This window comes from Ylistrum balloti, unplaced genomic scaffold (genome assembly GCF_031769215.1).
Source record: "Ylistrum balloti isolate Yb309-2 unplaced genomic scaffold, AGI_CSIRO_Ybal_v1 Utg371710, whole genome shotgun sequence".
NCBI classification, from domain to species: domain Eukaryota; kingdom Metazoa; phylum Mollusca; class Bivalvia; order Pectinida; family Pectinidae; genus Ylistrum; species Ylistrum balloti.
Window position 1 is genome coordinate 227,453 of NW_026782861.1, and position 126,126 is coordinate 353,578.

General features: G+C 34.6%; 2 protein-coding genes across 2 annotated transcripts in view; both read left to right on the forward strand.

The window, feature by feature from the left end:
- The window catches only part of LOC132563401 (T-complex protein 1 subunit beta-like), an 11,267-nt gene extending 2,333 nt beyond the window's left edge, over positions 1-8,934 (forward strand). Inside the window, exons 6-16 of the mRNA XM_060228163.1 lie at positions 1-55; positions 2,219-2,345; positions 2,571-2,646; positions 2,923-3,023; positions 4,051-4,178; positions 4,484-4,587; positions 5,462-5,569; positions 6,019-6,159; positions 6,353-6,456; positions 7,006-7,105; positions 7,478-8,934. The exon at positions 1-55 is cut by the window's left edge and continues 58 nt beyond it. Coding sequence (XP_060084146.1) covers positions 1-55; positions 2,219-2,345; positions 2,571-2,646; positions 2,923-3,023; positions 4,051-4,178; positions 4,484-4,587; positions 5,462-5,569; positions 6,019-6,159; positions 6,353-6,456; positions 7,006-7,105; positions 7,478-7,650 — 1,217 coding nt within the window. The 3' untranslated portion in view covers positions 7,651-8,934. The remainder of the gene's footprint in view (positions 56-2,218; positions 2,346-2,570; positions 2,647-2,922; positions 3,024-4,050; positions 4,179-4,483; positions 4,588-5,461; positions 5,570-6,018; positions 6,160-6,352; positions 6,457-7,005; positions 7,106-7,477) is intronic.
- Positions 8,935-25,294: 16,360 nt separating this feature from the next.
- Positions 25,295-101,346, forward strand: LOC132563402 (anoctamin-4-like). Its single transcript, XM_060228164.1, has 29 exons — positions 25,295-25,495; positions 38,006-38,068; positions 53,680-53,772; positions 63,231-63,295; positions 74,217-74,393; positions 75,107-75,121; positions 78,923-79,021; positions 79,240-79,382; positions 80,608-80,652; positions 87,321-87,442; positions 87,964-88,019; positions 88,877-88,933; positions 89,343-89,407; positions 90,195-90,329; positions 90,527-90,693; positions 91,097-91,179; positions 91,835-91,897; positions 92,286-92,360; positions 93,311-93,475; positions 94,086-94,122; positions 95,006-95,117; positions 95,407-95,464; positions 96,334-96,431; positions 97,334-97,470; positions 98,264-98,416; positions 98,733-98,785; positions 99,314-99,501; positions 99,982-100,114; positions 100,647-101,346. Exons 1-29 carry the CDS (start codon positions 25,456-25,458, stop codon positions 100,827-100,829), a joined length of 2,880 nt encoding a protein of 959 aa, XP_060084147.1. The 5' UTR covers positions 25,295-25,455; the 3' UTR covers positions 100,830-101,346.
- The last annotated feature ends 24,780 nt before the right edge of the window (positions 101,347-126,126 follow it).

The window sequence follows — 126,126 nt, forward strand, 5'->3', positions numbered from 1 at the left end:
GGAAGGCAACAGACGCGGCTAGACATGCCCTCACAAACTTTGCTAGGGACCATGGGTAGGTAAACTTGGAGATTAGTATCTGTTTTATCTGATGGCTCTTACAGGTCGGGGTCCACAGTAAGATTCACCATTGATAGATTTCTGGGCTCTCAATCTGCCAGATTTTGGGTCAATATTCGGCCCCATTCCCAATGCAAAATAGTATCTTTTTTTCCAATTTAGACACCAAGTTTTCCCAATTTAAGGAAAACACCATTATTTTTCCCAATTCTAAGGCCCCGGGCCCCAGTCCCAAAATGGGGTGGGAGAGCCCTGGATTTACATCTGGCGAGAAAGGCCCTCTGAGACCACAGTTAACTTTACATTGAGCAATATTATCATCATGTTGTCAGAACACACGTTTGTCAGTGAGACTACGTCTAGAGATAGGACGAGTCAAGGAGACAGAAAACCTGCAACCAACCAGCCTCAAAGATCATGGTTATGTTAACATCTAACATGATAGATCTTGGGCATTCAGTGTCCACGGTTAGGTTAGATTGGTCTCATGGCCCTCACTGCTGAAGGCCATGGATAGTTGCTTCTTGATTTCATGTTATCTGTACTCCTCTGCTTCACAGATGTTTGGCATTGGATATAAACAAGATATTTCATATTCTGCAACTGGCACCGCCATTGTCTGAATACACCTGCTACGTATATTTTTACTGTATTCGAAAGTGATGGAAAACAGCTGTGTTTCAGCAAGTTCGGTTATTTGACATAATTACTATCTGAATTTACTTAAATATTGCATTTAGAAATATAAGTAGTTGCTGAAATAAGTGATTTTACATGTTGTAATGAACAAGTTGATTCATGAAAGTTCATAAAATCGCTGTTATATCTGATGAAGTTTGGAACTATGTTTCTTCACTGAGCAATTGTGTCTTAAGATTAAGCTGTATTTTGGCTCTGGATAGAAAGACAAAAGTGGCCATTTATTCTCTTTTTGATATCTAGTGTCAGGGTTCGAAATTAACTATAGACAACTAGCAAAATTCCAGCTAAAATTTGGTAATTGCTAGCTGGAAAATAATGAACTAGCAAAATTTTGCGAGTGGAAATGAACTATACCTAATCACCATTTTTGATGAAACATCTGCCACAAAATGCCTTTCTCCATCTGCCTTTAAATGAGTAAATAGGTTACAAACGCTAAAGTGACATAGATTATCAATACATTCGGAATTGCTCCAGTTTTTCCCTTGATAGTTATGTGTAAACCGAATAAAAAGTTGTCTTGGAAAACTCTATGATTTCTGTCTGCTCATCATGTGAAACGCGACATATCAGCTATGATAACAAACTTTTTCAAAAGGAAAGCATCTGACAGTGCTTGCGATGACCAAGATAATAGTCAACAGCCACAGCCTGGCCCTTCTGAAAAAAAAATCGTCGAAATCGGAGAGCGTTTCTCTTGACGCTGCTGATATAAAATCACCGCCACAACAACGTGCATATACGGCCACGTTAAAAATGTTGTTAATACAGTATGGCGCAATGACTGCCGAGAACACGGAAGATAGTTGTCTTAATAATAATTTATTGAAATGATCGTTAATGTGAACAATTTTTTAAATAATATAGATTTGGGTACAGTTACATTTATAAATGGATCTGATCATATGACAGTCAGATTAGATGTAGCTCATACATGAAAAAAAGAAAACTGATCAATTCAAAGTTATATAGATTTAAAATGTTGATACAGGTAGCAATCAGTCATTCTTATCCAATGTCTTGGATAACTTTTCCAATATCACTCAGTTCCTGAAAAACTCAATATAACAGTAAATAAAAGTCAAACCTATTCACCAAAAAATTGCCAGTTTGTCCATCGTTTTTGCTAGTGGAAATTTTAGGCACTAGCAATGGTTTGCTAGTGCCTAAAACAGTTAATTTCGACCCCTGTAGTGTGATGAAGGAATCATAACTTTGAAATAAAATTCTGTATGCAGGGTTTTCCATAATTTTGTTAGTAGTAGACTGTGTAGTGAAAGTAGGAGGCTGACCTGTCATGTACGTGTAGTCGTGTACGGAACATTATTACAGAACTGGATTGGTGTAGGCGGCCAAATGATCAAAGTAGCCAGTCAAATTGGCCGGCGACCGTCTCTTATGGAAAACCCTGAGTATGAGTGAAACAATGTTAGTATTTTATTGATCTTTTGTACAGAAATGATCCAGAGAAGTTCAGGAACGACTTGTTGAACATTGCCAGGACAACACTTAGCTCTAAAATCCTCACCCAGTATAAAGATTATTTCGCTAATATGACTGTGGATGCTGTGCTAAGACTGAAGGTCAGTTTAAGTTTTTTTTTACTTCTTTTTTTTTTTTACACAGGGAAAACTGCATTTAAGACAAAAATGAAAATTGATAATAACAGATCTGTGATACAAAGGAACCTTGAAAAGTTGTTCTAGTTGTTTTGGATTTTGGGAAAGTTCAATGTTAAAGACCATGGTATCGCATGCATATTATTTTCTGGAATGACTTTTTAAGATTTTTGTTGTCTTTTTTAATAGGGAAGTGGTAACCTAGATGCCATTCAAATCATTAAGAAGCTTGGCGGTGGCCTGTCAGATTCATATCTGGATGAAGGTTTGTCTTCTGTATTGTCTTCACTAACTTACAAGTAAAACAAGGATTGTGCCATTGTCCATATTATTCCATCAACAAACATTGTCAATCAAGGAAAGTAAAGGACCAGGAAAGTCTGTAATTGTTATGTAAGGTACATGTATATGTAATTTTTGTGGAAGCACATATCAAGTCTGGTACTTCCTGATGTATGAAGGTACAGAACAAAACCGATTCTGAAGTATGACTGGAATTGCTGACTTTTGTTGGTAATATGTTGTTTGATTTATTTTACAGGATTCTTGTTAGATAAGAAAATAGGAGTAAACCAACCAAAAAGAATAGAAAATGCCAAGATTCTCATCGCTAACACACCAATGGACACTGATAAAATCAAGGTAGGAAATATTTGTTATAATTGGATTGTGACCAAATTTCAAACCGCCCTATGTATCACACAGTAAATGTCAAGGTTTAGTTTACTGTTTTAAGTCGGGTAGGGTTTTAGCTGGTTACAGTATACAGCAAAACAGTTAAATTTCATCCATTTTGCCTTTATATGATCAATAAGGTACAAATTTAACAGTGATTTAAGTTTTAAGTTAGCTTTAGATATATATATCATTTTGCTTAGAGGGCGAATTTAACACCAGGCTAACGTAGATATTTTTGATGAGGGGTATAAAGTAACTCTTGGTGAATATTTCCCTGTAAGTTGTATGGATATCTATGGATAGCAAAATTAGAAAAATGTTAATTTTCAAATGTTGAAATAGGTAAAAAAAACAGTGAACTGTTTTGTTATTTTGAATTATTTAGTAAACAGATGCAGTATTTATGTAATTTGAAAAAAAATGTTTACATAGTTCACCTGAGTTGCACAAGTAACCCAAAACTGTAAGGGTTAGAAATGTGACATTCAAACCTTTTCAAGTATATCACCTATAACTTTATGAAATCTTTGTTGAATTTGTTGGTTAACATTCAACCAGGTCCTTGAATATCTGCTATTGTCAACAATCTTTGTAGAGTTCAACCCTATCATCAGATATCTCCTGTAATGATGATCCCTGTCCTGGGATATTTCCTGTAATTATAATCCCTGTCCTGTGATTGAGTGATTTTTCAGCCCTGTCCTGGGATATCTCCTGTAATTGAGTGACTATTAAGCCCTGTCCTGGGATATCTCCTGTAATTGAGTGACTATTAAGCCCTGTCCTGGGATATCTCCTGTAATTGAATGACTATTCAGCCCTGTCCTGGGATATCATCTGTAATTGAGTGACTATTAAGCCCTGTCCTGGGATATCTCCTGTAATTGAGTGACTATTCAGCCCTGTCCTGGGATATCTCCTGTAATTGAGTGACTATTAAGCCCTGTCCTGTAATATCATGTAATGATTATTCAAATTTTTGTTGAATTAGGTGTTTGGAACAAAGGTAAAGGTAGATGCAGTTTCGAAAGTAGCAGAGCTTGAAGTTGCAGAAAAAGAGAAGATGAGGGACAAGGTCAACAAAATCCTTAAGCACGGCTGTAATGTGTTCATTAACAGGTCAGTAAACAGTACTAGTCCTGCTGCAAGGAGTGATATGTTTACACGCTCGGATTCTATCACATGTCTTAGGTCAGGTCTTTATTCTACTGTTCCTTTAGAAGTGCTGCTCTTGATAAGTTTGCACTGTGACTGCAGTTCTTCATAAATTTTTAACTGCAACACGGTAACTTTTGAACTTTTGAACTAGTATAATATTTTAAAAATAACTCACAACTTTCTTTCTTCAAGTCACCTATCTTGATGGATGTATTTAAAACTGTGTGAGGACACCTTTGTTGTGATAAATTGTTGGTTTACTTCAGACAACTCATCTATAATTACCCTGAGCAACTGTTTGCTGATGCTGGTGTGATGGCCATTGAGCATGCAGACTTTGATGGGATTGAAAGACTGGCTCTTGTCACAGGTAACTGCTATGTGGACAAAATATCCTAATATTGTGATTTCTGAGAATAATTAGCGGAAATTAACCACAGGAATGTGTTGCTTTGACAACAAGACACACAGTTCACCTCATCCCCAGTGCAAAAGATGTACAAAGATGCACAAGTTAATAACCACCTGCTACAAAAAATTAATAATAAGATAAAGTAGTCTATTCAGCTGCACCACACAGCCATTTCATCCTGCTATGAATTTTCAGTGATGCTAAAGGCCTAAATTGGTGGAATTATCGACTGAGAAAAATGAAAAGTGGCAAAAATAAATAAAACCAGATAGGGAGGTGCATTTGCTCAAAAAATTTCATTTATTTTATAATATTGAATGTTGAATGATTTCAAAAGAAAATTACATGTCTCTTCAGTTGAATTCCAAGTTGGCATACAGGTTATGACAATCTTCAGCTTAAGAAAGGTCTCAAATCTTTCTTTATGATGTTAATACCAAGAATTTTACTGCTAGCTAGCATGAGTTTAAGTTTTGAGAGTATCATAATCTTTAGCTGTATGTATAAATGATGATGTTGCTGAGATGATAGTAGAGCAGTTTGCCAAGATTTTAAGAGGTGTTGTTTTGTCTTAAACTTAACTCATTTTGGTATTTTCCAGTTCCATGATTGTAATGTCAGTTGTTATACCAGTAATTTTTGTACAATATTTTTAAGACATGTCCAGATCACCAATTCCAATTTTTTTAGGAGTCCCAATACAAATAGGGCATCAAATTCTTACGGAGTTCTACAGGAAAAGCATTAGTCCAGGACTCATTATCAAATTCCCCAAAAAACACTACATATTTGTCACTAATGCATTTTAACCTAAACTTTGTGTCCCTGACAGGTGGTGAGATCGTGTCCACCTTTGACTGTCCTGAATTAGTTAAACTAGGTCAGTGTGACTTGATGAATGAGGTCATGATTGGAGAAGACAAGCTCATCAAATTCTCAGGTAAGCTTTGTTGATTAAGGAATACTTAAAATCACATGTTTTTCGTGGGCCTCAAAAATTTGTGCTTTTACCAAATCATGTATTTTGTTGAAACTTGATTTCGTAAATCTTGATCACAAAAATCCACTTGTACTACAGTTCATGTTGATTTTTATCTGTTTATCGTTTTCATGGATACAGAAAATTCTAACCACAAATTCAACAAAATTACACCCATACAAAAAATAAAGATTTAAGCCTCACAAATCACTGTGTAAGCTTTGTCTAGTATATTGATACAGGTTCTTAAAGTGGCATGTTAATTCTCAAATAAATCTTGTAAAAGGAGACTGTAATTGTCAGGTTCTGAGGCTGTTTGTGATTTAAGCAGATAATGTCATTTAATTATCATAATTGCCTCTGTAAACCCCTCCTATTCTCCAATGAAGTCCTTGATGTTGTTGTGACAGGTGTGGCTATGGGAGAGGCCTGTACCATTGTGTTGAGAGGAGCGACGAAGCAGATCTTGGATGAAGCCGACCGTTCAATTCATGATGCTCTTTGTGTCCTCACACAAACGGTCAAAGAAACAAAGACAGTGTTTGGTGGAGGTAAGTTTTATTTCCATTAAATATTGACCTCTTGGTGCATTTTTCCAATTAATCTAGACGTAAGCTTTTGTAAAATTCAGAGAGAGAAAAAACTCTGGCTTCTGTTGTCAACATAGTAAGGAAATCATAACTGGTATATTTATCATAAGCTGTATTACCAAAGATAATATGTTTTGTATTTCTAAAACTACAGGAAGCTCCGAGATGTTGATGGCTGATGCTGTATCTAAACTTGCGATGAAGACCCCAGGCAAGGAGGCTGTAGCTATGGAAGCATATGCCAAAGCATTGAGGAATGTAAGTCAGAAATCAATCTCCTATTTGTAATAGTTTATATTCCCAACCTCATATACATGAATTGATAATAATAGTAATGATCCATTGTTAACTCTCCTTTATACTCAAAGTTTATGAAAGTGAATGAAATGGAGCAAGGAAAAAATCCAGATCAATGAGATCTTAATTTTTCATTCATTAGAGAGAAACTTAATCAATTTGTATTCAAATGCATTGTTACAAAAAAGGTTTTTACAAGATTTTTACAAACTCAACATTTTGCGTTTTACATCAAGAGATAAGGTAATGGTAAAAACACAAATGCTGTAGTTGAGATCTTGCTGCTCAAAAATTCTTAAAACTAGCTTAGTGTGATGTGCTCTCTAAGACTCAGGTCTTCCGTGAACTTGTTTAAATATTGCTTGTTATTGGATACTTAAATTTGAAATGTAAATATGTAATTTCAGGCCTTTTACTTGTTTGTTTTTATAGCAGTAAATATTTAGTTGATGTCAGATATAGTTTGTTTGTTTACCAAATATCACAGAGTTAAAACCCTGATTTTTCCAGTTACCAACTACAATAGCAGACAATGGAGGTTTTGACAGTGCCCACCTCGTGTCACAGCTCCGTGCCCTACACTCTGAGGGAAAGAATACGATGGGCATCAGTAAGTGTTATCTAAGTTATGTTCAGGGCAGTTTTTGCCACCAATAGGCACACTTTCAGTGTTCTCTTTCAGGATTTGATATAGATATAAGAAAAATTAAAAGCTGTGGAAACAAAACCCTGTTGCAATAAATTACTAACCATCTTGGAATGTAAAGAAACGATTTCAGAAGTTAAAGTAAGAAAGAAACAAGAAGTACTCAGTGAAAAGGTATTTCATATCCTTTAATACAAAAATACCTCATTAATCACTTGATTGTTATGCACACTGATGATTCGATAATTATTCAGGCATCGTCCATCTTTTTATTTTGAATGCTGCACTGATTCAAAACTCAAAATCATTAACATTTCGACATTTTGTGTATTTCAGATATGGAGCTTGGAGAGGTGGGTGATATGGAGATAAATGGAATCACAGAGTCGTTCCAGGTGAAGCGCCAAGTTGTCATGAGTGCTTCCGAGGCAGCTGAAATGATTCTTCGTGTTGATGATATTGTGAAGGCAGCGCCCCGACCACGACAGCGGGATGATAGATGTCATTGAAACCTAATTTCATAGCATTATCTATATCAAGCGTGTGATTTGTTGATGTGTAAGAAGCCTTGTGAGAGAATGAGAAACTTAATGAGAATGAGATGAGCCGAAATGTGCTAGCTTTTGTATGTTGAGAAGCATTTTAGGAAGTAACCTATTTTTTTTCCACAACTGGGACAACCATTCAGGTTGAAGTCAAGATCAAATTCAATTCAAATTTAGAAAATATGTAATTAAGTGATACCTGAAGTTACACATCTTTATTTTTTCAATGTAAAACAATTTGCCCTTCATCTTATTTGTACTGCAATAGTTTTCTGGGAATTTCTGAAATGTTGACAACTTCAGGGATAAACTTTTAGAGATATGCCAGAATCTATGTAAAGTTCAATGTAGGTTTAAAAGTCTTTTTAGTCAGTCTTGTAGGCATCAGTTACTGGGAGTTGACTTGTAATATAAACATGATCAAAATGAACTGTGAAATGTGTAAGACAATGTTATCTTCAATTTGATATTAAAAATGTGGTGATAATGACAACGCTGACGTTTTTTAAAAGTGTGGAAGAACTTTTCAAGCCATAGGATCAACATACACTTCAGTCTTCAGTGTTCTGACACTGCTCTTTATGGTTAAATAATCGGAACTTGTCTCCGGGTGATGTACAACTTTGGTTGAGAAAGAGATCAGTTTTTACTGCTTTCCTTTTTCTTTTGGAGGAAATTTTGGATGCAAATGTAAGACTACAATGTTCATCAAGAAAAGTCTTGTAAAAGTGGATTTTTTCTCATCGGAATAGGATTAAATTGTCTCCCTTTGAGATCATTTGAAATGTAAAGTTATTAAAGTCGTCGTGAACAAACACTACATGGCGTTTTATATTTGTAAATATTTTTGTCAAAGTTGAATGTCTTGCATCCATTGGAAATTCGTCATCATGCATGTGATTATCAAGATTTCACGTGTAACTCCAGGTAAAATCATTTGGTCAATTTTGGGGTATTCCTTGTGAATTTAAAATACATGTACAGGTAATCTGTAGAAAAAAAAAATTGAAAACTTTTCAGTGTTTATAAATTTGTAACTGTAACTGTGAACTATTCACATGTTCAATCCCATTGTGCTTTAATGTTCTGTTCAAGCCTATACAATTTATTTATTGTCAGATGTGTTACAAAATTTTGTACATGTTTACAAGTTTTTCATCCATTTTATTTGTCCAGTGCTTCTAATCTGTGATGTAACTTTCCGTTTTTTTTTCTATGTCATGGATGTTTTTGTATTTAAATTCTGTAAGATGCAAAGATCTTAATAAAATAAAAATCCATATTCGTAGAGATGGGTTCAGTTACTTTTTCCGCTAGGTCTTATAATTTTATGGTCTTTGTCCACTGTTAAATTGCCAAACTGCTGTGGTACATAGCTTATCTCTTTAAATCTAACTTTTTGTTACATTTCTGAGGAAGACTGGATGGATCGTGGTGCAAATTCAATTTCATGAATGCTGAATATAAAAAGGCCGACAAGTGGCTATGTAGTATGCTGTTGGTCCCTAGTTGTGCATGTTTAATTTGGTTATAATGCAAAAGTAAATCCAAGAAAATGAAATGGCGGAGGGCGGCCATATTGGATTTTGGAAGTTGAGGTTTGTTTCTAGAGAAGTTCTGGAGGGAACTTTCTCAAATTTTATAGGAAGTATCCTCTTTGTCCATAGTTGTGATTGTAAAACTTTGGGACTGATGAAAAAGACAAAAATCTAATTAATATATTTATTTGCGAGCTTAAAAAAATCATCGGGTCAAATAATCTTTAACTCCCAACATAATTAATAGAGAGTGCATCATAGATATATTGATAGCATAGATAGAGGATTCAGATTTTTTACATAGAGAAAATGCTTTTTTATGAAAGCTTAGATATGAGAATAAGACTCGTGGTAATTTATTTTAGGAGTTCGCCTTGTGATACGATTTACGAAAAAGAGTTAAAAAAATACTAGCATGTTAACAGAGCATTAAATCAAACTCAAATTCTGTAACACTTAGGGCATAATATGAACAGAAGATTTACATGAAAACTCCTTAAAAACTTTCGTTGGAAATATCCCCAAGAATGGGCGTCCTCGGTTTCTTGGCCAGTCAAAGTAATTAATGTCACGTTCACAAGTGAGAACAAGGTAAACAACAGCGGAACCATCAGGCAAACTAACGAGCGTCGAACATGTCCATCATCATAAACTGTATGAATAATAACAGGTATGTTAAATTGGTATTTGACACACCAAACAAAATATTTAGAAATGTAGGATTTTACATAATTTGCATGAAATACTTGGATTTGGAACTTAATGACGTCTAATTTCCTTCACATCTTGAATACTCGAGTTATACTTTTAACTATGTTTTATCGGGGATGAAACATACTTTTTTTCCTTTTCATATTTCGTTGAAAAAAAAATTGCCGGATATTCCAAGTCCAACTCAAACAACATAATTGCATACGTTCAACGATTTCGTTATTTTTCTTCTTTTTTGATGTGTGATTGAGAATGACCTGTTCCGATCCCTACACTGCTCGAACCATGCCGTGCACGCTACAATCAAATACCCATAATTCAATCGATGTCAATTTTATACGTCACAATTTGCCGGCGTCATTACCATAGTATCACGGTGATTTCCCCACACATCGCGGTAGACATCTTGGTGAGTTGTTTTTCATTTTCTAGTTCAGTATGTTTTATGTATATAACTTAACAGTATACCAGATCTAGGTTGTGGAATGGCATGGATAAGGGATTGAGGAGCCGGGAATACTTTTTCGCGTTTTGGATAAAGTGCCGTTTCCCGTTGGAAGTGTCCATGATATACTCGACTTCCATTACCTATTGAAGATATATCTGAAAACTACTCGGGATTTTCCGTCATCGGTTAGACGAATTTTTCCGAAGAATAACGAAATGGCACGAGTGATCATCCGATTGAAAATGTTTACAGTATATATGTATAAGATCCTATCGATTTATAAAAAAAAAAAAAAAAACCCAAAAAAACAAAAAAACAAAACAAAAACATTTAAAGCAGTTATTGTATCTTTCTATTGTCCTGTGTTTTGCTTGGTCGAGAAAACCAGTGAACGATCAATCGTATTATCTTATTATTTTGTTCCATTTTGATATCATAAATACTATGTTTGAGGGCAATGTAAAAATTATGGATTTCTCCCGGATAAAAAAATTTAAATTGACAAATTAAGCTTAATCAAATGGTACCTAATGTTTTGATTCAGCACGTAGTTCGTGCAGTACACATGGCACCACAATCAAATACCCATAATCCCATTTGTTGTCAATCTGATACGTCATAATTAGCTGACGTCATTTCCATAGTATCACTGCGACTTTCCCACTCGACGCGGTTGAAAGCCTGGTGAGTTGTATTTAAGAATGATTTTATGGTATACCAGAAATAGCTGGCGAAGTATGAGAAAATGTGAGATGGAGGATCGTGGGAATGTTAGCCGGGAAAAATTTCTCTAATTATGACATCAAGGAAAACTTGTTGTTGATGGCACGCAGAAGCTTAATTCCTGGAAGGAAAGTCCATACATATGTAACGTGTTTACAAAACAAACAAAAAATTGTATATAGAACGTATACATTTTTATAGGAAAATGTTTAATGACATTCAACAGTTATGTATTTATCTATTCGGGGAAACATTCGATCTAGGTGTTTTTCGCCCCTGCATATACCTTATCGTTTTCGCCCTGTGTGAAATTCGCCCAGACTACCTAAATGTATATGAATTTCAATTGTGACATCAAACACCAGTCCACATTTTCCTTGCGCTCTGTTTCTGAACGCGCTAAACGGACACAAATATATAATTGCGTCGAAAATCCCTCCGTACTATATTACATGTACCGTTAAAGCAAATATTTTCGCGGTTGTTATTGATTACTTGGTGCTCATTAAAGACTAATTAAAATGTCCATGGAATTAAAATGGTAAAAAAAATTACATCACTTTTAAATATTATCGAATAGTGTGTACTATCCGTCATGAAATGAATTGTTACAGAAATTACATTAATCTTTTCAAAACCACGAAATTTGAGCTCCGCAAAAATTTTAAATTTTGCAGTACATGGCGTTATTATTATTATTTAATTAAAATTGGAACTCTAAACTCTCTCGTTATTTCAGATATCTTTTTGGTTGTACGATCTGGATATATTGCACTCACAACATGACTCAACGACGCCACATTGTAGTAGATCCACAGGTATGTTGTTTTCACAGTCATTACGGAATGATTACGTAAAATACTAATTGACCTAAATAAGAATGCGCGTACATTTTAAGGAGGAGTTCGGTGCTTGACTACTACGTACTAGTTACATTATCGCCAAAAATATCGATATATTTATTCGCTTGTTTTGGAAAGACTGATTAACACTCTATCATGTAAACACAAATATCACAATTGTTCTGTATATCAGAAATTATGGTTTAGTTTTCTCCGAAGCTTGTTGATGGTTCTTGACATGAAAAGTGAGACAAATACACTTTCTACCAAAATACTACATTTAACTTGGCATGTGTCCCAACTAAATCATTTCCTCGCATTTTAAGTTGGTACGTCACAAACGACACATCTAGACAGAACTATAATATATAATTATATACATAATAAATTATAGGTTCATTATAAATTGTCTGAAAAATAGACATATTTCATATCAGTTTAGCCTTGATAGCGTCTAATATAAAGCGAGAACTATGAACATTCTAAGCAGGAAGTGCGGACATGCATTTCAACGAACACGACATTCTTTCCTGTTGATATTTTTTTCATTAATGAATTCGTGGTAATTGAATAAATTGGAAAAAAAAAACTGTCGACTCAACGGAAATTGAATTTATTCATAAACATTTTCAGTTGAATGTTTGGTATTTCAGCTATGGAGTTCAAATGCGAGCCTTGTGGTGAGGCTAAATGACGTTGAGATAATTTAATCCGATCTTTGATAAATGATGAGTCTCGTGCTTGCTTGTAGGACCATGCAGATGTGGCCAGTCTGGATGGTACAGAAGGGTGTCCAGCCCCACTGTTGGGAAGGTGTCTGTTGGGATGTTACTACCTTTTTCGCCCGAGTAAAAGACCAGTTGTCTACGAGATAGACCCAACATTATTTGTGGAACCCGTTTGGACTGGTACCCATTCGACTGACGTTCAATCAGACGACGAAGTGGTAATTGACACATTAGTTGAATCTAGGCCACTGCGACTCATGTCTACGGTATTCTCCAGCACTCTAGCGCCATCTAGCAGTCAAGAAAGAGCTGTCGGACTGGACGATATTAATTGGTTCTCCAAAAATAAATCTGGACAAGATGTGCAAAAAGCAGAGAGGCAGATGGAGAGATCACGTGGACCGATTTACGAGCACTCTGTTCAAACAAGTTCCGAGAATAGTTTCCAACGAACAGCGAAACCCGACATATTGGAAGCTAGAGACAAGAACGAGGCAGAAACAGCGAGAAAGACTCAGGATTTGTCTGTGCATCGATATGAATGGTTTAGATTAACTCTCGGATGGACCACTGCATAATTACACCAATTGGATTTGCAATTCAAATTCTGAATGCCTGATCGTTTTCCGGTACCCGGAATGTAGGAAAAAGTGGTTTTATCCACAATGAAAATCTTTTGTGGTTTGCTTAATGAATTTATGACAATTCCAAACAATGTGTCGTCTGCTAAACTAAACACATCACAATTGGTCAACAAGAATTATTTGTTATCGTATGCGTATACCTAAATTGTATGCGATTCAATAAAATATTGATAAATGTTTAAATGGTTAATTTTATGTTCTTTTGAAACCTACACTATCCTGATTTAAGAATTACAAATGTGTTTGAACTATTTCATATTTCCATCGATTGTTTTGCTCTGTAGAATCACTTGATTAGCCCTAGTAAATATACTGAACAGCTACACATTGCAGTTAAACTTTTTTTCGGGATATGCTGTTCCATTCATTCTTTATGATAAAAACAAATAGTACGATATAAATAAGGTAATGACACAAAATCTTGAGACTGATTACTCCATTGTCCAACAAAAGGTTTGCCTTCTTCTTCTTAGTCGCCGTCGCCGTCGTCGTTCTAATGGAACATGACTCCAAATACTTTTTCTGCAAGTTATCTCCCTTAGACTAAATTCGCTACACAATTGTTTCAACTCGTATCGAAACGCTGTTTTGCCCCTTCAAAGGAAGTAATATTTTTTTAAATTAACTTTTCAGATTAAGTTAATTTTGAGAATAAATGAATTTACAATATTTTTATTTGGAGGAAAGGTTTTACATGCGTAACAATTCACTGTCTGTCTCTCTCTCTGTCTCCCTCCCCCTCTCTCTTTCTCTCTCTCTCTGAACCGCAAAACTAACACTTTCAGGGACAGGAAGATTGAATAAAGTTCTATATTATTAGTATTACACAAATGTAGCATTGGATCGTGTATCTTCCATTATCGATGCTGTACATCTTCTGTTCTTACGACCATTCGCCCATTTGAACTATACATTATATTATAAATACACTAGTACAAACAAATTATTATTAACTAGAGATCGACGCATTGTAACAGATTAATACATCACTCTGGGTGATAAATTACATATTTCAATCTTAATTGAAAGAAAGTCGCGTGCCAAATCATAGTACCGTAGATCGAGTTTTAGTGATCTCAACCGCTGCTGTTTTAAAATAACCTTTAACTACAACAAGCTTTATCTATAAAATACTTATATTTATATACAACAGTATACAACTTTATATTTTCTTCAGTGACACGTATGTCATGAATGCCACAAAGCGCGAGTCGTGTTCAGAGACTTGAAAAAATCCTACAATATATATAATTATATGCATACACAAAACTGTTCAAAAAGATTTGAACTTCCAAAATACGTAATTTGAACAAGTGACATACATGTATATATACATTTTATTTATCAATTTTAAATTTCTTTTTCGCCATAAAAGCAAATTTGGTGATTTAAACCAGAATTTTTGACGCACTTTATTTGGTTGTTATTTTACAACAACAGTGTGAATGCGCGTCACTGGTAAGCGTCTGAAAATTAGTCACATGATCGCATTGGAAAAATAGATAATAATAATAGGTACTAAAAAGGCGTTTTCGCGGGAGTGTACACGGTCATTCAGAAGATAAAGACTGACCTTGTCAGAGATGTAAGTAAATGCTCTACTGTTTTATATCCGATACTAAGTAAAACTTTAGTTATTTTGTCTCGTGTACATGTACCGACTATTTATTGTTGTTAATGCTGATATGTTACCTTTTCATTGAAAAAATAAGTTAAATTAAAGTTAATTATACTTGGGAGAATCTGGTTACAGGCAGATTCATATAGATATCTATCTGTAACAGACAAGTGTACAAAATGATATCTACCTGTAACATACAGGTGTACAAAATGATATCTACCTGTAACAGACAGGTGTACAAAATGATATCTACCTGTAACAGTCAGGTGTACAAAATGATATCTACCTGTAACATACAGGTGTACAAAATGATATCTACCTGTAACAGTCAGGTGTACAAAATGATATCTACCTGTAACATACAGGTGTACAAAATGATATCTACCTGTAACAGACAGGTGTACAAAATGATATCTACCTGTAACATACAGGTGTACAAAACGATATCTACCTGTAACAGACAGGTGTACAAAATGATATCTACCTGTAACATACAGGTGTACAAAATGATATCTACCAGTAACAGTCAGGTGTACAAAATGATATCTACCAGTAACAGTCAGGTGTACAAAATGATATCTACCTGTAACAGACAGGTGTACAAAATGATATCTACCTGTAACAGTCAGGTGTACAAAATGATATCTACCAGTAACAGTCAGGTGTACAAATTGATATCTACCTGAAACAGAGCCAGGTGTACTCATTGATATCCATCAAGTGACAACAGGTGCAAGCATCAAGAAAATTGAAATATAATAATGTGGAATTACATTATGTCAACAATGTCTGTGGTTTTAATATAATTTCAGAAATATTCAGGAATCTGAATGATTTTAAATACTGGAATATGATATTTTGGATTTACATAATGATATGGAGAAAGTGTATGAACCTGCAATAATCAGGAATATCAGAAAAATTCTGGAATGTGAAAAATTAACATCCAGACATCAATCAAAGTAACCTATGTAAGGTAGTCATTGTCTATTGGACTGGACATTAAAAGTCCCGTGGGTGTCTGTCACATCACACGTTAAATAGCATAGGTTTAGTATGTTGATGTGTGTAGGTTACCTGTAGTTCCTAGGTTGGGAATTATGAGACAGTTCAATTTATATGTTTCGCTACATGAAATATCTAGGAATTTTTCATTCTTCATATAGTAAAAGAACCAGGGCATCAATTTTTCAAAAAGAAAATGTATGGTTATATATTGTGCATCACCCATCGAAACTAAAGGGAGACAATTAGTATTTAAAGAGGAATTAATTTGAAAGAATATGTGGTTTAGCCCAAATCAAATGTCCAGTAAATTCATTTTGAACAACTTTTCAATCAAAATCTCATTTATCTTTCAAATGTGTTTTCTAAACTTGAAGTTTTTACCTGTGTTGCCCATTGTGGGTCAGAAGTACGTGTTCTGATTGGTATATTCTACAACACAAAGTCAAAAGTAAAAAAATACATCTGAATGTCATGTAAAGTCTTTCTATATATATATATCATTTTATTAGGGTCACAAGATTGTGATCTTTTATCGGGTCAAAGGTCAAATAAATATGAATTTATCATCAGTACATTTATGTATATAAAACTAAACCTGCATTAGTGACAGTTGCTGCAGAACACTAATGAAATAGCAGCGCAGTCTTTTAAAACTTCTAAAAAATAGTTACTTATATATTGAAAAACGTCATTTAAACATTAAAATTTAAAATTTGGTAAAGAATTGTAAACATCATATCTGAGAATCTATTATCACCACATAAATGTGTAATAGTGATGTAATTAGTAAGGTTGTACTGAATGCAGTGCAGGTTGTTAAAAAACATTTATACAATTTATGTTTCATGTTAGAATAGATTCATTTAATCTAGCTTAGAATAGAATATTTCATATTAGAATAAATTTGTGTAATCTGACTTAGAATAGAATAGATTAATAAAATATTTATATTTCTTTTATATTTCTTGTTTTTTTGTAGTTTAGAGTAGTGGTCCTTTACTGAGGAGGCCTCCATGTGGCAAGGACTGGAAACAGCTTACATTTTTAATTTTCTATGTACGCTGGCAAACATCCTCTTTCATAGAAACATTTTGATTATTGAGTAGGTTGTTTGCTGTTATTTATATGTTTATATATATATATATATATATATATATACACATGTATATCTAACCAGAGAAAAAATAGCAACATTCGAAATGATACTTCGAGGTGATTGGTCTCTTTATTAAAAAGAAATTGCGAGTTATTTGTAAATTCTGGTTCTTTGTTAGACAGACATGCAGTTGTATAAAGATATTACTGGGTAGAATTTCCTTATAAATTTTCAGAATGCCTTTGAAATTGTTATACAATAAATTAATGTGATCTGAAATATTTATACATGACACAACACATCATGACACCAACACATCATGACACAAACACATCATGACACAAACATAATCATCTTGACACCAACATATCATGACACCAACACATCATCATCATGACACCAACACATCATCATCATGACACCAACACATCATCATGACACCAACACATCATCATGACACCAACACATCATCATCATGACACCAACACATCATCATGACACCAACACATCATCATGACACCAACACATCATCATGACACCAACACATCATCAACACATTATTATCATCAAGACAACAATACATCATCATGACACCCACACACCTCATCATGACACAAGCACATCATCATTATGACATCACATCATCATTATAACACAAACACATCATGACACCAATACATGTATCCTCTTGTAGACAATTTTTATATAAATGGTGGTCATGGTCCCCAAGGGTGGGAGGGGTAGTCAGAGTCTCCAGGGTGAATGAGGCTGTAGGAAAGATGCAGGTAAGTGTACATGTTTTCTTCATGGCAGTTTACCTTGTCTTGTAAGTGATTTTTATTTGACCAAAAGCGGCCAGTTTACCGAGTTTGATGACCAGCATCCTGACCAAGGTAAGTAAATCTTACAAGCTGAATCAGCCTCAGACATTAGAAGGCAACAGCCCTCACACTAAATTCAATTATTTTGTCAAGAAAAGATAACCTAAACAAGTTTAGAATTGAAATATTTAACTAGCACACCAAAAAATATTACATCAAGTTCAAGATATTTATTATTAACACAATTTTCAGAGCACAGATATTACTCGGCACAAAAGATATTAGATATTAGTAGAACACATGCTTTTGCGTGCATGTGATATTTTTTTATCCTGTGCGGTCCACTTGTCAGTTTAAATGCTAATTGTCTTTCATGCTATTTATGATACACATCTGTCTCGTACTTGGGTACACTATTCATTTGATCCACTGACCAAAGCACTACCCACAGCTTTTAATTTCAACATCACAGAATCTGCAATACCACAGTTGCACAAATGAACAGCAGTGTGGATCCTTACTAGGAAGTTACGACATCATGTCATCATTTTCAAATTTGTTTTCTGCTGCATGTGATTGAAAGATTATGATTTCAGAGTGCTAGTTAGAAATTTTGTGCTGTCCAGACACTCGGTGTTGAGGTGTTTAAGCACATATTGTTTGAATTGATGTTCATCTTCAGCACTGAGGCAAAAGTTACTATTTTGGCAGAAATGTCTTATTCCATTGGTTGTCTGGAAATCCTTGGCAGCAATAGTTTTGTTTCCTTTGTGAATTCTGTGTACCCTTTCCAACTTGTAACACACCTGTTAGACATCCATGGCCAGCCAGGACTTCAGTGTTCCAAAGGATACACTTAGGGAACCCTTGATCAAGCTTGCACTGAATCTAATCCTAGAAACTTCCCTCTTCACTGAATTCTCAAGGTGTCCAGGATCTTTCAAGTTTTTACATGCTGGATGTGCTTTCTTCATTCTGGTGTAAGACTTGCTGTCTCCATCTGTGGTCAGGTAGTACACATAAGTTTTATGTACATATAAAGTTTTGAGGTGATTAGTGGTAAACTGATTGTTCTGTGACAGGTTAATTTTAGGTAGTTGAATTGAACAATATCTAGATTTTGACTGCAAGGAGCAGGGAGGCCTCAGGGGACATAACTGGTGATATCTATATAATTAAGCATGCAATTTCCATAAAACTCCTCAATTTTACTTGGTATTGGATTTACTTTCAAAATACAACTTAACACCAGCAAGTCTTAAACTAAAAGGTCTTTGTAAGGGGCTCAGGTGACCTCATCTTTCACAGGGGCAGGAGAAACAAGTTTACGTAAACATTAGTTCTTGGGCCCCATGGAGCCAGAGGAGTGGGGCTTGACTGGAAAATTTTGATCTTTAAAATGCTACTCCTACTGTAGGAATGAATAGTTATTGCCCATTTTTGGTCTGAAGCTTTGGTTGAAAGATTTTCAATTTTGTAAATGATGGGTCTTGGCTCCTTTGGGTGGAAGGGATGGGGCCCTATAGGATATATATATAGAAAATTGTTTAAAATCCTACTCCCTCTGTAGTTAATGATTGGATTTTTCCCAAATTTTGTCTGAGGTATTCTTTTGTTAAATGGGAATCAGTTTTGCAGGAACACTTGATCCCTGCCCCTTGGGGTGGGGTTCAATTTGGGAAATGTGACCTCCTAAAAATTCTTTTGTACAAAGATATTGTCCAAGTTTGGTCTGCAGCAATTTTTATGAATAGTAAATCTGACTTGTTTGATCACCAGACTAAGATCCAATAAGGATATTATTTCATAAATTGTTTGTCAGGTTTGAAATTCTTTGTTAAATTACTGAATAGTTGAATTAGCCAGATGAACAATGCAGACCCCTTGGGCCTTTTGTTTTTAAAATCCTTTCATACAATGAAAACATACTGTTCAAAGTAATTGAAACATATTCTCAGTTGTGTGTATGACTGTTTACTACATGTGTTGACCCCTGTGACTTTGAATATAGGTCAAGGTCATTTACACCAGTCATTTCTGGGTGTCATATCAGTATACTTGTTTTCCATTAACATCACTTCCTCTTATTGACCTGTTGTTTAAGCAATATTCTATTGCCTCCGTTACGTACAAAGATTTGGCTCTTGTAAAAGAATTTCTAAGTCTGCTGTAGATACGATATTAATATTTCATGTTTTGAGTTAGAACTTTTTTTGTGTCAATAAATTTTGTTAGTAAGTGACAGTATTTAATGATGGTGGTTTAAAATAGGAAACCATATGGTATATGAAAATGTTTTACATATCAGTCGAAATAATTCTTTGAAAAAAAAAGGCTGTACAAAATGTTATTTCAAAATGATTTAATCTCTCTTACAAAAAATATTTTTGATTCAAATTCAAAATTACAATTAGTCAACTGACCAATTTACACAAAGACGAATGTTTTTCCAGTCACCGAAACCAAGGTAAATTTACTAATAAGGTTTTAATGCATTTTTGTCTGACTGTTTCATTAACTGTACTTTGTAGTTTTGGAGTAGTATTTTGTATATATATTCATTATGTTCAGCACCGTTTTGTGGAGAACTTTTACCCCACTATGAAAAATTTTATACACAAAAAAAAATACAACATTCAAAGGAGTCAGTTTTACTCTTCAAGTTGTTTATACCAAAAATATCAATGATAAAGTATTTTCAAGCAGCAAAATACTGCAAATACTGATGGTATCTTGCATGAATTTAATCTCATCATGAAAATCACTTGAAAGCATTGAAACAGTTATAAGTTTTTAATCAAAAGGAAGAAAAATGTGCCAATACTATTTGTAGATAAACATTACGATATTTCCATTGACTTGACCGAGGATGGATGAATTTCTAAGTTTGCAGCATTTCAATATGCTCAGTATATAAAATTCCTGTGAAGAATGTGCAAGGTGTTGGATGATGTATTTTCTACTCTCATTATCAACATTGTAACACAGAAAATGGAATACCATACTTATCTTGAAATAAATTTTTGCCCACTGATAAACCCCCTTCATTTTTGCAGAATCATCAAATTTAAAACAGCAAGCTAAAAGCAAATAAGTTCTCTCTTCAGCTTGCATGACAATGGATATGGCATGTAACAAATTCTGCAAAATGTTGCTGTCCATTACTCAGAAGTTCTTTTTAAGTCATCTGAACCGAAGGGATAACCTATAGCCATTGTGTTTCGTCAGTCATCATCCACTGTATGTCATGCGTAAACTTTCCAATTAAATAACTTCTCTATAACCAAAAGGCCCAGGGCTCTGATAATGGGCCCATAGCAGAATGGGATAAAGAGCTACCAAGTTTATCAATATGAATCACCTTGATTCATTTTCAAGGTCACAGGTATAAATGTTTAAAAATCTTTAGATGATTTCTTCTCATTATCCAAAAAAGCTCAAAGTTCTGATAGCTGGCCAGTAGTATGCTGGAATGAAGAGGTACCAATTATGTTCACGTTATTTTCACATTTTAAAGGTCATAGGGGTCAAATTTAAAATATTTGAATGACTTCTTGTCAATAACAAAAAGGTCCAGGCTATTGATATTGGTTTTTCAATGTAAGTGGATGAAGGACCATTATTTTGTTCAAATAATTGACCTTGACTTATATTCAGGATCTCTTGGGTTAAGTGAGTAGAGAACTTGAAATTTTGTTTCCAATAAGCAATAGGTTCGGTATAATGGCATGTATAAAGACTATGATTATAAGTTTGCAGAAAATGTTTTTATGACCAAACAATACCTTCTTTGCATGCTGTAGAGTAGTAGAGCGGTTTATTTCAGGCTTATTTGTCCTCTTTTATATATAGGTTTATATATTCAGATGACTGTTAAGGCCTCCTGTTTATAAAACATTGGCAGGGTAGTTATTACTTTACTTAAACAGCATTCCATACTAGGTAGTAAAACGTTGTGAAGAATTTCTTGCATTTTGCCCATCTATTGCAAAACAATTTACATTTCTTACATCATTTTGAAAATCCCTGAGCCAATTTTGATGAAATTTGGTAGATATTTTCATGGCCAATGATTAACCAAATGAATGAATTACAAATGTCTTCAACCTAGGGGACTGAATCGGTGTCGAATTAAATAAAATTTTTGAAAGTCTCCTCAACACTCAGATATAGAAGAATCAAACACTGTTCATAGATTTAAGGGTTTTTGAGATGCTGTAACCCAAATTATGAATTTCATGATCCTTGCATTATCCCTTGGTATTGAGTATTAAGTTAGAAGCTTATATAGAATTTTTTTTTCTCTAATTAAAACTCTATTAGAATCCATAATATAGGACGACAGTTAACTATGTGATATATGTAACACAACACAAACAATATTTATGGAATTCAGGTGACTGTTAAGACCATTGGGCCTTTTCTTTTGTCAAGACACTATCATGCAATGTTGAAATTTTTATTGAAGAATTGAAAGATTTGATATATGTGTTAGGTTGCTACCAAGTAGCTCTACCTTTTTTGAAATTCTTTTATGGTGTTCAAATCTGGAAAAGTAAGTTTTCAATTTTTGTCATTTTTAGATCATCTGAGTGTGGGTAAGGTCTTGTAGTCAGATCCTCTGGTTTGTTTATGTTGAAAATTTGAATTTACAATTATGTAAGAATACTGTTGTTTGTGTGTGTTCATGAGTGTAATTTGATCTTTATATTCACACTCTGAACCCGTTTTGTATTATTGAAACTTCTACCTAAGTGTTATTTTCCTTGTATCATGATTGAAAAATGGATCATTTACAAAAATGAGTTTTCTTCATTTATATGTTTGATGACCCAGATATTTTATGATCATGATAGCAGTGATATCCGAGGTGTTTTTGTCCATTCGGCAATACTTGAGATAAATACATAAACTTGTCTATAATTATGGGCTTCACCTACTTTTGTATTCAGGAAATTGATGGTTAGGAATGTTTGAGGAGATTCGTCCGGTTATCAATATCTGAGGTGATTCATCCATGACGTCTAGGATGACTTGTCAATAATTCTGGCTTAAACTACTATTGTATTAAGGAAGTTGGCAACAGTTATATCTGAGGTGAATCTTCCAGTTGGCAATATCTGAAGCGATTCATCCTTGACGTTTGGGATGACTTGTACATAATATGTGAGCATCAGCTATTGCAAACTGTCCATGAAGTCTAAAATGACCTGTCCATAAGCCAACATATTTATAAAAAAGACGCAATTTCTGATTTATTCTCTCGTGAAAACTTTGACAATTATATTGTGTTGGAAAAATGTCAATTATCATTTATCAAAAGCATTATTTGTGTATGTGATATATTTTAATATTTGTTCCACATATTGACATGGTGAATTTATTTTTTGTGTATTGACGGTTTTCAAAGTGAACCACAAAAGTGCTCTTTGTACTTTTTGCAGCTCACATGTCGAAATATGCACAACTACCTCTCCAACCAACCGTCTATCTGTCCGTCCGTCCGAAACTTAGGTTTGCTTACCGATAGCTTTAAAAGATTGATCATTATCACCAAGTATGGTAGATTATGAGGTTGGAGGTTATCACTATTTATGGTTGATGCAGTTGCAGGTTATCACTTTGTATGGTCGGTAAGGTCGGAAGATATCTGTGTAAATTGTTGATGAAATTTGAGGCTATCTCTGTGTTTGTTTGTTAAGTTTGGATGTCATCACTGTGTATTGCTGTTGAGGTTGAATTTTATCACTGTAGGATGGAATGTTTAATCATGTTTACATCTTTTTGTTGCCGGATAAAGTTGGATGAAATCACAGTGGAAGTTCAAAGTAAAAGGCTTCCTGTGTTTTCATGTGATAACTGCAGAACAGGCCAACAAGTTCTGACCTGTTGATTGCTTGTAAATTGATCTTCTCTTACAAAATTTACTCTCAAACATTCACATGGAAATTGAAAAGTAAAAAAGAAGTTCATTGTCCAAACAACTGGCCATTGCAAATAACTGTCCGTTTAATAACGTGACCTTGCTGACTTTGCGCGTACAGACCCCTGAATGATTGATGAGAACACTTAGCAATATGAGACAATATCTTTTCTCCAAAGCTATGGAAAAATAACATTTGGAAGAAGATTTCATGTCCAGGTAATATCAGCTCACACAAAAGCTTCAAAATGTCTTACAGTTTTCTGGTGGATCCTGGTGCAAGAATGCATTGCGGGAATTTTTACGGTAAAAATCTTAATTAATAATTTAAACCAAATTTCTATTCAAATGAGTCAGCTATATTCCAACCAACATATCAAGTCTAAGGGAGATAATTGATCTAACGCTCATCAATGTAAATGAAGTGTATTAAAATAAAGGAAATTAATTATAAATTGATAACATTTATATATATTAATAAGTCAAAAGTCATATTCATTTCCAAATTTTTTTTATTTTAAAACAAATAATTGAAATAGATCCTCTGTTCTAAATTGCACAACCGCACCGGCCATGTTATTGGCCATGGATGTTATACCTAAACACTCGCATCTGAAAAAAAACTATATAACCTTAAAGGAAATATATATATATCATTAAGTTATCAAACCAGCAATCTAGATATAATACATTCACATTGAACCATAAAAATTTGTATAAAAAATTGGAACCAGCAAATGAAAATATATATTGCTCAACCTAATTTGAATGGCTGTCTAAAAAAAAAAAAAAAGCAGAAAAAAATGAAAAAATGCGAAGACTGAAAAAACTTAAATACACCAAAAAACTACGATGTACTTTCCATTTTAAACTTGGACCAAGAGGGATCACAAAATTAAGCAAAATATATTGCAAATAAGTGCTAAGTTCTAGTCACGTGATATGCGGTAGGCCTACTCTGTGTCTGGGTGTGTGTTATAGCGACCTTAAAAGTATTATGAAAAACCTGAAATTTTTTTTTTTTTCAATTGCATTTTGTAAATAATACAAGTTTTCTTGTGACTGAAATGAAAAGTTTTCTATAATATTACGTGCTTAAACCATACCTCTCTGTTTGAACTGAATTGCTCATATCTGACAAATCGATTTAAATTAAAAAAAAACATAAGGATACAAACAAAGTAATACCTGTAATTAAGGAAGATTGAGTTGGCCTACTTTCATTTTCAGGTGATGATAAATTCTATAAATAGATAAACAATTGGATTTTTTCCATCGCGGACGTTATCATCCTTAGGTAATGAAAGATTTCGAGAACTCCCGGAAAGAAAAGAAAACCCAGGGAAAGCGCCACCTATTGCCACCGTGCAAGCTTCTTCACTCGCTTTGGGTGTGGATCGAGAGAACCTGTTTTCATAAGCACTTATTATATTTGATATGTCGAAATGGCTGTGTATATTATCAGCACCACAGCGACTGCTACAGTGATGTGATGTGTGTAGTTAGCGCGACAGTTTTCATACAAACGTGATCACAAACGAGAAAAAGACACGAGCGTCAAGCAGCGGCTGTTGCTGAGTCTGAAATCTGTGACCTCTCAAAAGCGAACGCGTTGTGTCAGTGTGTTTTGGGTGTGACTAAGGGACATTCACCCTAACCAGGCGCCATGGAACCCATAGGGTTTGAAATGCATACTGGTGAGCAAGGTAAGTCAAAGTACTGGCTGAGTCCATGAAATAGCATTCTTCCGTGAAAGAAAAATATTGTTGTCGGTGTGTATTCGGCCGTATCGAAACGTTGTCGTAGCGGTACATGCTATGTACATGAAATGAGATATTGGTCTGTTTCTACGCCTTACATAAACTTGAGTGCTTTACTATTTCTCTAGAGTTCTTCAGTCCCCTTTTGTTTGGAAACGTTGTTGGACTTTAAAAACTATTATTTTGACAGTCGTGTCAAAACAGTGAACACACGAAGACTTGTTGCAAGAGCTATGTGATTTGTGTTTCGTTTTCAACATATACATGTTTATGAAAAAAAAGTATCTTCCACGATTTTGTTTTTTAATGCCAATAAGAAAAACAAATACTTATAATATTGGAACTAATGTTCAAGTTGTTTATACATAGGCTAGGTCTATTTGTTTTTTACAGTGGCCTAAAAAACAAGTTCATGATAAATTGACATTTGAAATATGATCCAACTTTTTACAGACCTGTTCTTTGTTGATTCTGGATATACATTATGATAACACATAGATTGTTTATTACAAAATACAGTTTCTGTTTGATTATAGTCAAGGCCTATACATGTCATTGCATCAGATGTGTAATAATTCATATATTTACTAAATGATAGAATATTTAATTGTTCTGGTGCCAAATTAAAGCTGTTGACATGCTGATTATTATTCTAGATTTACACTAGACAAACTACAAATGTATGTAAAGGGACAGCACGGTTGTGTGATTGCTGTACACTTAAACCTTAAGTATAGATATATACTGCCACTTTTCTTTTATGAAGTACTTGTTGGCATCTTTCTCCAAAAAAGCGCAGACTAAGTCAACTTATATTTCCTGTTATGACACCACTTGAATTTGGTGTAAAAATAGATTTATCTAGTTATTAATTGGAATATATTTCATTGTTAATATAAAGTTGTATCTGTGATTTGTATCTGAAAATTAAATCAAATTCAATATCTGTATTCAACATATATTTGTTTGACTGGGTTTAATTTTATTTTTGGATCCTACATACATGTTGTCAATACTAATGAATCATATTATAATTCAGTTATCAAATTATGCAATATATTTCTGAAATGACAGTTAATTTCTAGAGGAAAAGTGAAGAGAAAGTAGCACCGGAAAAATATAACATTATTTAAAAGCCTTTGATCATTACAGAACTGATAATCAATATTGCACAGGTAAATTTCAGGTATTTTTAGGAATAAAGTGAAAAGAGTTTTTTTGAAGTTATCTCCCTTTACAGTGTTTGGCTTCTGTATGGATTGTAAAGAGAATAAAATCACCAAATTATTTGTATAGATTTATTGAAAAACACTTGAATTTAATATTGTGATCATTTGGTTCGGCTGATATTTATCGTCTAATCTGTTGAAGTCATGTTCGTGTGAATTTATTGGGCAAGCAGCAATCGATGAAATTGAAACATGATGTGTATTTTTTCTAATGTCATTCAGGAAGTGTGATTTCCTCACAGGATAAATTATTCATTGTTAATATAAAAACAAAAATGACTCTACATATATAGTAGTGCAGAGTACACACATGTGATGATGATGATGATGATGATGATGATGATGATCATAGTGATGATGATGATTGATGATGATCATAGTGATGATGATGATGATGATGATGATGATGATGATGATGATGATGATGATGATGATGATGATTTTTATGATGGTGGTGGTGGTGGTGGTGGTGATGATGATGATGATAATGATGATGATGATGATGATGATGATGATGATGATGATGATGATGATGGAAAAACCATGCTGTTTTGCTTACAAGAAAATTTTAGAAAACCACCATATTACTTTCATTTTTTACTTTGTATTTTTACTTTGTAATATTTCATGAACTCAAAAAAGAGGGAAACAAAGAGACAGTTTTTAATGAATTACTCCAAAAATGTTCAGGAAACATGTGTTTGCCACTGTAGTTCTGTTACCTAAAAACTTATTTTGCAGCCATGACTCAAAATATGCAATATACTGAGAATGTTTTACGATATGATACCTTCATTAAAAAATCATTAACGATGAAAGATGATCTACATAAAAATATCAATACAAGGGTTGGACAAATATAATAGTTGACACAATATTTCTGGTAACGTTTGTAGTCAGGACACTTCATTGACAGAAACGGATGGGAGAATGTGATGCCAGTCCTGGTGTCAAAATTTTGATATGTAATATTTCGCAAAAAGAAAAATAACAATTTATTTATTATTGTACGGTATTATTACATTGGGTTTGGTTTATGATGTTTTACAAGCATCCTATCAAGAGCTATGGACATCATAAGGATGGCCTCCCATGTGTGTGAGCTGTATGTGTGTTTTGGAAGGCAGGGCATGCTTGTGTTTAACTCTTTGTGATCGTACAGACCTGATGCCAAGTTCAATTGTAGGGTTATCTCACTGAAGTTTACTGCCGAAAAACAGCCATTAGGATAAAACACCCAGTCTTATTACATTGACAATGGTCAAATCAATTTCCAAACGGCTGAATATTAAACAAGAGTTAAAACTGACTTTCAGACTTTCATGGGTCAAATCCCAAAGCTTCCTCGCAGGGATAGATATAGGGAGACATAAAGAAAAATGTTGCTGAGGTTAAAATTTAAAAAAAAAGATCCCAAAGGTGGTTGCCATTTACTAATCATCCTATCTAGTTAGGCTGCAATGAGTATTCTGTAATATCTGTGACAGTGTACCAGAAATATCCAAAAATGTGTTTTCATACAAAAATGAATTTGGAAATTTTTATTAGATGAAATGAGATTTTGTCAAAGTGTGTGTAACTTGTCTATCAAATATTGCAGGCTGTAAGATGCAGCTAAAAACTGATATCAGAGTGTTCAAGGACATCTGTTGTATTAAATACATGAAGCACTTGTCAGTTGGTTAAATTTGAATGAAACAGGCTTATGCTTTTCGCATGAATGAGCTTCAGTACTATCTGAGATCATCAATTACACAGAAAGTGTATATTACTTTTAACATAAAACATTTACATCTAGTCCCAGTCATAAACACATTGATTCAAAATACCATTTCAAATATGTCGTAAATTTCTAAGATATGGAAATTTAGAGCGTAATCTGGAAAAGGCATTAAATTTGGATAGCGGAAAAAGACAAAATGAACAATATAACAATTTCAAATTTCAAATCATTTTGTAACAATATATAAATGTTATATAAGATAACGACAGTTTGACGTTTTCAGTTAAGATCAATTTTTTGTTATAACTGTTATACATATTTCAAAGTCTTTTACGTAGATATTTCTCTTGCTAGAAAAACATACTTAATGGTATTTATTACAGCAAGAATCTTTGAAAGATAATGTGATTTTACCAAATAACAAAACACAAAAACAGGAAATATTGGAAAAAAAATACATTCCATATTTTCCATGTGTACAGTCATGAAACATCAACAAGCCAGTAGTAGTTTAGGAAATAAGATGAAAAGAGCACTGCCAACTGCTCCACTGACAGACAGCATTATGGTTTATATGAGAGAATGCTGACAGGGATCACATATTTATGACATAACTGAGCTAATTGCAGATCTCCATTTATATATATTCAGCACTCTACATGTGCAGTGCTGAACAGAATACATAAATCATGCATTGTTAATCACTGAATAAATGATTAACCTGTCTGACATTTTCACTCTACCGTCAAAGTATATAGGGAATATTGTTTGTGTATATGAAATAGGCACGGAAATGTGTAGACAATAAGCTTGTGTATTGATAATTTCTCTTGGAAATAAATGGATTACTTCACAGTTGCAAGAATGATAACAATACTCCACAGTTTTAATTTGAAATTAAAAGAAAAAAAAACATTGCTCAATTGCTTCAAAACATTTTGTGGTAGTTTAGTGTTAAAAATGTATGTGTTGACATGCAACCAAAATACAGAATATGAAACTCAATGCATGTGACACTTGTCAAAAGGAATTTCTCATTGGATTTACTGACCTCATTGTTGTTTGTCTGTTCCCGTTTTCTTTTTTGCACAATTACACACTTCTTTGGTTTTACTGCATAGCAAAATGACAACCAGATATTTGCATAGGCATATCAAAATTTTGCAAACAAAATTTGATGAATCTTAATCTTCATACTATAGTAATTTTTATTAGGAATTTTTAGGTGACTTGAGAGGGGTGGGGGTGGGGGTATAAAGTAGCAGGTTAATGCAGGAGGTGGTATAAAGTAGCAGGTAAAGGTAGGGTGGGGGAGGTGGTGGTATAAAGTAGCAGATAAAGGTAGGGGGTGGTATAAAGTAGCAGGTAAAGGTAGGGGGTGGTATAAAGTAGCAGGTAAAGGTAGGGGGTGATATAAAGTAGCAGGTAAAGGTAGGGGGTGATATAAAGTAGCAGGTAAAGGTAGGGGGTGATATAAAGTAGCAGGTAAAGGTAGGGGGTGATATAAAGTAGCAGGTAAAGGTAGGGGGTGATATAAAGTAGCAGGTAAAGGTAGGGGGTGATATAAAGTAGCAGGTAAAGGTAGGGGGTGGTATAAAGTAGCAGATAAAGGTAGGGGGTGATATAAAGTAGCAGGTAAAGGTAGGGGGTGGTATAAAGTAGCAGATAAAGGTAGGGGGTGGTATAAAGTAGCAGATAAAGGATAGAAATCATACTGGAATTCATCTTTGATTGGTAATGTTAACACTTATTAGATGCTGAAATATGGCAATAAGTTTAGGAAAAGAGGAGATTACTCTTACTAATTAATAGAATTCAAATGTGCATTGTAGCATACACCCTAAGTGTATGAATACTGTTGTATACATCAGTATACTATGATTTGTAGTAATCATGTAAAAGCTTGCACCTAATTGTGAATGGTCAATTGACCACAAGTAATTGGTAGTAATTGGAGATCATTTGGAGTTATCACTGACCAGGACAGTGGTCAGTTTAGATTTGTGTACGTAATGCCTAAAGGTCAGCCACCAAGACGTATGTAGTGGTCATCACCGTTTATAAAGGTCAGTGTATAGAAGTGACATATAGCTATATAGTTGGACATAAGGGACACTTAACATTAATGGGACGGTCACTTTGTCATAAATATGTCAGTTTAAGTGTGCAGGTTAATATTTCTTGGTAGTATAATGTCAAAAGGTTATGACAGTTAGCGTAAATATTCCATGTAGTGTATAGTGTATAACATAGCCAGTTCTTGATACAGAAGTGCAATTTCATGTTGATGGTCATAACAATATTGGTGAATTGTTCAATGTAAGTACACTTCAGTACACCTAAGGAGTCCAAGAACATGATTCATGCTAGTAAATAACCATCTTACTTAGTCTCCCATTCTTATTATAGATTGACTTTATTTGATAAACTACACACTGAAATGCCCGCAATATATAATGCTTGCATAATAGATGTATGTTGTTATGCCATGTATGTTGTTGTTATGCCTTGAAAGGTTTAAATAAACCAAATGATCTCGATCAAAAAGGAAAGATTCTTTTGTTGCCAAACACCAGTTTAATTGCTGGAGAATTGTTTCACAACATAGGAATCTTCTTCGAAAAGTAGAGAGCGCTTAGTTTCCCAAGACTCGGATACTGAGATGCCAGACATATTGTCTGCTTATCGTGAGGCTCGTTTAAACAATATGGATTACGAAAATGTGGAATTCTCCATCACTGTTTAGGTGTAACTTAATTAGTGCCAAACTTGTACTTACTGACCCCAAAGTATGATCATAAAAGGTGACCAAAGGGCCTGTTTCCAGTAATGTTAATTCTCCATAGGAGCCTGACCCCGTATAATTTCTTATCTAGCTCAACTACTGTTTTTTTCTTTTCCGAAAAATAATTTTACACCTTTCCGACACCCAGATTTCATAATTTCAGTGAAAATGTATTTTTATAAAGTTGTCAATTTCAGCATCAAAGACATAAGTTTGTAAATAAAAGGTTATCTCGAAATTATAATTCGCAACATAGTATAAATTTCTTTTGATAAATATTTTCAAAACATCGTGTTTATTCATAAAACATAAAAAGAAAATATTCTCGGATGAAAATGCACTTGCAGAGACACAATTATGAAGAAAATGCCATAAATTTGCAATTTTCTCCCGTTATATAGTTTTGGATGCAAATTTCCATCAGAAAATCGGATAGAGCTTTACTTGTTTCATATGTGTACCAAAAATCAGCTAATTCCATGTGGTGGAACGTTCTCATATCGCCGCCTGAATGTGTTTGTAAATTGAAAGAAAAGGGGAAATGAGTAACAACCTTGTCTGAAACCCTATTATATAGCTTATTATATACAAACTTTTATATTGAATATCAGAGCGGATATTTTCATGACAGTTTTATGATGTAAAAAAAAAAAAATAAATAAATAAAGTACTGTTTCCCCGTCTCGATCTTGATTACTTGAGAACCATTACGTGTGGGACGTATCAGATATCTCTGGCTCCTGGTTACATCGCCGAACATTTAAGTGATGACGGCGACTATGAGGTGTGGCTTTACCAGCACTCCCCAGACCTTCTCCGATGTCAAATACATTCTTGACACAAAAGCCAAACGAAATATAACGTTTGGATATGGTTCACCGTTTCACCCGATGTTGAGGCCCCAATAAAGAACTACTACTGCCAGTGCCCAGTTGGAGAGAGAACGATGGGAATGTGTGCGCACATCTCCAGTATCTTGTACTACCTTGGGTATTACAGGACGCTGGAAAACCCTCGACCATTACAACCACAGGTAAAGAAATTCCGACAAAACTTGAAAGAGTTTTCCATGCGGCAACAGAGTGCATATGTCCAAAGTATGTTTGGGGCTCGATATGAAAGATCCCCGTTACCATGTGACTAACCAAACTTATAAATATAGGTATTATACAATCGTCCGTAGCTATGAACACTCCTGTAAATGTGAAAACCAACCAAAATCATAAGGAACACGTTTTGTTTGTTGTTCTGTCTATTTGTCAGCCAATGTCTTCAACCACGGGGACTTGCGAAGTAGCCATCTTGGATTTTTTTATGAAAAAGTGTTTCTCTCACTTTTTTTCATATCTGTGTACATATTCTCAACATACCGAGCAAATACTCTCGTTTTTTTGTTAATTATCTAAAGAAAGTCGAAATTTGGCAATTAGGCTAATTCAACCCAACATTTGAAAATGTTCCACCACTTACATTTTGATGATTTTTCCTCTCATCAATAGCATATTACGTACTATTTAATAGAATAAAAATTGGTTTGCATCCAACGCCCATAAAAGGGTGTATTCTCTAAAAAACAAAAATTTTTGTGTCTAAAATGTTATCATCGAAAATGGCATTTTTGAGATTGTTTCTTCCATAAAACAGCCAAATGGCACGATGGAAACATGATTTTTTGTCACAATCATGCCATGAATGTATTCTTTACAGTGACTATCATTTGATTAGATTTTCATTAATATTTTACATAACATGCACATTTTATCAACACTTAGACAGCTTCTGAAAGGTACAACTTTGAGGAGCCATAAAAAACAAACCAAGTGACCTAAATCTTTATACTTTATAGATTTGTGACCACAACAGCATGGGCAATGCACCACCAACAGGAAATTTGAATCAGAGAAGGGGCCGTTTTGGAAACCGGCCCTTTGAAATGTAAACTTTTTACCTAATGTCTTTATTGATATGTCACTGCCTTATGGCCTTTAGTTGAGTGTTCACCCCTGTTAGGGAAGCTTTGGGTTCTAGCTGTCTTGTGGCCGAAATATGCAGACTGTAAAAATGGAAGTTACTAATCGATGGCTTATGCTCACCATTTTTATAGTGTAACAGTGACAAGGTAGCTTGGCAGTCCAGCTGGTTCTTCAAGACTGTAATGGCAATTTAACATCAGCAAGTATTGTTCCATACTAATGTCAGCGAATTAAATCACAGCCTCCATCTAGCTCAAGCTCTCAACACATGTATTGTGTCTATATATAGGGAATTCGTCCTGAATTACCATGGTTACCTAGATTAAATAATAGTTTGGTTCTAAAAACCAGTTATAGAACCTTTAACTTAAAACCATGTTAAATTCTTCATGAATAAATACAATCGCATCTCCTTCCTTAAAAGAAATAAAAACAAAATATCTTGGCATCACAGAGCCTTTAATAAAGCTGTGAAGATAGTGTGTACTTAAGTATTCATTTAACACTAGATACACATTTGTTGTGTTCTGTCCATGTTATCAGCTGATTTGTGTTATTGATGTTATGTGGTCAAAACAAAGGTAATCTGACATTAATGTGTTATTATCGCTAGATGATCACCAGGTCTGGACTATAGAGTGGGACAAGATTGTCGTACTGAGAAAAGGAAAAATGGTGATGTAACCTGGAAGGGGTTACAGGAAATTCTGCTACCATTGATTTCACATCATTTGGGATATATTTTGCTTTCTAGCAGACCATTTTATATAACAAAAACAATTCTTTAAATGCTAATTAATAACATGAAATAATCTGCACTATTGAAATGTTTTTTTATTGGTTTGATAAATGAGGTTGAAAAAAAGGCTAAAAATACTTGAGGAGACTATGTAATCTTTGCTACTATCTAAGCAGGTTTTATGATTTCGAATAATAACAGTTAGTAATAATTGTTTGGTTTACCTGTTAAGATTGTATGAACAATGAAAATATAATAAAATTCAAATCCAATATTAGTATTAAGATTGTGGTTAAAAAAAATATCTAGATCTTAAGATATGGATAACATAACCAGATCCTGTTGAAGCTTTCTGGAATACTGACTGATTCAGTTTGTATGTCTTGCACTGTCAATACAATGCATGACTTTTCCCTTGCTTTACAATTGAAGGGACTGAAAAATGGCTTCAACTCAACAGAAATTACAAAGATATAGAAGGGAAAAAATTGGAACTTGAAAATTATTTCAACTCAGATGGAATTTAGACTCGAGTGATTTTGAGACAACAAGTTTCAACTCTATATGATCACTATTGTTAAGGTTCAGATTTGTTTTAGGTTATCGTAAGTTATCAATACTTGGTATATATAGACATGATTTAGGTAGTGTGAAAAGTTCCACAGATGCCTACAGCCATCTCCCAGAGGTATATGTTTAGGTGTCAGTAGTAGGATAAAGCATTAATCTGTTTATACAGAGGCTGGCAATGATATACACTGTTTATTGTCTACATCAATCTGTGGATTATATATCTACATTGCCCTCTGGCAATTATTATTAGCTGAATGCCCTGGTCTTGCCATCCTGGACCCTGGTCACAGGACAAGTTCTGATTCTGTTGACAGGATTCTCATTATTTTCAACTTATTTGCAGAAATGTACTCGGGAGAATTAAAATTGATTTCAGGATTAAATTTCAGTAAGAATTATAGTTATATACAAGGAATACTATGTACCATGTGTTTGATTTCAATCGTTACAACCAAATAAGAAAATTCCAATTTTTTTTTATGTTCTTTATGTGTATCATTCACCACGACAACAATGTCATGTTATATAAACTGACTCCATTTTTTTGGGGGGGCTGACTGATTTCCATAAAAGTACAAATATCAAGTACATGCATGTATTAACATTAATATACGTTGTATTAGAATAAACAGGATTTGGAGTGCCAAGGTCAATGTTGCCAATACTATTTACCGGTATGTGAAACAATGGTATTAATTTACATATGAACAGGTTTCACTATACTGGCTCAAGTGACTCAGCTTGTCTAGACTGAATGCTTTATGAACATAGAGGCACTCATGTCTCAGATCTTTTGTAATTTTGATTTTAAAAAGTGAATTTAAGAAATAGTTATATATTAAAAAAAGATCCTAGAATTCTACTTTCGTGCTTTTCCTTTAATAACCTAACCAGACACCAGGCTTCTTAATGCCAGCTGCTGTATCTTAATCCCCTGTTCTGTGGGTGGAGAGGTCATCACTACATAAACACATGGAAATCTTTGATAATCTAGGTACTATTTTAACAGGATCTACTTCATGGTCCTTGGCCTATATACCTTACATCTACTACACTCACATATATATATATTTACATCTCTGCATGCCACAAGTCCCTATAAATACACTATCAGATGATATGTTGTTTTAGGGCTTGGAATTTAAGTCATCATGGTACTTCTTTTTCTGTATCAGATTTTTAAGAAAAATCTCCTTAAAGATAAACAAAACAAAGTTTGACCCACAAAGTTTGGTTTCAGTAATGATATGCACATATTACTGCTAGATGTAAACTTATTATATATATTATTAAATTATACTATTATTAAAGTGTACCCTGAGAGGTCAGCTATGTTGACCTTGAAAAATAGTTCTGCACATAAAATACACTCTGCCGAAAACGCGAATGCCGTGGAATGTTCCGTTACTGAGAAATTGCGACTTCTCTGAAAAACACACCTTTGGCTGAGAGGCGTTGACCTCGTTTTCGGGCACCCAAACCTGTGATGTCATAAGTTCAACGCTTTTGTTGATGCAGCCATATTGTCTTTACTGTGCTACATGTGATTGTGATCTATTTTGGGATTTTCCGTGGTAATTTCTTTGTTTATTTACGTGAAAGTAGGCCTAGTCGTGAATGGGTCACGGGAATTTACACACCGAGAATTTTCATACTACTATTATATAGTATAGAATAGAATTATTAGAATTTATAGAATTGGTTATGTGTGTATGTTGTTTGTATAAGGTGTATTTGGTTTTTAGATCTTCCAGCAGACGATGTTGTTTAGTTATTAATTAAATAACAATAAGATCACCAATCTTGATTTGAAAACACAGTTCACAGTGTAGAGATGTCATCTAAACTCATAATCACACCTGTGCCAGGTTAGGTAATTAGCACCTCTGTGGCTGGAAAAAACAATTGTGACACCTGTGAGGCGACACTCCTGTCGGCTAACAACAGACGCGTACCAGTGCTAGGGTAAAAACCAGTCAAATAATTGTTTAAACTTCTAAAACATCAAATTTTTATTATTAACACAGTGGAGGGTGTTATAATTGGTTGTTGACACCCTATCTATATATATCCATAGTGCTACGAAAATTCCCTGGAAAGAAAAATTCCCCTCGGACGAAACTTCTTCGGTAAGAAAATTCCCGACACCTCGTGAATGTATGCATAGTCTTGCACAAACGCGATTTCCCGACGTCAGAAATTGTTGATCGAGACTTGAAGATAGTAAAATTAGTCCAAAACCACACCCAATTTTATTTGGTTTCTTTGAAACGACGATTCACTGTTCGACTACTTTCACGACTACTGGTGAGACCCAGTGAAGTACGTGCCAATCTATGTTGCCCAAGCGATCGTCACTTTTCGAAGGGTCATTTTCCTCCTCACTGGATACATCGTCTTGTAATTCCAGTTCAAATCGGTAGGGCTGGATTCCGTCTTCAGACATATCATTCACACCATAATCAGACTCCTCAAAACTTATGCTCAAATCGCTCTCAGTTGCGGTGTCGTCACTGTCAGTCATGTTGACTGCCATTTCTGTTGAACTTATGACGTCACGAGTAGAAGAGCCTCGATTCTGCGGAAATGACGATTCGGCTGATTAGGTCTGGGTGGACAGGTGAAAATCGACAACTTTAAGCTTTAATAACTCGACACTGGGGTGACGGATTTTGACGGGGTTTTCATTATTATTATTTTTACGGCATTCTTAACATTATATCTAAATATAAAATTACTCTCAGGGTACACTTTTAGATATACATACATAGTTTTTTAAAAAAAATTTCAAGATGAAAAAAGAGTATGGACAAAGACAAGAAAAAACAATTAGAAAAGAACAAATCAGTCATACTGGTTTTGAACTATAAAATTCCTTGATTAACAGAGCTGGTGTATACAATACCTAATACAATGTAATACAATACCTAATACAATGTAATACAATACAATACCTAATACAATGTAATACAATAACATACAATGTAATACAATACCCAATACAATGTAATACAATACCTAATAAAATGTAATACAATAACATACAATATAATACAATACCTAATACAATGTAATACAATAACATACAATGTAATACAATACCTATTAAATGTAATACAATACCTAATACAATGTAATATAATACAATACCTAATACAATGTAATACAATACCTAATACAATAACATACAATGTAATACAATACCTAATACAATGTAATACAATATCTAGACACCAGATTATATAAAAGTAGATATCTGTATAGTGCTTATGTTGTAATAACAGGAAACATGACAAGATCATTGAATTAACCGACTCTGAGACAAATATAACTTGAAATGTGAATTCAATTGTTGGGTCATAATTTGCTGAATTCATAATTATGTTGAAAGAAAACAAATTCAATAATGGACAATTTTTTTCTTTCATTTTCAGACCAGCCTTCTGCACATGTTTCACAGGTGAATGTAGAATACCCGATGAATACACCATCATCAGGTAAGTTTTCAATGGAATGCACAGGTAAATGCTTCAGTGTATACGAATACAGGTAAATTTTAAAGGCAGGTTTTGATTTAGTGCTATTCAACGCCCATATGAAATATGAAGGGTGGTGCAGAGCTATGCTTTGTTTACATACAATGATGTTATGTATAATTGGCCCTTGCTTCAGTTTTCAGCAAATATTCATGTCATGTATTTGAAGTTCCACCATGATTTGTTCAGATTTGATAGGGTTATTTTTGCAGATTGATTGAAATTCAAATACCGTAAATATTCGCGTATAGTGCGCAGGTACTTTTTGGAGATCAGATTTAAAAAAAAAAATCTACAGAAAAATTAATTGACTGGTCACTGCGACAAAACATTTGATGTGGTCTGATCCATTGATAATTAGGAAACTACAATGAGCGTGACCCTAACACATATAATTACCTTAAGTAAACAAATTTACCCAGGTGATCTAACAAGCATGAAAGGCTTGGCTGATTGTATAATTAACAGTTACTGACAGTTAACACGTTGAGTATGAGGAGACTGATGACACCCGGCTTGGGCTGAACGTGTACTATTGGTCAGAAAACGATGTTGTTTTAACTGTCTGAACATTTTCAATCCTACCTTGTCCCCATAAAAGCAGGTGGTTTGTTCAGTATAGCCATGATCTTTCATGGTACCTGTGGTATCCGAAGGTATTTAATGATAGATTGTTTACACCGACATGGGGAAACTGCGAACGCCATTTGACTACGCCGAGAGACTGGAGTTTCGTGCCGCCGGTCGCCACTTCGACATTCCAGAGTGAAATATCAAGGCACGGACCATGCAGATCAAGAGAGGTCATGGGGTCACCAACTTTTGGCATCGGTGGGATGGGCTGTCCGATTTATGAACAGAACGACAATCGCCTAAAAACTTCCGGATTCATTGAATTCCACGGATACATCATCAAAATGAGGCAGAAATTCAGACACTACTATAGCCCCGACCAATAGTAAGACCGACGGGAAACGAAAAAAAAATAGATTCACCGTAATGCTAGCGTGAATGGCAGATGATTAAAACATTCGAAATTTATTTTATTTTATTTTTTTGTTGTTTTTATCTCCAAACTATCATATAAGACCGACGACTTTTACATATAACTATGTGAAGGGAGGTAATCCAATATGGCGGATGCAGAACTCGGGAATGATAACCCCAGGAATGGCATGTACCTGCGTATAGTGTGCACCCCCTTTTTGACACGACAGTTTCAGCTTAAAAAAGTGCGCACTATACGCGAATATTTACGGTATGTGACATGTTACTCGTTAAAACGTTTCAATTTAATAATAAAAGCCATAATAATTAATTTTACATGCTAATTGAGTAATTAATTCTAGATTAATATGCAGCGACATACATTTATATTCCATACTCATTGTCATCGATAAAACAATGTCATTGTCAGTTCATTAGCTTCAGGCAAAATATTTTCGAAGAAGTTTCCGAATTACTTGCGACAATGCAAACAACCTGTGTTTACCATGCATAAGAAAAAGGCCCAATTTTAAACATTAATCTGTCATAATGTAAACAAAACCATCCGATGTAATAATATTGCAAAATCTATATAATATTGAAGACAGGATTTGGAAGGCTTAACCAGTATCGAGGGTTAAAGCCCTCAAATTCCTGTTATCAGTTAGGCAGTTGTTAGGCAGGCTTTGGGTATAAGTTAGTGGTACGTGTTTGTAATGGCCAATGTGTTATCTAGACTGTTTACCAGTATATATATCCCTTTATCGTGGCTTGTATTCAATGAAAAAAGGCGTGTCATGGTGTAACAAACAACTAACATCTGTGAAAGTGTCGGCTGGGTTGGGATATTTATGACAAAATTTTATATCTAATGTAAATTAGATTTAAATTTTGTTTTTGACAGATATTTGTCTGAAAATCAGTGCAGTTTCAGTGAGTGATTCTTGGTATCTATGCAGATATTATCGGCATGTCATTGTTTTTATGTTTGTGACCATTGGTTAATACTGTGGAAATGTATGATTGTTAATATTGATACTGTTTGACATCGGTTTGTGGATGTGTTCATGATCATCTGACCTCGTAATCATATGTCAGTGAATGCTGTGAAGCAACAGATTGCTATCCTGTCATGAAAAAATTTTAGTGTGGATTTTGGAGTTTTGAATTATGTCCCGTAAGTATTTCAATATACAGTGTTTGTTTGAATGTAATTACATATATGTTTATTTCATTATCTTTGTAAATTGCAGTCTTATTGTTAAAGTTCTTGAAAAGCTGTATTTATTTGTTATTTTATCTTCTACTTAACTATAAGTCATAGTGACAAATGTAAAATTTACTCCTATTTATATTTGGTAATTTTTCAATAAGCCATATCATGATTCACTCTTCAATATTTCATCCTGAGCCTTTGAGAGATCTTCACGACCATTGACCAGAGTTTACGTGAAAACTATTTGTGGTACAGCCCACACCCAGAGTTCATAAGTCATAGAATTTGAAAAAGTCCTTGAGACCAAAGAGCATTTTGACTCATCCTATATGATTTGGTTTGACCCAAATCAACTTACAGTGAAAGACCTTTTAAGTCTAATTGTATGTTTTCACTTTATCAGAATTCTTCTAATGTTTATGAGTAATGTTTAGGGGACAGTATGCTTGTCTACATGCATATAATGGAGATAAGATCATGAATTTGGGTTTTAACATGAGAGGCAGTGTTATATTATTTGTCCAGTAAAGGTAGGAGATAATGCCTTGTAATATAACTTTGTTTAGTTGTGATAGTTGTATTACAGCAGAAGTTGGTCCCTGGATTGACGATTTCGCCTACCGTAATGATTAGGCATAGTGTATCATTTGTATCAACTTTCTGAGAAAAACGACAAACTCAAAAGTCGATCAGAACATGCCACTAAGAGTAACATCATCATTCTCTCCACTTCACATTTCAATGACACATTTTAGCATGTCACAATAATAAATTTGTCCAATGTCAATCATCTGCCTCAAGTGGAAAGACGTCCGCCATCTTTGGGCTAGCATGAAAATTATCCAATAAAAAGAAGCGTTACATAACTATTATTTCTGCATGAGTTATCAACAGAGTGATAAAAACATATCCTTCAAACGTGACTTTGTTCTGTTATCTACCTTAGATATCCAAGAATATTCAATAGATAAAAATAGCTATGGAAGAAAAATCAATACAGTTATATGCCTGTATAAAGCTTAGATATGGGCCAATCAGGGAAATTGTACCAGACAGTGTTTCAGGGACATTAACGAAAATTACCAAGACATTTGATTAATTCCAGGCGTATAAAGTTTTTAGGTCTGTTCTCATGAATATATATACCAATGTGACAATTTCCAGGAGTCATGATTTAATTTGGCTACCTGCAGCTGGCTCTCGATCCTTTTGGTCATTTCAATTATTCTCCTTAATAACAATAATAATAATGAAAAAATGTTATTGTGTCACTAAATGCACGACCAATCTGTATTTCATCCTTGATTCAGAATCAGTTTCTGTTTTATAGTATCGACTCTGGCTGTTTTTAAGTTACCAAATTGCTCAAAATTTACATGAATATCCATTTTAGGAATTGTATTGTTTATATATGTATTGTTTAAATAGAGTACATCCTTTTAATTTTGACAGAAAACATCTGTGTTTTGTACATATATACATTTATCACTATATTTTATCACACCAAGTTGTTACACCTGTTATCTGTAGTAAGTATATTCAAAACGTTTATTTATGTTTTACGCGCTGCTGGTTGTCATCTCTCTGGGCTGTCATTTATATCAAATACTTTTCACTAGATGACAAGACTTAACTATTATTTAACAAATCTTTCTCGGGGCTTAAATAAATGTTAAGATTATATTTCATCTCGTAGTCAATTTTTTTTTTTATTTCAAAGTTAGAATTTCTTTTTTTTTGTTGAAATTGTATGAGATGGCCACAGTCACATCTACGTGTTTGATCAAGCTAACAAAACTATTAAATCTAAGCTTTATATGACACATATTTCGTTGATGTATGTACTTACTTACACAAGGTCACAAGGTAAATCAAATGATACAAGTGGACTTGTAAATAAGTTGTTAGTACATAGGTGGGGTTAGACAGCGAAAAAGTATACTACAGTATATTTGTATAGAGAGATGAAATGTTTACATTTGGCGACCTTTGGGCTATCACATGTGATTCATCGACCAGATATATACAGACAATCACCTGTCTATTTATAGAAATGTTATACAGCAATTTTAAGGACGAATGAAATAGTGATATTTTCTTCATTTTTCTGTTAAAATCACTTCATCAGATTACATATTTCAGTTTGTTAATTAGTTAGTAAAACAAAATGTATTATTTAACACTTGTAATTAGTACAATCAGCAAAAAAAATTAATGTTAGTTTTGAATATTGTGTTTATTTAAATTGTGATGCTGCAAGACTACATGTAATTTTGTAGAAGGAAACAAAAAAGGTTGTGGAGGGAATATTTCATTCAATGATTAGACAACATTTGTACATTATATCCACACTGAAAAACAACCTGTGTCACTTACATGTTGTTGACATCTCATATAGATCTCCATTCTTACTCTGTGTCAGGTTACATGTTGTTGACATCTCATATAGATCTCCATTCTTACTCTGTGTCAGGTTACATGTTGTTGACATCTCATATAAATATATAGATCTCCATTCTTACTCTGTGTCAGGTTACATGTTGTTGACATCTCATATAAATATATAGATCTCCATTCTTACTCTGTGTCAGGTTACATGTTGTTGACATCTCATATAGATCTCCATTCTTACTCTGTGTCAGGTTACATGTTGTTGACATCTCATATAGATCTCCATTCTTACTCTGTGTCAGGTTACATGTTGTTGACATCTCGTATAGATCTCCATTCTTACTCTGTGTCAGGTTACATGTTGTTGACATCTCATATAAATATATAGATCTCCATTCTTACTCTGTGTCAGGTTACATGTTGTTGACATCTCATATAAATATATAGATCTCCATTCTTACTCTGTGTCAGGTTACATGTTGTTGACATCTATATATAGATCTATACTCTGTGTAGGTTACATGTTGTTGACATCTCATATAAATATATAGATTCTTACTCTGTGTCAGGTTACATGTTGTTGACATCTCATATAAATATATATTCTTACTCTGTGTCAGGTTACATGTTGTTGACATCTCATATAAATATATAGATCTCCATTCTTACTCTGTGTCAGGTTACATGTTGTTGACATCTCATATAAATATATAGATCTCCATTCATACTCTGTGTCAGATTACATGTTGTTGACATCTCATATAGATCTCCATTCTTACTCTGTGTCAGGTTACATGTTGTTGACATCTCATATAAATATATAGATCTCCATTCTTACTCTGTGTCAGGTTACATGTTGTTGACATCTCATATAAATATATAGATCTCCATTCTTACTCTGTGTCAGGTTACATGTTGTTGACATCTCATATAAATATATAGATCTCCATTCTTACTCTGTGTGAGGTTACATGTTGTTGACATCTCATATAAATATATAGATCTCCATTCTTACTCTGTGTCAGGTTACATGTTGTTGACATCTCATATAAATATATGACATCTCATTCTTACTCTGTGTCTGTGTCAGGTTACATGTTGTTGACATCTCATATAAATATATAGATCTCCATTCTTACTCTGTGTCAGGTTACATGTTGTTGACATCTCATATAAATATATAGATCTCCATTCTTACTCTGTGTCAGGTTACATGTTGTTGACATCTCATATAAATATATAGATCTCCATTCTTACTCTGTGTCAGGTTACATGTTGTTGTCATCTAAATATATAGATCTCCATTCTTACTCTGTGTCAGGTTACATGTTGTTGACATCTCATATAGATCTCCATTCTTACTCTGTGTCAGGTTACATGTTGTTGACATCTCATATAAATATATAGATCTCCATTCTTACTCTGTGTCAGGTTACATGTTGTTGACATCTCATATAATATATACATTCATTTACTCTGTGTCAGGTTACATGTATGTTGACAGGTTATGTTGACATCTAAATATATAGATCTCCATTCTTACTGTGTCAGGTTACATGTTGTTGACATCTCATATAAATATATAGATCTCCATTCTTACTCTGTGTCAGGTTACATGTTGTTGACATCTCATATAAATATATAGATCTCCATTCTTACTCTGTGTCAGGTTACATGTTGTTGACATCTCATATAAATATATAGATCTCCATTCTTACTCTGTGTCAGGTTACATGTTGTTGACATCTCATATAAATATATAGATCTCCATTCTTACTCTGTGTCAGGTTACATGTTGTTGACATCTCATATAAATATATAGATCTCCATTCTTACTCTGTGTCAGGTTACATGTTGTTGACATCTCATATAGATCTCCATATATAAATATAGGTTACATGTTGTTGACATCTCATATAAATATATAGATCTCCATTCTTACTCTGTGTCAGGTTACATGTCTGTGTCAGGTTACATGACATCATATAACATATATAGATCTCCATTCTTACTCTGTGTCAGGTTACATGTTGTTGACATCTCATATAAATATATAGATCTCCATTCTTACTCTGTGTCAGGTTACATGTTGTTGACATCTCATATAAATATATAGAACTCCATTCTTACTCTGTGACAGGTTACATGTTGTTGACATCTCATATCATATAGATCTCCATTCTTACTCTGTGTCAGGTTACATGTTGTTGACATCTATAAATATATAGAATTCTTACTCTGGTTAGGTTACATGTTGTTGACATCTCATATAAATATATAGATCTCCATTCTTACTCTGTGTCAGGTTACATGTTGTTGACATCTCATATAAATATATAGATCTCCATTCTTACTCTGTGTCAGGTTACATGTTGTTGACATCTCATATAAATATATAGATCTCCATTCTTACTCTGTGTCAGGTTACATGTTGTTGACATCTCATATAAATATATAGATCTCCATTCTTACTCTGTGTCAGGTTACATGTTGTTGACATCTCATATAACTATATAGATCTCCATTCTTACTCTGTGTCAGGTTACATGTTGTTGACATCTCATATAAATATATAGATCTCCATTCTTACTCTGTGTCAGGTTACATGTTGTTGACATCTCATATAAATATATAGATCTCCATTCTTACTCTGTGTCAGGTTACATGTTGTTGACATCTCATATAAATATATAGATCTCCATTCTTACTCTGTGTCAGGTTACATGTTGTTGACATCTCATATAAATATATAGATCTCCATTCTTACTCTGTGTCAGGTTACATGTTGTTGACATCTCATATAAATATATAGATCTCCATTCTTACTTTGTGTCAGGTTACATGTATTGACATCTCATATAAATATATAGATCTCCATTCTTACTCTGTGTCAGGTTACATGTTGTTGACATCTCATATAAATATATAGATCTCCATTCTTACTCTGTGTCAGGTTACATGTTGTTGACATCTCATATAAATATATAGATCTCCATTCTTACTCTGTGTCAGGTTACATGTTGTTGACATCTCATATAAATATATAGATCTCCATTCTTACTCTGTGTTAGGTTACATGTTGTTGACATCTCATATAAATATATAGATCTCCATTCTTACTCTGTGTCAGGTTACATGTTGTTGACATCTCATATAAATATATAGATAGGTTACATGTTGTTGACATCTCATATATATATCAGATTACATGTTGTTGACATCTCATATAAATATATAGATCTCCATTCTTACTCTGTGTCAGGTTACATGTTGTTGACATCTCATATAAATATATAGATCTCCATTCTTACTCTGTGTCAGGTTACATGTTGTTGACATCTCATATAAATATATAGATCTCCATTCTTACTCTGTGTCAGGTTACATGTTGTTGACATCTCATATAAATATATAGATCTCCAGTCTTCCATTCTTACTCTGTGTCAGGTTTCATGTTGTTGACATCTCATATAAATATATAGATCTCCATTCTTACTCTGTGTCAGGTTACATGTTGTTGACATCTCATATAAATATATAGATCTCCATTCTTACTCTGTGTCAGGTTACATGTTGTTGACATCTCATATAAATACTCTGTGTATACAGATCTCCATTCTTACTCTGTGTCAGGTTACATGACATCTCATATAAATATATAGATCTCCATTCTTACTCTGTGTCAGGTTACATGTTGTTGACATCTCATATAAATATATAGATCTCCATTCTTACTCTGTGTCAGGTTACATGTTGTTGACATCTCATATAAATATATAGATCTCCATTCTTACTCTGTGTGAGTTTACATTTTGTTTATTTGTTTTATACTTTTTCTGTTCTGCTTTCTTACTCTGTGTCAGGTTACATGTTGTTGACATCTCATATAAATATATAGATCTCCATTCTTACTCTGTGTCAGGTTACATGTTGTTGACATGTTGTTGACATCTCATATAAATATATAGATCTCCATTCTTACTCTGTGTCAGGTTACATGTTGTTGACATCTCATATAAATATATAGATTTCCATTCTTACTCTGTGTCAGGTTACATGTTGTTGACATCTCATATAGATCTCCATTCTTACTCTGTGTCAGGTTACATGTTGTTGACATCTCATATAATATATATGATCTCCATTCTTACTCTGTGTCAGGTTACATGTTGTTGACATCTCATATAAATATATAGATCTCCATTCTTACTCTGTGTCAGGTTACATGTTGTTGACATCTCATATAAATATATAGATCTCCATTCTTACTCTGTGTCAGGTTACATGTTGTTGACATCTCATATAGATCTCCATTCTTACTCTGTGTCAGGTTACATGTTGTTGACATCTCATATAGATCTCCATTCTTACTCTGTGTCAGGTTACATGTTGTTGACATCTCATATAGATCTCCATTCTTATATATAAATATATAGATCTCCATTCTTACTCTGTGTCAGGTTACATGTTGTTGACATCTCATATAAATATATAGATCTCCATTCTTACTCTGTGTCAGGTTACATGTTGTTGACATCTCATATAAATATATAGATCTCCATTCTTACTCTGTGTCAGGTTACATGTTGTTGACATCTCATATAAATATATAGATCTCCATTCTTACTCTGTGTCAGGTTACATGTTGTTGACATCTCATATAAATATATAGATCTCCATTCTTACTCTGTGTCAGGTTACATGTTGTTGACATCTCATATAAATATATAGATCTCCATTCTTACTCTGTGTCAGGTTACATGTTGTTGACATCTCATATAAATATATAGATCTCCATTCTTACTCTGTGTCAGGTTACATGTTGTTGACATCTCATATAAATATATAGATCTCCATTCTTACTCTGTGTCAGGTTACATGTTGTTGACATCTCATATAAATATATATATCTCCATTCTTACTCTGTGTCAGGTTACATGTTGTTGACATCTCATATAAATATATAGATCTCCATTCTTACTCTGTGTCAGGTTACATGTTGTTGACATCTCATATAGATCTCCATTCTTACTCTGTGTCAGGTTACATGTTGTTGACATCTCATATAAATATATAGATCTCCATTCTTACTCTGTGTCAGGTTACATGTTGTTGACATCTCATATAAATATATAGATCTCCATTCTTACTCTGTGTCAGGTTACATGTTGTTGACATCTCATATAAATATATAGATCTCCATTCTTACTCTGTGTCAGGTTACATGTTGTTGACATCTCATATAAATATATAGATCTCCATTCTTACTCTGTGTCAGGTTACATGTTGTTGACATCTCATATAAATATATAGATCTCCATTCTTACTCTGTGTTAGGTTACATGTTGTTGACATCTCATATAGATCTCCATTCTTACTCTGTGTCAGGTTACATGTTGTTGACATCTCATATAAATATATAGATCTCCATTCTTACTCTGTGTCAGGTTACATGTTGTTGACATCTCATATAAATATATAGATCTCCATTCTTACTCTGTGTCAGATTACATGTTGTTGACATCTCATATAGATCTCCATTCTTACTGTGTCAGGTTACATGTTGTTGACATCTCATATAAATATATAGATATATACTCTGTGAGGTTACTCCATTCTTACTCTGTGTCAGGTTACATGTTGTTGACATCTCATATAAATATATAGATCTCCATTCTTACTCTGTGTCAGGTTACATGTTGTTGACATCTCATATAGATCTCCATTCTTACTCTGTGTCAGGTTACATGTTGTTGACATCTCATATAAATATATAGATCTCCATTCTTACTCTGTGTCAGGTTACATGTTGTTGACATCTCATATAAATATATAGATCTCCATTCTTACTCTGTGTCAGGTTACATGTTGTTGACATCTCATATAAATATATAGATCTCCATTCTTACTCTGTGTCAGGTTACATGTTGTTGACATCTCATATAAATATATAGATCTCCATTCTTACTCTGTGTCAGGTTACATGTTGTTGACATCTCATATAAATATATAGATCTCCATTCTTACTCTGTGTCAGGTTACATATATGATCTCCATTCTTACTCTGTGTCAGGTTACATGTTGTTGACATCTCATATAAATATATAGATCTCCATTCTTACTCTGTGTCAGGTTACATGTTGTTGACATCTCATATAAATATATAGATCTCCATTCTTACTCTGTGTCATGTTACATGTTGTTGACATCTCATATAGATCTCCATTCTTACTCTGTGTCAGGTTACATGTTGTTGACATCTCATATAAATATATAGATCTCCATTCTTACTGTGTGTCAGGTTACATGTTGTTGACATCTCATATAAATATATAGATCTACATTCTTACTCTGTGTCAGGTTACATGTTGTTGACATCTCATATAAATATATAGATCTCCATTCTTACTCTGTGTCAGGTTACATGTTGTTGACATCTCATATAAATATATAGATCTCCATTCTTACTCTGTGTCAGGTTACATGTTGTTGACATCTCATATAAATATATAGATCTCCATTCTTACTCTGTGTCAGGTTACATGTTGTTGACATCTCATATAAATATATAGATCTGTGTCAGGTTACATGTTGTTGACATTCTTACTACTTGTGTCAGGTTACATGTTGTTGACACATATAAATATATAGTGCGCAGGTACTTTTTGGAGATCAGATTTAAAAAAAAAAAATCTACAGAAAAATTAATTGACTGGTCACTGCGACGAAACATTTGATGTGGTCTGATCCATTGATAATTAGGAAACCACAATGAGCGTGACCCTAACACATGTAATTACCTTAAGTAAACAAATTTACCCAGGTGACCTAACAAGCATGAAAGGCTTGGCTGATTGTATAATTAACGGTTAATGACTGTTAACACGTTGAGTATGAGGAGACTGATGACACTCGGCTTGGGCTGAACGCGTACTATTGGTCAGAAAACGATGTTGTTTTAACTGTCTGAACATTTTCAATCCTACCTTGTCCCCATAAAAACAGGTGGTTTGTTCAGTATAGGCATGATCTTTCATGGTATCTGTGGTATCCGAAGGTATTTAATGATAGATTGTTTACACCGACATGGGGAAACTGCGAACGCCATTTGACTACGCCGAGAGACTGGAGTTTCGTGCCGCCGGTCGCCACTTCGACATTCCAGAGTGAAATATCAAGGCACAGAAGAAAGAAAAGACCGTCTAAAGTCCCAACCACTGACCAGAAGGGCTAACATAGGTGCGACAGCGAAAAACCCAGAGATGGAGAGAGAGAGCTGTTCAACTTTGTATGCGATCGCCGATATCCCGGCATCGCTGCCAGTACAACAGATATGCGCGTGCGGGCCATGCAGATCAAGAGAGGTCATGGGGTCACCAACTTTGGGCATTGGTGGGATGGGCTGTCCGATTTATGAACAGAACGACAATTGCCTAAAAACATCCGGATTCATTGAATTCCACAGATACATCATCAAAATGAGGCAGCAATTCAGACACTACTATAACCCCGACCAATAGTAAGACCGACGGGAAACGAAAAAAAAATTAAATTCACCGTAATGCTAGCGTGAATGGCAGATGATTAAAACATTTTATTTTTTTTGTTGTTTTTATCTCCAAACTATCATATAAGACCGACGACTTTTACATATAACTATGTGAAGGGAGGTAATCCAATATGGCGGATGCAGAACTCGGGAATGATAACCCCAGGAATGGCATGTACCTGCGTATAGTGCGCACCCCCTTTTTGACACGACAGTTTCAGCTTAAAAAAGTGCGCACTATACACGAATATTTACGGTATATCAATGTATTGATGTAAATGGCTTGTATTGTGGGATAGTTTTCTACCTTTAGTTCGGTAGTTGAAGAGTAAAAAATATTGTCACATTTTTGTAGTTTCAGCTTGTGTTAAAGCCTTTATTTATTTGTGTTTTTGTTTTTAATATTTTTCTATTACTTCCAAATTTCAACTATTTCAAATAAGTGAGAAACATGCTACTGAATCTGTGACGTCTCTTCTGTCCCTGACCAGTTTCCCTGGGCCTGTTGAGCGTGCCCCAGGGTACCGCCAGCTGGAGACCCTGGATTCGTCGTGGTTGTCGTCAGTAGTTTGCTCATTGCCCTCCATCATCAGCATGTTGCTTGCTGTCATACATGAGCACCATGCTGATGGTATATATAACCTTTTTAAAACAAAAATAAAAAAATGAAAATGAAAGAAAAAAGAAAAACAAAAATATCTCAAATGAAATTATTCACTCTCTCTGGTATAATATTGTTCTGTATAAAAATGAGAAACTGGGTATAGTCACAGTTTGGCTCCACAACTCTTTACAGGAGTTTACTTTAGGTAAAATACAACCAGTACTACTGTCCTATATTCGTGATGCAGTCCTCATATGTACGTAGGTTGTGGAGACAGTGATTTAGTGGTTGTACAGGGTTATGGAAAGATGAGATAGATAACAAGTAAGTCTGTAGACTGTTGTCGTTAATTTGATGGACATGTACATGAAAATTGAAAGGCATGGAAAGAACAAAAAGTAATTATGTAGAACTGGGTCTAAAGATGGAAGGAGGCGACAGAAGTATGAGTCGGTGTTTTATCACTGATTGTGATCTAAATTTGACTTACAGCCAACTGGAGAAAATCTATATGGTGTAACTCAATATGTAAGTTCCATGGATGTCAACCTCACATATACAGCTTCTGTTGTTTTAAGAATCCCTATTTTTGAGTTACAAGAAATTTTTTTGCCTCATTGATAGAATTTGTTGTCAAGATTGAGATATTTTCCAGAACAGACCTAAAGTATGGGTTTTTGGTAATTGTAAAAGTCTGGTTAAGTTTAAACTTTTATAAAATGTTTTGTGTCAACATGTTTAACTTAGTTACAATAAAATTTCTGATTGATCAATATTTTATCAAGCTTTTGTACTTAAAGACATTTTTGATCACTCTGATTTGTATTCAGGCGCTATCATCATAACTTCCTTTCTCAAACTACAGGCTGTCAAACAATTCCTATATTCCTATGTTTTCCTATATTTTGATTCAAAAACCTATATCTTGAAAGACCTCCTATATTTCCTATATTTTCCTATTTTTTGAAAAATATTCCTATATTTTCCCGGAAATTTGTTGCCGGTAAAAGAGAGTGTAAATATTTCTTTGATACTGCTTTTGACTTCTTTATTTTACAGGTTAGAGAAGTCTTTAACAGCATCACCAGCCACCAGAAAATGATTCAGTTCATCTCATTATCACCTGTATGGACACCTTGCAAGGCAGTACAACAGGATATTGGCCTTTTAGGTGCCCATTCAGGTGATGATGATGATGATGATGATGAGCTATGCATCAGCTCTGCCTGGATTGTGATGCTTTTGAAGTGAATGGTTTACTTTAAGGTAGTTTTTAATCATTGATTAATATAGAAATAGTAAGTGATGCTAAGAATTCTTAATATAAATGCTTTTGAATGAAACCATTTTTATTTGGAAAACTCCTATATTTTGCCTCAAAACTAGCAAAAAACTCCTACATTTTGCCTCAAAACTAGCAAAAAAACTTCTATATTTTGCCTCAAAACTAGCAAAAAACTATATTTGTTGAAAAAATATTCCTATATTTCTCCTTTATTTTGAAGAAGACTTGTTTGACAGCCTGAAACTGTGTCATTTTAATGGTAAAATACTTTACATTTCTACACTGCATTTTACCCTTGATTGGTAAATTTCATATACACCGAAGTTTAACCCTGATAAATGATTTTCAACCGTTTCAATTTAAGGTGACGGGGTACACATCAATAGCCTTTTTGAAGAACAATAAGTAATGAATTTTAATATGAATATTTTATTTTATGTATAAATTTGTCAAGAATGGAGGCATTTTTTGGCAAATTTTGTAAAATTTCGGGAAGTCAAAAATCTCTGTAACATGAAATATAGCACCTATGGAATTTTTAAAGAATAAAATTGTACCAATTTAAAAATAAAACTGAATTGATCAAATCTAAAAATAGAAATGATCTGAAAATGGACAAAGCCAAGAGATTGGCTGTGCGATACTTTCAGTAGGCAGTTACGAATGAATTGTAGTTGTTATAGAGAGAAAAAATTGTCTGTGGAGTTAATGTGAATGGTAAGGAGTATGTGTTTTAGCCGTGGTTGATAGTTAAGGAGTCGGTACTTTAGTCGAGATATGTAGTGTATGACAAGTATGTAGTACAGTACCTTTAAGATGATAACTTACTACAACTCTGGTACAGCTGACACATCCTTGTTCATTGCACTACACACATCTAAAGTTACTACGGTAGATACGCCAGGCTCTGACATGATGCTGTACACTTTTTATGTTCAATGGCTTTTGTGATTGAGAGAGATAACATATCCTGAGGTTAATAGAGACAAAGAGCATTTTTTTGTCCCATTAGATGTAACTTTCTAGATTGCTGTACATGGCACTGCCCTACACGTAGGGGGTTATTAGTCCTGTGTACTGAAGTACTGTGTATGCCTGGTTATAGCCCCAGCTTCTCATATCGTCACTTAAGCAGATTGTTACTATGATACACAGGTTCAATCATAGGTACGTGACCTTTTCAGATAGGTTTATTTGATACAGGTATTTGTTTAAGAAGGTGAGGTAATTCTTGCACAGTGAAAAAATTTTGCTCCATTCTTGAACACAAGTCTAAAACATCAGCACATTCCGAAGTGCTTCGTAATTGTGTAGTTGATTTAGGAAGTTACTGGTGATTTTTTTTATTTTAATTGTTGTGTGAAAATATTTATAAAAAATTGTCACAATTTTACTATATGTGGAATTAAACAGAAAAGAAGGGGAGTAACTCTACTCTTCAAACTGCTTTATGTATTTAGGTTCTAACTGGGCTCTGTGTATCAATATATGCATTGTTCTGATACTTATATACAGCATATAATTGTGTTTATTTCACTAGGTGTGAGTCCTGCTGACCCAAATGAAGGGAACTTATATCCTACCATGGATAAAGAGCCAAGTGGTGCTGCACCCATTGGATTTGAGGGCCATGGTGAGTACCTTGATTGTTAATAATTGTCATTTTTATAATATCTATATAATTGACGTTGTCTTTCCAATGCCATTGTAACATTTAACTTCTGTACAACTGACCTGTGTCCCTGCTATCATTTATAAATAGCTTTTAAATGTCTTTTTATATGTTACCTGATTGGAATATTTTTTGACAAAGTCTTGGGACTGTCGTGATGCACTAATATTTCCCTGAAAACGAGAAGTCTGTTTGGATTCTGTTTCAGTTATGTAGGAATTTCACATAAAGCAAATTATTTTGCTTGCAAAAAGATTTTGAGTAATGATACATATTCCCTACCATATATTTGTGTAGTAAGTTTAGTCTAACCCTGATATAAAATCTACTAATTTTGAATGTTAGGACTGTGGAATGGTTTTCTAGTCTGTGAATTTTACACTCGTACAGCATATTGTAATCTGCCAATAAGCAAATTTTTGCTGGATTTTTTGTTTGTTTATGTTTTTCTTATTGATGATGTAGCGCAAAAGAGGAACCTACTATATCTCAAGTTCTCATTGTGAAATGCCTGCTGTGTGTCAGGATATAAACTGCATGGTCACCAATGTCATGACCTTTCGGTCTTCTGATATCTCAAGTCATTTTGAGTTTTTCTCCTAATTTCATCTCTGAAAAGTTTCAAGGTCAATAAATAGGGGAAAAAGTTTTCAGGTCAGAAGTTAGGAGGGGGGAAGTTTTCAGGTCAGAAGTTATGGGAAAACATTTGCAGGTCAGAAGTTAAGGGAGGGGGAAAGTTTTCAGGTAAGAAGTGGGGGGAGGGGGGAGTTTTTAGGTAAGAAGTTCAGGGGGGAAAAAGTTTCCAGATCTGAAGTTGGGGGATAAAAAGTTTTCAGGTCAAAAGTTAGAGGGAGGGGGAAAGTTTTCAGGTTAGAAGTGGTGTTGGGGGGGTGGGGGGGGATTTTTCAGGTCAGAAATTAAGGGGGAAAAAGTTTCCAGGTCTGAAGTTGGGGGATAAAAAGTTTTTAGGTCAGAAGTTGGGGAGTAAACAGTGTTTAGGTCAGAAGTTGGTGGGGGGAAAGTTTTCAGGTCAGAAGTTGGGGGGGAAAAAGTTTCCAGATCTGAAGTTGCGGGATAAAAAGTTTTCAGGTCAGAAGTTAGAGGGAGGACGAAAGTTTTCAGGTCAGAAGTTGGGGGGTAAAAATTTTTCAGGTCAGAAGTTTGGGGGGTAAAATGTTTTCAGGTCAGAAGTTTGAGGGGGGTGGGGGAGAAATAGGCCCAGGGGTTGGTTAAGTTAGAGAAAGTTTTAGGGTCATTAGTAAGGGTAAAAGTTTAGGGTTGGTTAAGTTAATTTTGAGGGAAAAATTTTAGGGTAGGTAATTGGGGGGAAAAAGCTTTTGGGTGAGTAGTTAGTGGGAATTTTACGGATTAAAGATGGTTGAGTTCACATTTCAAGAAGTAAGCTTTAGGGTCAAAAGTTATACTAGGAAAGTTTAATGGTTAGTACCATTAGAAAAGGTGAATTATTGGAATTTAAGGCGGGTTAAGTAAGAGAGAAAAAGCTTTAGCATTTGTAGTTAGGGGAAATTAATTTACTTTGTTGTTGATTTTACTGAAATTTCTTGACTTTAACGGCTAAAAATTTAAGTTTTACTTACCAAAGTCATGAAACATGGTGTTATCAAATGAATATTAGTCACTCTTCATGGACGTAATAGAAATAGATACACAGGAATGGATGACGAGGAGAAATCTGTAAGATTCACTAGACTTTCAGTAGGTAACGCAGGTGACCTACTTTCTCACATCTGGACAGGGGATCTATCTTTTCAGTTAATCTCTACTTTGCTTTACAATATTATTTCAAAAGCTGACAATCTTGCCTTGGTTATATGAACAATATTCTAATCAAACAAAAGACCTATGTCTGGTAATAAGCCCACCTTTATATATACTACTGTTCAGTAAAACTACAACTTTTACATCATTGCCCTGCAATAAGCCCGCCTATATATATACTACTGTTCAGTAAAACTACAACTTTTACATCATTGCCCTGCAATAAGCCCACCTATATATATACTACTGTTCAGTAAAACTACAACTTTTACATCATTGCCCTGCAATAAGCCCACCTGATAACTTTGAAAAATAATTTTTTATGTTGGTCCTGGGATTATTGCAGGATACACTTGTTAGTATTGCCACTTAATCCATCAATGATTTCTGTATCTAATTTACATTTTTTAAACTAAAAACAATGCAATATGCAGATTTGCTTGTGAAATAACAGCTCACTTCTATATTGAAGTGAACAGAACATTGAATCTCATGACAGAAAACTTCACAATTGCTTGATGATATTGTATACTGAAAAAATATTTCTGATATTGATATGATATATATATGTATATAGTTTCTCTGCTAAGTCATCATTATTTTCAAGGGGATCAAGTGTCAACACTTTGTCCATGAAATGATATTGATAGCTGCAATGTTGTGTCCATGTGTTATACTCTGGCAATCATCATATCAAAAATGGAGGTTTTGCTTGTAAAACCAATTCTCATTTCAGTAATACTTACCATAACTTTAGTATACATATCTTCACTAATTAGCAGAATTAGTGGAAGATATGCATACTAAAGTTATGGTAATTATTATAGAAATTACGAAACAGCTTTATAGAGTTTTGCATGTGCGATCTTGAAAACTTAAATTCTATTCTTCTACATTTATGTATATGTATATATCCATTTTATATTACCTTTTTCTTTTTCTCTCCCTGGCTTTCCCTCCTCATCATTTACGGACTTTTTAAAAATAGGAAGTGTTGGAAATGGAGTAAGTGATTTAGAAAGTGAATCAGTAGATGTACAAAATGAAGAAGAATTTGTGATAGGAGGTGAATCAGCATTTGTAGAAATTTTACCAGAATTTTTAGAAAATGGGAAAGATTATGTTGAGAACGGAACAGAATGTGCCGAAATTGAAGTGGAGCAACGAAACGCAACTGCGTTACCTAATATGGACAAACAAGAAAATGGCGATGAGAGCATGGCAGTCCCTGGTTTTACTAAAATAGGTTAACATCAACTCATTATTTCTAAATATTCAGCATGCTTTATATTGAGTATGAAATCCTATGTATGTGATAGGGTTTTATTGATGCCTGCGTAATTGATGTGTTTTTTATGCAATACTCATGATGTTTGAAATATTGAAAGTTCGTTAAATGTGAATTTTATGTTTACTAATGTCACGTTAATGAACATCAATTTTTATACTTAGATAATTAAATGGGATAATTATAAAAAAAATAATATAAAGACATACATGGCTTTTCAAGGATGCATGCACTTTAAGCCTGTATTAATTACAGATGTATACAGTAGTGTTTCCAGCTACAGGAGAGGTAAAATCTGTATTTGCCTTCCTTAGAGATGAACAACTCACATGCATTTTGTACTCTAGAAATATTACTACATGTAGTGTAACCAATGTTACAGCAGGATAATTTTGTCTTAAAGACATTTCATGTCATATATTTACTTTATAACGAGTTGATGTCTTGAACTTGTCGTACTTTATGACAGAAAAATAAGTTATCACCTCTGTGTAATGTAGACCGGGAAAACTCCAATTCCTGAGGATTAATTTCTTTTTTCACTAATGCCACTCAATAGAACCTCATGTTAAACTTTGAAATTCTAACCATGGATTGGGATATGTTTCTGTGTACACGATTCATCTTATTGATCTGTGTCAGGGATCTGTTATATATTAATGTTTAAAAGCCCTGGAGGCTTGACAGTTTAATACTGCTGGTCAATATTTGCTGTCCATTCTGACATGATGATAAAATGTGGATGGAATCTATAGTGAAACAGCTGTATCACAGTAATCAGACCGCAGAAATTCTGTGGTTCCCCACAATATCTGTCTCCAGAGAGCCCTGGAAATCTCAACTCTAATCCCAATAGAAAAAACCATCAATTCTAAACCCACTAAGAATAGTGCTTCCCCTCAATCTCCTAGCCAGGAAGCACTAAAACCCTCAACTCTTAACCCAATAGAAATAGTGCTTCCCCTCAATCTCCTAGCCAGGAAGCACTAAAACCCTCAACTCTAAACCCAATAGAAATAGTGCTTCCCCTCAATCTCCTAGCCAGGAAGTACTAAAACCCTCAACTCTAAACCCAATAGAAATAGTGCTTCCCCTCAATCTCCTAGCCAGGAAGCACTAAAACCCTTTACTCTAAACCCAATAGAAATAGTGCTTCCCCTCAATCTCCTAGCCAGGAAGCACTAAAACCCTCAACTCTAAAACCAGCAAGAATACTGAATTTTTTATATAGCAGGCAAGCTTTTAGTTATAACCTCACATCACAATAATCTGTGTTATTTGTCTAGACTTAACAGTGACTGAATGTTGATTGTTTGTTCGGGCTGATGCGTCAACATAACCACATGTAGGAAATAAAAGGAACAGACAGCCAGACAACGCCTTCGGTAGATTTCAGTCGAGTTTAATGGTTTACATGTTCGACACACTAGGTGTGTCGTCCTCAGAACAGAGTAAATATTCAAACTACAGGGCTATAGATATTGCCTATGCATAGCAACTACACATGTTATTGATATTTGACGTCATAGATAGTACACTGGTTACAATGACGTGGTGTGTTAGTGACGTCATAATACTAGAAAGTAGATATAGGCGGAACTCCGCAATGTAATAAGTTACTACTGAGTACTGTACAAATCTGATTATATGAGTTTATAATAAATAAAAAATACCAATAATCTACCAATAGTATCTCCGATATATATGAAAACATATGCCGCGTAGTGTATTATAGCTGAAGATTTATATACCCAATCGGTAAGTAATCCAATCCTGCTCTGTATGTATCTCCACTGAGTTACAGTTCCAATGGCTTGCACATCTATCTTCAATACAAAATTAATACTGTACATATGTGTACATACAAACAACTGTAAGTTATAGGTTAACAAATGTAAAACCACATGGTTAATCACTCAGTATGCAAATTAATATTTATAGAATAAATACACTGAAATGCGATAATGAATAGTTTATATCCGGTATCCAGACGTAGTGAGGATTATAATTATCCGTGTCTGATATTGAGTCCCTGTGGTTCCGCGGTGTTCAAATATGTAATTCCGTGCGGAATCCGCCTTGTGTGGACTATTGAACTTACCGTACGATTGCACCGGACATTGGATCTCTTTTCCTTTGTAACATGTAGGAAATGTTTATTCTCTTGATCAAAGTTGAGAATTAATATAATTTGAGACAGTTTCACACACCAATGGTTTTATAATAACAGATTTCAGACTCTTTTTTTTTCCAAAATGATCCTAATCAATCATAGTTAGGCTACATATTTATATAAAAAGGATATTTTTGAGTTATTGAGATGTGGATCAGAACCGAAAAATTGGTTAAATGTATTCATACATATTTGTATATATATTTATATATGTGGTATACGTATATTTAATGCATTGAAAATAGATCTATACATGAACATATATTTGTATTTTAATTAGAAAACACAGGGGAAAAGATGCTTATGTTACCCTACTTACCTCCCTTCTTCCAATAATCATGATCCACAAGTTTGGAAGCCATTCTTGTTTTTTAATTGACAGTGTGTAGTTCTCTCTGCATGTAATTATTTAGAAGTGTTATTCTGTAAACTGCATGTGCCACCCAAAGTCTGCATCTTTGCATATAATTGATTTCATTTCAGCATTTGTCATTTAAAATGCTTTATCACAAACAGGAAATAGATTATTGCACAAGATAAAACAGGTAAAAGTAACGGCAATCTGTTACACGTAGAATGCTACTATATTAGTTTGGTGTTGTAGAATTGTCTTATGTTTTAAACATGAGCATAATTCTGAACTGAAAGAAAGTTATTCTATTTTTCTACATAATAGATTTGATGCTGGAAGGAAAAACTGAAATGCTGCTATTTCATATAAAGGCAAAGTTAAAAAGAAAATAATGTGCATGTTTTACCCGGAATGAAATGAAAAGATATACAGACTATCCTATATAAGTATCAGTGCTGAATATTGATATGGCAGAAGTTATGAGATTCAGATAAATGAATTGGTTATTTTTAGTCCAGATATAATCTGCTGTTAGAGGGACTACTGTTTATTAGAATTACTATGGTATTTCTGTGTAGGTGTATAGTTTCTCTGTAGCTTGGCTTTGCATTCACTATGTAATGTGGATCAGTCAAGCGTGAACTTAAACTTTTGTGTTTCCCATCATATGTTGTCCTATAGATTTACCTGTGTTTTTCTTATCATGTGAGCCCGCATATACTACCTTAAAGTATCGACCCTCATATATATATATATATAAATCTGTGAGTGTCGTTCATAATCCGGAGGAAATGTCCGACACTGTACCACTACACCTATCCAACCAGGGGTACGGGGCTATCCCTCCCACAGATCACGAGGATGTGATAGCCGTATGTTGTGGTAGGGAACATTACGTATTTAAGCTGACGTGTAAGATGTGTCACTTTGTACATGTTGTTTTTTACCTCGAACATTGACATCTTGAAGAGTGGTCAGGGTGACAGGTGTATATAGTATTTAAGTCTTTACGTTCCAATATGTATTGCATTTAAAATTGCCTTGATTTCCTCAACTTTTATATAACAGATTTACTGAAAAATATGTCTGATATATTTAAAGGCTGGTGAATATTATCTGCTATGTTAGCAACAAGTACTTTTAAGGGTGATTGAATTAATATGAATGAAAGCCTTGCCTGAAAATTAAGATTTACTGAAACATATGTCAGATCTATGTAGGAGTAGTTGTAAATATCTTGGGAATGCTTTTCTGTTCCATGTGCAACCTAAACTTAAAAATGTGATTGAATTCAGTTGCACGACACTTTGCCAGAAACAATTTCTGGTAACATATGTCTGATATATGTGAAGGTGGTTAATATCTTGTGACACTTTTCTGTTTCGTGTGCAACCTGTACTTATAAGGGTGATTGAAGTTAGTTGTTGGAGTGCTGTTCTTATGATGTGTGTAGGGAAATGAAAATAGCAACTTGTAGAAATTTGTATATTTTGCATATTATGTGCAAAAAAATCATTTGAAGAATGTTGAATTTTTTGTTGAGGAAAAGTGTGCAAATGATCAATGTACATATGGAAATAATTTATGAACCTCATCTTGTTAATAACACTGTATACTATCAACATACATCAATTAGATATAAAATATCATTTCCTCAGTTTCATTTCGAAAATACGAACAGTCAGTTACATGCTTTTGTTTTTGCCAAATATTCCTTGATAAGTTTTTATGAATTTTATGTCTTGGTGAAAATTTGGCATGACTAAATCACCTGGCTATTTTTTGGGTCCTGTGTACGTATTTCTGTCAGACTGGATTATATATCTACGTAAATGTACATACAATCTTCGTTTTTGCTTAATTTGATATTGTCATTCATGATTGAATCATTCTGTGTCTTTTTATATACCAGTTCTGTTGTTACAAGAAAGATGTGATGATGCAAAACATCATATGATCAACACCACTGTATTTTTTCAATAATGCATTATTTGGTAACTCCTAGAAATACTTTCTGTTTGTAAAATTTGAAATTTATTACAGTTATTAAGGTCCATTGAAGAAGTTTTAGTGCTGGTAATGTATACTCTAGATGTATAGCTGTGAAGGCAAGGTAAAATCTGCAAGAACCCTTAGTTTGAATGTATAGACGCATTCTGTCAAGTGTGCGGAAAAAAATTGGGTACATTTATAAACATCATCAGTCATCAGATAATTCATTGATGCTGTAAATCAGTGTGAAACAAATTTTTGGTTTAAATCTAATCTTAAGTATAATCAAAAAATATTATGGACAAAAAGGAGAAAATCACAATAATCATACTTGTCTTTCTGAACCACTACGAAAGCAGAGATAAAAAAAGCCTTTAATTTTTACTGAACCATTGTCTTATCTCGAGTGATTTAGAATGGTGGTTTAGAGTAAGTCTTGTACATTAAGTGTCATTCCAGACTGGAGTAAAACTTGGTAATGAAAATTTGGTGTAAAGAATAAAAAGGCAGTGAAGTAGGTAGCTTTTATCCCAGTTCTGTCTGTCTTGAAGATATCAATTTACATGGTCAACACAACAACACGCAAATGAGGATAAAAGAGGTAAACATTGAAAAAAATGAACAAAATGTCACAAACAAAACGAGGAATAAATAAAGAAGGACCTATATCCGGTCGTGGGTAGGTATGACAACGAGCAGGTAGAGGGGCTCCATGCGGGAGAGGGAGGTGGGGGGTGGACAGAGGTGAGGGGTGGGGTGGGGTGGGGTGGGGGGGGGTGTGGGGGGGGGGGTAAAGGGGATTGGACTCTCTTTTTCATGAAAGTGGAAGATATGCATCTAAAGTTATGGTAATTATTACTGAAATGAAAATCAATTTACAGACTATACTGAATTAACCACAGGTGCTATGGAAATGTTGGTGTACTGTTGATGAACTTTTTGAACAAAATCATCTGTCCTACATGTCTCTTCTTAGATTTAAGAGGCATGAATGGGCTCCAATTTTTTTCTCTTTATTTGACAATGTTAAATGAAGGTCAGTTGTGAAGTCAAAGTTTTCAAATCTAGGTGGCTAATATAAGAGAGAAAAAATCAAGTGGTAAAAATGTTTATGGACTCCTTCAAGTTCATCATCATAATGTCCATGCCTTAGAATGGAGTGAAAATTCACTTGTAAATAATTTCCTATGTATGTGTGTAAATTTTGTGCATGTAATATTTTATTAATTACTTCCTTGTTGTTCTCCAGGAAAGTGAAGTTGTTGTTTAGATCTGGTATATACTTTGATTTTATCCTATTTCCTTCTACATGGTTTGCTGTTTTTAATCATAGCTCATTTAGTATTTTCTTCTGTATATATTTTTTGTAAACAATAAATGTACATTGCTGCTTGTATTTTTTGTATTATTTTGACATTTGCTCATTACAGCCTCAAGTTTCTAGAAATGCTGTACAAACACAATTTTTTTTCATTTAACTTCTTTATAAATATGAACTTTTGAAATTTAAATGAAACTAGTTATGATCTTTTTAAACTTGAATCACACTTTGAACTGTGTACTCATTGTTTTTCCCCTCTGATAGAATTAATGTTATATTATAATTACCTGTTATCATACATCAAATCATGTCCATCATGTAAAATGAATTTTATATCAGGAAATCTTTTTATCTTTAAGGAAATTCAATCATAATATGTTTAAAATTCTTTCTTTGTAACGTGTATGGAAATCTAGTTGAACCTTAGACCAGTTGACAGGTTGTTGGTATATAAATATATCTTTGTATCTGTGGTTTTGTTAGCATTATTTTTTTTTTTTTGTTATGGTTGCAGCCAATGGTGGCCCCGAGGATGGAAGAGAGGAGAGCACAGCAGTTGATATAGAGAGAAGTCCAGAGGTAAGCTATTCCCTCAGCTGTCAGTTTTAACAGAAAAATCTGACTGTCATAGTGCAATATGGAAATACAGTAGCTTTATCTATATAGTGTTGTTAAAGTTACTGGGAAAAACATCCTTCTTTCACAATAGTTTATTCTAGTTCTGCATGTAAACAATTTTGAAAAGTAAATTATTGTGGTGCTAGTTTAAACTTAGATTTATTAATCTATAATGCTAAAAAAAAAAGATATGAAAAAAATCACATTACATTTCGTTTCGTTCTGGTTCATTCATTGGGAACTTCAAGACATTTATTTACACAATACCATAAGTGAAAGACAGTTTTTTCCATGTTTGAAATAAACAACTTAAATATCAGAATTTTTTAAAGTTTAACTAATCTAAATTTTTTTAAAAATTTTTTTTTTACATTTATATTATGGTTGTTTTTTGTATGCTTTATGATAGGAGAGACAACTTGTAAGTTTTACAATCAAGATTTTTAACATGTAGAATTAACTGCCCTCCTTTATTAACTAAAGCCTTTGCTGACATACCTCACACTAACTCTGAGAGTGATATAAACATCATACAGATATAGAAATATTGTTCTTCTGAAAAAAAACCCAGTAGGATTAAGCATGCACATTTTCATCGAAATTATCATTTCTTAAAAAAAAAAAAGAAAAAAAATATTGCCAAGTGGATAGCATTTACATTATAGTTATAGAACTTGGTAGGATTTCTTAGAGTACTAAACAGCGTTATGGTTCTGGATTTGCTGTCGGTAGGATGGTGTGGGTGCGATGGAGGTAGGTGATCACGCCTTAAAGCTTTTCTATGTGTAGTGTTATCATAATGTAGTACACTGTGTGTAAACCCTGACACGTACATTGGGATAGCTCTCATTATATGCATATCTATATAAGTACACTGTGTAAACTGTTTCACATACATTTGGATAGTCACTATAACAAACCATATATCATACAGTTTGTACATATACCTATATACAGTATATTATACTACAGGTCTAGTATTTTCTATACCTTTCAGTATTATTCCATATATTAACCTCAGAAATCTGAAAGTAAATGTTTCCAGAAATGAACACTGAAATTATTTTCTGTGATTTTTCTATATAATTGTTTCATTTCATCAGATATTTTTCTTGTTGATGGTCATTTGCCTTAGTCTGAACTATACCTCTTAGGTACATATGGGGGGACCCTTAGGTACACGTGGTGGGACCCTTAGGTACACGTGGGGGGATAAGAGTATTTCATTTTATGCTCCGCAAAGGAGAGCATATAGTTGCCGCTTTCTCCATCTGTCCATCTGTTCGTCCGTCCCTCCATCATAATTTTTGTTCGGAGCATATCACAAAAATTATAAGAGGTATCAACATGAAACTTTATAGGTAGATATATCTTGATGAGGAGAAGTGCACTGTACACGTACCATAACTCTTTTTGCATAATTTAGCAGTTATTGAAACTTGGTGTATACATTGGTCATATTAAGAGAATGTGCAGTATACCAAATTCAGGGCCTGCAACTTCTTCATGACAAATTAATGCACTTTGATTAAATGTTGTTACCATTAAGTCCTTTTCGGGAAGCATTCATTAGTTTCGCTGATACTCTTGTATATTTAACTACAGAATCTTGTGTGTCCAAAAATTTATTGTGATTTCCATTCTGGTATGAAATTCAAGATGGCCACTGCATGCTGGCTGAAATGACACACTAAACTTTCAATGCCTTTACAGTAGCCTAGGTGAAATGGCGGTATTTATTGTCCTTTTTGTGTCAGAAATATCAAGGTATTTTAATTTATTTAGTACCATCTGCCGATATCAACCTTTCTGGGCATTATCAGTACGACAAATACAGATTTTACGTGTCTTATTGTATCTGAAATACGGTACCCTGTTCTATAAATACTAAAATAGTGGACATAGTATTGTTTTTGTTTCTGGAGCTTTTACCTCTGGTCTCTCTGTCCTTAGGGTTACCTGGTACACATTATTGTTATTTCAAATTCAAGATATATAAGATGGCCAATATGTTTCATGGTTATGAGTATAGTGTTCAAATAGAAGATTTTGTGAATGCTGCAGGTCCATTGGGCCTGTTGTAATTAAACAACTTCCATATGAGTCTGAGTACACTTTTACATGAGATCAATGTCTAGATAAGATAAATTATGAGGTTCTGACAGTTAGTCATAAAACAGAAACAGATGTCACCCCAGCTTGTGAAAATTGATTAGTGAATACATTTTTGTGTGCATGAGAATAGCTCTTTGTATAATTGTATTTTCTTAAATATTGAAGTCAGTAAACAATAGTTCATCTCCATGCTGTAGTTTCCAAAATATTTTCCTCAATTCTGTCAATGATTCTCAGTTGTATTCTTCTTTATAATGAAATACAGTGTCAATAAACGTATCTCTGAGGACTGTCAGATTTCACAAACCCATGCACTGGACAGTAAATCAATATTCAGACTCCGGGAATATTTCTCTTGTAGACACCAGACTTCCCTAGATACCACAAAATGTAGAGTACCATTTTCTGGACAGCCTCCATTGGCTTTTAGCTCTACTGTCTATCACCATAGAAATCCTTTACTGCTCATTCTCGGACAACTTCAGATTCCAATTCTGTCTGATCTGGAATATGTGTCACTTTGTCTACATCCATCTTATCTAGTCTGTAAATGTTTCCACACAAATGCCCAAATTTTATGCCAATGTATACATTCAAAGACTTTTTTTTTATTTTTTAAAAGTGGATAACTAGTTTGTTGTTGTTAACCTAATTGAAATGCTTTTTGTAGCTTTGAAATGTTTGCTGTGTCCCGAATAAAAAGAAAAAATATATAGAATAGATGTGGTAACACTATTTTATTTTTAAAATTCCTTAACTGTATTCGAATAAACAGAAAAAATATATAGAATAGATGTGGTAACACTATTTTATTTTTAAAATTCCTTAACTGTATTCGAATAAACAGAAAAAATATATAGAATAGATGTGGTAACACTATTTTATTTTTAAAATTCCTTAACTGTATTCGAATAAAAAGAAAAAATATATAGAACAGATGTGGTAACACTATTTTATTTTTAAAATTCCTTAACTGTATTCGAATAAAAAGAAAAAATATATAGAATAGATGTGGTAACACTATTTTATTTTTAAAATTCCTTAACTGTATTCGAATAAAAAGAAAAAATATATAGAATAGATGTTGTAACACTATTTTATTTTTAAAATTCCTTAACTGTATTGTACCTACATTTCCACAGTAATAAGATATCTATTAAACTTATCCATTGAATGATGATAAAAGACATTATTGGCTAAGGTGAAGGAGAATTTAGTTTTTAAACAATGATGTATGAATGGTCTACTTCAGACAGACAGTATCAACATACAATATTAAGTTGTTACATAGAATTAAAAAGCCAGTATTACCGACAAAAATCCACTGCAAGAAAAACAGTATGAAACCTGTGACTCCATGGTAATCCATATCGCCTTGGCAACAGGATACATGATATATCATTACAGAAATAGTGATTTGATCAGATTTTTAAAGATATATACAGCTGCCATAACAACTCAAGCCATACCCTTTTCATTTGATTTTGTTGGTCAATTTATCGCAATTATGAAGATATCAAATAACAGAAAGCATGCAGAGGTTTAATGCTGGTCTTTGGGGTAAAAAATTTATCTTGATCAATGAATTATTACGAAATTTTCGGAGTTTATTAGATCAGATAATGTACAGCATATCCCTGTAGAATACATGTAGTTATTCCCAAGATTAGGCCTGTGATATAGTTGTATTTATTTCAGATTAATGTTTCTTCTGGTGTTTGCTGTATGTATTTGTGGCTTACAATATCAGTCCTGTTCTATTCCTTGATTGCATTTAGATGTTTTAGATGGAGATATTTTGGTATCACAATGATATTCTTTCTAATAATGGTTTCAGACAAAGCAGTAAATGAAACTTAAAATAGTTTCTAGCTGGATGTCATGGAGGGTCCATTTCTGAAGTTCAGAATATACCAAGGACCTATTTTTCTATATGCTGTGCCAGTTGGGATCTATCTCAATGTGACATTTCTCTGGATCATAATTTAGGGATTGATTGTCAGCAGAGATGGGATGATGAGATGGACAGTGATAGAGGTGGGGGGTGGGGGGTTGTGTTTCTGATTGACAGTGATAGGGGACGGTGGGGTGGGGGAGGGTGTGTCAGATTGACAGGGATGGGGAATGGGGGTGTTCAGATTGAACCCTTTAAAAATAGAGAGAGCTCTGATCAATGATTGACTGCAAGGATTACGATAAGAAAATGACTTATAGCTCACACTGGTACAAAGTACATAAAAATCTGCATTTTGTAACCAGAATTTAGGATGTTGAAACACATGCTTAGTCTGAATTGCAGTAACACCAAGTCAAAAACACACTTTAGAAATTTCTTATTTGAATGTAAAATGCAAGATTAAAAACTTCTGGTTATTTATAACCCATTGAAATCAATTGTTGAAAAGATGATGAAGTACATATTGATAGTGTGATGGTAAAATATTGTCCACATTTAAAGCAGGCAGAAACCTCACTGGGAGGGGAAGATATTACTCAGGAAGAGGCAAAACTGCTGCTCAAGCAACAGAAGGTGAAAGTGAAAGTAGACAAATTCTATTTATAGCATTATCTCAATGTTGTTAACTATGTCGATATACAGTGAAATGAACATGGTGTTTGTAGACTGTAGTAAAACCTGTCTTATCTTCAATACTAACTTAATCAGATTTCATTTCAAACATTGAAATTCTGTGATATCCTTTGTTTCATTATTGAGGTGATGATTTTTAATCTTTTTAACAATGGTTTGCATGTTGATTAACCTTTTTTGTGAGACTGTGATAAATCACTATGATCAGTATTTTGTCAATGGATAAGGGTGCGCGTTAACGAAAAAAACAATTAAAATATTTAATGTTGCATTAATTCATAAACAAATGATTTAATTATCATTCAAACAGAGCCTGAAAACTTCATAGTTTGTTTAAATGAGAAGTCAGATATATTATTACAAGATGTTTCAGAAACCACAAAACTATCAAAATCCTGAATTTTATTTGTTATATATTTATAACATTTGTATACAATTAATGATACTTTAACATTTCTATATTTACAGAATGAAACTTCAAATTTTTTTTCAAGAAACAAAAAAAAGTCATGCATATCTGACAAAAGATATATAGCAATAACTGTCATGATGATCATGAATTATATTCGGTCTTCTGACTGATTCTCATGTATAAATATAAAAAATATGAACACAATGAATGAAGTTGGTTGTTTATGCTAAAGACATTTGCAGTGTTGATAGTTTTTTGATAACTTTATGTTAAACCTATACATAAAGTGATGAGGATTATGTTACATACCGGCATAGTATGGGATAAGACAGGATTCTACACCGGCTTGCTTATTATCCTGAAAACCAGTCCTGAACCCTCAGTTCCATTTGACTGCATGAATGTTTAACATGCATGTGTGCCCACCACCCAAAATTGCGTTGTTGTGACTCTTTATAATTTATGTACAATGATATTCAAATGCACAGCTTGCTTAAGTATCTGTTGTTAAATACAATCAATTTTTAGTTCACTATTTATTTGTCCCACCTCCCAGTCCATTCCAATTTTATTTTTAGTTTTTTTTGTCAGTGTCTCTAGTTTGTTGTGGTTTGCATCTATTCCTAAGACTTCAACTGATGAGAAATTCAACAAAACATCGCATCAAGATATAATTTGATATGTATTACATTTGTTAAGTTTATCTGTAAACACCAGGGGTTATTTTCAGCCATTCCCAGGTTTCATGCAGAACCTGATAGTTACGTCGCTGAACATCATGCAGGAAGCCCACAGCATGCTATTCAGAGCATTTGGTGTAAATTGTCCTACCTAAGTACACAACAGATATGACCATACATTAGACAATCTCATTTCCTGGAGAATGACTGAGCAGGTCACAGCGTTGATATACAAAAATCGGTTAATTATTCCTGTAGTGGAAGAAAAATCTATACCAATCATGACCTAAGTTACATTGTTTGCTTCACAGAGAATATTTTTGTAGGAAAAAATTATGCTAACTGCGTATTGTTTGTACACACACGGTCAGTCTATAATACTAATCCAGGTAATGTCTCAAGTAATAAGATATGCATTTCTCTGCTGGAGTAATGGCCCTTTGAAAAATTATACGTTTTGTTTATTTTACAAGCCTTTATGAAACTACCAATTAAATTATTAGTCAATGTTGGCCTGAAAGGATGCCTTTTAGTGGACTCTCTGTGGGGGTTTCCAGGTTACCAGGGTAAAACCATCCTGGTCAGACTGGTAACACCTTTTTATGTCCAATAGCGCAATAAAATCCTGGTCGCCTTGGTGAAAGGCGAGTGTGTTACTATAAATATACCACACAGTGAACCTTCTGCCACACAGCTGCCCAAGCTTGCTGGAGTTATGGCCCTTTAATTCAAGTTATTAAATTTCCTAATTAGAACATATAGCACTTGGTGATTCCTTAGATATGTTGGTGTCTTTTCTCCCTAAGAGATGTCAGTGTCTTTTCTCCCTAAGAGATGTCAGTGTCTTTTTTCCCTTAGAGATGTCAGTGTCTTTTTTCCCTCAGAGATGTCAGTGTCTTTTTTCCCTTAGAGATGTCAGTGTCTTTTCTCCCTAAGAGATGTCAGTGTCTTTTCTCCCTCAGAGATGTCAGTGTCTTTTCTCCCTTAGAGATGTCGGTGTCTTTTCTCCCTTAGAGATGTCGGTGTCTTTTCTCCCTCAGAGATGTCAGTGTCTTTTCTCCCTCAGAGATGTCAGTGTCTTTTCTCCCTTAGAGATGTCGGTGTCTTTTCTCCCTTAGAGATGTCGGTGTCTTTTCTCCCTCAGAGATGTCTGTGTCTTTTTTCCCTTAGAGATGTCGGTGTCTTTTCTCCCTTAGAGATGTCGTTGTCTTTTTTCCCTTAGAGATGTCAGTGTCTTTTCTCCCTTAGAGATGTCGGTGTCTTTTCTCCCTCAGAGATGTCAGTATCTTTTCTCCCTTAGAGATGTCGGTGTCTTTTTTCCCTTAGAGATGTCAGTGTCTTTTCTCCCTCAGAGATGTCAGTGTCTTTTCTCCCTCAGAGATGTAAGTGTCTTTTCTCCCTTAGAGATGTCAGTGTCTTTTCTCCCTTAGAGATGTCAGTGTCTTTTCTCCCTTAGAGATGTCAGTGTCTTTTCTTCCTTGTGGATGTCGGTGTCTTTTTTCCCTTAGAGTTGGTGTATATCTCATGTAATTCATTCTTTCCATTGTATGTTAACCCCTAATTAGATCTATAAATCTTACAAAGACTTTTATTTTTGCATATGTTAGTCATAGTTTTCCAATTTGTCTGCACTTAAACTTATTTTCATTTTTGTAAATTTAAATTATATCTATCTTTCACTTCATGTGCTATATTTTCACTTTCAGACTTTGCTAAAGTTTGATTCTGTAGGAATTTTCCAATGGTTTTGTTTTGTGTATGTAGAATCCTGTTTGGGCACGATTTGTTTATACAATATCGCATCAATACCTGTACAGAAAATATGGAATTTTGTTAACATTGCATTGAAATAAACAATTTTTGATGATAAAAATAAGTTTGTTGTTGAGTCTTTATAATATTGACCTGTTTTCTGTAAATTTAATTTATACTGAATTAAAAAAAAAAATAGAGAAAGTCATGCGAGTTTTCTTACTGTTTAACATTGATTTTGAAAAATTAAGAAGGCATGTCTGTATTTGGAGATGAATCAGGTATAGAACTGCACCAGTTAATGTGTCTTCTGAATAAAGCTATTTTTTTTTAACTATTTCTGGGTGCCAGAAACTTATCTTGAAAAATACAAATAATTATTGGTGTTTTTATTCTTTTCATGTCTGGTGTAAGGTTTTTAAAATTTAGTTTTTGACTGTGAAACCACCAAGTTAATAATGCACATGTAGCACACCAGGTGTTATATACATGAAGTTCTGAAAGTATTTCTAGGGAGTCATATACCAGACAAATCTACTAGGTATATATATATATCTCGAGTGTCAAACAGGACATTAGCCAATGGTCAACTTCCTGAATTTCCGGTAAATATATTGTTGTTATCGATTCAAAAACATTGATAAATTATCGAAGAAGTAGAATTCTTTAAAAAAGAAAAGAAGTTGCTAACCTTATAAAAATGGCAGAAGATTTAGACGAAGGGTTGAAAAAGGAAATCTGTAATGCGATAGAAGATGGATTTAACTTCAGTTCCACCATAGATAACACTTCATCATTAGAGGAAGATATGGAGGAGAAACTGAAAGAAGAAGACAGTGAAATTGGATTGTCTTCTGTAGGGGTAAAGGCATTGAGTTCAGACATTGTTACAAATATTGGTGGCGATGAGGACGATATACCAGGAGTAGTGGATAAATCTGAATCACTTGGAGATGGTTGTAGTGATGAAACGAAACAGGAACGACAGAGGTATTTAGAGGTAGATTGGACAATATGTATGATAAGGACTTATATGTTACTCTAAAACCATTTTCTAACCCAAATGATCAGGATTATTTATGGTCTTTTGTCCATCATGTGGACAGGATACCAATTTCTGACTGCCATGACTTGTGAACCATTAGTGATCATTTTCAAGGGCAGGCTACCCATATTGAACTTTAGAATCCACTAAGGCTATGTGTATTCACTGTCTTGACAAACATATTTTCAAGGATTAATTGCTTTCTAGTTCCACATGCAATGCTAAAATTTAACTTTGATTTAAGTTCTTATTATTTGATCTGACTCCTGCTGCAATATCATTGATAGGTCTCCCTTGTCAGATGACCGTTAAGGTCCACAGACCTCTTGTTATCATTGATAGGTCTCCCTTGTCAGATGACCGTTAAGGTCCACAGACCTCTTGTTATCATTGATAGGTCTCCCTTGTCAGATGACAGTTAAGGTCCACAGACCTCTTGTTATCATTGGTAGGTCTCACTTGTCAGATGACAGTTAAGGTCCACAGACCTCTTGTTATCATTGATAGGTCTCCCTTGTCAGATGACTGTTAAGGTCCACAGACCTCTTGTTATCATTGATAGGTCTCCCTTGTCAGATGACAGTTAAGGTCCACAGACCTGTTGTTATCATTGGTAGGTGTCCCTTGTCAGATGACAGTTAAGGTCCACAGACCTGTTGTTATCATTGGTAGGTGTCACTTGTCAGATGACCGTTAAGGTCCACAGACCTGTTGTTATCATTGGTAGGTGTCCCTTGTCAGATGACAGTTAAGGTCCACAGACCTCTTGTTATCATTGATAGGTCTCCCTTGTCAGATGAGTCGTTAGGCCCATGGACCTCTCGTTGTCATTCATCCAGAAGGCTTCAATGTTGTAGGTGGTTGATAAAAACCAGAAATTGTTTTTAATTGAGAGCGAAAGAAGGAAAATTCAAGTCATAGAAAGTTTATATGTCACTTTTGCATTTTATACAACACTGTTTATTTCATTTAGTTTCCATTATTTAATCTTGTCAATTTTCAGCACAAATATTGGAAGTTTTTATTGTGTCGGAAAGTTTTAAGATCACTTAGATTGAAATTCATTAAAAAAATCATCACTGTGTCTTCAGAAAGCAGGAGTATGATTAACAATAATTGAGACTCGCTGCATGCTACTAATGTTCCTGTATGTGTATATATAGCCGTTAATCTGGAGAGTCGAATGTTGGCATGAAACAGCACAATCTATTGAACTTATCTGTGGATGTCTGTGCAGCAAAATTGTGGAAGTATCGGTATTATTGTTTCATGATAATGCCAAGAAACATTTAATCAGCATTAATGTAGGTTGGGACTGATTGGGAAAATCTTTTAAAAAGTAATATCGAGAAATATATGTAATAAATAATAAGTAATATATGGACCAGAGGTGGTTTTGAATAAAATTTCAATATGTGCTGATATCGATATCTGTACGGCCACTGGTTGCAATCACGAAAATCTCATCACTGCTTTTACAAATTGAGAGCTGTATCAAGACATTTTGTATTTGAATAAAATTAAAAATTATAGGCATAGAGCAATATTTGACACCAGAAAAGCAAAACGCAGTACCTTTGTATAACTCTCCTTATAATCAAAGCTTCCTTTTTTGTGTCTGAAGGCTGTTATGTGAATTGGCCGTCAATGGCATACTTTTAAGACACATTTGTATTTGATAATATAAAATCTATTTATAAATTTTTCTTTGCTTATTCATTTTATCATATGCATGAAGTATTCCATTTTGAGATAAATTGTTAGATGTGAATCTTGATTTTCTCCAATTATTTCGAACCATTATGCTAAATGTCTCAAAATTTTAGCATTACATCAGCTGTTTTACATTTAAGGGTATCTGTATGTTATAGTTAGCTAAAAGTTTGCCGTAATATCTATGCAACACTAATCGCCTGAAAAAATGTAATTTTCTTAACAAGACAATTTGTTTTACAATTAACATTTTCTTTTTTATGCTTTGAAGTAAGATTTTGTTAATCTCTGCATAATATTGATTAACATTGAAAGTTTGATAATGTTTTAATCATTGAATTGATCAAACGATGGTTTCTTTTTAATTAAATTAAATACATGATTGTTAATTGTTTGATTTTGGTGTGATTTGCTTTTGCCTTATTAAAGGTTTTATCCATGGAGTTTTTCGCTCTGTAATGCAGAATTAACTTCTCATCCTCTTCTGCTTGCTTGGAATTAACACACTGATAAGTAGATGTATTTTCGTTTGGATTATTGTATTTATGTCTCTGGGTTTTTGTTTCACTTGACAGATAGCTAATGAGGATGCTACCCTTTTCTTCCGAGATGGACAGAGAAAGATTGATTACGTACTGGCCTATGAACCAGGGTCAGCGTCCGAACACGAGGAAAAGAAAAGGGAGCGAAGAAAAATTTTTGAAGATAATCTCCGAAAGGAAGGGTTAGAACTAGAATATGAAGGAAAAGAGGTAAAAATATTTTCATGAAGAAAGTCATATTTTTTTTTTGCCAGTGTGAGATTTTACTATTTTTATATTCATTTTCAGGCAGTTTTACTTTCACTTTACATGTATTATACATAGAGCTTCTGTTTTTCTCCTGCACTGATGAAACATCACAAAGGAGACTTTTATGTAAGGAGACACTTATTTTATTAGGGATGGCTTCAGCTTTCTCATTAACATTTTGAAATTTTGTTGAGATCAATTTCCTTGAAAAATAAAAATACTTTTACAACTAATTACATGGATGATACTTCAGTTTACCACACAATCAAAGGAAATTGATAGAGATTTTCATTCTTGTGATACTATTGTTGGATGAAAACATAGTATTTCTGCAAATTTTTAGATTCACAAGACTCCTTCAGTTACATTTTGTTTTGGCTTTGAATTTTATGAACACTTTCAACTGAATTGAACATAAAACAGGAATTTTCAATTTAATTTTTTTGTGCTTATAGGGGGAAGACCTGTCCTCAATAATTATGCTTAATTATCATAAATCTGAACACTTTGTTTGAAAATGGTTTCCTAAAATATTAAATATATATTTATGAAAAAAACTGTTTTCAAAACACACTCATTATGAAATGAAATGAAATGTTATCAAATGAGACATACTAATGATTGCTTGTATAGACTGATATAAAACTTGTGAAACCATGTGGATTTAATTGCAGAAATCTTCTTCTGAGGTATAATGTATGTTATGAAGGTCTGTGTGGCCATTTTGAATGGCAGTTTTTTTGTTTTCTGGCTTTGCTGTACAATGCTGTATCAAACTTGTCCTTAATATCACTGATTTTGCTTCATTCTGTAATTTGTATAATTTCTGAAACACATAACGCACTTGTACTTTTAAGTTTTCAGGAACAATCCATCTGACATCATTTATGTGATGAAGGAATTAGATTTCGGATATGATGTAAACAAAGTATGTAAATGAGAAGTAGAGAGTTTTTACATCTTAAATACTCGCCAAACTACAAATATTTCCAAAGAAAGTTACATATGTTGTTTGTTATGATACTGCAAGGTGACATCATATCATGAATTTAAAATGATGAACAGGGTTACAATTATGATGAATTTTAATCAATTTTAACTACAGATCATTAGCCCGAGCCCAATTGAAATGAAAATTCATCATATTGATCCAACGTTAAGCACATGTCTGGTAATAAGCCCAGTCTATTTCAATTTCAGAGGAAATCCTAAGAAATTCTGTATTATTATTTTTTGAGAAGAGCATCCATATATATTATAGTTTTGTGGAAATACCAACATGCTATTTCGTTGTCCTGTAATAAGCCCACCTCAACTTTGAGTCGGAAGTTAGAAGTTGACCTCTGGGTTTATAACAGAAGATACATACAGTATCATTCTTGTACATTTGTAACACAAGATTAAATATTCTTTTCACAAAAACATTTCCTGAGATCTGTCATCAGAAAATATTTCATATTAGACACTAAAGTGTCCATTTGTTTGGTCTTTGGTTTTTTAATGTCATTTGCCATGTACTTTTGCCCATTTGGTCCTTCTTAAATAGGATAAAAATAATGTTCTAAGGGTGAATTTAACACTATATTAAAAAAAATCAAAAAGTTTGATTAATGGGGAAGAAACAGTGGGTAAATGTCTGACATTAGACAAATAGATATTTCTATATACGATGGTGATTTAGGTCAATTTTAAGTTCTTTGTTTAACAATGAAAGGAGGTCAGCTTAATTGGTCTTTGTTTGTTCCTTGCCTTTCCATTGTTTGATATCACTTAGTCCGAACCCTTCACAAACACAGAATCCTTTCCTCAAGAGTCCGCATATTATGAAATATTCAAATTATTTTACAAGTTTTGCTTCCTGCCTTTTAAGTTGAGCAATTTCTGAGAACAAATATTGCTATTTGTTTGAAATATTACCCTTCACAAGTAAATGTCCTTTTAGAATTGAATCACACTGTTACAATCTGATGTTACACATAGTTGGGGTCACATGCACGGGCAAGTAGACGAGTCAAAAGGAATTAAACTGAAGCAATATGCTGAACATGTGACACATAATTGTCACTCATAAAGATCTGAATAAACCACTACCTGCATTGTAACTGTCCTTGTATTGAAACTTATTGTGATGATTTGCTGAAGTTACCATACAGTTTCAAAATCTATCATCGTGTTTAAATGTTACGAATGTATGTGGTACATGTAGCAAATCAAGAAAAGTAAGGGTTTGAACATTAAGTGGACAGAAATTCAATTTTTGTAAAACAATACTGTATTTTCCAGATTATAAGCTGCTGATGTTTTTTGTTGGTTGGGTGTGTGGCTAACATACTGCTGTGGCTTATATGTGGATGAAAAAAATTCAGCAGAATAATAAAAAAAATAATAATAATAAAAATGAATGTACCATTACAGCAACACAAGATGGTACCAAGTTTTTTGCAACCATATACAGGATTTTCAGATTGAAACAAAAATAGCCTTCTCGTGGATTTTATTATTCATACTTCTCAATGTGTATTACAATAATATCTTCTGAACTTTCGTGGTTGTCCGAAGCCATAGCGGAAGTTTAGAATAGCCTGTTGCATTCTGGGATCAATTGGTCATCAGGTTAAAAGTCAAATTCTAGAATGACTGCCATGCTTGATGATGATAAGAATGGCTTCATGGAAATTACAAGAAATAATATGGAACTATAAGAATTTTGTTAGCACGGACCTTCATTAATATTCAAGAGTACAGACACCAATGGAGATATTAAGTCAACCGTATGTAACATCAGGCCATATATCTGTACGTAGACAATCTTTGAAGGCTCCTTAGCCAAACAAGTTTGATAATCGTTATTTTACGTCTTTGAAACATATCAATAAAATAAAGGACTATCTATGTATAATTCATTTGCAAACTTCTATTAAATGTTTCACTGATAATCTTGATAAATTGACAAGAGTTGTCTGTTATATCAACAGACTTTGGTTATCACATCGTGAGAAAGGGTGCGGCTTATATGTGGGCTCTTCAGCTTATATACCAGTGCGGCTTATAACCTGGAAAATACAGTGATGTATTTGAACTGTCAATTTGAACTACCTGCAGAGGTTAACCATGGTACAGAAAAGTCACTGATACAAGTTATATATATGTTGTAAATAAAAGATATATCTACTGTTCATTCATTCATTCAGATATATATAGTTCTGTTTCTCCAGGGATTTTCTCTACATTACTTGTTGTCTGCTGTTGAATGAGTTGACGGACAAAGATATTAGCAAGTCTTCAGTTTGAAATTATAATTGCATTTCTTCTTTCCCCTGATATTAATAACAGCATGTTGAAATCATTTAGAATAAGAACATTTCAAAATTTGTATGTGATTCCATTTCTGAGAATCATCTTGTATTTATGGCAGAATGAAAATTGTGTCTGTAAGCTTTTCCATAAAGTTAACACTGTTTGACAGTCTCATCATCTTACACTACTAACAGTGTGTTTTATCTAATGTTGATAAAACTTTGTGATCCAAATACAATATATGTGAATTATTTTCATGTTTATTAGTTTTAAACTCAAAAAGGAATTGTTGTACATTTCTCAGTATCCCCAGTTTTATAAAGTCACATTTCATGAAAATTTGCAAAAAAAAAAAAAAAAAAAGATGACTTTTTTTTCATTTAAAGACGTTTCATTTTTATTTGAAAATGTGATTATTAATTGTTGCAATTTATTTAGGTTTATGTCAGACTGAAGAAAATTGATTGATTTAAATTGTTTGGAAACAAGAATTAAAAACGATTTTTCAAGACATCGCCTCCATACAAAAATAAGGAAACAAGTTCACAATTACAAGTATATTTGGGGCCTCTGTGGCCACATTTTCATTTCAGAATATTTTATTTTGTATGTACATGTAGGTCTAAATTTAACCTGAAAAAGCCTATATGAAATCCTTTCATTGAAATGAGTTTGATGTTGCTTCATATATAATTTTGTTACAGGTCATTTACCTTAACTCAGAAAAATGGATATTCATTTGTCTTAGTTGGATCTTCAAAAGTTTGATGTTTTGTTTTGATGAACAAAACAATTACTTATAAACATATAAAGTGTGATGCAGCATGAAATTACCCATTCAAATTGATTCTCACGCATTTAATAACTAGTACACTTTTGCAGTCAGCAAAAAAATAGTACACTTTTGCATTCAGCTTAAACTAGTTCACTTTTGCAGTCAGCAAAAAATTAGTACACTTTTGCAGTCAACGGAAACTAGTTCTCTTTTGCAGTCAATGAAAACTAGTACACTATTGCAGTCAGCAAAAACTAGTTACCTTTTGCAGTCATCAAAATCTAGTATATTTTTGCAATCAGCGAGGGAAAAAATAAAGGGTGCCAACCGAGGCATCAAATATGGATTAAGGTTTTTAGCAGGTTATTATGCATTGTAAAAATGCTGTTCTAAACTCTTCCCTTTGTTTGTTTTACAGGCGTCCAGAAGTGGAAAGACCTGTTTTGTGAAGGTCCATGCTCCATGGGATGTCATGACGAAATATGCTGAATTGACTAACCTAAAGATGCCCCTAGCGGTCAGTACATAAACTGTCTTCTGGTTGTGCTGACCAGTTTGAAAAATTATGATTCTTTTGTTACCAAATGAATATTTACTTCCTGGAAGTTTATGTCTATATTACAATCTTTTTTAAGGTGGGGAGAGAGTGGGGAATGAATTGTGTTGTCATAATTTCATTATTATTATTGGAAGTATGGAATTGGAACGGGTCATCAAAGTGTTTTCATCTAACAGGAAAATGATTTGGAGTTCGAGCTTGAATCCTACATGGAATACTGCTGGAGTATGTTTCCATCTGTCTTTGAACTTGATAAGGATATCGTGAAACCAGAGCCGAATTACTTTACCGCTCCCTTCAACAGAGAACGACAGGAACAGTAAGTACTGATGAGAATTCCTTTTAATAGAAATGGTAACAATTCAGTTTTTTCCAGAATTCTTAAAATATGGCTAATGTTATTTGACCAATGACCAATTTTTTTTTTGTTTTTTTTTTTAAATTTCTTATCTTCGAACACATTTCAATATTTCTTTTGATGAATAAAATGTCAGCTTTCAATATAAAAAATAAAAAACATTTTCCAGTGAAAGCTTTTCACTTAAAACAATATTTACTTTAAAAGGAATGGCTAATATGGTGATGCATTCTTTTAGAGTCCTTAAGGAATTGTATCCAGATTACAGATAGTACAATTAGTGTGTATGAACATTTTGGTAAAATTGCTTATTTTCATGATGAAAAATGTATACACAAGGGTGTTTAATATTTCATGTTGATCTTAGATGTCCATGTTTAACACCCCATTTGTGTCATACTTAATATCAAAATTTGTTCTGCAGAAATAAATTTCAAAATACTGATATTTCAATTGATGAAGCAGAAAATTGTATTTATTCTGTGAGATGGACAGTATAACTTTAGTAACTTGTATCCCATATCAAAATATTTTTATCTTTTTAAATTGAAAATATCTTGTAGCTGTAGTCGTCCATTGGGAGTAAGGTGTTAGACATACAAATCTCTAAGTAGATTAGGTTCATGTATCAATATAGAACATTATTGATATCAGTTGCTTTCATCCATTCAACTTTTTTAAAAACACACTTTATAGCAAAAATTTGACATACAGAAATATGTCTAGTGGAAGCTGTATACCTAAGGGATAGTGAAATTGTAATTTGACATACAGAAATATGTCTAGTGGAAGCTGTATACCTAAGGGATAGTGAAATTGTAATATTTGTAAATAACGAACTGCACTTGTTGTTCACTGATTAATATACTCTAGAGCCATTTATGTAAAAGACATGTATGAAATACACTTTTTTTATTATTTATCTATTGTTTATAAATACTGTCGTGAGTGGTATGATTTCTATTTTAGTTTAAGAATCTCAAATGATGTTTCTCCCCTTAATTTTTCCAGTTTAGAATGAAAATATGTTCAGTAAAGTCTTTAAGGTTTTATAGAAGACAGTTTTTAGATGCATTGAAGTAATAAAGGGAGATAAATCATATGATTCTGATTGAGCACACAAGTGGATTTTTTTCCCCCGCACTGTTTTGATTTTATTTTTTCAAATGATTTTTTTGACTGTCAGATTTCTTAAGACCTTTAAGAAGATTGAAGCTGTTGATGACCCAGAGTTGGTATTTTTGTTTGCATGATAACTTAAGATTTCAGAATTTTTTGAAAGCTTTCGTTGAACTTTTTTTGTCCTGTTTTACGTCACATGTCTGTCCTTAATAATGATATGACACATTTTGTTATCTGCTGTTTAGTGGCTGCAATTTCAACCTTGCTCAACATAGTAATACAGGGATCAATGTTCCCGGTTTATTAGATATGAGATGACAATTGAACTGTGCATGTTTAAAAATTTTCTAAATTTTCTGTTCACGCGGAAAATTTGAGAAAAAAGACTAGCTTATATGTAACATATGTTTAGTCTTATATATATTAAACACCATGAAAAAATGAATAAGTTCATTTGAGTTGACAAGCTAATGAAAAACACTAAAAGTATTTAATTATCTTTCTTGTGAAATTGGGTAGTTTTCAGTGTTGAGATAACAAAGTGATAGATATTTGATATTTGTGTTTTCAAATTCACAATATTTGTTGAATAAACTGACAGACTCAATTACATGATTCACAGACAAAAAGAATAAAAAATTATGACGCCTTTTTTAATTAGCACATGTATTGGTGGTACTGCTGGCCGGCTGCAAAGAGTCTTCAACTTGCATGGCTTCTATCTGTTGTCAATATTATGCTATCAACATGCCATTGTGTTGGGAAACTTTTTCAGTTCCATACATCTGGAAATGTCTGAAACCAAAAACGTGTACAGCACATTCACTTAAGGCCTTTTTTCCCAAGTGCTTTGGACTCTGTATTGATTTGTTAGAAAAGTTTTTTATTTTTAAAATATCATTGATCAGAATGGATTAAATAGTTACCGTGCAAGTTCACAAGACCCTGTGATCTTGTCATGCAAGTTTGCAAGAGCCTGTGTTCATTCCAAGAATGCTCACAAGAGGCTGTGTTCTTACAGAGAAAGTTCACAAGAGGCTGTGCTCTTACCAAAAAAGTTCACAAGATCCTGTGATCTTGCCAAAAATGTTCACAAGAGGCTGTGTTCTTGCCAAAAAAGTTCACAAGAGCCTGTGTTCTTATAAAAAAAAATTTGCAAGACCCTGTGTTCTTGCAAAAAAAGTTCACAAGAGCCGGTGCTTTGTCCAAGAAAGCTCGCTCGCTTACAAATGCCTAGTCTATTACATTTTTGTGTTTTTGAGATTTGTTTTCTAATTATATATTGTTTTGTTATACTTATATAACAAGTTAAGGTCATTTTACATCAGAAAAGGAAGAAACTCAGTTAAAGTTATTTTCAGAAATATGTAAAGCATATTAATGTTACCTACTGCGGGGAATCTGGTTTGAAGATCTGGAAACAGATTTCAGTGGAAATTTTTATAAATAGTTTCATGTCTATTTTCACAAAAATGGTCAGGATCATACGTACAGAAAAATTCTTCAAGATCTCAGTAATATTTACCTTATCAATTTGTTAACAATATTGGAGAGAGTTTCAATTTTCATTAATGGAGAGTCAATGGTTTCATCACAGAAAAAAAATGTTATTGAGGATGTTGTGTAAATAACTCTAACTCGGTATATTTTCATATCCATTTTGATTTTCATCTAAAAATATTATTAGGGCAAGAAAATTGAATGTTTAACAAATCATCACAGTCCATAAAATTATATTGAATTTGATGAAATATTAATATTGGTTATAATATTGCGTCTAGAATAAATTGATTTCATTTACTGGTATTTTAATGAAAACAAAAATGGTAAATTGTCAAATGATGGAAAAGAATTCACTTCGGAGTACCTAATGTGTGATGGTTTAATTCAATATGCAGTTTATTACATTGGTACTTTGATATTGATGTATATGGTTTTGTTTTCCTTTATTTTTAAAGTTTTTAATTATGCTATTCGAATTCTAATATATTTAATCTTTATTTTTTTTCCACAATTCACATCAACTCTCAATCATACGACAGAGGGCTGTAAGAAGCTTTGCTTTTTTTTGCATAATTGATGAGAAAATCTCAGACTATATATAATCTGTATATATATGTGTAGCTCTACCTGCATATAAAATGGTGGTGGCGAGTCATATACTAACACTAGCACAATCTAGTAAAAATGAAAAAAGCCCACTTCCTTAAACTTGCTTCACACAAATGTCCCCCAATTGGTCGAATTGATAATTTAGTCCTGATGGTTTCCTTCTTAGAAAACCTCAGATTCCTCAAGCTGTTATCCCTCGAATACGCTGGATTCTTCAAACTCATTTTTCTCCCCGTCCCTTTATTCCCTCTCTATTCGTCAAGCAGGTGCCACATCATTCATTGTACTAGGCATTCAAGGATGATAGCTACTCTCTAGAGGTTTATGACCAACCTTGGTGTGACGTATATTCCTCACACTAATGACGGGATCCCAAGGAGTTTGAATTTGTTTTTAGTGGAAGTCCTAACCCTGTAACTGTAACCTTGACCCACTGCCATATTTATTAATCTAATGGGCCGTCATCTTGAATCTTGTTATTACAGTCTCCAAAAAGTTTTACAAATGAGTTTAATATACTAATTGGTTTATAGATATTCTTAGCTTAAACTTGATTTTATTTTATACAAATTTTCAAAATGTCTTGTCATATCAAGGCAATATAATTTGATAACTATTTCAGCTGCATTTGTGTTAGATAGAAAATCAGGAGAAAAACCTTTGAAAATGTTTCCAGGCCAGAAAAATAAATATTCTGATAAATTTGTATTTATACACCTTTTTAATTTACAAGACAAAAATACACAGAAAGAATTATTTCAATTAAGTTTTGCAATTTTGAATAGGCTTGAGAGGAAATTTTGAAATGATATTGTTAACTCTACTTTCAGATGAGAAAATATCTTAGAAAATAACTGGACATTGCTTGCTTTTGAATTGACTTTTAGAATTTATATATCAGAGAAATTTCAAGTTTTCTTTGCTTTTTCTTGCCATTAGGAATTGCCAGATTTTAGATTTGTGTTTGGACAAATCTGTGACAACTAACTGATGTAGAGCTGAAAAGCAACATGGCTAAGCCAAGAGTTGAACACTTTTGTTTCATCTCTGGAACTCAATATCCGGAAGCACTTTCTTTCGTGTGAAATGTACATTTCAATTTGTTCTTGGAATCACATTTCATTTCGCTCTTTAGATCTAAGAGCAGTTCTCATATGCTTTTAGACAAGATCAAAGTTGTTTGTTTAATTTCTTGCTGAAATTTACAAAGCTTTCTTTTTATCTTTATGCTAATCATTTTTATTTTTATTTTTTCATGGGTGAGTGGGAATGGTGGGGGGGTGGGAGGTGCAAGTTGCTCTATATCAACTGAAATCTTAACACTTGCAAGTTTCTTTATTTCAAACTGAAGTCTTTTAGAGTGGGGTCTATCTTATGGATTTTATATGGGAAATAAATGCCATATGATTACATTTTTTTTCACTGGTGTCTTTAATTTTCTGTTTTCGTCATAAGATAACTTGGATTATATTGAGTGACAGATCTTATTAGAAGAATTAAAAATTGTATTATATAGATATTTTAAATTCCTGCATTTCAAGTGTGAAAATATGACTTGAATTATTAATATTCCAGTTTTAGCAGCAAAATTTGTGTGTGGCAAAATTCAGCGTAATTAAGCAACACTAGTCATTTCAGTCAATGTAGGATTATGTAGACTTTTTTTCAGCATTAGGTCATCTGATTATGTCAACATGGCTGATTTTATTCACATGAATGCGTAGTGCATTGTTAGTTGCATAGTTAAAGAATGTTTTTATGAAGTACATTGTCACCCCTCCGGCCCTCCCTCAGAATGTGTCCATATATGTTTAACTAGGTCATGTTGCCTGCAAAGTAGGTCATGCATGTTTTATAAACATTTTAGGTCATGAATCTTATTGGAAATCGTGGTGCCTGATTCGATCTTATCAATAAGAACAAAATTGACCCAAAGTCAGGGGAGACAGAATCTTAAACAATGATAACTGTGTCTTCGGGGGTTTAATTCCTATAGATATTTCAGTCTGGTATTTATGTATTGAAAGGATGCAAAATCTCATGATAAAGCTGTTTAAAGTGGGATAGGATTAAATACTGAAACTTGAGGAGGTAATTTACTGGCTAAATGTGATTGCTTTAGTTTGAAGTGAATTTTGATTGATCTGAGTAAATTTTTAAAAAGGGTTGATGTACAGGGGTTGTCTACACTTCTTAAAAAAGGGAGATAATAGTAGTTTAAGATGCATTTGTAAGTGGTTGATGTTTAAAGTTCATGAGAAAAATGATGAAGAGAAAGTATTTTGAATTCTACTTAGAATCTGATACTGAGCATTTTGTGTAAGTCTACAATGGATAAGACTCTGTTTGCATTTTGTTAGAAGTCTGCATCTTACATTTTGCATGAGACTATATGATGTTATGATAAACATGAAGATACCACTCCCCTGATGTTTGTAATTAATCATTTCCCCAATATTTATCCTATACTAATGATACCATCTTTGTATCTCATTTTGTTGGATACAGAATGATGGATCTGTAAGTTAATTTACCTTAAATCATGGACAGGCTTTCCTGATATGGTCAAATGAGATAAAAATAGTCACAATTATAAACAGCTCTGGTGAATGAGGTCATGTTATAGTGATGTGTCTAAATCGTAATATATATTTCTCATTCATGTTTTTTTTATGCTACCCAAAATTTTTAGAGGGGAGCATATGTAGCCAACGCCTTGTCCATTCGTCGGTTGTCTTTCCGTCGGCCCTATTTTGTCTGAAGCATAACTTTGCACACAGAAGCAAAGATCATGAAACTTGGTGTATACATTGGTTATGCTAAATTAAGAGGATGTGCAGTATACCAAATGAAGGACCTGCGGTTCCTTATTTCCAGAGTTATTGCCCTTTGCTTAACCATTTGTGTCCAGAGCGTAAATTTGCTTTCATTTAAGTCAGGATAATGAAAATTGGTGTATACATAGGTCATGTGAAGGCAGTGTGCAGAGTTCCAAATTCAGGGGTTGAAACTCTATAATGTAACTCTATAAAGAGTTAGTGCCCTTTGTGAAAATTTTATATTGAAGAATAACTTTGCTTTCATTTAAGCCAGGATGATGAAACTTGGTGTATGTATTGGTCATACTGAGCGTATGTACAGAGTAATACATTGAGTGCCTGAAACGCCTTAATTTAAAAGTTATTGCCCATTTTTAATAATTTTTTGTCCAGTAAAGTTGTTTTTAGGGAGCATGCACTAGTTTCACTGATACTCTTGGTATTTATTGAAAGAATTTAAAGATATTCCTTGAATTTAATGATTATACAGTAAGGGCACATTACATATAAATAAATACAAGGTGGTTATAGACAACGAAATGTGGAAGGTCATAGAGTACAAAAATAACATATCTGCATGGAATTCACTTAGAATCACAGACTGACCACAGATGGAAAGCCTGTAGGTTATGATTATATCCATTTGATATAAGCTCTTGATATTGGTTTATAATTTGGGATTTTGTTTGATCATTTTATGAAATATGATTATATCTAAGATCATTATGACTCTATAATATATGTGTATTATAGGTTTTGTCAGTGATACATACAAATGGTTCATTGGGAATGTATTGATTCTCTGTGTGTATGAAGTCATTATAATATATTCTACAATTGATTTTATGAGTGTATTTCCATGGTGATTGAAGGCTCCTGTTCTGCTTTGTACTGACACTGTATCAGATTCTATTTCCGTCGTCTCGAGCGATTGTCGTTCTCTGCTTCAGATGTGCTTTCATTTCTATTTCCAAACAATATAAAGTGATGTGGGAAATCTGGATATTATGTTAACTGTTGCTTAGAAACCATTGTCTTCAAACGTTTTAATTTGTTGTCACAATGAACAAATTGACTTAATAAGTAAAATATTTATTTGTTTTAACTATTTCATTATCAATGTTGAAGCTGCCAGGGTTGGTTAACAAAAGTGTGGGAAATGAGAAAAATGTATGAGGTCAAATTGTATATCAAAGTGGCGACTCACGACCATTTCTGTATTAAAAATCCTTGTCCTGTGTTTGAAATTAATGTTATTCCATTGCATTCAAACATTATAATTGGCACCCAGTTATGTAAGAATATTGCACAGCACAAAATTAAGCTAGGTTGTTTTACATTAATGCTAGTAGAAGGTTGTGATTCCCATCTCATACTGAATGGTGCTAGAACAGAATAATTTTCTTATTCAGAAAAACAATGAGAGAAATCTTGTTGATTCATGAAGTAAATATTCAGAATTTATGAACATCAGGAATAATTTTCATTGAAGATTCAGAAATTTTCTATAAAATTCACAGGGCAATCAATATTATTCCTGGAAAGTACTGATATATGTTCTGAGTCAATTAGAAAAATAAATGGAGTTGAAAATCAAGTCTTGATGCATTTTAAACCTAATAGTTATAAAAAAAATTGTTACAAAATAAATTGCAGCAGGTGTATCCAGGTAGTGTATACCTACATTATTTACAACTTAAATACACGTAACTTAAAAGCACAATTATTTAATTATTAATTAAATATGCATGCTTTTGGAAAGTTTATCAAACAGATAGTTTAAACTTTTATAGTATTGCAGTGAAAGATTGACATGAAATTGACATTTCCTGTTTGTTTCACACAGATTTGTCATCAGGGATAAAAATACATTCTTTACAAACGCTCAGAGGAGTCGGATGGTACATGAAATTCTGGTTCGCACAGTGTTTGATAGAGAAGATAGTGATAAAGGAAAGCATAGATTTGGTAAGTCTCTTTATAGATAACTCTTTCAGTACATAGCATGTATATGTGTGTGTCAATTTTAAGATGTTTTTAACCTTGTTTAAACTGGTTTGAAATTTTCTCAGATTAGCAATGCATATAATTCCCAAATATATAAGTGATATTGCTAAATTTAGATAAACTTCTGCAAGCTGTAAAGTACACAGAAGTAAAATTTTTGGCTATATTCTTTCTCCAGATCAGTTACAATTCTGTAACAAAATAGGAATAAGTAGTTATACAACGTGTATGAAATGAAATAGGGAGAAAAGGCAATTTGAGTCCAATGACCAGGTGTTAACACTGTAAACAAACTTATTTTTGTGATTTCAGTATCATAACAAATTTTCATGCCAAATTTTCAAGAATTTATTTTGAATGCAAAACTTGCTAGAGTTATTTACATGCAAAAGAAAATTGGGTTTTCATGCTTTTTTTTCCTTTAGAAAACAATGTAAACGATTTCCAGTATAATTGTTAAAACTGTGTTTTTGCTTTACCAGGTGTAACAAAGATGATAAGTGCTGGGATCTACTCCGCTGCATTCCCTCTCCACGATGTAAGTGACTGACTGTATATATATCAGTGTTTGGGTCTAATCTGAGTACTGTGATCTGATCATAGTTTTTTTTGTGAACATTAAACTCAAAACAAAACAGAAAGTGTAATGTTGTACAGTGAAGTAGCCAGCGGCTACTGCAAGGAATTCCCACCTCAAAATGACCCTGGCTGTTTACTGAGTGATAAATTTAAGCAACAAATCTGAGGGGGTCATGTTAGACCGGTCAGTTAATTGGTAGAACATCGGGCTTTGTAGTCTGGTGAAAATCTGTGGTGTAGGGTTTGATGATCCCAACATGTTTGTGTTTTTCTCGGGAGGTTGTAGAGATCATGCGTTGGACTGCTGCTATTCACTTAGATTTTGCAAACTTACCTTTTAAGACATATTCGCAAATATCTGGTTTCACGAAAGTTGATTCAGAAATTCATGAATGATGAGCTTTTAGAGACCAGGATTATTCAAGACTACTATATCTGTAACCGAAGCAATATGGATGCCATCTAGAGTTATTTTCGTACAAAAAATTTCAAGAGATTTGAATTTGCATATTAACACCTGCAAATGAAATCCATGCAAAATATAAGTGATTTACAGTATTTTGGCCTGTAATGGTAGCATGTTGCTCTGGTTAAAACGGAATGGGCCTTCCAGGTGTTCAGTATGGTAGCCAGCAACTACTGCAAGGAGACTTAGCCTCAAAATGAACCCAACAAATACAAAAAAAGTTGCTTAATGCTCTCTACACCTGTTTGACTTAGCTATATGTACCTGTATTCCTCTTAAAATCTGACATGATTGATTTCCTTGAAGTGTGGTTAAGATTCTGCTGTCAAGAATTCTTTTCTTTGTTACAGGGTCGCTACACGAGTGAACATTCCCTGCTGACAAGAGGCAAAGCAAATGATAGACATGTGAGTTTGTGTGTTATAATTAAAGACAGTTGTGAAACTTATAATAGATATTTATTCATCAAATTAAATATGAAGTATTGAACAGCTGTGATAAAATGTTTGATAAAAGGAAGGTGTAAGATTAATACAAATTATCTTTGTGTCATTATAAGGTTTTTTTCTTATCACAAATGTCAGTTTAGACAGGTCTTACAACAAAAAGTGTTCCTTATACACATATTTCCCTCTTATCACAAATGTCAGTTTAGACAGGTTCGACTGTGGAAGCTGGCCCATATACACAGGTTGTCCTCTTTATCCAGGTGACAGTCTGAACAGGTTAAACTTTGGGAGCCACATGAAATTTGAGTTTAAAAGAACAGTACATTAATATACTGAGATAAATTGTCAAAATGAATGGGTTTTTCAGCTGCTTTATGAGGTTTGGGCCAGACCAGGAGCATGGTACAAATACCAGCCACTCGATGAAATAAGGTAAGCTTTCATGGGTGACTAGTCAATGAATTTTGGGTTTTAAGGAATAAATTGAAACAAAATTGTCAGAGTTATGGCAATTTCAACCGAGCTGCCCTTGTAACCTTGTGTACAGGATAGCCAGGAAGAACCGCCACACATTCACAAGGTCATTGCAAACTGGAAAAAGCCTGGAATTGTGTCTCGGGCTTGGTAGATGTATATTTTTAAAAACATGATTTCTTGATTTAAATTTGGATGTTTTAACACTCTTCAATGTGAGGAAATCAATTTTCACTTTGAAAAATTATTGAATTTCTTATTGAAATACTTCAACTTATACAAAATCCTTAAATCTGATGAAAAATTGAGAGAAAATCAAAATAAATTCTCAAGGACAACAAGTAAAAAGACATAATCTCTCAGAAAAGCCTTGAATTTGATACATTTGAAAAAAATACAGTTAAAGAGACAACACAGTAAAAGAGTTACTTTTTGTTATGGATGGTATGTGTTATATACACATTTACCTGTCTATGCTATCCCGGTATTTACAGTCGATTTCCAACATCCAGTTTGACTACTTCTCTGGTTCATGAAACTGCTTAATTTAGTGCTGGTAATGTAAATGTATTAGTTTTGAAAACGAGGACATTCATTTTGTAAATGTGATGATGTAGACTTGTCTGAAATAAAGGACTTACATTCTGAAAAGTTGAATGTATTTTTATGATATCTTCAGGGCCTTTTTTGGTCTGGTTGATATCTAATTTGTATGGTTAAATAATTATTTTATGATTTTTTCCAGGGCCTACTTTGGTGAGAAGGTCGGAATTTACTTTGCCTGGCTGGGGTATTACACATCTGTGCTGATTCCAGCTGCCATCTTGGGTTTGATTGCTTTTATCTACGGCTTGGCAACTTTCTCCAGTGATGAAGCCAGGTAGATATTTGTACTAATTTATGTAACACCTAGCTATATCATCACAAAATTTCTGATGGAATTTATGTTATTCATGCCGTTGTTAAATTTTGGTGTTAGGAAGTCGGTACGAAATATCACAGTGTTTGTGTTTTAGAGACTTATAACAAGCCTGGGTTAGGAAGTTGGTATATATCACACTGTGTTTTATGTTTCAGTTCTGAGATCTGTGATGAGTCTGGGGTAGGAAACCTGACAATGTGTCCATTATGTGACAAACGTTGTTCCTACTGGAAACTTCACGACAGTTGTAATTACTCCCGTGCGACTTACTGGTTTGACAATTACGCCACTGTGGCCTTCGCACTCGTCATGGCATTATGGGGTTTGTAACGAATTATTGAAACAATTACAGCAATTACATTGTAGTGACTCACCTCAAAGAGACAAAAGGGTGTAATTAGTTGGGTTTTTTTTCCTTTGAAATTCCTCTTTGATATTTCTCAAGAATTACAAAAAAAAAAAAACATGTATTAAAAATGAAATAAAAAGTCTTTGTACTGAACATGTTCTGTTTGGGTCCAAGTTGTATATGCCATACTTATCTGTGATAGTTTTTGAAGATGACCATTAGCTGCTATTTTAGATCTTTACACATTTTTTTTGAAGTAGTTTGTCAGGTCAGTATCACGTTGATCCTCTGATTGTCTGTGATCTCTCCAGAATCTAGGATATTTATGAAGAAGCAAGTGGTATTTATGAACTACAATTGATTGTCTTGTTTGTAGCCTCATTTTTCCAAGAGTTTTGGAAGAGGAAAGCAGCAGAACTTGAATATGAATGGGATGTAGCAGACTTTGAGCTGGAAGAGGTGTGTATATGTTTGAGAGGTTCAGTACTACTGTGTACAGGGCCTTCAGACCTTCTTAGTGTAAAGATATGAATGGAAGCTCATGTCATACAGAGTGTTCCAAGCTGCTTTGACTGGGGTTGATATTGCAACATTGTTAATCAGCTTTAAAAATATCTTTTTAAACCCTACCATTTTATAGGCGCATCACATCCCATTCCAAATCATATATTGAGTACTGTCAGTAGGTTTTAGTTCATTTTCAGCCAGTAGTATCTTATTATCAGGTTCTGTAACTTATCTAGTTTAAATACAGTCAGGAGTAGTTTATATAGATCAAATTGATAAAGTTTTATTGAATTTCAAAATAATTATTAATTCCTGATAAGGCCTTTTCATTATACTAATGGGTAACATTTATCACCAAACTTTCAAACTAAATATATTGAAATCCTTTCAATATATTGCCAAACCCAAACTTTTGCTAGGCTTTGCAAGACAATCGATGGCAGTGTAACAACCGAAAAGTTTCACAGACAAATGATTGCAGTGAAGTTTTAATTTACAAATAGTGTAGGTATGTCAAGGTTTTACTAATTGCTATTGCTGTATACAGGATTTAAATTGACAAACAGGGTAAAAAATTATTTAAATCATATGTATACTTTCTTTGAAGGAAACCGTCAGACCTGAGTTTGAAGCTGGAGTTCGACATAGGAAAACCAATCCTGTCACTAAGGTAAACCTTCGGTTCCATTTAATATCACATTGCTTAATATGGACATGTCACTTAATGTAACATTGGTTTATGTAACATCTTAACATTACATTTTACTGGAATACATGTGTGATAATAAAGCTCAAAACAGCTTTGTCTATACAGATAAGAAGAAATATGTTCACCTTCTTTTGTGGTGCTGCGAATCCATTTTTACTCTTATCATTAATATTCTACCACAGTTAAATTCATTTTATCTGATTTTCTGAAATACAGGTATTATGTGTTTTGTAAGACACTACAACCATTGCAAAGGACTGTTTTAGGTTCCAAATTTTGACACATTGCTGTCATTTCTTTAGGTATTTACAGATCCTCACCTTTTTTGTGTTTTTTTTCGTATTTCCAGAAAGATGAACCATTCCTACCAATTTGGAGCAAGTGCTGTCGCTACAGCACCACTTTTACAGTTTTAGTGTTTTTTGTAAGTAAAACAGATTATAGTAAATTCATTTTTAAAAACCATCTCCAGGAAGAGACCACCTGTGCTATGAGACCACCTCTGTTAAGAGACCACTGTTTTAGAGACCACTGCTGTTAAGAGACAATTCCTGTTAAGAATTTACCTGTGTTCAGAGACTACCTCTGTTAAGAGACCATTGTTTAAAGACCACTACTGTTAAGAGACAACCTCTATTAAGAATCCACTTGTGTTCAGAGACTATCTCTGTCAGCATACCATATCTGATAAGAGACCATTTGAGTTCAGAGAAATAAACAATCTGTTAAACTTTTGAAACCCTAACCCTGTGTATCGGTTCAGAGATCACCTCTAAAAAGAGACCACCTGTGTTAAGAGACCTTGTTTTGGACAGAGGTGATCACTGAACACTGTAAACTGTCCATGTTGGTGTTATTCTATTATTTATCAGGGAAACATGTTAAGGTAATCACACCATCTGATGAGAAGTCTGAGCTAGGTTAATAAACAGAATAAACTTTACACAGGGATCAAAAGAAAAAAAATAAGAGCTAAAAATTACTTGATTCTTACCACTATTAATTTCAAGGATAAAGATCACATACTGTGAAATCTTTCTATTTCGCTGGTACATGTACTCTTAATTCACAGTCATATGAGCACGAACTGTTGGAATCAGTATAAGTACATTTATTGAGCTATATTTAGCCAGAAAATCAAGCATCTGCAGGGAAAGCAATGTTTTGAAAACTACAAAAATTGAGCCCCAAGGAAATTTATGATTTTACAATAGGTAATTCTAAAATATACTGATATAAAAAGCAAAGAAAAATACTGCAAATGTGTAGCAAACTATGGTTTGATTGACGGAGTTTGTTCTATGAGTGATTTACATGGGACAATTAATGCACTATGGAAACCATGGCTATAAGGAATATTTATTTTTGTTGTAGCTGTGCATTGTATTAGCAGCAGTGTTTGGCGTCATTTTGTATCGAATCGTCATTGTCTCCATCCTCTATGCCAATCAGGAAGGCATCATCAAGTCACGAGCAAGCTTCATCGCCAGCACAACAGCAGCTTGTATCAACTTGGTCATCATTCTCATCCTCAGTTTCGTAAGTAACCATTGAAGTGATAAACTCGTTAGATATCTCATCCTCAGTTTCGTAAGTAACCATTGAAATGATAAACTCGTTAGATTTCTCATCCCTAGTTTCGTATCCAACCATTAAAATGATAAACTCATCAGATTTCTCATCCTCAGTTTCGTAAGTAACCATTGTAGTGATAAACTTGTTAGATTTCTCATCCTTATTATCCTTAGTTTCGTATTTCACCATTAAAATGACAAACTTGTCAGAGTTTTCATCCTCAGTTTTGTATCTAACCATTAAAATGATTAGCTTAGTCAGAGTTCTAGTCCTTAGTTTAGTAAATAACCATGGCGACAGATAACTGTGAGAGTTTGTTATCCTCAGTTTTGTAAAAAATCATGAAAATGATAAATTTTCATCATTCTTTTAGAATCTTTTATAAACAACTTTGGAAATAATAAATTTGTGTGAATTTTCATCCAGAGTCTCTGCTGTATCTGTAATATGTCAATTCGAACCAGTAGTTTTGTCAAAGATGTCAAAAATATATTTCAGAGCTGAATAACTAGTCATTAATGTAAATTCTTCATCAGAGTTTGTATATTAAATGTGGAGAAATGCTTGGTTGCAGGTTTATCAAAGAATCGCCCTGTTCTTGACAAATCTTGGTAAGTGTATGTAATGAAATCAAGTTTAAAGGTGAACGAAATGCAATTTTGTTTTTGTAAATTTCCCTGGTTATTAAATTTGATATATTTATATGTGTCGTTTATCTTAAAATGGTGAAATAATAAATGTTCAGTCGAAATTGTATCAAAGAGTCTTGCATGAGTTATCAATTTATTCTAAAAAGTAATTCAATGTAAATTTTCTCAAATAAACAGCAACATATATATAGTCTAATTGCTCCAGTCAGCACGACTCTGAGTACCCAACTATAGAGTCATAGTGATTTGGGGAAACAAATTGTTCCATTCATGTATCCAGTGATTAAGGAGAAAGATTGGAGACCTTTTTCTATTCAACATTGAACTGGTTATTCAGCATGTACTGTAAAATCGTATTTATTTGTGATGAATTTATTTTCTTTGATTTTGTGGATGTTTTTTGTATGTGAATTCATATGTCCAGGAACTGATGAAATTTTACTGATGAAAATGAAAAAGTAGATATTTTGACCAACATTTATCCACAAAGTCATATCTGCATAAAATAGTAAACAAAACATAAAAACAAGAAACACAAAACAAAAGTTGTATCGCACAGAAATATACGATTTCACAGTAGTAAAGGTGGCCGAGTCTTGAGGCTGATGATAGTTGATAACTTTTCATACAGTTAATTTGGTGCAGAGCACTGAAATAGAGTTTGGTTTAACCATGCAATTTATTGTATTTTGATAATATAGTAAAAGGTTAAGACATCAGGGGGCAAATAATGTCAGATCTCTATTGCAATAAAATTATTTATGAATATCTGTTACGAGTTTTGAGCTTGGATGATTGATTTAGTTACATGCTTGAGTTCATGGTCTTATGACTGCCATTCCAGAACAACATCGTACCCAGACAGAATGGGAAGACGGCTTTACATTTAAGATGTTCCTGTTCCAGTTTGTCAATTACTATTCGTCCATCTTTTACATCGCTTTCTTCAAGGGCAAGTAAGTATTGAACACCCGCTTTGATGGACATCACCTATCTGTGATAAGTAGGTCAACTATTAAAAAAGAGGACACATATCTTTGGTATAGAGGTCAAACACTCTCAGTTGTGACAGATTTGATTTCCCTCACATTGTTTTATGTGTAAAAGGATATTTTGATATCTTGAAAATATTTTCATTGAGTAATATAAAAATGAAGGTATTGTTGATTGTAGAATGACAACAGTTTATCAGAATTAATCATCAACTTATTACTGAGAAGAATTAATGTACCTCTTGTGTTTCAGGTTTGTTGGTCGACCTGGTGACTATAACTACAGCCTATTGGACAGGAGACAAGAAGAGGTAAGGCACTGATGGTTAGAGTGGTTGGAAAGTGGGGGTCCTGATGGTTAGAGTGGTTGGAAGGTGGGGGTCCTGATTGGTTAAAGTGGTTGGAAAGTGGGGGTCCTGATGGTTAGAGTGGCTGGAAAGTGGGAGTCCTGATGGTTACAGTGGTTGGAAAGTGGGGGTCCTGATGGTTAGAGTGGTTGGATAGTGGGGGTCCTGATGGTTAGAGTGGTTGGAAAGTGGGGGTCCTGATGGTTAGAGTGGTTGGAAAGTGGGGGTCCTGATGGTTAGAGTGGTTGGAAAGTGGGGGTCCTGATGGTTAGAGTGGTTGGAAAGTGGGGGTCCTGATGGTTAGAGTGGTTGGATAGTGGGGGTCCTGATGGTTAGAGTGGTTGGAAAGTGGGGGTCCTGATTGGTTAAAGTGGTTGGAAAGTGGGGGTCCTGATGGTTAGAGTGGTTGGAAAGTGGGGGTCCTGATGGTTACAGTGGTTGGAAAGTGGGGGTCCTGATGGTTAGAGTGGTTGGATAGTGGGGGTCCTGATGGTTAGAGTGGTTGGAAAGTGGGGGTCCTGATGGTTAGAGTGGTTGGAAAGTAGCGGTCCTGATGGTTAGAGTGGTTGGAAAGTGGGGGTCCTGATGGTTAGATTACTTTGGTTGTGAGCTTTATTGGCTGGTAGTCATGGTAACACAATGCATAATTTTGATATTTAATTTCCATTTTCATTTCTATTTTTAGTGAAAAAAGGAGAGAATTTCTGAAATTGTCATTTATCAAATTCCCTATTTTTTTTCATTTGTTAATATCAGAATGTTTACAGTAAATGTTATATTTTCTATACTTAATTTTGAGAGTAATTACAGTAATTGTTTATGTTTATTTTCAGTGTGATCCATCTGGATGCCTGATAGAGCTATGTATTCAACTGGCTGTGGTCATGGTCGGCAAACAAGCCTTCAACAACTTCAAAGAAATCATTCTACCGTAAGTGGGCTATAAATTTATTTTTGTTGAAATATTTCCTAGGAAATACAATGAAAAGTGACAAGTTCTTAGAATCCCATTTTCCTGTAAATGTAAACTTCCCAAAAAATCACTTATTGCATGGTGTAGTGTCTGTCTCTTGGTGAGAAAAAAAAACAACTTCTTAAACAAGCTGAGAAGGAGGACAATTAAATGATTGACCTTCAGGATCAGAGAGGTCAAACGTATCAATCTTTTCAAGACTTTTTTTCTGAACAACAAGAATCATTTGGTAGTATACTTCACTGTAACAAACTGGAAAAATGAAGTGTTAGTATCAACATAACAATGAAATCTGATTCAAATTTTCTTCTCAAGATGAAGGACAGGTGAGCAATACAGGACCATTTGGCATCTTGTTGAAATTCAGTATCTTCAGATGACACTGTGTTAACTTATAATTTCCATTTTTACAAGGATAATAATTTCCTAGACCATAAAAATGGTTTTGTGAAAACACTATCTCCTGGAAAATATGGGATTTTTTATCTTGAAGTATGCCAACCTAACAATAAAATAAAAAAACCAGTTATCGTCCTGTAATAAGCCCACCCCATATCTATCACTGTTTACTATGATAAAATGAAGCAAAAAGTTATCTCATTGTCCTACTATGAAAAAAAAAAAAAAAAAATTGTTCATTTTTTTCCAGTAGTAAGCTCAACCCATATCTATTGCAATTTACTTAAATAAAAAAAATTTTGTCCTACCCAAAATTATTTGATTTTTTCCTATTATAAGCCCACCCTCCAACTTTGAATTGGAAGGTTAACCTACCTGGTCTTATTGCTTGATAAATACAGTTATATACTAGACCTTAAATATTTATTATGTCTGATAATTTTCCTTTATGTCTTGCATAGAAAACTGATGGTGTGGTTTAAGTCTCGGTCAGCCAACAAGGACCCCAACGAGGAGAAAGTATATTCCAGATGGGAACAAGACTTTAATCTGGCTGACATACCAAACCTTGGGCTGTTTGATGAATATCTGGAAATGGGTAAACGATTTAAGCAATGTTAACTCCAGGTCTCCAAGTTTTTATAAAGACGTTTTAATTTCTTTGAGAAATGTTTTCTGTTTTCATGTAATGATGTGACTTGGTACACCTTCGATGTTATTGTCCACTCATGATAGGAAAATAAAAATTGATAACTTATATAACCTGAGTTGGATCATTTAGACAATACCTTAGTATAGTTTTGTCGTTATTTACGAATATATTATCTTTTTGACAGTAATCCAGTATTGTTTTGTTGTTATTTATAGATATATAATCTTTTTGACAGTAATCCAGTATAGTTTTGTCGTTATTTACGAATATGTAATCTTTTTGACAGTAATCCAGTATAGTTTTGTCGTTATTTACAAATATGTAATCTTTTTGACAGTAATCAAGTATAGTTTTCTGGTTATTTACAAATATGTAATCTTTTTGACAGTAATCCAGTATGGTTTTGTCGTTATTTACAAATATATAATCTTTTTGACAGTAATCCAGTATAGTTTTGTCGTTATTTACAAATATGTAATCTTTTTGACAGTAATCCAGTATAGTTTTCTGGTTATTTACAAATATATAATCTTTTTGACAGAAATCCAGTATAGTTTTGTCGTTATTTACAAATATGTAATCTTTTTGTAACAAGTAAGTTTTCTGGTTATTTAAAAATATGTAATCTTTTTGACAGTAATCCAGTATAGTTTTGTCGTTATTTACAAATATGTAATCTTTTTGACAGTAATCCAGTATGGTTTTGTCGTTATTTACAAATGTATAATCTTTTTGACAGTAATCCAGTATGGTTTCGTCACCATCTTTGTGGCTGCCTTCCCACTGGCTCCTTTGTTTGCTTTGCTGAACAACGTATTTGAGATTAGATTGGACGCTTACAAATTCGTTACGCAGTGGAAACGACCAATGGCAGCACGGGCACAAGACATAGGTACGTGTTCAATACAGTGACCAGTGGATATTTAAACGGATGCCTGTATATCTGTAGAAATGTAAAAATGTGCAGATATTGTGATAATTATTTTCTAAAGCCTGAGAGTAAACAAAGTGGAAATGTAAACTCAGTTTTGAATAAAGTTGGAAAACTGTTTAAAATGAATAAGGCTTATTTAGTCGAAATTTGCAAATGCTGTTAGTAAGCAGTTGATATTTATTACAACTATCAAATTTTGGTGGAGAGTTTGTGGTCATTTCCGATTTGCATACAAATTATCGTCGTCCTGAAACCCTTGTTTTCTTTTCTCCAGGAATTTGGTTTGGGATTTTGAGAGGGATATCAGCCATTGCGGTGATATCTAATGTAAGTGTATTTTGTCTGTATCTGTCTCACATAAAATCCTCCTGGTCATTGAATTGTCAGTAACATAATTACATATTTATATTGATTTTTCATACAATTTCTTGAATTAAAATTCCTTGTTAGTGTGAAATTTCATTTTAGATTTTAATGTCCCCACCATGAGATGACTAGGGACATACTCAGTTTGCAGGGTTGTAGGTGTGGGCAGCCTTCTTTAAAGTTAGGCTGTTTGTCTGTTAATGATACTAATTTAAAATACATTAAAAAAAAAAAAAATACCAAGAAATTACCAACAAGTGAACAGAATCATAATCCAAACTCAAATGCCATAAAACTAGGGCAAAATATGAACAAAAGAAAGATTTACACAAAAACTTCGGAAAAAGTACCAGACGAATTAAACCATATGAAAGTATAGTAATTATTACTGAAATGAAATAATATTTTCTGAGGTTTTTCTGTCAGATTTTTCCTTTTAAAATTTGTTCTGAGGAAATTTTTGCATCAGGTTTTTTTCTTGTTATACAGGGTGTGATAATTGCCTTCACGTCAGAGTTTGTCCCCAAGCTGGTGTACAGATATGGTTACAGCTCTGACCAGTCAATGAATGGCTATGCCAATTTCAGTCTGTCTGTCTTTGACGTTAACGACTTCCAGGCAAAGAGCATTCCAGATGACCCTCAATTTGATGTATTTGGGAATGTCACATACTGCAGGTAAGCAAAGAGAGGTCATTTGGGTAAAACTATATTGAAAACTTGAAATTAAGGAGACAAATTATGTGAAGGTTTCTTTTTATCAATTGTTATGTTATCAAATTCCTGACAATCACAGATGTATTGAGATTTTTTTCACCTTGTTTTTTCATACTACTTTATCTAAAAATAAGCCCACATGGCCAATAATGAAATTTGGGTTCAAAATAAGGGAGCTGGCTTATTGCAGGACCAGGAAATAGTATTTATTGACATTTTACTGAACATCAATATATATATATATATATATATAAGTGGGCTTATTACCATAGATGGACTTATTAAGCAATATAAATGCAGTTTATTAAAAAGACAAACAAACTTTGGGGTCAAACTTAAGATCTGTAAAATGTTACAAAGAAGTCTTGATGCATTTCACTTCAAGAAGTTTTATAAAGTTAATCACAGGTTATTTGGATAATTGTCTGCTCTGTCGCTCAGATACCGTGATTACCGTCAGCCGCCCACTAATTACGCTGGAGAGGCAGGAATAGCGACAGGTGAAGAGTACACATTTACTCTGATGTACTGGCACATTCTGGCCGCAAGGCTGGCTTTCATCGTCGTGTTTGAGGTAGGCTGATATTCAGATAACATGAATAAGTTACTTTCAGGGTTTTCAAGTCAGTTTTCAAGTTTTTTTTTCTTCTCAATCTATCTTTAAAAAACTTGTTTGAGGAAACTTTAGATAAATTGCAGTTCTTTTTTAGAAATATTTCTCGCTTATTTGGTGACTTCAAATTCAAATGAAAACTAAGACAATTAACTTCAGTGAACATCGGTGAGAATATTAAACATAGCTAATAAATTTGAATTAAGATATATTTCTGGATAAATAGATTCAAGTTACTTGATTTCAAAAGGAATTTTATCTTTTCTAATGTTTTTGCTGTATTTATCTGGATCTCGGCACTCTCTGATGGCTTTGCTCTTTGAAAAAAAAAAATTTTTTTTACACTTAAGATTTTGTCTTCGTTTGTGAATTATCAATTGTTTTAGTTAGTTTGATTCAGACCTTATGAATATTCATTATAATTTGATATATAGTTATGTTTTAAGTATTAAAAGATATTTTGTATTTTATTATATTTGCATTATGTTTACAGAACCTGATTGTGTTTGCAACCTGGTTAGTAATGTACCTCATCCCAGACATGCCGGGCACAGTGAAACTGCAGATGTTGAGAGAAAACTACTTGGCCAAGGAAGCACTTTACACGGCAGAGACGGTCACGAAAGTAAAACGTGGCAACATTAACTCCACTAATGCGACAAATACACAATTCTGATGACAACTTTGGGTGTAATGTTAAGGAAAATCATACCAAAAGCAAAACAAAACAATTCAAGAAAGGCCCTCATTATTTACAGGAAGTAATAAACTCCACCAGAACTCTAAAGTATTTAACAATGGCTGATATTATGAATATTTGATAATACAGAATTCTTTCTGTTATTTGTTAGAAGAATCTGGATTTTTTTCAAAAGTTTATTTCGAAAGAATTTAAATCAGAATCTCGGCCCGACTTTCCATAACTGGTATTTGTGATACAGTGTTTCTACACAGCCATCAAACATGATGTTATTTTCTCACTGTACCTGTCTTTATAACTTCTGTGAATTTTTGAGTCATTGTAATCTAACACCTTTCAGGTTGTGGTTGTTGTTTAAAAACCAAAGTCCTTTGATTATAGATATTTGTGAAAGTTTTAGTCAACCACTGATACCAGACTGATGAATAACATATAGATTTATATATTTGTATTAATTAACGTAGAATTCTGTGAGAAATTTTCAAAAATCCTTGACACTGACTTTTATAAATTCAATTAAGTTTTATTCAATAGTTGATGTTTGTATTTAAGTTATTTCTTTTACAGTTTCTATATGAAATATTATATTCTCTCTAAGCCTTATAAAATATTGTATATCAAAAAGTTTATATTTTATTAATCAATCTTTATTTATAAAATAAAACAAATAGATGTACAAAAAAAAATTTTTTTTAAATCTTTTAATAGTGCTATGTTAGTGATTTATATTGAGTTAAAACTGATGTTAGTGTTAAGAGCAAGATGTCATGGCGGGATGTGGACCTATTTTGGATTTAAATTTTAACTTTGCTGTGACAGAATTAAATGATCAAATAATCCTTTTTTTTTTATTATTTTAAAACATTTTCTTTAACATAAGTTTGATGTTAAAGTTTAAAATCAAGAGCTGCAAAGAACAAATCATTTTATGGTTAGTGAGATTTCATTCCTGTTATGAATTTTGAAGGAAAAAATTCCTCACCTTGTTTATGAATCTGTTCTTTGACAATTACAGTTGAAATTCAGTATGTAAAGTCACTGGTATCAAAATTAGTATTTTCAAGATGTGTTAGAATCATAAGTATACTGTTTCATATATGTTGGATATTAAATCTTTGATAAAACAATTTCTTTGATGTAATCCCACCTTATGTATGCAAATTAAGCTATATCTATAAGAAATGTAATTATTTTTTTTTTTTATACAAAGCTAGTCTTGAACCTTAAATGTGAAGATGACGTATCAATATCCTAAGATATAATTTCTTCCCAAATATTAAATTTGAAGCAAACAAAGATTCTGATAAAAGTCTTTTGAAGAATTTAACACAGGAGCATACTGTTAGTTTAATTCCTTTGGTTCAGTCATAATGTTACTTGGCTTCTTAGTATACTTACTTCACTGGGGTAGAAAGATCTTGTTGAGATGCAGATTTTCACATTAGGTTAATTTGACTCCTGCAGTATTTGCATATTTATGAGATGGTCATTTCACATTAAACATTTCATTATGTATGCAAATACCAATGTCTTAAAGCAGGAGCAATTTAGTTTTTCAAGATGAGATATTATTTAAGTCTTGTGAGATCATCATCATGTTATTAAAATGGGCACTGTATATATATTTTTAGTGCCTTGTCTCTTAATTACCTATATATTCTGTTTCCATATCTAATTAGGTATGTAAATATTCCTATTTTTCAGGTGATGAATATTCATATGTAATGAATATTCATATATAATGATCATATGTCATGAATATTCATATTTGATCATCATAGATTATCATGAAATGGAATAGAATTTTATATTTTGTGTAAAAACGTTTGTTAGTTTTAGTTTGAAAAAACATGTTAGATGTTTTTTGTCGCTGACAGCTAATAACACATTTTCAGATTTATGTGTCAGCAATATTCTTTATCATCCTTTGAAATTCAGAGCTTTATTGTTTTTTTTTTTTTTTTTTTTTTTTTGTTTGCATTCGCACTAACTGGGTGGTTAGACTTGATTATATATTTGTTAAAGTATAATCTACATAATTTTGTGTTGGAATGTGTTACTATTAGTTGTGCCTATATTTCTACATTCATGGCCGTGAAACAAAACATGCCACATTGATTGATTTTATTTTCGTGGTAATTTTTACAAAAAAATATATATAGGGTACAGAATTAAGTGGTGTTGACATTTTATTTTCCATACAATATTTGTTTCACATTTTTCTTGTTTATTTAAAACAAAACTATTCAAGGTATGAATATTTCTTTAAAAATGATATAAAAGCAGTATTAGGAATTCCCTACAGATAGCAGAGACTATTCTCTTACAGGAGTCCACTCCAACTTATTGTCACTGTAAATGTCGGTAATTTCACATATATATTCCATATGTAGATTATTTGTTCTTAGTTGGTGTTGGAACATTTTTTTGAATTTTTCATAGATGACTAAACTGTTCATTTGTTCATATATATTCAAAGTGTCATATCCTTCTTCATACTACTTAATGATAGTTTTATAAGATTTTATTTTCGTATCTGAAAAGGCTCAATTTTTTTCTTATACCTTTTTTTATGTAATTAAAAGTTGACTTGATTGCTTTAGTTAGAATTTGCTGTAGCTCAGCTCTGTTAGTTTCATGTGTTATGTGTTCTTTTATTTCTGGTTTGTAGCAGACTTTGAAGAAATTTGGAAATTTCAAATTACGTTAGCTTTCAAGTAGAAAACATAAAAATATTTAAATTGTAACTAACCAAGTGTTGCCTTTGATTTTATTTGAACTAGGAGACAAGATATTACTTCTTAAATTCTATGCTAAAAATTGTGTTGGGGAGATGTGATTTTTTTTGTTTTTTTTTATAGGAGGAGGAGTCAAACTCTTGAAGATGAACTTCAGTAGCTTTAAATATCTGAAAACATTTTCATAATGTACCCACTTTTTTTCTTGCAATTTGGTAAAATATGTGGAAGCAAGGGGACACTCATACTTAATAAACTTGGACTATCAGAAACCGTCAGTGACAAATACATATTTAAGGATATATGATTCGTTGTCTTGATAGTAGTCTCCCTTGCAGAAGAGTTTCAATCCAAGAAACCTGTATTTAAGAATGTGACATTGACCTTTAACTATTAAAGCTTAGTGGACAGATATACTATGAAACTCGCCCATAAAACATGAAAATCTTAAAATTGAATTGAATGCTTTGTTGGGAACAGGACTGTCAAAGAAAAGTGGCTTTGGCTTTCCTTGGTCTGCTTCAATGAAATGTGTCGGTTCTAAAATGTTCTCAAATACAAATGGATTCAGTTTTGTAGATTAAAAAGACACCAAAGTTTGAAGAAAATTCAGATTGCTATGGAACACAGAAAATGTTGAAATTTCGTTTTGTTAATGCTATACAAAGAAAGTGCAATTTTCATGTTTTGTTAAATAATTACCAGTCCCTATTCTTGTATTTAAATCATTTCAGAATTTTTTTGTTGATATTGTTGTGATCAAACTATTTTTCGTTAAATTTATTTAACATCATTTATCATTAAAATATTGAAATTATTATAATAGAGCGCTGTTATTGTAAGTAGGTATATGTAAACTATAACATGGTGTTATGTTAGAGAAAAAATATGTAATTACCAATTAAACAACAGAATTACTGTTCTAAGAAATCAACAAAAGTTGGTTTTAATGGATTTCAACAGAGTAATTTTTAAAGCAACACTTCATGTAGATTCTGCTTGAATTTGATGTGAATTCTAACTACCCATACCAATGAAGAAGCATTTGTTTCATTCGTTCATTCCTTGTGATTTCAGAATGATTTTCTCTTAAATGGAAAAAAAGTTCTATTTTTGAGATCAATGTTAGTATGTTGTGCCTTAGAATAATGAGAGTTAAAAATATTTTAATTATTTTTTTAGATTTAATATTAAAACTGTATCAGGTATTGTCTGCAGCTCTCTTCTATTTCATACCTGGTTATCATTTAATTTTATGGGAAGGAAAAACATTAAAAGTTATGCTGCTTGAATTCATCATTTGAAATTTGGTTGTTTTCATTTGCATTTCAAAATAACATCTTTTTTATCAAATGGAAAGGATAGGTCAAAAAAATACTAACAAAATTTTAATTTCCTGAAATACGTAGCCTAAAATGAATTATCTTTTTATATACAGTAAAATGCCATCAATTTTGCACCATTTTTGTGTATAAATACCTGTACTGTAATATTTCTCTGAAAAAGTCTTGAATGAAATGCACAAGGTATATTTGGGTGTTACTGATATTTGTAGTGTTTTAGTAGTTTACGATGATTCTTCGATATTGTAAAAAAATTACTGCTTTTCAACAATCATATAATGTTTGTTATATAGATATTTACTGTTCCATGATATTTACATGAAAACACAATAATCTAAACCTATTGTTCTCCTATAAGTTAATTCTGAGAATGTACAGAATGATGTCCAGAATAGCTAGGTTGTGACATTCTCGCTACGAAAATCTGTATGTTCGGAATTTGAAAATGAACTTGAAATTAAAAATTTACAGTGGAGTAATTTATGTGCAAGTAATTAATTTATAAAAAATGTTTGCTATTTAGGAAATATCTTCACATATACAAAAATTCCTTCACATTAAATAAGGTATGATTGAATAGATACATTTCATTACAATATTTAGAAAATTATTTTTTTTATTCAAAAATATATTTCAAAAGACACAGAAATTTTTTATCCTAGTAAAATTTAATTCCACAGCTAGAGTACATCTTAGGAAAAAATATAATTTTCTCAAATCCTTAACTGTATTTCAATATTAAAATTATACAGCATGTTGCAATTTCTTTTTATTTAATAACTGGCTGTGAAAACATTTAAAATATTACACAACATTATAATACAATATTAGAAAATCATTATTGTGGCGGACTATTGTGTGAAAAATATCTCTTTACCAGTTAAAACAAAACCTGAAATGACTGTAGTAGTATTCTCATGTATGCCTGATATATTTATTCCAGAGAATGTATACTGTTTATAAATGGCTGACTTTAGGAGCACGATTTCACATAGACATTTTGATTGTATTGATCTTTTCTTAAGTGCTGATTTATCTGTGCTAGGATTGGTCTGTACAGTTCTAAATTTTATGGATCAAAACAAATGCTTTTCTGTATTACGTATAATTTTTATACTAATATATAAAATATATCTATTGTATAATTTATATATATATATAATATATATATTGTATGATATATATATATATATATATATAGCATAATTTATATATATATATATAATATATATATATATATATATATATATATATATAGCATAATTCATATATATATATATATATATATATTGTATGATTTATATATATATAATATATATATAGTATGATTTACATACTTATATATGATTAGATTTGATATTGTAATGTTTTTCAAGGTTTTACCTTCTCGATATTCCAGGGGTTGCAAAATCTTTCTTGCTCTGCATTCCTGGAATATGTATGTAATGGAAATATTTTAGGTTCCGTGTGTGACACCTTGTGGACAAGATGATAAGACTAGTTTGATCTTGAAATTACATAAATGACATATTGTAATGGCTTTGAAGATTGGTGTTGCACATTTGTAATCTTTAAGCTTGTGATTAGTCAGTTATTTTCTCCTGGAACCATTCAAATTACAATTTGGCTATGACGTGTTAGGGGTCAAAGGGCAAAAGTGCTTGTAACCCAAGGAGTATCAAGTATGAAGGTTTTAGTGAAAAAGATATTTGTATGTAATAGTTTAATATCTTAGGATGTAAAATATGTTACAAACTTGTACTTTGTATAATTACTATGTTCCTGCTGAGGTGAAGCTTTCTGAAGATCTAGATTTATTGTTTTATAGCACTAATTCAACTACAACATATGTTCTCTTCTTTTTTATATATTGAGAAAACGCAGAATAAAATGTATTATTATAAAACATTAAAATGTATTTGTTTTTCATATGTTACACTATATCCCTGTTAGACGCAAACATTATGATATTTATCAAGATAAGTCTACAAGATATCTTATTAACTCTACAATGTTTTTTGATTCTAGCCTTTAACATGATCAGTACTGTGATAGTTGTACATAGAAAGTATTGGAATATTTGTACTGGTTATTTCCATCAGATCCCACATTTTCACTTTTTACTTGCTTGCTTTCTGGGTTTTATGCTGCTTGAGATGGGTCTCCTTGTAGTAGATGGTGGCTACCTCAATCATTGAACAGTGTAAGGGAGGCACATTGTATGTCTTCCAGAACAATTAAAATAAAATGTCTTGCCCAAAGACACAACCATGATAGCACAGACCTGTCCATTTCTCACCCTCCTGAGAAAAACAAATCCCTATTGGCATGTGGAACCATGCACCCTAGATCTTCAGCTGGGATTAGTAGACTAACAAAGTCATTTGATGGAAATGACTTAACGGACAGGATACTGTTTATCTGGAATTCAAATCAAAACTGATTGCTATACTGGAATCCAATAATTTTGAAATTTAAGTATTTTTAAGTTATTTTAAAGAGAAGATAAACAGCAACAGGTATGTAAGTGACTACATCCACATTTTCATAATCCTTCTAAGAAGCGTGTGAAAGGGATGTTGTTGGGGAGTGTGCATGTCTCACAAAGTGACTTTAAGATATCGCGATGTATTAAATTGATAACATATCTAAATGAGTGATTTAAATATGCTTGACTTTATGGCACACTCCGGATATGTGGCCCACTGTTTCTGATTGAAGCCCACATCGTCAGCATAATACATCTGGAATATTACTTGCCCGAGCTTTGGTCACTTTACATTACTGTGTTATACATGTTCTGTAAATTTTGTAGTAAGATTATTATGTAATTGTGAAGCGCATTAGAGTATTTTGTCAAAATAGATAGTGCGCTATATAAATGTTGTATATTATTATTATTATTATTATTATTATTACATGGGACTATGTCGCCACGTAGTTGTAACCCCGTCATGAAGTCTGCTTCCCAGAAGTGCCTCTGGCCGCTCAGCCAGGAATGTGATTGGGAGTGTCGGACTGACTCTCTTCCCTTTCCAGCACATGCTAGCTTTGTCCAATCAGATTCAAGTAATTTGGGCTAATTGGCCTTGCCCTTATAGGTTGGTATCCTAATATCAGTCAGTTCCCATATTTATTGAATCTCTTGGCAGGTACCCAGAACCCCAGCCATACGCTGGATTTTTCTGTCATTTGAGTACAGCACTGATCGCAGCGTATTGTTTTTGATGCATGGGACACTTTTTTTGACTAGATGCTTATGCGACACGATATCAAATGCCATGGCAAAGTCCAAGAGCGTTACACTTAGTTCTTTCCTGTGCTTTTTAGCATCATCAATTACCTTCTTGAACAGTTAAGTTTGTCAGCGCAACCAGGAGCTTCAATGAATCCCCTCTGCTTGTCGTTCTTTTAGAGAGAGAGAGAGAGAGAGAGAGAGAGAGAGAGAGAGAGAGAGAGAGAGAGAGAGGGAGAGGAGAGAGAGGAGGGGGGGGGGTTGATCTGATTTGTTGGTATTCCTTGTCTGGTACGAGGCTATGAATTATGGGCAGCCTGACAGATTTAGCTTTCGAAGCGATCGACGTCCAAATAGAGTCTTTTGACAGCACTTGCGACCCTTTAACTCAACGCCATTAACTTCAAAATGTGAGCTATCTCTTCCGCAGCGCTTAGCTTGCTTTGTCTGTCTTGAGAACAAGACCGTACCTTTGCTACTTGTCTCTTCGCAACCGGAGGGTCTGACGCCCGACACCTCCCTTTATTGAGCCCTCACATGATGGACTTGGTTACACCTTTTGGCCCTGAAACCATCTTGTTGTTACTGAAAAATTGTTATTTTTTTAGCATTTGACCACTGTGACATCGATAATGAGTCAAGGTCATTCATTTGAGCAAACTTAGTAATCTCTCATTACTGCATGATACAGGTTTATCATGGCCTTTGACGTCATGGATATTGAAAAGGAATTTAATAAGTATTTCAGAGCATGTGGCTATTTTACCATAATACCTAGCATGGCTGTATTTGATTGAAAGTTCGAATAGTTTCAACTATGACGTCATAACGCCCATGGCATATGTGTATTACCATATTAAGAAAAAATGTGGATGGAAGATATTGAATAAGAATATCAACAATGTAGTTTTGTTTTCTTAGTTTGATTAATACTTAATGTTCGAACACTTGATCTAAGTTAAGTGGTAAATTATTTGTACTAATGACTTGTTGTGATACAGCAACATTTCCTATGGTTTCATTAATCGGTCAATATAAAAAAATCTGTCTTGACTTGATTATGTAATTTCGTCATGTAAAGCAATATTTTGACTGGCTGTAAAAAATAAGGAGGAGGGAAACAAGGACAAAAATATTGGAACAGACTTTTTAAAAAGATATCATGGCGGTTATCATGAACGGTCTTCATTGATTAATCTCTATCGTGATCATCATTCCATATAGGTAAAGTGGACATCTTGAATAATGCGTTAAATATCGATTCAGTTGTGAAATATAAGCCGTAAATGAGGGGAAAGGAGGTGCTACTGTCAAGAAAAAAGGATGTTCAGGAAATCGAAGTTGAAAGAAGTACACTTAGTGGTAAGTCATCATTTGTACATAGTTTCGAGTAAAACATTGTGTTACAAACGCACAGCTGATACAGACGAATTTGTAACAGCTTTACTTTCAAGTTTCGATGAAAATATCCGATAGACATCATGTTCTTCCCTTCTAGTAAAACAAAATATATCAAGATATCTCACCTCCACGTAGAAAGCTACTTGTCATGCTACTAGAGTCGAGACGACAACTTCTTCTTATGAACAGGAAAACTTTAAGTCAACCGTTATTACCCTAAAGAGATATCTCAGATTTGTTTTAATTATAAGATATCTCCAGGTTTTTATGAATATCTGGTTTAATTCAATCAGATATCATTTCGTATATCTTCGTGTAAATATTTTGGCCATGATTTGTTGTAGTTTCATCAAGTTTGAATATGAATTTTAGATTTTGTTGTTACGTCGGTATATTTTCGTTTTTATAAAACAATGTTGATATCTCGTATAATTCTAACCACCGTGATACATTTCCTATAATATCGGTGTCCCCGATTTATTTCAAGATATCTGAATTTCTTACAGAAAAGTCTTCAATTTCTATCTTTATTTCCAAATTAAATTTTAACTTTGATAGAGAGCTTTTAATTTTTTGTTTAATTGCTTTACATATACCTTAATATATATATATATATTAGTTATATTCCAAAATATCTATGATATCTAGTATCATTCTAAAGCACATTCTTATTAAATTTCTATATATCAACTGTATTGCTTTCGTTGGGTATGTTGGCCATACCATTGTTTCTTAAAAGGTCGGGCAATCACCTTCGTTCCAGATTTGGTTTTAAGCGCTAGTTTTCTTCCTTTCAGTGTAAAAAAACTGGTGTCGTCTGTTTCATTATTAAAAAGATTTTTTCCGTTTAAAAATTCCACGTCACATATCAAGTGACATTGAATTTGAAACAAATAAATAAAAATGATAAATAAATAGCAATACATTTTAAAATTAACATACAATGTGTGTAATTCTGATACTGTTGTTTATCGCACGCATAGTGTAATGAAAGTAGATTGTGTGCTTTGTCAGTATTGTCATCTTACCGTAAATTGTGTATATAAACATCGTAAAATCAGCGTCATATTGCGTTTCTGTTTTATATATGTTAAAAGCCATTTGAGGTAAGCGTTGAGTTGACTAGGATTTCCTAGAAAATGGAATAACCTATCCTACCCATGAATGAACTTGCCTAACAGTATATAAGAGAGGGTTCGACTCATTCAAGAGGAGAATTCAGACGGAAAACGGCCAGAGAAGTAATCAGTAGAAGCTAGGTAATTATAAATAGTTACCTAATTAAGGAACCAAAAGCTGAAGAAGTCTTTGGGGGAAAAGACTGAAGAAGTCTTCTCAATATTCCTTAGGTGGTAAGATCTCTGAACAAGTGACCAGTGGTCGTAGGAGGCAGACCATTTAGAACACAAGTGGTAGAGCGCCGTTGCAAGGTAGCAAATGCGCAAGAGACCAGTGCGTTTTCGGGCCGTGTCAAGTAGTCCGGTGTTGTTCTCTTAATAAGTGGTATATTGTTTATTTGAGTCGTAATTATCGGGAATCATATGTAATTATTTCTAATTCCTTGTTAATTGGGTCTATAGTTTACTGGTCACACTTGGTCAGTGTGCCGTATCAATTTTATTACGCTACCATTGCACAGCACATCCTAAGAATACACTTGGGACGGACCCGACAGGTGTCGAACCCTGTGCACGTTACAATAGCGGATAGCAGACGGCTGTTACAACACACCAACCCAGCACATACAAAGTATATGTTCTTACTAGGTATAGATAACCCGCGAATAAAAAATCAGATCTAATCTGAATCCGACAGATACCGTAGGGGTAACCCAGATGTAAACCACATTCCTTTGTACAATGTTAGATTACAATACGGCTCTTGTCTTACTAATTTGACAACGGTATCATTCTTTACAGATAATCTAACTCCGATTTAACTCCCAAAATATCTGGATGTTGATTGGTTTAGATATTGTATATTGATTAAGTCTAGTAGGGCACCTGCGTCACTGACAACACAAAAATTATAAACTTCCTTGATATTCTGTCGGCAGTATATCTATGCACTATCGAGTCTTAAAAGGTATTACCATTTTGAATTCTGAACGTGCGAGAATTTCGTTTCAAGGTTTGTCTTATCGTGTGATAGCATATATAATTGATGTTTTGATCATCTTTATAATGTTGACCGCTTTTATCTATTTATTTCTATATTTATTTATTTGAATAATTAATGTTTGTGTATTTATTCATTTCCATTTGGTCCACATTTGTATAGCGTTTAAGGTAAAATTACAAATTGGCTGATCTAAATATAGTAACAGGTATATTTGGTCCTTTAATTGACCATTGCTCATATTTCCAATGTACAAAATCTGGTCTTTATTGGCAGAATTTGTTACCTTTTAACAAAATTACACTTAGTTTTTGACCAATGATACAATGAAATATACTCGGCGCCAATGAAAACGCAACACTAAAATTTTGGACATAACATATTCTTCACAACAAGGATTAGATTCTTATTCTGCTGTATTTAGCCACAACACAATGCACTACAAAACTAACGAAATAATGGTCGAGTAATATCAACTCCTTGTCATACCACAGGGCATTGTCGTAAAAGCATGAGTTTGCACGTCGGCGCTCTAAAGAGCGTTATATCCTTGCTCAGTCACTACTAGTGAACACTGTAGTTACAGGCAGACATTTTTCCGTCATCAATTTTTTAAATTGTCATCATTATTTGCTACAAATGCCTCGACTGACAGACAATGAAAGACACGAAGCTCGAGGTATGCTGGCAGGAGGACTTTCTCAGAGGGAAGTTGCCAGGAGAATGGGTTGTTCTGCTTCCACAATCAATCGACTGGCAGAACGAGTGCGACAAACCGGATCCGTGAGAGATCGACCTCGTCCGGGACGACAGAGAGTGACGACGCCAAACCAGGACCGTTACATTCGACTAAGTCACCTGCGAGATCGTTTTCAAACCGCGACAAGAACGGCTAGAAAGACGATAGGAAGTCATGGCAGACGTTTGTCAGCTAGTACTATGCGCCGTCGCCTTCGCACAGCCGGATTGGCGTCGCGCCGTCCATTTAGAGGAAACGAATTGACTCAAATTCGCCATCAAAATCGTCTAAATTGGACAAGACAGCGCCGAGGATGGACCCAACGTCGGTGGGCTGGCGTCCTTTTCACCGACGAATCGAGATTCCGCCTCAGAGGAAATGACGGTAGAATTCGAGTGTGGCGACGTCGAGGTGAAAGGTTTTTGGACTGCTGTGCAACGGAAACGGATAGGTGGGGCGGGGGCAGTGTGATGGTGTGGAGAGGTATCACTTTTGCATACCGTACCCCTCTAGTAATTATTGACGGCAATCTAACAGCACAGCGCTACATCAACGAGGTCTTAACTCCTGCTGTTGTTCCATTCTTTGCTGGACACCCAAACGTAGCGTTATTACAACAGGACAATGCACGACCACATACCGCTCGTATCACTACAGACTACCTTCAACGTCAGAACATCGCAACCCTTCCGTGGCCCGCGTTTTCCCCGGATCTTAGTCCGATCGAGCATCTTTGGGACCAATTGGGTAGGGCTGTGAAAGAGCGACCACAACAGCCCCAGACGCGTCGGCAGCTTGAAATCGCTCTTCAGGAAGAGTGGAGGAACATTCCTCAAATCAAAATTCAACGCCTTATCCGGTCAATGCCTCGAAGATGCCGCGCTTGTGTCGCTGCAAATGGTGGCCACATTAGATATTGAACGTGGTAATTTTGATTTTGGGGGTATGGACATTAGTCACCGGAAATCAAAGTATTCCCATGATGTAGTGCTGATTGCATTGAGTGAATTTTGTTATGGACATAATCAACTTTTAGGTATTTTATTAAATATTGTATTCAAAACTATAACTGGTAAATTTTGACAGTAATTTAAAGGTGTTGCGTTTTCATTGACGCCGAGTATATTTACAAAGGATTGATGTGAAATTCACATTGTAGAAAGTGATTTTAACTCATGAGAAATGAGGATTTGAGAAAAATGACAAGGTACCATTTTTGATACCCCAGTGTCGTCACTATTATAAGATAGATAAACACAATTAATAAATGTCGTTTCCTTTTTTATGTATAGGAAATCTTCACGGTTATCCGTTGAAGCAAGCGTCACCATGCGTCACCATGCGTCACAAAGCGTCACCATGCGTCACTTTCTACTGACGATGTGTTTGGTGGTAAACTCGTATCAAACGACATCAAAAACGCCATTATTATCTGAACTCAATATATCAATACCGACACAGGAAACAACACATAGCATCACCCCCACAACACCATCTGCAACACCCATAACAACACCCACAACAACACCCACTACAACACCCACCAAAACACCATCTACAACACCCATAACAACACCCACAACAACACCCACAACAACACCCACCACAACACCCACCACAACACCATCTACAACACTCACAACAACACCCACCACAACACCCACCACAACAACCACCACAACACCCACCATAACACCCACCATAACACCCACAACACCCACCACAACAACCACCACAACACCAACCACAACACCCACCACAACACCCACCACAACACCAACCACAACACCCACCACAGCACCCACAACAACACCCATCAAAACACCCACCACAACACCCATAACATCATCCACCACAACACCCATCACAACATCCACCACAACACCCACCACAACACCCACAACAACACCCACCACAACACCAACAACAATACCCACAACACCTACCACAACACCCAACATAACAACTACAACAACACCCACAACAACATCCACCACAACACCTTCCACAACACCAGCCACAACACCCACCACAACACCAACCACAACACCCACCACAATACCCATTACAACATCCACCACAGCACCCACCACAACACCCACCACAACACCAACAACAACACCCACCAAAACACCCACCACAACATCCACCACAACACCCACAGCAACATCCACCACAACACCTTCCACAACACCTACCACAACACCAACCACAACACCAACCACAACACCCACCACAATACCCACAACAACACCCACCACAACACCCACCACAACATCAACAACAACACCCACCAAAACACCCACCACAACATCCACCACAACACCCACCACAACACCAACCACAACACCCACCACAACACCCACCACAACATCCACCACAACACCCAAAACAACACCCACCACAACACCCACCACATCATCCACCACAACACCCACCACAACACCAACCACAACACCAACCACAACACCCACCACAGCACCCACCGCAACATCCACCACAACACCCACAACAACACCCACCACAACACCCACCAAAATACCCACCACAATACCCATTACAACATCCACCACAACACCCACAACAACACCCACCACAACACCAACCACAACACCCACCACAACACCCACCACAACACCCACCACAACATCCACCACAACACCCACAACAACACCCACCACAACACCAACCACAACACCCACCACAACACCAACCACAAAACCAACCACAACACCCACAACAACACCCACCACAACACCCACCACAACACCCACCACAACACCCACAACATCATCCACCACAACACCCATCACAACATCCACCACAACACCCACAACAACACCCACAACAACACCCACCACAACACCAACAACAACACCCACAACACCTACCACAACACCCAACATAACAACTACAACAACGCCCACAACAACACCCACAACAACATCCACCACAACACCTTCCACAACACCTACCACAACACCAACCACAACACCCACATCATCCACCACAACACCCACCACAACACCCACCACAACACCTACAACATCATCCACCACAACACCAACCACAACACCAACCACAACACCAACCACAACACCAACCACAACACCAACCTCAACACCCACAACAACACCCACCACAACACCAACCACAACACCAACCACAACACCCACATCATCCACCACAACACCCACCACAACACCCACCACAACACCCACAACATCATCCACCACAACACCCACCACAACACCCACCACAACATCCACCACAACACCAACCACAACACCCACCACAACACCCACAACATCATCCACCACAACACCCACCACAACACCGCTGGCTTCATTATCAACGATCCCGGAAATCACCAAACAAGGTACGTCTGATTTTAAGGATTTGCATTAGGGAACGGGATTGGATTAGATAGTTTCAATCTGCTTCAGTTGTGGGTCGTCCCACAACCTAAACAACACCGTGCCCTTAATTCATCTATATAGGATATACTTTATTTTTATGGTAAACGAGTGTGTCGTTTTGCTCTTAAGTTACACCGTGACTCTGAAACAGTGCAAATTAAGATTAGATTAGATTAGGTACATACCATATCCGAAAGATCACTTTGCAAAATGCATAGCTCAGTCTTTAGAACATAGAACTTTTCAATCCATACATGTTGTGTTTCTTCAGAAAGCTGAGAAGTCCATTAATGTTGTGACCAAGTCCTTTGGCAAAGCATTTTGCAAAATTGCTTTTAATATCGTGAGACGGGCCTCTTGCATTTTGTTCAGTGAAGTATTCAGTAGTTACTACAAGGAGACACAGCCTCAAAATCGCTGTCGAATAGACCCAGCAACGACACGAATAATGTTTCGGCTAATTGACCAGGGCCGTTCGCTTACTCATGTATCATATTGCATTTTATTTTCTAGGGGATACATATATATATTGAGATTTATATTTATTACGCAAGGTACATAAAATCACATTTACCCTTTTTCATGAAAGTTTTGAATAATCTGCTATTTATGGTGGCTGATTACGGCCATCTCGTGTTGTCGCGTTCATAAACTAGATCTAGTAGATAAAATGTCGTCTTCAAACCGCGACAAGGCGACAACCCGACAAGGCGACAACACAACAAAGGGACAACCCGACAAAGGGACAACTCGACAAGGGGACAACACGACAAGGCGACATTTTAACTAATAAATTTCGGGTTGTCGTAGTTTATGAACGCGACAAAGCGACGAGACAACACGACAACGCGAGATTGCCCTAATCACCCACCATACTTTGATATCTATGAAATGTTAAGTCCTTACAAAGTCGGGAACGAGAGGCAAGACTAAGCAGGTAAGTTTTTTTTATCTTACTCGAACCCAATGCAGCCGATTTAGTTAAATATCAGTCAACATTTTGAGGTAAGTATAATGTTGTTATGTAAATATATTGTTTTCTTATACTTAAGTTCCGTCGTGTCCGCTTTTGTGGTTTTGCTGACCTTATTTCAGCACTTAGTAGATCTACAAATTTTGTATTTCTAAATTCGTTTTGAAATGTATTATTTACTAGTTCTTGCGCGTATGACGTACAGACATCTATGTTGTATTTAATTAATTCATTTCTTTAATCATCAGAAAGTACAGCCTATTACAGTGAATTATTGTACATTGACAGCACTAATACAACTTTTTATAATTGATTTGTAGTATGACTTGATTTTTATTTGATATCAGTATCTACTTCATTGAAGAGAAGTCATGCTGGTTCGGGGATACAAGTGAAATGGCACTCTCATGGAGTTTATGAGAAATGCTTGTGTCATTTTTCGAACGATCTGTACATCAATAACGATATATTTATTCTATATAGTTTGATGATGTTTTTGTACTTTTTTCCATAAGATATTTAGAAAATGCTTTTGAGATGACAAGGATTTTTTTTGACAACAATCATGCATTGTCGTATCGGCGATAAAGGCAGGTCCGGATTATGGCAAACAAGACACACCAGTTTTAACACATTGCGGCTATAAAAAAAGGTTAGTGTGTTGTTTTACAGTGATTAACATTTAACATTCCCAAAAAAAGTAATTCAACTGTTAACCATTGAACGACCATCGGATTGCATTTATTGCCAATATAAATGTAGTATGGGCAACAACAACTTAAAATACAGTACCGAAATGTCAACACAACCATAACCCAACCTCAAAACTCAATAAAATTTCTGCTAAGTATAAACAAATGAAAGCTTTACACGGAGACTCCGGAAAAAGTACAAAGAGAATAGGACCAGGTGTTCTGGAAGAAAAAGCGTCTTCTGCTTCATCGACGAAAACAATTAAAGTAAATAATGTCACATTCTCAAATGAGAAGACATGAATAGAAACATGCGCGGTAAACGGCTTAGTTATCTATCTGTGACTCAGTATTGGCAATAGATGTAAACCGACAACCGTTTAATTGCTGTAATATTTACACTGTCGATACCACTTCAAGATAACACTTTGTACATTTCATCAGATTAGCAATTTTTGGGGTCTTTGTATGTTTATTTACTGAGATAGGTTATCAAAATTTAAATACCCTGAAGTGTATGGTTCAAACAGTCCTAGCCATATTGTGTTTCTTAATAGCTGTGTAACAGTAAATGTTCGAACCCCGCACGAGACGGACTAAATTTATTTGGCAGCTGTGTAACAGTAAGGGTTCGAACCCCACACGAGACTGTCTGTGATTGTTTGGTAGCTGTGTAACAGTAAGGGTTCGAACCCCGTCCGAGGCTGTTTATGTTTGTTTGGCAGCTGTGTAACAGTTTTAGTTCGAGCCCCGCCCAAGACGGGCTGTGTTTGTTAGGCAGATTGTAGCAATAAGGGTTCGAACTCCGCCCGAGACGGACCGTGTTTATATGGCATCCGCCCGAGACGGACTGTGTTTGTTTGGCAGATGTGTAGCAATAAGGGTTCGAACCCCGCCCGAGACGGACCGTGTTTATTTGGCATCCGTGTAGCAGTAAGGGTTCAAGCACCGCCCGAGACGGACTGTGTTTGTTTGGCAGCAGTGTAACAATAAGGGTTCGAACCCCACACGAGACTGTCTGTGATTGTTTGGTAGCTGTGTAACAGTAAGGGTTCGAACCCCGTCCGAGGCTGTTTATGTTTGTTTGGCAGCTGTGTAACAGTTTTAGTTCGAGCCCCGCCCAAGACGGGCTGTGTTTGTTAGGCAGATTGTAGCAATAAGGGTTCGAACTCCGCCCGAGACGGACCGTGTTTATTTGGCATCCGCCCGAGACGGACTGTGTTTGTTTGGCAGATGTGTAGCAATAAGGGTTCGAACCCCGCCCGAGACGGACCGTGTTTATTTGGCATCCGTGTAGCAGTAAGGGTTCAAGCACCGCCCGAGACGGACTGTGTTTGTTTGGCAGCAGTGTAACAATAAGGGTTCGAACCCCGCCCGAGACGGACCGTGTTGGTTCGAGCCCCGCCCGTGACGGACTGCGTTTGTTTGGTAGATGTGTAGTAATAAGGGTTCGAGCCCCGCCCGTGACGGACTGTGTTTGTTTGGCAGCAGTGTAACAATAAGGGTTCGAACCCCGCCCGAGACGGACCGTGTTGGTTCGAGCCCCGCCCGTGACGGACTATGTTTGTTTGGCAGCAGTGTAACAATAAGGGTTCGAACCCCGCCCGAGACGGACCGTGTTTGTTTGGCAGCAGTGTAACAATAAGGGTTCGAACCCCGCCCGAGACGGACCTTGTTTGTTTGGCAGCAGTGTAACAATAAGGGTTCGAACCCCGCCCGAGACGGACTGCGTTTGTTTGGTAGATGTGTAGTAATAAGGGTTCGAGCCCCGCCCGTGACGGACTGTATTTGTTTGTAAGGGTTCGAACCCCGCCCGAGACGGACCGTGTTGGTTCGAGCCCCGCCCGAGACGGAATGCGTTTGTTTGGCAGACTTGTAGCAATAAGGGTTAGAACCCCGCCGAGACGGACCGTGTTTGTTTGGCAGATGTGTAGCAATAAAGGTTCAAGCACCGCCCGTGACGGACTGTGTTTGTTTGGCAGCAGTGTAACAATAAGGGTTCGAACCCCGCCCGAGACGGACCGTGTTGGTTCGAGCCCCGCCCGAGACGGACTGTGTTTGTTTGGCAGATGTGTAGTAATAAGGGTTCGAACCCCGCCCGAGACGGACCGTGTTTATTTGGCATCCGTGTAGCAGTAAGGGTTCGTACTCCGCCCGAGACGGACTGCGTTTGTTTGGCAGACTTGTAGCAATAAGGGTTAGAACCCCGCCGAGACGGACCGTGTTTGTTTGGCAGATGTGTAGCAATAAAGGTTCAAGCACCGCCCGAGACGGACTGTGTTTGTTTGGCAGCAGTGTAACAATAAGGGTTCGAACCCCGCCCGAGACGGACCGTGTTGGTTCGAGCCCCGCACGTGACGGACTGTGTTTGTTTGGCAGCAGTGTAACAATAAGGGTTCGAACCCCGCCCGAGACGGACCGTGTTTGTTTGGCAGCAGTGTAACAATAAGGGTTCGAACCCCGCCCGAGACGGACCGTGTTTGTTTGGCAGCAGTGTAACAATAAGGGTTCGAACCCCGCCCGAGACGGACTGCGTTTGTTTGGTAGATGTGTAGTAATAAGGGTTCGAGCCCCGCCCGTGACGGACTGTGTTTGTTTGGCAGCAGTGTAACAATAAGGGTTCGAACCCCGCCCGAGACGGACCGTGTTGGTTCGAGCCCCGCCCGAGACGGACTGTGTTTGGCAGACTTGTAGCAATAAGGGTTAGAACCCCGCCGAAACGGACCGTGTTTGTTTGGCAGATGTGTAGCAATAAAGGTTCAAGCACCGCCCGAGACGGACTGTGTTTGTTTGGCAGCAGTGTAACAATAAGGGTTCGAACCCCGCCCGAGACGGACCGTGTTGGTTCGAGCCCCGCTCGTGACGGACTGCGTTTGTTTGGTAGATGTGTAGTAATAAGGGTTCGAGCCCCGCCCGTGACGGACTGTGTTTGTTTGGCAGCAGTGTAACAATAAGGGTTCGAACCCCGCCCGAGACGGACCGTGTTGGTTCGAGCCCCGCCCGTGACGGACTGTGTTTGTTTGGCAGCAGTGTAACAATAAGGGTTCGAACCCCGCCCGAGACGGACCGTGTTTGTTTGGCAGCAGTGTAACAATAAGGGTTCGAACCCCGCCCGAGACGGACCGTGTTTTTTTGGCAGATGTGTAGTAATAAGGGTTCGAGCCCCGCCCGTGACGGACTGTGTTTGTTTGGCAGCAGTGTAACAATAAGGGTTCGAACCCCGCCCGAGACGGACCGTGTTGTTTCGAGCCCCGCCCGCGACGGTTTGTATTTGTTTGGCAGCAGTGTAGCAATAAGGGTTCGAACCCCGCCCGAGACGGACCGTGTTGGTTCGAGCCCCGCCCGCGACGGACTGTGTTTGTTTGGCAGCTGTGTAGCAATAAGGCTTCGAGCCTTGCCCGAGACGGACTGTGTTGGTTCGAACCCCGCCCGCGACGGTTTGTATTTGTTTGGCAGCCGTGTAGCAATAAGGGTTCGAACCCCGCTCGAGACGGACAGTTTTTGTTTGGCAGATGTGTAACAGTAAGGGTTCGAGCCCTGCCCGAGACGGACCGTGTTTGTTTGGCAGATGTGTAGCAATAAGGGTTCGAACCCCGCCCGAGACGGACCGTGTTTGTTTGGCAGATGTGTAACAGTAAGAGTTCGAGCCCCGCCCGAGACGGACCGTGTTTATTTGGCAGATGTGTAGCAATAAAGGTTCGAGCCCCGCCGAGACGGACCGTGTTTGTTTGGCAGTTGTGTAGCAATAAAGGTTCAAGCACCGCCCGAGACGGTTTATGTTTGTATGGCAGATGTGTAACAGTTTTAGTTCGAGCCCCGCCCGAGACGGTTTGTGTTTGTATGGCAGATGTGTAACAGTTTTAGTTCGAGCCCCGCCCGAGACGGTTTGTGTTTGTATGGCAGATGTGTAACAGTTTTAGTTCGAGCCCCGCCCGAGACGGTTTGTGTTTGTTTGACAGATGTGTAACAGTTTTAGTTCGAGCCCCGCCCGAGACGGTTTGTGTTTGTTTGACAGATGTGTAACAGTTTTAGTTCGAGCCCTCCATTTGATGTAGATCGAATGCGACGGGCCTCCCATATGTTGTTCAATGAACTATTCACAAGCTATTTTAATGAGTGCTCGCATCAAAATGACACTGGGTGATAACTCGTTAAATCATGTATCGCACGCAACTGTTAGTGTCTTATCTATGTCTTGTTCTGTAAATCTCCTGGTGTTTCCTTTATTTTGACTAAGATCTAAGAGGGGGGATCATTCGTATCAGAACAGATGATCAATAATCAGCAATTTGACACGTATTTCAAGCACGGGTTTTTAAACGATTGATCTTATTGGAGTTCACTGACCCGGCATTTCTCCAATCACTCAATCGTTGCCCACATTGAAATGTGTTACGTAATTCAGTGACTAGATTGTGTGGATGTACAACTATTGTGCTTATTTATTTTGACGATGGCCGAAAGGCCGCAATAGTGGAGGGAAACCCCATTAAATAGATAGATAAATAAATAAATGTTAAGATGAGAATTTAAGTCACTTGGGAGACAAAAAAGGAGAGTAAGCGAAGGTACAGTTTGATTGTAGTTTGTTCTTGTTTGTTTTTTGTTTGCTTGATTGTTGTTTATAGGGGTTTTTTTTTAAACTTCTTTTTTTTGCTTACTTTTGTTTTGTTTGCTTTTTGTTTGTTTTTGTGTTTTCTTGTTTTTTCATTTTTGTTTCTGTCTCTTTATTTACTGTTTTGTGTTTGCTTTGTTATTTTCTGTAATTTGTAGCCATTTTATTTACAAGGCAGATAGAAAAGAAAACTCTGATAAACATTGTAATACTATTGATTTTGTATTCACATGTGGTAAATTTTCAGAAGACAAGGTTATCTTTTTAGGGTCATGTATAAACGTACCCCGATATTGACACTCTCTTATATCAGACTTACGAATTGTTTCGTTATTGATTTAGCACTGATTCCAACCCACGTGATGTACACCTATATCCCCTACAACACAGACAACACCAGGACTTCCCCGTTGATACACCGTTGGCGACACACATTCAACCTACTGACTAGTAAGAAGCAATTTGGAGGGACAGGATTTCGATGAAAGGTAGGAATGGAAACAGAATATCCAACAACATATATTTAAGAAGATAGTTTTTGATAGAACGCAATTCGTTATTTTATCGATTTCAATATAGAACGAGCCTTAGTTATTTGAATTCATTTCATTAGATTTTTCCTGTGACATTAACAGTGTATGTAATATCACTTGGTTAATTCACCTCCATGTACAGGAATATGAAAATTGAAAACAAAGTTTTAAATTTCAGTTTTTGAGAATTTGCTTTGGAACTCGGAAGTGTTATTATGATACACTTCACAGGTCGAATTTGGACGGAGAATGTATTTTGTACTAATAAAGGTACATCTGCAGGAACTGGACGTGCGATCAAAATATATTAAAATATATTGCATCGAAAGCATATGAGTATTACTTTTCAGCTGTCCTTGCTAATTATGGAGTAACATCGGGCAAGCAGGTGATGGCAATTGTCAAACGTCAAGTTCTTAAGGGCGTGCCAAGTCGTTTGAAATGGTTGTGTTATCTTAATGATATAATAACAAACAAAATAGATAATGAAATGAAAAAAAATGATATCTTTGTTTTCGTTTAGGGTCTCTTCACTTGGTCCATAGACGCCAGCAGTAACCATGAGTCTCCTGTTGTTTGTGTTGTTTGGGATTATATGCTCTCATCAAACAATTTCCAGCACAGTCTATTATTTCACGTCTACACTCGATTCATCCACTTCTATACCCTTTACTGATACACCCACAAATACACTCCCTACTGATACACCTACCACTGCACCCACAAATACATCCACATCTACACCAACATATACACCCACAACTATACCCACAAGTACATCCACAACTACACCCACAAGTACATCCATAACTACACCCACAAATACATCCACTAGTACACCCACAACTACACCCACAACTACACCAACAAATACACCCACAACTACACCCACAGATACAAACACATCTACACCCACAACTACACACACAAGTACAACCATAACTACACCCACAAATACACTCACAACTACACCGACAACTACACCGAAAACTACACCAACAAATATACTTACAACTACACCCACAGATTCAAACACAACTACACCATCAACTACACCCTCAGATACAACTACACCAACAAGTACACCCACAACTACACCCACAAGTACACCCAACAATACACCCACTAGTACACCCACATCTAAATCCACAAATACACCTACAACAACACCCACAACTAAACCCACAACTACACTCACATATACACCCACAACTACACCGACAACTACACCCACAACTACACCCTCATATACACCCACATATACACCCACAACTTCACCCACATCTACACCCACATCTACACCCATATATACACCCACATCTACACCCACATATACACCCACAACTACACCCACATATACACCCACAACTACACCCACAACTACACCCACATCTACACCCACATATACACCCACAACTACACCCACATCTACACCCACATATACACCCACAACTACACCCACATATACAACCACAACTACACCCACATATACACCCACAAATACACCCACAACTACACCAACATATACACCCACAACTACACCCACATCTACACCCACAAATACACCCACAACTACACCCACATATACACCTACAACTACACCCACATATACACCCACAACTACACCAACATATACACCCACAACTACACCCACATCTACACCCACAAATACACCCACAACTACACCCACATATACACCCACAACTACACCCACATCTACACCCACATATACAACCACAACTACACCCACATATACACCTACAACTACACCCACAACTACACCCACATATACACCCACAACTGCACCCACATATACACCCACACAGACACCAAATACAACTTTAACTACACAGACAATGTCAACATCATCAGAGACGACCACATATTACAACACCTCACCTGTCCAGGAAATCACCACACAAGGTATGTCTTATAAAATACTTAATTGCTGTATGTACTATTCTTATGGGGAAAATACGATAAATTTCTTACTGTTATTAGAAAAAGAAAATAATTATTTACAACGTAACAGACGATTTGGCATGAAATTTAAAAACCTGTTTCAATTAAAGCACGCTTTTCAAGGAACAGTCTGGATTTTAGTATTCTTATTTTTTTATGAACATCGAATTGTGAAGTGACAGCGTCACAGACTGTGAGTGGCATTGATTGTCTATAGAAGATCACTATGTACAAGGAAGTGCAGTTCTTGAAATCACCTGTTTGTATTCAGTTGACAAGTACATATATATATATATAGATGTAATAAATCATACAAACGAATACAGAAGCATTACGATTGAGGAAGTTGTAAAACTGAAATGTTTTAAACACTTCTGATCCGAAGGAAGGGAATTCATTTTGTATGAACGGTGGTTCCCGGGGCCCTTGAGGCCGGGCCCGATAGGGGAATAAAGCCAAATCTATAAAATCCTCTTCTTAAATAAGAATAATTTGATTTTGCTGTAATTTGGTATAAAATATCACCCTCTGCTAAAAGGGAATCAATTTTGCATAGAGGGAAGTATTGGCCCCCTGGTGTGGGAGGGGCTCAATAGATTAAATAAGGCAATTTTTAAAAAAATCCTATTCCTCCTGTAGGAAAAATTAAATTTTAACCAAAATTGGTCTGACGCATCCTTGAGTAAATTGCAATCAGTTTGTATAAATGGTATGTCTAGGTCCATAGGGCCCATTCAAGGGGAAATAGAGCAAACTCTTTAAAATTCTTCCGTAGGAATGGCAAGATTTGGTATGAAGCATGACAGGTTTGGTTGATTCCTAAGGACAGAGGGATGGGACCCATTGGGGATATATAGTATTTGTTGTATGCTTGAACATTTAAAATTCCTTTTTCTTTATTTTGGATGAAGCAATTTCAGCTAAACAAAGCCAGGTGAGCGATACAGGCCCTATAAACCTCTTGTTTTCATCGCCTTACCACTTCACACTGATCGGGTACTGGTGCTTCTTGCAAGTTGTGTCTGATTAAATGATCATATAACATGTATCGTGACAGATAATTTATCAAATGCCGAGTGTTCTTGATTTGATAAGATGTAAGATATGAATTAATCGTTATGATACAATGCATGGTCATTATTGTTTCAGGTTGTTCGGCAAATTACAGCAGAGGAAATATGTCACAAGATGTAGCAGAAGAGAACACCGATCTCACTTTGACTTGCGAATTCTATACTATTGGAAACTGTGGCAATATAGAATGGAAAATTCAAGGTCATGTTACGGATCAAAACAGCACAAAGATTACAATTAGGCATAGTCACTTTGTAAATGGCAGGCGATCCGAAATGGTCATACATCCAGTATCCAAATACGATGAAGGTAATTAATGTTGATCGATAAACAAAGTAAACAAAGATATTGTAGTGATCTTTAAATTATCGTAAGTACTCGACAATGTGCTTTCGTGATATCGTCTTTTTGTGTTATCTTTGTTCTTCTTC

What these genes read in the sequence shown, in the direction of transcription:
- LOC132563402 (XM_060228164.1), top strand. Translation starts at nt 25,456, where the DNA reads ATGGAACCCATAGGGTTTGAAATGCATACTGGTGAGCAAG. An exon ending in CTGCATTCCCTCTCCACGAT is followed by an intron (nt 88,020 to 88,876) that starts GTAAGTGACTGA and finishes TCTTTGTTACAG; the next exon opens with GGTCGCTACACGAGTGAACA. An exon ending in TTCTCCAGTGATGAAGCCAG is followed by an intron (nt 90,330 to 90,526) that starts GTAGATATTTGT and finishes TTTATGTTTCAG; the next exon opens with TTCTGAGATCTGTGATGAGT.